At 48.8% G+C, this 144,179-nt stretch overlaps 1 protein-coding gene across 1 annotated transcript; it reads left to right on the top strand.

Annotated features, from left to right (window-relative positions):
- Positions 1-62,098: 62,098 nt before the first annotated feature.
- Positions 62,099-140,752, top strand: ADD3 (adducin 3). The gene is given in 17 exon segments (XM_075348231.1): positions 62,099-62,160; positions 102,213-102,260; positions 120,898-121,113; positions 126,234-126,372; positions 127,703-127,842; positions 127,844-127,855; positions 128,101-128,181; positions 129,742-129,891; positions 130,787-130,930; positions 131,428-131,526; positions 131,990-132,172; positions 134,239-134,499; positions 134,655-134,774; positions 134,959-135,045; positions 135,163-135,259; positions 136,428-136,511; positions 137,766-140,752. Coding segments are annotated over 15 exon segments (2,070 nt in total). The 5' UTR covers positions 62,099-62,160; positions 102,213-102,260; positions 120,898-120,918; the 3' UTR covers positions 138,044-140,752.
- Positions 140,753-144,179: the final 3,427 nt, after the last annotated feature.

Genomic DNA, 144,179 nt, shown 5'->3' with positions numbered 1-144,179 from the left:
AGCATTGTGCTTGGTGATGTATGGCTCGGCATTGTGCTTGGTGATGTACAGCTCAGCATTGTGCTTGGTGATGTACGGCTCGGCATTGTGCTTGGTGATGTACGCCTCGGCATTGTGCTTGGTGATGTACGGCTCGGCATTGTGCTTGGTGATGTACGGCTCAGCATTGTGCTTGGTGATGTACGGCTCGGCATTGTGCTGGGTGATGTACGGCTCGGCATTGTGTTTGGTGATGGACGGCTCGGCATTGTGGTTGGTGATGTATGGCTCGGCATTGTGTTTGGTGATGTACGGCTCGGCATTGTGCTTGGTGATGTACGGCTCAGCATTGTGCTTGGTAATGTACGGCTCAGCATTGTGCTTGGTGATGTACGGCTCGGCATTGTGCTTGGTGATGTACGGCTCAGCATTGTGCTTGGTGATGTACGGCTCGGCATTGTGCTGGGTGATGTAAGGCTCGGCATTGTGCTTGGTGATGTACGGCTCAGCATTGTGCTTGGTGATGTACGGCTCGGCATTGTGCTGGGTGATGTACGGCTCGGCATTGTGTTTGGTGATGTACGGCTCGGCATTGTGTTTGTTGATGGACGGCTCGGCATTGTGTTTGGTGATGGACGGCTCGGCATTGTGGTTGGTGATGTATGGCTCGGCATTGTGTTTGGTGATGTACGGCTCAGCATTGTGCTTGGTGATGTACGGCTCAGCATTGTGCTTGGTGATGTACGGCTCAGCATTGTGCTTGGTGATGTACGGCTCGGCATTGTGCTTGGTGATGTATGGCTCGGCATTGTGTTTGGTGATGTATGGCTCGGCATTGTGCTTGGTGATGTATGGCTCGGCATTGTGCTTGGTGATGTATGGCTCGGCATTGTGGTTGGTGATGTACGGCTCGGCATTGTGGTTGGTGATGTACGGCTTGGCATTGTGCTTGGTGATGTATTCCTCGGCATTGTGCTTGGTGATGTACGGCTCAGCATTGTGATTGGTGATGTACGGCTCGACATTGTGCTTGGTGATGTATGGCTCGGCATTGTGCTTGGTGATGTACGGCTCAGCATTGTGCTTGGTGATGTACGGCTCGGCATTGTGCTTGGTGATGTACGGCTCGGCATTGTGCTTGGTGATGTACGGATCGGCATTGTGCTTGGTGATGTACGACTCAGCATTGTGCTTGGTGAGGTATGGCTCGGCATTGTGCTTGGTGATGTACGGCTCGGCATTGTGCTTGGTGATGTACGGATCAGCATTGTGCTTGGTGATGTACGGCTCAGCATTGTGCTTGGTGATGTACGGCACAGCATTGTGCTTGGTGATGTACGGCTCGGCATTGTGCTTGGTGATGTACGGCTCGGCATTGTGCTTGGTGATGTACGGCTCGGCATTGTGCTTGGTGATGTACGGCTCGGCCTTGTGCTTGGTGATGTATGGCTCGGCCTTGTGCTTGGTGATGTATGGCTCGGCATTGTGCTTGGTGATGTATGGCTCGGCCTTGTGCTTGGTGATGTATGGCTCGGCCTTGTGCTTGGTGATGTACGGCTCGGCATTGTGTTTGGTGATGGACGGCTCGGCATTGTGGTTGGTGATGTATGGCTCGGCATTGTGTTTGGTGATGTACGGCTCAGCATTGTGCTTGGTGATGTATGGCTCAGCATTGTGCTTGGTGATGTACGGCTCGGCCTTGTGCTTGGTGATGTATGGCTCGGCATTGTGCTTGGTGATGTACGGCTCGGCATTGTGCTTGGTAAGGTATGGCTCGGCATTGTGCTTGGTGAGGTATGGCTCAGCATTGTGCTTGGTGATGTACGGCTCGGCATTGTGTTTGGTGATGTACGGCTCGGCATTGTGTTTGTTGATGGACGGCTCGGCATTGTGTTTGGTGATGGACGGCTCGGCATTGTGGTTGGTGATGTATGGCTCGGCATTGTGTTTGGTGATGTACGGCTCAGCATTGTGCTTGGTGATGTACGGCTCAGCATTGTGCTTGGTGATGTACGGCTCAGCATTGTGCTTGGTGATGTACGGCTCGGCATTGTGCTTGGTGATGTATGGCTCGGCATTGTGTTTGGTGATGTATGGCTCGGCATTGTGCTTGGTGATGTATGGCTCGGCATTGTGCTTGGTGATGTATGGCTCGGCATTGTGGTTGGTGATGTACGGCTCGGCATTGTGGTTGGTGATGTACGGCTTGGCATTGTGCTTGGTGATGTATTCCTCGGCATTGTGCTTGGTGATGTACGGCTCAGCATTGTGATTGGTGATGTACGGCTCGACATTGTGCTTGGTGATGTATGGCTCGGCATTGTGCTTGGTGATGTACGGCTCAGCATTGTGCTTGGTGATGTACGGCTCGGCATTGTGCTTGGTGATGTACGGCTCGGCATTGTGCTTGGTGATGTACGGATCGGCATTGTGCTTGGTGATGTACGACTCAGCATTGTGCTTGGTGAGGTATGGCTCGGCATTGTGCTTGGTGATGTACGGCTCGGCATTGTGCTTGGTGATGTACGGATCAGCATTGTGCTTGGTGATGTACGGCTCAGCATTGTGCTTGGTGATGTACGGCACAGCATTGTGCTTGGTGATGTACGGCTCGGCATTGTGCTTGGTGATGTACGGCTCGGCATTGTGCTTGGTGATGTACGGCTCGGCATTGTGCTTGGTGATGTACGGCTCGGCCTTGTGCTTGGTGATGTATGGCTCGGCCTTGTGCTTGGTGATGTATGGCTCGGCATTGTGCTTGGTGATGTATGGCTCGGCCTTGTGCTTGGTGATGTATGGCTCGGCCTTGTGCTTGGTGATGTATGGCTCGGCCTTGTGCTTGGTGATGTACGGCTCGGCATTGTGCTTGGTGATGTACGGCTCGGCCTTGTGCTTGGTGATGTATGGCTCGGCATTGTGCTTGGTGATGTACGGCTCGGCATTGTGCTTGGTAAGGTATGGCTCGGCATTGTGCTTGGTGAGGTATGGCTCAGCATTGTGCTTGGTGATGTATGGCTCGGCATTGTGCTTGGTGATGTATGGCTCGGCCTTGTGCTTGGTGATGTATGGCTCGGCCTTGTGCTTGGTGATGTACGGCTCGGCATTGTGCTTGGTGATGTACGGCTCGGCATTGTGCTTGGTGATGTACGGCTCGGCATTGTGCTTGGTGATGTACGGCTCGGCATTGTGCTTGGTGATGTACGGATCGGCATTGTGCTTGGTGATGTACGACTCAGCATTGTGCTTGGTGAGGTATGGCTCGGCATTGTGCTTGGTGATGTACGGCTCGGCATTGTGCTTGGTGATGTACGGATCAGCATTGTGCTTGGTGATGTACGGCTCAGCATTGTGCTTGGTGATGTACGGCACAGCATTGTGCTTGGTGATGTACGGCTCGGCATTGTGCTTGGTGATGTACGGCTCGGCATTGTGCTTGGTGATGTACGGCTCGGCATTGTGCTTGGTGATGTACGGCTCGGCCTTGTGCTTGGTGATGTATGGCTCGGCCTTGTGCTTGGTGATGTATGGCTCGGCATTGTGCTTGGTGATGTATGGCTCGGCCTTGTGCTTGGTGATGTATGGCTCGGCCTTGTGCTTGGTGATGTATGGCTCGGCCTTGTGCTTGGTGATGTACGGCTCGGCATTGTGCTTGGTGATGTACAGCTCAGCATTGTGCTTGGTGATGTATGGCTCAGCATTGTGCTTGGTGATGTACGGCTCGGCCTTGTGCTTGGTGATGTATGGCTCGGCATTGTGCTTGGTGATGTACGGCTCGGCATTGTGCTTGGTGATGTACGGCTCAGCATTGTGCTTGGTGATGTATGGCTCAGCATTGTGCTTGGTGATGTACGGCTCGGCCTTGTGCTTGGTGATGTATGGCTCGGCATTGTGCTTGGTGATGTACGGCTCGGCATTGTGCTTGGTAAGGTATGGCTCGGCATTGTGCTTGGTGAGGTATGGCTCAGCATTGTGTTTGGTGATGTACGGCTCAGCATTGTGCTTGGTGATGTATGGCTCAGCATTGTGCTTGGTGATGTACGGCTCGGCCTTGTGCTTGGTGATGTATGGCTCGGCATTGTGCTTGGTGATGTACGGCTCGGCATTGTGCTTGGTAAGGTATGGCTCGGCATTGTGCTTGGTGAGGTATGGCTCAGCATTGTGCTTGGTGATGTACGGCTCGGCATTGTGCTTGGTGATGTACGGCTCAGCATTGTGTCAGGAACGGACTTGTTACCCCGGGGGCTCCTATTACAGGACGCGCTGGTATCAGTGAGCTCTGCCACATGGTAGTAATGGCGGATGGAATGGGGGGGGAGCAGAGGTTAAAAAAAGGGAGTACACACATATTGTATATATATATATATATATATACTGTGCAGAATTCTCAGCACTGCAGACATGACAAGATCGTCATTTTCTGCAGATTTCCCGCCTACGAGCTGTATAACCAGTAATGCTGATTGGCTGGAGCAGATCACATGATGTGTTTTTGAGTAATAAAGGGGTGTGGCCTCAGGATTCTGCGGCCTTTATCAGGGTGTACAGAATTATTAGCAGCTTGTGCTCCTCAGGGAAAATGGCCAAAAAGAGATTTCCTTGAGTCTAAGAAATCACAAATTGTTCCCATCCACAGAGGACACAGCTCCTGACAACCTGACAGCAATGCTCAGAGGAGGGTGAATCCGACCACCACTGAGCATGACACAGAAGTACAAGGCGTTCAGTGCTCAGAGACGGCCAAGGTGAGGCTGACCTCAACCACCACCGAGCAAGATGCAGAAGTATGAGGTGTTTAGTGTTCACAGACATAGCTGAGGGGAGGAGGCTTAACCTGACGACCACTGAGCAAGACACAGAAGTACAAGGTGTTCAGTATTCAGAGACACGGCCGAGGTGAGGAGGCTGACCTCGACCACCACTGAGCAAGACACTTTTTTATCATGATTTTATGAAATATGGCAAGAATAGCATCAGCCAGCTGACCAATTTTAATTTTTAGGTCATAGGCAGGCCTCACGTTTATAAAAAAAATATGCATGTTCTTCCTCTCATGATTGTGATGCTGAAAATATACCTCCCATTGGATCAATACAAAGCCCAATATTCATCACTGACCACCAGTGCCCAAACTACATCTGCTGGATAGCAAATACCTGTCATCACCAGGAGGTCTTACTTCAATGGAGCTAGAAGTGTCAACTCTCCCTCTCTCTTCCCTAGTTCCTCTAGGATTGACCTGTATTTAGCTCTGTCCATTTGACCAGCTTCCCTACCCCTGCTGAAGAATAGCCTCTCCACAGCAGGATGCTGCCTCCACCATGTGTGACGGTGGGGAGGGTGTTTCAGGGTGATGTATAGTGTTTGTTTTCCACCACACATATCACTTTTGTATTTAGCATAAAAAGTTCTCTTTTGGTCTCATCTGACCAGGACCCCATCTTCCACTGCTCGCTGTGTCCCCTACATGACTGTCTGCACATTCCAAGCGAGACTTCTAATGGCTTTTAAAAATGACTTTCTTCTTGCTCCTCTTTCATAAAGGCCAGATATGTGGAGCCTACGACTAATAGTCGTCCTGTGGACAGATTCTCCCCCTGAGCTGTGATCTCTGAGTCTCCAGTGACTATGGGCCTCTTGGCTGCTCTCATTAGTGCTCTCCTTCTTGGAATGTCAGTCTCGGTGGACTGCCATGTCTTGTAGGTTTGCAGTTGTGCCGGATGTTGTTGGATGATGGATTGAACAGTGCTCTGTGAGATGTTCAGAGTTTGGGCTATTTTCTATAACCTAACCCTGCTTTACTCTTCTCCTCTTTATCCCTTACCTGTCTGGTGTATTCCTTGGTTTTCATGATGCTGTTTGATCCCTGACCTGTCTGGTGGGCACCTTGGTTTTCATGATGCTGTTTGATCCCTGACCTGTCTGGTTTGTTCCTTAGTTTTCATGATGCTGTTTGATCCCTGACCTGTCTGGTGGGCACCTTGATTTTCATAATGCTGTTTCATACCTGACCTGTCTGGTGGGCTCCTTGGTTTTCATGATGCTATTTTATCTATGACCTCTGGTGGACTCCTTGGGTTTCATGATGCTCTTTTATCCTTGACCTGTCTGGTGTATTCCTTAGTTTTCATGATGCTGTTTTATCCCCAATCTGTCTGGTGTATTCCTTGGTTTTCATGATGCGGTTTTATCCTTGACCTGTCTGGTGGGTTCCTTGGTTTTCATCATACTGTTTGATCCCTGATCTTCTCACACAACCTCCGGAGGTCTTCACAGAACAGCTGTAGTTATACTGAGAAGAAATTACACCCAGGGGAGGCAATGCACTAATTATGTAACTTCTGGGGGCAATTGATCACTCAGGATTATCTTTCGGGATCAGATTACAGGGGGCTGAATACAAATGCACATCACAATTATCAGGTTTATATTATTTTGTATATTTAGAAAACCAGGAACTATTCCCTTTACACTTCACTAATACTTCTACTTAGTGCTGGTGTCACATAAATCCCAATAAACTACATATAAGTTTCTGTGTGTACCGTGAAGCAATGTGTAGAAGTTCACAGGGTGTGAATACTTTTCCTGGCACTGTACATGCCCACGCACTATGGGATGTATTTATATAGGAAGGCCTGTGAATCCCCCGGTTTCCATGGTGAGAATGATTTGCAGCTGTAGAGATGGAAGAAGGAGCCAAGAACAACATCAGATCATCAGCAACAGCGCGAAATTATCACAAATTACATGTCAGATTTCAAAGGGCCGCGACCATCTGCAGCGAAGCAACCGCGCCCCAACGTGACTCCAGGCCGGAGGAGCAACCTGCAATCACTATTATATGTGTACCTGATCCTATCCTGTGTGATACTGCCTGCTGAGCCGTGTATCTAATCCTCTCCTGTGTAATACTGTCTGCTGAGTTGTGTATCTAATCCTCTCCTGTGTGATACTGTCTGCTGAGCTGTGTATCTAATCCTCTCCTGTGTGATACTGTGTGCTGAGCTCTGTATCTAATCCTATCCTGTGTGATACTGTCTTCTGAGCCGTGTATCTAATCCTCTCCTGTGTAATACTGTCTGCTGAGTTGTGTATCTAATCCTCTCCTGTGTGATACTGTCTGCTGAGCTGTGTATCTAATCCTATCCTGTGTGATACTGTCTGCTGAGTGGTGTATCTAATCCTATGCTGTGTGATACTGTCTGCTGAGCTGTGTATCTAATCCTATCCTGTGTGATACTGTCTACTGAGCTGTGTATCTAATCCTATCTTGTGTGATACTGTCTGCTGAGCTGTGTATCTAATCCTCTCCTGTATGATACTGTCTGATGAGCTGTGTATCTAATCCTCTCCTGTATGATACTGTCTGCTGAGCTGTGTATCTAATCCTAACCTGTGTGATACTGTCTGCTGAGCGGTGTATCTAATCCTATCCTGTATGATACTGTCTGATGAGCTGTGTATCTAATCCTCTCCTGTATGATACTGTCTGCTGAGCTGTGTATCTAATCCTATCCTGTGTGATACTGTCTGCTGAGCTGTGTATCTAATCCTATCCTGTGTGATACTGTCAGCTGAGCTGTGTATCTAATCCTATCCTGTGTGATACTGTCTGCTGATCTGTGTATCTAATCCTATCCTGTGTGATACTGTGTGCTGAGATGTGTATCTAATCCTCTCCTGTGTGATACTGTGTGCTGAGCTGTGTATCTATTCCCATCCTGTGTGATACTGTCTACTGAGGTGTGTATCTAATCTATACTGTGTGATACTGTCTGCTGAGCTGTGTATCTAATCCTCTCCTGTGTGATACTGTCTGCTGAGCTGTGAATCTAATCCTATCCTGTGTGATACTGTCTGATGAGCTGTGTATCTAATCCTATCCTGTATGATACTGTCTGATGAGCTGTGTATCTAATCCTCTCCTGTGTGATACTGTCTGCTGAGTGGTGTATCTAATCCTATGCTGTGTGATACTGTCTGCTGAGCTGTGTATCTAATCCCATCCTGTGTGATACTGTCTGCTGAGCTGTGTATCTAATCCTATCTTGTGTGATACTGTCTGCTGAGCTGTGTATCTAATCCTATCCTGTATGATACTGTCTGATGAGCTGTGTATCTAATCCTCTCCTGTATGATACTGTCTGCTGAGCTGTGTATCTAATCCTATCCTGTGTGATACTGTCTGCTGAGCTGTGTATCTAATCCTATCCTGTGTGATACTGTCAGCTGAGCTGTGTATCTAATCCTATCCTGTGTGATACTGTCTGCTGAGCTGTGTATCTAATCCTATCCTGTGTGATACTGTGTGCTGAGCTGTGTATCTATTCCCATCCTGTGTGATACTGTCTGCTGAGGTGTGTATCTAATCCTATACTGTGTGATACTGTCTGCTGAGCTGTGTATCTAATCCTCTCCTGTGTGATACTGTCTGCTGAGCTGTGAATCTAATCCTATCCTGTGTGATACTGTCTGCTGAGCTGTGTATCTAATCCTATCCTGTGTGATACTGTCTGCTGAGCTGTGTATCTAATCCTCTCCTGTGGGATACTGTCTGCTGAGCTGTGTATCTAATCCTCTCCTGTGTGATACTTTGTGCTGAGCTGTGTATCTAATCCTCTCCTGTGTGATACTGTGTGCTGAGCTGTGTATCTAATCCTCTCCTGTGTGATACTGTCTGCTGAGGTGTGTATCTAATCCTATACTGTGTGATACTGTCTGCTGAGCTGTGTATCTAATCCTCTCCTGTGTGATACTGTCTGCTGAGCTGTGTATCTAATCCTCTCCTGTGTGATACTGTCTGCTGAGCTGTGTATCTAATCCTCTCCTGTGTGATACTGTCTGCTGAGCTGTGTATCTAATCCTCTCCTGTGGGATACTGTCTGCTGAGCTGTGTATCTAATCCTCTCCTGTGTGATACTGTCTGCTGAGCTGTGTATCTAATCCTCTCCTGTGTGATACTGTGTGCTGAGCTGTGTATCTAATCCTCTCCTGTGTGATACTGTCTGCTGAGGTGTGTATCTAATCCTATCCTGTGTGATACTGTCTGCTGAGCTGTGTATCTAATCCTCTCCTGTGTGATACTGTCTGCTGAGCTGTGAATCTAATCCTATCCTGTGTGATCCTGTCTGTTGAGCTGTGTATCTAATCCTATCCTGTGTGATACTGTCTGCTGAGCTGTGTATCTAATCCTCTCCTGTGTGATACTGTCTGCTGAGCTGTGAATCTAATCCTCTCCTGTGTGATACTGTCTGCTGAGCTGTGTATCTAATCCTCTCCTGTGTGATACTGTGTGCTGAGCTGTGTATCTAATCCTCTCCTGTGTGATACAGTCTGCTGAGCTGTGTATCTAATCCTCTCCTGTGTGATACAGTCTGCTGAGCTGTGTATCTAATCCTCTCCTGTGTGATACAGTCTGCTGAGCTGTGTATCTAATCCTGTTATTCTCCTGGAATCCCTCAGACGTGGCCGGATCGTATACTTTTTCTTCCTTGTTTATGTGGCGCTGTTTTCTGGGGATCTCAGCTTATGACTATTTTTTGGGCAGATCTCGCGCCCGTGCTGCAGGCAGTAGAGAGTTAAATATCGCCTGTTAATCGAGGTGGGGGACTCTTAGGCGATCAGAGGGGGTTTCTCCAAGATTGAAGCCAGATTGTGGTGACCACAGGGGATTGGTGGCCTCTCCGTGCTCTTCTCCGTGGCTTGGACGGTGATGTGTGGAGGTTTCCAGGGCATTTCGGAGACTGAGCTGAAACCTCTGATTAATGATCGGAGCTGCTCAGTATTTGCCTCTGTACAAAATCCAGAAACCTGTGTACAGTGAACTGCGGAGGAGCGGGCCAGAGACCCAGCGAATGTGAAGAGCAGTAACATTACTGACCTCACCGCTCATGAAAGGCTTCGGATCTCGTGGACCACAGCATGAGCCGAGTCTCATGGAGCACAGCGTGAGCCGAGTCCCGTAGAGAACAGTGTGAGCCGAGTCTCGTGGAGCACAGCGTGAGCCGAGTCTCGTGGAGCACAGCGTGAGCCGAGTTTCACAAAGCACAGCTTGAGCCGAGTCTCGTGGAGCACAGCGTGAGCCGAATCTCATGGAGCACAGCATGAGCCGAGTCTCTTGGAGCGCAGCGTGAGTCGAGTCTCGTGGAGCACAGCGTGAGCCGAGTCTCGTGGAGCACAGCGTGAGCCGAGTCTCTTGGAGCACAGCGTGAGCCGAATCTCGTGGAGCACAGCGTGAGCCGAGTCTCGTGGAGCACAGCGTGAGCCGAGTCTCGTGGAGCACAGCATGAGCCGAGTCTCGTGGAGCACAGTGTGAGCCGAGTCTCGTGGAGCACAGCGTGAGCCGAGTCTCGTGGAGCACAGCGTGAGCCGAGTCTCGTGGAGCACAGCGTGAGCCGAGTCCCGTGGAGCACAGCGTGAGCCGAGTCTCATGGAGCACAGCATGAGCCGAGTCTCGTGGAGCACAGCGTGAGCCGAGTCTCATGGAGCAGAGCGTGAGCCGAGACTTGTGGAGCACAGCGTGAGCCGAGTCTTGTAGAGCGCAGCGTGAGCCGAGTCTCGTGGAGCACAGCAAGGGCCGAGTCCCGTAGAGAACAGCGTGAGCTGAGTTTCATGGAGCACAGCATGAGCCGAGTCCCGTAGAGAACAGCGTGAGCCGAGTCTCGTGGAGCACAGTGTGAGCCGAGTCTCGTGGTGCACAGCGTGAGCCGAGTCCCGTGGAGCACAGCGTGAGCCGAGTCTCGTGGAGCACAGCGTGAGCCGAATCTCATGGAGCACAGCATGAGCCGAGTCTCGTGGAGCGCAGCGTGACCCGAGTCTCCTGGAGCGCAGCGTGAGCCGAGTCTCTTGGTGCACAGCGTGAGCCGAGTCTCGTGGAGCACAGCGTGAGCCGAGTCTCGTGGAGCACAGCGTGAGCCGAGTCTCGTGGAGCACAGCGTGGGCCGAGTCTCTTGGAGCGCAGCGTGGGCCGAGTCTCTTGGAGCGCAGCGTGAGCCGAGTCTCGTGGAGCACAGCGTGAGCCGAGCCTCGTGGAGCACAGCGTGAGCCAAATCTCGTGGAGCACAGCGTGAGCCGAATCTCGTGGAGCACAGCGTGAGCCGAGTCTCGTGGAGCACAGCGTGAGCCGAGTCTCGTGGAGCACAGCGTGAGCCGAGTCTCGTGGAGCACAGTGTGAGCCGAGTTTCACAAAGCACAGCTTGAGCCGAGTCTCGTGGAGCACAGCGTGAGCCGACTCCCATAGAGCACAGCGTGAGCCGAGTCTCGTGGAGCACAGCGTGAGCCGAGTTTCGTTGAGCACAGCGTGAGCCGAGTTTCGTGGAGCACAGCGTAACCGGATCTTAGGGACTGCAGTGTGAGCCGAGTCTTGTGGAGCACAGCATGAGCTGGATCTCGGGAAACGCAGCGTGAACCGACTTTTGTGGAGCACAGCGTGAGGCGACTCTCGCAGAGCAGTGTGAGCCGGATCTTGGGGAGTGCAGCGTGAGCTGAACCTCGTGGTGTACAGTGTGAGTCGACTCTTGTGGAGCACAGCTTGAGTCGAGTCTCATGAAGCATAGTATGAGCCGGGTCTCGTGGAGCACAGCATGAGCTGGATCTCGGGAAGCACAGCGTGAGCCGGATCTTGAGAGTGCAGCGTCAGCTGAACCTCGTGGTGTATAGTGTGAGCCGACTCTTGTAGAGCACAGCATGAGCTGGATCTCGGGAAGCACAGCATGAGCTAAGTCTCGTGGAGCACAGCATGAGCCGAGTCTCTCAGAGCACAGTATGAGCTGGATCTCGGGAAGCACAGCATGAGCTAAGTGTCGTGGACCAAATTGCGAGCCAAGTCTCGTGGAGCACAGTGTGAGCCGGATATTGCGGAGCACAGCGTGAGCCGACTCTTGTGGAGCACTGCATGAGCCGAGTCTTGCGAAGCACAGCGTGAGCTGGTAGTCGCTGTTGCTCAAAGTCGATGGAGTGTCCAAACAAGGCTCCATAGACTTTGATCAATGGAATCATGGAATGTTGTGGGAAGCGCTGGACTAGGTCAGACCTGCATAGGAACATTGCTTTCTAATAAATTGGTGACTGAGGATTTTCTCATTTTTATTACGGGTTAGTAATGGGGGTGTCTGATATACCCCTCTCCATTACTAACCCCTGGGCTTGATACCAGTTGCACTACACCACTGACATCAACCCCAAATACCATTACCCCGATTGCCGCCGCACCAGTGCAATCAAGAAGTGCTGGGCAAAGTGCCAGAACTGGCACAGGTAATGGATGTGCCATTTCTGGAGTGGCTGCGAGCTGCAAATTTTAGGCTTGGAGGGGCCAAATACCCATGGACCTTCCCAGCCTGATAATACCAGCCCCCATCTGTCTGCTTTACCTTGGCTGGTTATCAAAGATAGGGGGAAGCCCATGTTTATTTATTTATTTTTTAAATTAGGCAAGCTTAAACAACTGTAGAATAAACTGCACATTAAAGACACTAATGAGTACAAGAGTTTAATATGTAGGGGGTTGTGACATTATATATCTACTGGATATCTATGTATTACTTCTCTAATTCTTTATATATGATTGCTTTATTATTTGACATCTAACTTTAATTTACGTAGCGTTAATATACTATGTAAAAGCTCATGTTACACATACATGTCATATGCTGCAGGTGAGAAATACACCGCACACTGGAATCCCACGTGTCCCACTTTATTAGCTGAAGATCGGAGTGATTCTATATACACAGATATGAGTGAACCCTAAGGCTACTTTCACACCTCCGGCTTTTGCAATGCGGCACAATCCGGCACTTTGCAGGAAAACCGCAACCGTTTTTTTTTTGCTGCCGGTTGCGTTTTTCCTGCATAGACTTTACTTAGTGCCGCATTGTGCCGCATGGGCTTGCGTTCGGTCCGGTTTTTGCCGCATGCGGCAGATTTAGCCGATGCGGCGGCCGGATGGAACGTTCCCTGCAACGTTTTTTGCTCCGGCAAAAAAACCCGCATCGCGCCGCATCCGGCCGATGCGGCGCTTTTCCCAATGCATCCCTATGGATGCCGGATGCGGCACAATGCGGCAAAAACCGCATCCGGCCGCCGCATGCGGTTTTTGCCACTGCGCATGCTCAGTAGCATGCCGCAAGCGGCAAAAACCGGACCGGCCGCATGTAAAAAACTTATGCAAAGGATGCAGTGTTTTCACCGCATCCGTTGCATAGGCTTCACAGCCGGATTGAGCCGCACGGCTCAAACCGGATGTATGAAAGTAGCCTAACCTGTAGCATCTACACTGAGCAGCACTCCGCTGCTGCACCCACCTGACGGACCAGTAGGTGGCGCTGCCCCATACCTCCCGTGGAGCCATCATCCCCTGATCGTCGCCTCTCATTCCCTTCAGCAATGTGACTTTGTGTCCTGCAGTAAATTAGCGTTTATGAGCTGCACCGCCCGGTTTCTTGCCACATTTATTGGTGTTAGTTTGGCTAAATTATATTTTACAAGTCGACCTTGAAAATCCAGCCTCAAACTGAAAAGTTCTGATCAGGACCGGCTGCAAACGAGATCCTCAGCGATAACTAGGCACATAGGACATGGCGCTATTCAATATGCGTCACTGCATGACATTAGGGATAATACTATATACTCTGATCAGAGGACGCAGGGGTTTACACTAGCCCCAGTGTGGCCCAGCTAGATTAACCTAAATTATCATTAACCACCCATTCACACTAGACCCCAACATCAACAGTGTAAGGCAGCACTGGAGTGGAGACAGGTCAGTACGTTACAGTAGATTTATAGACGCTTCATTGTTCTGATGCAGATCTTGAAATCTTCTGCTTGTGTTCAGAGTCATAAAATAAGAAATTGTGTCAGCCAGGACCCACCACTAGGGGGAGCTCCCTGTGTACAGAGATACATTAGATTCTGTCTGCAGCCATCACTAGGGGGAGCTCCCTGTATACAGAGATACATGATAAGATTCTGTCTGCAGCCACCACTAGGGGGAGCTCCCTGTATACAGAGATACATGATAAGAGTCTGTCTACAGCCACCACTAGGGGGAGCTCCCTGTATACAGAGATACATGATAAGATTCTGTCTGCAGCCACCACTAGGGGGAGCTCCCTGTATACAGAGATACATGATAAGATCCTGTCTGCAGCCACCACTAGGGGAAGCTCCCTGTATACAGAGATACATGATAAGATCCTGTCTGCAGCCACCACTAGGGGGAGCTCCCTGTATACAGAGATACATGATAAGATCCTGTCTGCAGCCACCACTAGGTGGAGCTCCCTGTATACAGAGATACATGATAAGATCCTGTCTGCAGCCACCACTAGGGGGAGCTCCCTGTATACAGAGATACATGATAAGATCCTGTCTGTAGTTACCACTAGGAGGAGCTCCCTGTATACAGAGATACATGATAAGAGTCTGTCTGCAGCCACCACTAGGGGGAGCTCCCTGTATACAGAGATACATGATAAGATCCTGTCTACAGCCACCACTAGGGGGAGCTCCCTGTATACAGAGATACATAATAAGATCCTGTCTGCAGTCACCACTAGGGGGAGCTCCCTGTATACAGAGATACATGATAAGATCCTGTCTGTAGTTACCACTAGGGGGACCTTCCTGTATACAGAGATACATGATAAGATCCTGTCTACAGCCACCACTAGGGGGAGCTCCCTGTATACAGAGATACATAATAAGATCCTGTCTGCAGCCACCACTAGGGGGAGCTCCCTGTATACAGGAATACATGATAAGATTCTGTCTGCAGTCACCACTAGGGGGAGCTCCCTATATACAGGAATACATGATAAGATTCTGTCTGCAGTCACCACTAGGGGGAGCTCCCTGTATACAGAGATACATGATAAGATCGTATCTGCAGCCACCACTAGGGGGAGATCCCTGTCTACAGAGATATATGAGAAGATCCTGTCTGCAGTCACCACTAGGAGGAGCTCCCTGTATACAGAGATACATGATAAGATTCTGTCTGCAGTCACCACTAGGGAGAGCTCCCTGTATACAGGAATACATGATAAGATTCTGTCTGCAGTCACCACTAGGAGGATCTCCCTGTATACAGAGATACATGATAAGATCCTGTCTGCAGCCAACACTAGGAGGAGCTCCCTGTATATAGAGATACATGATAAGATTCTGTCTGCAGTTACCACTAGGAGGAGCTCCCTGTATACAGAGATACATGATAAGATTCTGTCTGCAACCACCACTAGGGGGAGCTACCTGTATACAGAAATACATGATGAGATCGTGTCTGCAGCCACCACTAGGGGGAGCTCCCTGTATACAGAGATACATGATAAGATCGTATCTGCAGCCACCACTAGGGGGAGCTCCCTGTCTACAGAGATACATGATAAGATTCTGTCTGCAGTCACCACTAGGGGGAGCTACCTGTATACAGAAATACATGATGAGATCGTGTCTGCAGCCACCACTAGGGGGAGCTCCCTGTATACAGAGATACATGATAAGATTGTATCTGCAGCCACCACTAGGGGGAGCTCCCTGTCTACAGAGATACATGATAAGATTCTGTCTGCAGTCACCACTAGGGGGAGCTCCCTGTATACAGAGATACATGATAAGATTCTGTCTGCAGTCACCACTAGGGGGAGCTCCCTGTATACAGAGATACATGATAAGATTCTGTCTGCAGTCACCACTAGGGGGAGCTCCCTGTCTACAGAGATACATGATAAGATTCTGTCTGCAGTCACCACTAGGGGGAGCTCCCTGTATACAGAGATACATGATAAGATTCTGTCTGCAGCCACCACTAGGGGGAGCTCCCTGTCTACAGAGATACATGATAAGATCCTCTCTGCAGCCACCACTAGGGGGAGCTCCCTTTATACAGAGACACATGATAAGATCCTGTCTGCAGCCACCACTAGGGAGAGCTCACTATATACAGAGATACATGATAAGATCCTGTCTGCAGCCACCACTAGGGGGAGCTCCCTGTATACAGAGATACATGATAAGATCCTGTCTGCAGTCACCACTAGGGGGAGCTCCCTGTATACAGAGATACATGATAAGATTCTGGTGACTATTGTCGTGTGCAGTACAGTTTATCTGGGTCTCTCTGCAGATTATGGGGTTTTACAGAATCTTATCATGTATCTCTGTATACAGGGAGCTCCCCCTAGTGGTGGCTGCAGATAGAATGTTATGCTGTATCTCTATATACAGGGAGCTCCCCCTACTGGTGGCTGCAGACAGAATCTTATTTCTTCCAAAGACAATACTAAGGACCAGGGGGCACCGACTGTGAGTGGAAGAAAAGCGATTCCAACAGCTAAATAGGAAAGGGTTCTTTACAGTTAGAGCAGTCAGACTATGCAATGCCGACTGTGACAACATGGAAACCCAATGCCTCTCATGGGTTAAAGTTTCTTAAAATTCAGCCAGACGTCATTGTTCTTCTGTGTGCTATCTCATGTTTGCTTAGCTATTGTTTCTCCAGACTCTTCCAGTAATCATTGTATTGTAGTTGTGTATTGCTAATGTGATTACCTTAGTAGCCATTGTCAGTCTGTGCATTCCAGACTACATGTATACCCTCAGTCTTTCTGTAGACATCATTTGGATGAACATTGTCCATGCAGCTTGAGATTCATCCAATTGGAGAGGCGATCTTGTCCAACCAATCGATGAGGACGCAGTGTATCCAAGTGGAAGGCTGTGGCTATAAAAGGGATTTCTTTAAGCCACCAGGTTGTTGTTGATGGATGCTGATGGATCTAGTCTAAGCTCTTAGGAGCTGACTAGAGGATCAGGATACCTTCTGGCTTCAATCTAGGGACTCCGGTTCCGGTTGGAGACCATATCCACAGTCTAGGGATTTCGACTCCAGCTGCCAGGATTGTATCATCATACCAGGACTACCTAAGGAGGACACTCAGGTTGGGACAGTTCAGTCACCTGCTACAGACTTTGCAGACCTCACACAGCTTCCTAAATCTGGCATAATTCCTTTCTCGGTGGGTGCCCGCCGAAAGCGAGGTGCTGCTGGATTGGAGTAAATAGTCCTGGGACCTCTGAAGCATGGACATTCTAAATCCCTGGTGAGCAGCGGAAGGGGGAGACTCTGTTGCCTGTTACATTTGTGTGTTTTGCTGGTTATGTGCTATGATCCGTTAATTGTTCGGGGATCCAATAAAGTCTAATTATTGTGGTTCCCTCACCCTGTGTTGTCTGAGTAGTGTTACGCCCACGGTTAGGGAGGCCGGTGTTCAGTTGGGATGAGCCCTGAGCCACGCTGTCTTTCTAAAGGCGGCTGGTTCAGTGGACGAGAGCACCCACTGACCCCCGTGAATGCCGACCACAAGAGGTAGTAATGGCAGATACTATAACAGCTTTTAAAAAAGGGCTGGATGATTTCCTCAGTACATACAACATTGTTGGTTATAAATGGCTTAGTGACCAAATGTAGAACTGGCGGAGGAAGGGGAACTAGATGGACCTAGGGCTTTTTTTCAACCTAAGTAACTATGTAACTATGTAACTATGTATCTCTGTATACAGGGAGCTCCCTCTAGTGGTGGCTGCAGACAGGATCTTATCATGTATCTCTGTATGCAGGGAGCTCCCTCTAGTGGTGGCTGCAGACAGAATCTTATCATGTATCTCTGTATACAGGGAGCTCCCCCTAGTGGTGGCTGCAGACAGGATCTTATCATGTATCTCTGTATACAGGGAGCTCCCTCTAGTGGTGGCTGCAGACAAAATCTTATCATGTATCTCTGCATACAGGGAGCTCCCTCTAGTGGTGGCTGTAGACAGAATCTTATCATGTATCTCTGTATACAGGGAGCTCCCTCTAGTGGTGGCTGCAGACAGGATCTTATCATGTATCTCTGTATACAGGGAGCTCCCCCTAGTGGTGGCTGCAGACAGGATCTTATCATGTATCTCTGTATACAGGGAGCTCCCCCTAGTGGTGTCTGCAGATAGAATCTTATCATGTATCTCTGTATACAGGGAGCTCCCTCTAGTTGTGGCTGCAGACAGGATCTTATCATGTATCTCTGTATACAGGGAGCTCCCTCTAGTGGTGGCTGCAGATAGAATCTTATCATGTATCTCTGTATACAGGGAGCTCCCTCTAGTGGTGGCTGCAGACAGGATCTTATCATGTATCTCTGTATACAGAGAGCTCCCTCTAGTGGTGGCTGCAGATAGACTCTTATCATGTATTTCTGTATACAGGGAGCTCCCCCTAGTGGTGACTGCAGACAGGATCTTATCATGTATCTCTGTATACAGGGAGCTCCCCCTAGTGGTGCCTGCAGACAGAATCTTATCATGTATCTCTGTATACAGGGAGCTCCCCCTAGTGGTGACTGCAGACAGAATCTTATCATGTATCTCTGTATACAGGGAGCTCCCTCTAGTGGTGGCTGCAGACAGGATCTTATCATGTATCTCTGTATACAGGGAGCTCCCCCTATTGGTGGCTGCAGACAGGATCTTATCATGTATCGCTGTATACAGGGAGCTCCCCCTAGTGGTGGCTGCAGACAGGATCTTATCATGAATCTCTGTATACAGGGAGCTCCCCCTAGTGGAGGCTGCAGACAGGATCTTATCATGTATCTCTGTATACAGGGAGCTCCCCCTAGTGGTGGCTGCAGACAGAATCTTATCATGTATCTCTGTATACAGGGAGCTCCCCCTAGTGGTGACTGCAGACAGGATCTTATCATGTATCTCTGTATACAGGGAGCTCCTCCTAGTGGTGACTGCAGACAGAATCTTATCCTGTATCTCTGTATACAGGGAGCTCCCCCTAGTGGTGGCTGCAGACAGGATCTTATCATGTATCTCTGTATACAGGGTGCTCCCCCTAGTGGTGGCTGCAGACAGGATCTTATCATGTATCTCTGTATACAGGGAGCTCCCCCTAGTGGTGGCTGCAGACAGGATCTTATCATGTATCTCTGTATACAGGGAACTCCTCCTAGTGGTGACTGCAGACAGGATCTTATCATGTATCTCTGTATACAGGGAGCTCCTCCTAGTGGTGACTGCAGACAGAATCTTATCATGTATCTCTATATACAGGGAGCTCCCCCTAGTGGTGACTGCAGACAGGATCTTATCATGTATCTCTGTATACAGGGAGCTCCCCCTAGTGGTGACTGCAGACAGAATCTTATCATGTATCTCTATATACAGGGAGCTCCTCCTAGTGGTGGCTGCAGACAGGGTATTATCATGTATCTCTGTATACAGGGAGCACCCCCTAGTGGTGACTGCAGACAGGATCTTATCCTGTATCTCTGTATACAGGGAGCTCCCCCTAGTGGTGGCTGCAGACAGGATCTTATCATGTATCTCTGTATACAGGGTTCTCCCCCTAGTGGTGGCTGCAGACAGAATCTTATCATGTATCTCTGTATACAGGGAGCTCCCCCTAGTGACTGCAGACAGGATCTTATCATGTATCTCTGTATACAGGGAGCTCCCCCTAGTGACTGCAGACAGACTCTTATCATGTATCTCTGTATACAGGGAGCTCCCTCTAGTGGTGGCTGCAGACAGGATGTTATCATGTATCTCTGTATACAGAGAGCTCCCCCTAGTGGTGGCTGCAGACATGATCTTATCATGTATCTCTGTATACAGGGAGCTCCCCCTAGTGGTGGCTGCAGACAGACTCTTATCATGTATCTCTGTATACAGGGATACAGAATCTTGTGTCCTGATCCCAGTAAAGATGAAAAACAGCACAAAACATTTGACTTATTTAGATATATCCAGTTTTGGGACATTTTAACCTTAGATTAGACAATTTTATGTAAAACACAGATGAAAATGCCATTAGATTGCGCCTCACAAACACTGGAGGGTCATCTAATGACATCATTGCCTCAGTGCTGATGTCATGGTCTCGGGGGAGTCTCTGGCGCGGTTGTAGAGACATCTGTTTAGCATCAGAGCAGCACAATTAGTGATGTAATTAGATTGTAGAAAGCGGCGAGGGACGGGACCACGGGGAAGAGCGGAGCCGGTGATTGGGTCTTCAGATGAGGTTTTATTCATTGCAGTTAATATGACACAAGTGAGAAAAAACTGAGAAATCTGACAGTAAAGTGAAAAATGACACAATAGAACGTCGTCCTGTGCAAACACGGCTGTCGCTACATGACAGTCCGCTCGTCTGCAGCATTAGCATCGCCAGCTGATATGACTACAACTCCCAGCATGTCCTGAGAAAAGCTGGCTACACTGTTCAAGGATTGTTCTGGTTTACATAGATAAAGCAGAATAATAATCACTGTAAAATAAAAAGTTCCACAACTTTTTGATGAACTTTATCCCCGATTTATCATTTGCATTAGTAAGTGACTTTTCTGTTTTCTCCTGTTGTATGGCGTTTGCTGTATTTGCTCCAAATTCTTTAAAATTTTGTTATTGGAGGTTTGATTTTTTTTTTTTTTGCGCAGAATCAAAAGATGCTCGTTTTCAGTTTTTAAACTTTTTTGCCTTTTTAAATCAAAAAGTTGCCTGAGCCTTTAAAATGTCGCATGAAGTTTGTCAAACATTTTTGACAAACAAAATATCCCTCCTTGTGAGAATGGAAAATATTTGTGCAAAAATGTGACTTAAAAAAAAAAAAGTCACAACTAATTAGCAGCAATTTGGTGCAAAAATAAAAAATCGGCTTTAAAATAGGCACAAATGTAATGATAAATCAGACGTATTCTGTTTCAAATCCTTACCAAGATTTCTGCTTGCTGTCAATGAATGTAACTGCTGTGTGTACAGCTATAGGCTGAAAACCCATCCTGTGCTAAAACACTTCTCATAGGTGTGGATATATTACAATAGCCTACACCACAAATCAGCAAAGTGCGGACTACTAAAGGAATGGATACACTGGTGTCTAGTGCGCTACTGCCAATGGTGGCAGATCTCATGGCCGCTATGCATCACAGTTTCCATTATAACGGCATCACGGATTATACCGTGTATTATACTATATGGAGAACTATGGGGGTTAATAACTATGCTATTTGAAGGACTATGGGGATGCTTTATACTATATGGACGATGATGGGGTACATTATACTATATGGATGACTATGGGATGCATTATACTATATGGAGCACTATGGGGTGCATTATACTATATGGAGGACTATGGGGAGCATTATATTATATGGAGGACTATGGTGTGTGTTATACTATTTGGAGGACTATAGGGGTGCATTATACTATATGGATGATGATGGAGTGCATTATTCTATATGGAGGACTATGGGGTGCATTATACTATATGGAGGACTATGGGGTGCATTATACTATATGGAGGACTATGGGGTGCATTATACTATATGGAGGACTATGAGGTGCATTATATTATATGGAGGACTATGGGGTGCATTATACTATATGGAGGACTATGGGGTGCATTATACTATATGGAGGACTATGGGGTGCATTATACTATATGGAGGACTATGGGGAGCATTATATTATATGGAGGACTATGGGGTGCATTATACTATATGGAGGACTATGGGGTGCATTATACTATATGGAGGACTATGGGGTGCATTATACTATATGGAGGACTATGGGGAGCATTATATTATATGGAGGACTATGGGGTGCATTATACTATATGGAGGACTATGGGGTGCATTATACTATATGGAGGACTATGGGGAGCATTATACTATATGGAGGATGATGGGGTACATTATATTATTTGGAGGACTATGGAGTGCGTTATGATATTTGGAGGACTATGGGGGTGCATTATACTATATAGATGATGATTGGATGCATTATACTATATGGAGGACTATGTGGTGCATTATACTACTTGGAGAACTATGTGGGATGCATTATACTACACTGTGTGCAGAATTATTAGGGAAATGAGTATTGTGATCACATGATACTTTTTATACATGTCGTCCTACTCCAAGCTGTATAGGCTGAGAGCCAACTACCAATTAAGTAAATCCGGTGATGTGCATCTCTGTAATGAGGAGGGGTGCGGTGTAATGACATCAACACCCTATATAAAAGGGGTGCTTAATTATTAGGCAACTTCCTTTCCTTTGGCAAAATGGGTCAGAAGAAAGATTTGACAGGCTCTGAAAAGTCCAAAATTATGGGATGTCTTGCAGAGGGATGCAGCAGTCTTGAAATTGCAAAACGTTTGAAGCGTGATCACTAGGGATGATCGAATACTTCGAATATTCGGCTTTGCAAATATTTTCTGAATACCTCGCCGCTATTCGACTATTCACGAATATTCGATACGCAATGTAAGTCTATGGGAAACCTGAATAACAACTATTCGGTACTATTTGGGCTTCCCATAGACTTACATTGCACATCGAATAGCAGCAAGGTGTTCGGAAAATATTCGCGAAGCCGAATAATCGAAGTATTCGATCATCTCTAGTGATCACCAAACGATCAAGCGTTTCATGGCAAATAGCAAACAGGGCCGCAAGAAGCGTGTTGGGCAAAAAGGGCGCAAAATAACTGCCCATGAATTGAGGAAAATCAAGCGTGAAGCTGCCAAGATGCCATTTGCCACCAGTTTGGCCATACTTCAGAGCTGCAACGTTACTGGAGTATCAAAAAGCACAAGGTGTGCCATACTCAGGAACATGGCCAAGGTAAGGAAGGCCGAAAACCACCACCTCTGACCAAGAAACATAAGATAAAACCTCAAGACTGGGCCAAGAAATATCTGAAGACTGATTTTTCACAGGTTTTATGGACTGATGAAATGAGAGTGACTCTTGATGGGCAGATGGATGGGCCAGAGGCTGGATCAGTAAAGGGCAGAGAGCTCCACTCCGACTCAGACGCCAGCAAGGTGGAGGTGGGCACTGGTATGGGCTGGGATCATCAAAGATCAACTTGTGGGGCCTTTTTGGGTTGAGGATGGAGTGAAGCTCAACTCCCAGACCTACTGCCAGCTTCTGGAAGACAACTTCTTCAAGCAGTGGTACAGGAAGAAGTCGGTATCGTTCCAGAAAAACATGATTTTCCTGCAGGACAATGCTCCATCACATGCATCCAACTACTCCACAGCGTGGCTGGCCAGTAAAGGGCTAAAAGATGAAAAAATAATGACATGGCCCCCTTGTTCACCTGATCTGAACCCCATAGAGAACCTGTGGTCCCTCATAAAATGTGAGATCTACAGGGAGGGAAAACAGTCCACCTCTGGGAGCAGTGTCTGGAGGCTGTGGTGTCTGGAGGCTGTGGTGTCTGGAGGCTGTGGTGTCTGGAGGCTGTGGTGGCTGCTGCACGCAATGTGGATCGTAAACAGATCAAGCAATGACAGAATCTATGGATGGTCGCTGCTGAGTGTCATCAGAAAGAAAGGGGGCTATATTGGGCACTCATTTTTTGGGGTTTTGTTTTTGCATGTCAGAAGTGTTTATTTCTATATGTTGTGCAGTTATATTGGTTACCTGGTGACAATAAACAAGTGAGATGGGAATAGACTTGATTTTTATTAAGTTGCCTAATAATTCTGCACAGTAATAGTTACCTGCAAAACAGATCCTCCTAAGAAGCCAAATCTAAAAAAAACCTCCAACTGCCAAAAATATTAAGCTTTGATATTTATGAGTCTTTTGGGTTGATTGAGAACATAGGTGTTGATCAATAATAAAAAAAATCCTCTAAAATACAAATTGCCTAATAATTCTGCACACGGTGTGTATGGAGGACGATGGGGTGTGCATTATACTATGTAAAGGAATTTATCTACAGGTGCGGTGAGCTCCTTGGACCCCTAAGTGCTTCACAGATTTTTAGAATGTTGGACCATGAAAATATACATTTTTCCCACAAATATGTTGCTTTAGCCCCAAATTTTTAATTTTCACAAGGGTAACAGGAGAAAATGGACCATACATTATGTTGTGCAATTTCTCCCGAGTATGGGTTTGGAAGGGAAGAAACGCCATTTGACTTTTGAAGCTCAAAGTTTGCTATACGATTTTGCGGACTCCATATACAAAGCCCCTAAGTGCCAGAAGAGCAGAAACCTCCCTCAAGTGACCCAATTTTGGTATTACACCCTTCTTATAATTCATTCACGTGTTTAGTCATACTTTCAGTGTTTTTCAGAAACAAGTAGCAATGGATGTTGCAGAGTGAAAATGGAAATCTGCCATTGTAGTGCCCAGTATATTGTAGTGCCCGTATATTGTGCCTAGCTTGAGCTGCTGGAGACCTGCACCCCATAAATTCAGCCGGCTTCCTCTCTACAGAAATGCCAAATATGTGGGCGCTAACTGTAGTTTAGGCACAGTGTGGGACTGAGAAAGGAGGGGGGCAGTGCAGGGATGCCGATGCTACACACTGACAGATCGCCTGTTAGATCCTGCCTATGGCTGAGTCTAACAGGCCACCATAGCTGGCACACAAGGAGGTCTTTGTTTGACCTCCTGGTGTCAGGACAATCATTGGGGTGAAAGCGGGAACCCCTCCCTCTCACAACCTTCTAATGCTGCAATTGTGGCATCTAGAGGTCAGCCAGGGGCGCCATGCATTGGCTGAAATGGATGCCCGCATCTCTGGCTGTCAGTGACCGCTGCCGGGACAGAGCTGTCACTGTGCGTTTTCACATGGTGACAATTTAAATCTATGACGTACAGTATATGGTACATCATGATGTAGTAACTGACACCTGCTCATGACATGCCATGTCTGTTACTGGTGGTTAAGGGGTTAAGTTTGGCCTCCACATCAGTCATGGTCTCTCGTGTGTCCCTTTGGGAAATTGAATCGCCCTCCCCTGGTCCGGACAATCCTCTGTAAGCTAAACCGTCTGTATTCCTGCCTGATACTCTTCAGCTGAACTGATACATTGTAGCAAACCTTCAGCAGCGGAGATTCTCTCTTGCTTTATTCTGTTCGGAGGCGCTGCTCAGGTTTTTGTAGGTCAGGAGAGATGGTGCTGCTGGCTTTTTTTTGGCTTGAAGGCGGCTTATCTACATTTCTACCCCCAAATTAAAGTCATCTATGCAGAATCGCTGTAATGTTGATTAAATACAAACCTTTGTTTTATAAATTCTTGTATCTGTTTCTAACAAATCCATTGTTGACTTTTTATGCAAATGATCCCCAAGGTCAGCGGGGCGGGTCCTTACGGCTCTCCGGCCTCCACCCTATGCCCCCACCCCCCACCGGCCTCCTATAATTGACGGATGGGTCACCCTGGTCTTTCCCGCCCGAGATCTCGTCCAGGCGCCGACATGATTCACATTCTCAAGAAATGAAACATTATATAGTAATTGTGTATATGAAACAATAGACTTTTATATGGGATCATTTCATCCCTGCTCCATTTTTTTCCCCCCGAATTCTGCCGCCTGTGTCCTGGAAGCGGCTTATCTGAAGGTAATGACATCATGCCATTTATCAGTATATTGGGGGAGAGGAGAAATACGAGGCGGAATTCAATAGGAAACATATGTTGTTGCAGTTTGTTTCCGTGACAACCAGATGTAGCAACACAGTAAAAGCAGAAGGATACAATGTAACAAGATTAGTGCCACACCCTAGAGCTGCGCTCCCCCAAAACTGCAGCTCCCATCCCGATAGCGATCTGCTGGAGAACTGGATCGGGGCTGCTCGGATAGGTTTTACCTTTTTTTAATTTGGTTTCATTTTTTTAACATCATCCTAAGAAATCCAGGGAATGAGAAACCCATAAACAACGGGACGAAAATGTAACAACCGGACTCAAATCCATAATGCAGACGTCCGAGAGACGGTTACTGATACACAGTTCCTGCATAATGATGGGGGGACATTTATCCTTATATCTGCACCCCAATGTTTTGTAGAAATTGCAACATTTCATTGTCTCTGAGCCAAATGTATAATTTTTTACAAAATTGTTATTACCCGCGCAGAAGCTTATGAGGAGGTGCGGATAACGGTTTGTTGTGAAATACGACATATTTACGACTCTATTTGTACATTAAAGGCACAATAAAAGTCTCATATTCTGGACGGATCAAATATATTTATTTTGTAACAATTTTTTGTTTAATTTGCGCAAAATATTACATTTGACACATTGGTCTCCTGCTTATATCCAACTATGGGACATACTACAGGGATGGGAAAGTTGCACTGGTGACATTTGAGCTAAATTTATAGCCAATAAATATTGGAGTAATAGCGGGTACACTAAATAATGGCAACAAATTACACACAAGGTTCCTAATAAATTTCTGCCAAACTGCAGCCACCACTAGGGGGAGCTTAGGAGACTACTATACATAACCTACATGGAGACTGGGGTGGGGTACGGGGGGTTAGGTAATACTCACCTTCGCGCTCTTCAATATTTTTTTAAAGTCTCTGCTGGATTCTTTTATTTTTCCTGCTCAGTCTGCTGGATTGATATGTGTCAGTTGCAACTAATCCCTGGCTGCAGTGGTGACCAATGAGTTACTGTTATACACAGTGATTGCCTACAGCAGTCACATGTTTAACCAGACCGAGTAGGAAGACCAGCAAAATGTGGAGATTGAAGTCCAGCAAAACCTGGAGACAGAAAACCAGGGAATCCTGGAGACTGAAGACTATCGAAACTTGGTGACTGAAGAACAGCAAAACCTGAAGAATGAAGACCAGGGAATCCTGGAGACTGAAGACCAGCAAAAGCTGGAGACTGAAGACCAGCGAAACCTGGAGACTGAAGACCAGCAAAAGCTGGAGACTGAAGACCAGCAAAACCTGGAGACTGAAGACCAGGGAATCCTGGAGACTGAAGACCAGCAAAAGCTGGAGACTGAAGACCAGCAAAACCTGGAGACTGAAGACCAGCAAAACCTGGAGACTGAAGACCAGCAAAACCTGGAGACTGAAGACCAGGGAATCCTGGAGACTGAAGACCAGGGAATCCTGGAGACTGAAGACCAGGGAATCCTGGAGACTGAAGACCAGGGAATCCTGGAGACTGAAGACCAGCAAAACCTGGAGACTGAAGACCAGCAAAACCTGGAGACTAAAGACCAGGGAATCCTGGAGACTAAAGACCAGGGAATCCTGGAGACTGAAGACCAGGGAATCCTGGAGACTGAAGACCAGGGAATCCTGGAGACTAAAGACCAGGGAATCCTGGAGACTGAAGACCAGGGAATCCTGGAGACTAAAGACCAGGGAATCCTGGAGACTGAAGACCAGGGAATCCTGAAGACTGAAGACCAGGGAATCCTGTAGACTGAAGACCAGGGAATCCTGGAGACTGAAGACCAGTGAAACCTGGAGACTGAAGACCAGCAAAACCTGGAGACTGAAGACCAGCAAAACCTGGAGACTAAAGACCAGGGAATCCTGGAGACTAAAGACCAGGGAATCCTGGAGACTGAAGACCAGGGAATCCTGGAGACTAAAGACCAGGGAATCCTGGAGACTGAAGACCAGGGAATCCTGGAGACTAAAGACCAGGGAATCCTGGAGACTGAAGACCAGGGAATCCTGGAGACTGAAGACCGGTGAAACTCAACAAGCATCAGAGGAGGAGGAGAGTTGGTATGGTCAAGTAATTGTTATAGGATTTTGAGTTTGTGCTCCTTTTTGTTTTTGTTTTTTTTGGGTTTTTTTCTAAGTGGTCTGACAATCCCTTACACCTATTTGCTAGTGGGGGAAAAAAGATGCACATTTAGATGCATGCTTATATTGCAAAAAAAGTGGTTTTTTTTCTGTTTTAGGGCAAGGGGCATAGCAAACAATGGCACCGTGCAGCTGGTATAAATTATACAGATCTATGTCAATTCTTATCAAGGCCATTGTGCATGGAAAACCCAAAATGCGCCAAATTTATAAAGAGGTTGGGTCCATTCAGTAGTGTAACTAGAGTCTGATGGGCCCCGATGCAAAACTTGCGCCTGCCCCGCCCCCAGCATGTTGGGCAGATGTATGGGCTAGTGTAGCATTCTAAATCCTATAAAGACATACGGCATACCCCACCTCTTCATTGTATAGCAATGACCACCATCCTGTACTAATGTCTCTCATCTTGGGACACTTCCTGGCAAATATATCCCCCATCCTGGTAAATATGCCCCCATTCTGGTATATATCCCCATCATGTCCCCCATCCCTGTCTATGTCCCTATCATGGCACCATGAGGGAGTATGACCCAATTATGGCTATATCTTGGTATATATGGCCCCATCCTGGTATATGTTCCCATCATGGCTCCATCCTGGTATATATGTTCCCATCATGACCTGACCCCATTCTGGTGTATGCCCCCATCATTGTTATATCCTTTTATATATGGCCCCATACTGGTATTTATATGCCCATCCTGGCATATATGTCCACATACATCCTGACCCCATCCTAGTATGTCACCATCATAGCCCCATCCTAGTATATATCCCCCGATCCTGAGAGGCATATATGTCCCCATCATGGCATCATCCTGGTATATATGTCCTTATCCTGGTCCCATCCTGGTATATTTCCCCATCATGGCCCTATCCTGATATATATGTCCCCATGATGGGCCTATCCTGGTATATACAGTATGTCCCCACCATAGCCCCATCCTGGTATATGTCTCATATAATGATCCCTATCATGCCTCACTCAGTAAAAAAAATACAATAAACGGTTATACTTACCTTCCCTCTGCTTCCCCACTTTCATCCTCCAATGCTGTCAAGTCAGCAACTGACCTCAGCATGTTTGCAGTGCAGCGCATGATGTCACTATCATGCGCGCTCATTTGCACCAAATTTGCTGCTCTACACTCCCAGGATTATGGCTGTCTGGAACAGTAAGTATCCATATTCTTTAATAGCAGCACAGGTGACCGCCTAGTCGCACAGGAAGACGCTGCTGGGCAGTCACGTGTGCTGCTATTAAAGAACATGAATATTCACTGCTCTCAAAGCCCATAATCCCGCCCACCTCTCAGCACCTGCTTCAGTTCAAATAGTTGGGCGGGATTATGGGCGCGCGGAGCAGTGAATATTCATATCCTTATTCAGCGACAGCATATTGCAGTGCAGAGATAAGAAGGGTCTCTGTGCTGCAATAAGACCGAAGGTGCGCATCCAGCTGAAATGGGCGTTGGGGTCAGGGGCCCCCTACACTACAGTGCTCTGGTGCCCGCTACTCCCAATTAGTGATGAGTGATCACTACCATGCTCGGGTGCTCTGTACTCTTAATGAGCATTCGGATGCTCGGATGAGCGAGACTTAAGGCCCCGAATATAATGGAAGTCATTGGGGAATGCGAACATTTCCTGGAGGAATTATAGCATGGTATCATGGTGGTGCTCGCTCATCACTGACTGGAGCCATTGTGCATGTGACACAATCCAGAATGCAGCCAGAGGAGGCAAAAGGTAAAATGTTGAATATTTAATGTATACAAAACTTTTTTTTTTCTTTTCAAACTTGTTCATGTTTCATTTCACAAGTTTCCGGTGAAAAGTTCAACAGAAACTTTTTTGCATACTTTGAAGACTGACGGCTCCTATAGAGCTGTGTTATTCCCCTAGGTGCAATGCTGGAGCTTCATACATGACGTACCCCAGAAATAGGTCTTCTAGCTTAGATTTAAAGGCATATGAACCCTTATATCTGCCGGTAAAGTGCAGCCGAGGTATTAGAGGAGCAGCTGATATTAGCTTCACACACACATATATATATATATGTGTGTGTATATAATATGGTGTCAGGAAAGAAGGTTTTGGACTTAATGCCATTCATCAGCCTGAAATGACTGACAACAATAGAATCCAGCTGCAAAACTAATTCAGATAACAAAGGTTTTTTAGTTACTGTCGCTTTAAATTGAACTGCATGATATTATCATTGCACACAGCATTTCTAGATGCCCCGGAGCTGGCAGATATCTGTCACCAGTCCCGCTCATTTAAAGGGATATATCAGACTAACCCCTTTAAGCCTCATTTACTGGTCTGACACCTTTGACATCAATCTGGATGGAGAGGAGCGGTTATAGGTCTTTATTGTTGGTGTATAGCGGTGCCATATGCACGTGGTGCCACTTATCTCATGAACTGATATGATCCGTTTGGGGTCTAGTACAGAAGCCTCGCTTGGCCCCCCGTCATGTCACGATCCGGCACGGAGCTGATACTTTGGGTCCTCCTCAGGTTCTCAGCGCATGTTCCTGATGTTCTGATAACTTTGCAGCTGCGCTGAGAACAATGTGGACTTCACGACTCAAGGTGACCTCAGCGCTTGGCATTCAGCGGTGCCAATGTCTGCCCCGAGAGCCGCGCTGGAGACTCACAAGTCACTCCACATTTTCCATTCCCTCCGGCTGAAAAAAGGGACAAGGAGGTCGTCACCATCGTGTAATTCCTCCGAAATCAAAAGATTGCTGCAATTGGTCCAAAAAGTCAGCACGCTGTAAAATGCAGGGTCCGGCCATCATCCACCAGCACCGAAATAAACCCACCCAAAACCAGCCCACCGGGACCGTACAGGCAGGCTCCCCAGATGGCGAGGGTCCCCCTGTCCATATATACAGCAGTCAGTGTCTCTGGTACAGAGCTCCAAATCTCCAGCTCAGCTATAGAGTGAAGTGATCATATTTGGCATTTATTCATTTCCAAAATTGCACTTAATATTTTTTGACCTCACAATCTTGAAGAACTCTGCTGTCACTGATTGGAAACATCCGGAGCCTGTGAACATCTCCTGAGCGTATACTTGTCCCAGCTGAGGGTTTGCTACAGTTGTGTCCAATCTTAACCCAGCGAATACATAAGCCGCATAGATATCCTGTGCACACAGTGCGGCTGATCACGTTTTTCAGTGCAGTTTTGTCAGAAAACTACATGCAAATCCCGATGCCAGTGTACCGCCCCGCGCTCCGCCGCAGCTGAGCCGCTCGGATCCGGGCTCGTGTGTCGGTGGCTCGAGCGTCTCCGGACCGGGGGTCACGTCGCTCTGTAAAGGGGGCTGGCGTGTCGAGTGGGGGGTTTTGGATTAGATTTAGAGTTTGTGACACCACCCACGGGTTGTGGTGAATGTAGGCACCACCGATGCCGGTTACTGGGTACCCCGGAGGAGATGTTGGGAGCAGCTTGTGATTTTAACCCCTCCGTGGGCAGGGGATGGTGGCCCCGGGACCCGGATGGTGTGGTGCAGTGTCGGTGCGCAGCCCGCGGGCCCAGTAGTACTCACTTAGACAAACACACGGGAGTCTCTGGTAAACCAAACAGTGGATAGTCGGTGCCCACAGCCGGTCGCTTCGGTCCCCAAACGGTTGGTGGTGTCCGTCTTCTCCTGCACCTTTTTGTAAGATTGGACAACCGCACTTCAGCGACGGGAGTCCGGCTCCCCGGCGTGCACGTCAGGAGAGCCCTTTGCCCGCAGGCGCTGGCCCGGTGGATGTTTGGCCCTTGGCGGTGGCCGTTATCCGGAATCGGTGGGCTGTTGCCTTCTTTCGGGACTTTGGGTGGGAAAGGACCTAGAGTCCAGGCCTCAATCAGTTAATTAACAGGGTCCGGTAGATTCGGGACCGCGTTTCAGAGTCTGAGTACCCCCACTGTGCTCTGGTTTCCAGCTGGTTCCCCGGTTCGGTACTGGCGGGCCACTACCCTGTCCCGGCTACCTACGGTTCCACCAGGACTGTCTTCCCGGCTCCTGGTCAAAGTGCCCGGGCTCCTACCCAGGGCACAGACAGATTTTACACTCCACTCAACTCCTCTCCTAAAACTATCTCTCTGCTTAACTTGAACTTCCTGCCTCTGGGCATGTGAACTCCTGGGGGGGTGTGCGACCGCCAGGCTCAGCCCCCATGGTGTGGACATCAAACCCAGAGGGAGGTAACCAGGGTTTTAATGGGTGGCTGCTGACACCTTATTTGGGGATGGGACTATCTGTGACTACCTGGCTAGTCCAGGGCGTCACACCAGCAAAGTCAATGAGAATGCTGAACTTTTGTGCACATGTTGCTTTTTTTCCCTTGCAGATTTGGTGCAGAAATAAATCTACGGGATATCAATACTTTCATCATTTTTCCACCCCAGATTGCAGGAAAATGCTTTGACAAAAAAGCATAAAGAAATGCACCAGAAATGTGGCAAAAAAGCAGCAAAATATGGAGTTTTTCCTGCCAAAAGATGCGAAAAAGGTGCAGAAATTTCTGTAACCAAATTCTGACATCGCTGTGCTGGTTGTTTGTGACATTGTAGCTGCTCTGATACATTGTATCTGTCTGCAGCGCAGAATGTTTCGTTACACAGGACTGTGACCCTGTAGACTGGATACAATTATAGCCCAGCCTCGGTGGTGAGGATTCGGATGGGGTTTAAGGTCCCATACACATTTGTCTAAAGTCGTTTGAACCCGCCGGTATTGATGAGTTCGGTATTGATGAGTTCGGTACTGATGAGTTCGGTATTGATGAGTTCGGTATTGATGAGTTCGGTATTGATGAGTTCGGTATTGATGAGTTCGGTATTGATGAATTCGGTATTGATGAGTTCGGTATTGATGAATTCGGTACTGATGAGTTCGGTATTGATGAATTCGGTATTGATGAGTTCGGTATTGATGAGTTCGGTATTGATGAATTCGGTACTGATGAGTTCGGTATTGATGAGTTCGGTATTGATGAATTCGGTATTGATGAGTTCGGTATTGATGAGTTCGGTATTGATGAGTTCGGTATTGATGAGTTCGGTATTGATGAATTCGGTATTGATGAGTTCGGTATTGATGAGTTCGTTATTGATGAGTTCGTTATTGATGAATTCGGTATTGATGAGTTCGGTATTGATGAGTTCGGTATTGATGAGTTCGGTATTGATGAGTTCGGTATTGATGAATTCGGTATTGATGAGTTCGGTATTGATGAGTTCGGTATTGATGAGTTCGGTATTGATGAGTTCGGTATTGATGAGTTCGTTATTGATGAGTTCGGTACTGATGAGTTCGGTATTGATGAGTTCGGTATTGTTGAATTCGGTATTGATGAATTCGGAACTGATGAGTTCGGTATTGATGAGTTCGGTATTGATGAGTTCGGTATTGATGAGTTCGGTATTGATGAGTTCGGTACTTATGAGTTCGGTATTGATGAGTTCGGTATTGATGAGTTCGGTTATTGATGAGTTCGGTATTGATGAGTTCGGTATTGATGAATTCGGTATTGATGAATTCGGTATTGATGAATTCAGTATTGATGAGTTCGGTATTGATGAGTTCGGTATTGATGAATTCGGTATTGATGAGTTCGGTACTGATGAGTTCGGTATTGATGAGTTCGGTATTGATGAGTTCGGTATTGATGAGTTCGGTATTTATGAATTTGGTATTGATGAGTTCGGTATTGATGAGTTCGGTATTGATGAGTTCGGTATTGATGAGTTCGGTATTGATGAGTCCGGTATTGATGAGTTCGGTATTGATGAGTTCGGTATTGATGAGTTCGGTATTGATGAGTTCGGTATTGATGAATTCGGTATTGATGAATTCGGTATTGATGAGTTCGGTATTGATGAGTTCGGTATTGATGAGTTCGGTATTGATGAGTTCGGTACTGATGAGTTCGGTATTGATGAGTTCGGTATTGATGAATTCGGTATTGATGAGTTCGGTATTGATGAGTTCGGTATTGATGAGTTCGGTATTGATGAGTTCGGTATTGATGAATTCGGTATTGATGAATTCGGTATTGATGAGTTCGGTATTGATGAGTTCGTTATTGATGAGTTCGTTATTGATGAATTCGGTATTGATGAGTTCGGTATTGATGAGTTCGGTATTGATGAGTTCGGTATTGATGAGTTCGGTATTGATGAATTCGGTATTGATGAGTTCGGTATTGATGAGTTCGGTATTGATGAGTTCGGTATTGATGAGTTCGGTATTGATGAGTTCGTTATTGATGAGTTCGGTACTGATGAGTTCGGTATTGATGAGTTCGGTATTGTTGAATTCGGTATTGATGAATTCGGAACTGATGAGTTCGGTATTGATGAGTTCGGTATTGATGAGTTCGGTATTGATGAGTTCGGTACTTATGAGTTCGGTATTGATGAGTTCGGTATTGATGAGTTCGGTTATTGATGAGTTCGGTATTGATGAGTTCGGTATTGATGAATTCGGTATTGATGAATTCGGTATTGATGAATTCAGTATTGATGAGTTCGGTATTGATGAGTTCGGTATTGATGAATTCGGTATTGATGAGTTCGGTACTGATGAGTTCGGTATTGATGAGTTCGGTATTGATGAGTTCGGTATTGATGAGTTCGGTATTTATGAATTCGGTATTGATGAGTTCGGTATTGATGAGTTCGGTATTGATGAGTTCGGTATTGATGAGTTCGGTATTGATGAGTTCGGTATTGATGAGTCCGGTATTGATGAGTTCGGTATTGATGAGTTCGGTATTGATGAGTTCGGTATTGATGAGTTCGGTATTGATGAGTTCGGTATTGATGAATTCGGTATTGATGAATTCGGTATTGATGAGTTCGGTATTGATGAGTTCGGTATTGATGAGTTCGGTATTGATGAGTTCGGTACTGATGAGTTCGGTATTGATGAGTTCGGTATTGATGAATTCGGTATTGATGAATTCGGTATTGATGAGTTCGGTATTGATGAGTTCGGTATTGATGAATTCGGTATTGATGAATTCGGTATTGATGAATTCGGTATTGATGAGTTCGGTATTGATGAGTTCGGTATTGATGAATTCGGTATTGATGAGTTCGGTACTGATGAGTTCGGTATTGATGAGTTCGGTATTGATGAGTTCGGTATTGATGAGTTCGTTATTGATGAGTTCGGTATTGATGAGTTCGGTATTGATGAGTCCGGTATTGATGAGTCCGGTATTGATGAGTTCGGTATTGATGAGTCCGGTATTGATGAGTTCGGTATTGATGAGTCCGGTATTGATGAGTTCGGTATTGATGAGTCCGGTATTGATGAGTTCGGTATTGATGAGTTCGGTATTGATGAGTCCGGTATTGATGAGTCCGGTATTGATGAGTCCGGTATTGATGAGTTCGGTAGCCGGTGTTGTCTGATTTCAGATAATCACGTTTTTCTTCCTGAGATCAGTCACCGGCCTACATGTCAGACGGCGGCTTTCTAGTAAATAACAAGGGAGCGTTCACAAGGTTCACCCGGCAGCCATGATTTCTGGGGGTCTTACATGCAACGACATTGCTAATGAGATGTCGTCGGGGTCACGGAATTCATGACTCACATCCGGCCTCGTTAGCGACGTCGTTGCATGTGACACCTGCAAGAGACCGCTAACGATCAGAAATACTCACCAAATCGTTGATTGTTGACACATCGTCCATTTTCAAAATATCGTTGCTCGTTTGGGACGCAGGTTGTTGGTCGTTCCTGAGGCAGCACACATCGCTACGTGTGACACCCCGGGAACGACGAACAACAACGTACCTGCGTCCTCCGGCAACGAGGTGGGAGTGACGTTAATGCGGCTGCTCTCCGCCCCTCCGCTTCTATTGGTGGCCCGCTGTGTGACGTTGCTGTGACGCCGCACGAACCTCCCCATTAGAAAAGAGGCGGTTCGGTGGCCACAGCGAGGTCGTTAGGAAGGTAAGTATAGTGTGACGCGTACCGGCAATATTGTTCACCACGGGCAGTGATTTGCCCATGACGCACAAACGACGGGGGTGGGTGCGATCGCTAGCGATGTTGCTGCGTGTAAAGCGCCCTTTAGTCTATGGACCCCCGATAATTAATGTCTCGCTGACAGCAAAGATTTTAAAAATGATAATTTAAAAATGATTGCCCTGTTTGTCTAGTAAAGTTTTAATACTTTTATGCACCCTTGATGACAAATGTAAAGGAATGGCCCCGCACTGATCATCGTGACCGTAAAATACGCTTTTGTTGGGAAGGAGATAAAAGGGTCCCCAGGTTCTGCAGATACAGTTAGGTCCAGAAATCTTTGGACAGTGACACAATTTTGGCGAGTTGGCCTCTGCATGCCACCACATTGGATTTGAAATGAAACCTCTACAACAGAATTCAAGTGCAGATTGTAACGTTTAATTTGAAGGTTTGAACAAAAATATCTGATAGAAATTGTAGGAATTGTCACATTTCTTTACAAACACTCCACATTTTAGGAGGTCAAAAGTAATTGGACAAATAAACCAAACCCAAACAAAATATTTTTATTTTCAATATTTTGTTGCAAATCCTTTGGAGGCAATCACTGCCTTAAGTCTGGAACCCATGGACATCACCAAACGCTGGGTTTCCTCCTTCTTAATGCTTTGCCAGGCCTTTACAGCCGCAGCCTTCAGGTCTTGCTTGTTTGTGGGTCTTTCTGTCTTAAGTCTGGATTTGAGCAAGTGAAATGCATGCTCAATTGGGTTAAGATCTGGTGATTGACTTGGCCATTGCAGAATGTTCCACTTTTTTGCACTCATGAACTCCTGGGTAGCTTTGGCTGTATGCTTGGGGTCATTGTCCATCTGTACTATGAAGTGCCGTCCGATCAACTTTGCGGCATTTGGCTGAATCTGGGCTGAAAGTATATCCCGGTACACTTCAGAATTCATCCGGCTACTCTTGTCTGCTGTTATGTCATCAATAAACACAAGTGACCCAGTGCCATTGAAAGCCATGCATGCCCATGCCATCACGTTGCCTCCACCATGTTTTACAGAGGGTGTGGTGTGCCTTGGATCATGTGCCGTTCCCTTTCTTCTCCAAACTTTTTTCTTCCCATCATTCTGGTACAGGTTGATCTTTGTCTCATCTGTCCATAGAATACTTTTCCAGAACTGAGCTGGCTTCATGAGGTGTTTTTCAGCAAATGTAACTCTGGCCTGTCTATTTTTGGAATTGATGAATGGTTTGCATCTAGATGTGAACCCTTTGTATTTACTTTCATGGAGTCTTCTCTTTACTGTTGACTTAGAGACAGATACACCTACTTCACTGAGAGTGTTCTGGACTTCAGTTGATGTTGTGAACGGGTTCTTCTACACCAAAGAAAGTATGCGGCGATCATCCACCACTGATGTCATCCGTGGACGCCCAGGCCTTTTTGAGTTCCCAAGCTCACCAGTCAATTCCTTTTTTCTCAGAATGTACCCGACTGTTGATTTTGCTACTCCAAGCACGTCTGCTATCTCTCTGATGGATTTTTTTCTTTTATTTCAGCCTCAGGATGTTCTGCTTCACCTCAATTGAGAGTTCCTTAGACCGCATGTTGTCTGGTCACAGCAACAGCTTCCAAATGCAAAACCACACACCTGTAATCAACCCCAGACCTTTTAACTGCTTCATTGATTACAGGTTAACGAGGGAGACGCCTTCAGAGTTAATTGCAGCCCTTAGAGTCCCTTGTCCAATTACTTTTGGTCCCTTGAAAAAGAGGAGGCTATGCATTACAGAGCTATGATTCCTAAACCCTTTCTCCGATTTGGATGTGAAAACTCTCATATTGCAGCTGGGAGTGTGCACTTTCAGCCCATATTATATATAGAATTGTATTTCTGAACATGTTTTTGTAAACCGCTAAAATAACAAAACTTGTGTCACTGTCCAAATATTTCTGGACCTAACTGTATAACCCGGTTGGATTTGTACCCCGGACCCCCGTGGTGCAGGCTCTGCCGCCCCATCACATCTATGGCTCTGGCTTCTGAACATATCATTTCTCCAGCTCTAATTAATCGTCATTTGTTTATGTCACATGCCAGCAATTAATAATCGGGCCTCCGGGCTGAGCGCAGGTAATGGGCAGAACGCAGCATGTGCAGGTAATTTGGGATGGAGCTGCCGTCACTCCGCATTTCCCTCCCAGGTCACTCCGGGGTCAGGAATTGTTTTCGCTGAGTTGAGGCACAGCCTGAAAAATAATCCAGGTGACATTGTAGTTCCGTATTCTCAAGTGCGCGAAGTGAAGAAGAAAAATCCCCGAAGATTCAGAGATTTCCTGGATCCGAAGATCTGAGATAAAAGTGCAACCACCGAGAAACGAGATCGCAGAGAAAGTGTCACCACAAGGGGGCGCTCCCACCAGCGTGAAAAACCGCCCCATTCTCATCCAGGAGAGAAGAATGATTATTTCTCAGTTGTCACCCGTGTGCTGTCCGTGTGCTGTCCGTGTGCTGTCTGTGTGCTGTCCATGTGCTGTCCGTGTGCTATCCATGTGCTGCCCGTGTGCTGTCCGTGTGCTGTCCGTGTGCTATCCGTGTGCTGTCCATGTGCTGTCCGTGTGCTGTCCGCGTGCTGTCCATGTGCTGTCCGTGTGCTGTCCATGTGCTGTCCGTGTGCTGTCTGTGTGCTGTCCGTGTGCTGCCCGTGTGCTATCCGTGTGCTGTCCATGTGCTATCCGTGTGCTGTCCGTGTGCTGTCCATGTGCTATCCGTGTGCTGTCCATGTACTGTCCGTGCGCTCCCGTGTGATGTCCATGTGCTGTCCGTGCGCTCCCGTGTGCTGTCCATGTGCTGCCCGTGCGCTCCCGTGTGCTGTCCGTGTGCTGTCCATGTGCTGTCCGTGCGCTGCCCGTGCGCTCCCGTGTGCTGTCTGTGTGCTGCCCGTGTGCTGTCTGTGTGCTGCCCGTGTGCTGTCTGTGTGCTGCCCGTGTGCTGTCCATGTGCTGTCCGTGTGCTGCCCGTGCGCTCCCGTGTGCTGTCCGTGTGCTGCACATGTGCTGTCCGTGTGCTATCCATGCGCTGTCCGTATGCTGCCCGTGTGCTGCCCGTGTGCTGTCAGATTGCAATCCGTTTATTTCTCAGCAGCTATTAGTCATTTATAGTCAATTCCAGGACCATTTACAGTGTTCTCTGCTATGATAGTAATGCCTCTATGAAAGCGGACATCACTATGATGCTCTGTGTGCCGTCCATTTTTTTCTCGCACCCATTGAGTTGTATTGGTGAGTCTCTGACGATTTCGGCAACAAATCGCAGCATATTACAACTTTTCTCTCATCCAGAATCTGTATGATATAAAGCTGACCATTTCTCGCATTGTACTCGTCCGATTCATACACTCGTGTAAGTGTACCCTAAGGATCATTTAAAGGGGATTCTTTTACATAGGGGCAGTATTATAGTAGTTATATTCTTGTACATATGGGGCAGTATTATAGTAGTAATATTATAGTACACAGGGGGCAGTATTATAGTAGTTATATTCTTGTACATAGGGGGCAGTATAGTAGTTATATTCTTGTACATAGGGGCAGTATTATAGTAGTTATATTCTTGTACGTAGGAGCAGTATTATAGTAGTTGTATTCTTGTACATAGGAGCAGTATTATAGCAGTTGTATTCTTGTACATAGGAGCAGTATTATAGCAGTTGTATTCTTGTACATAGGGGCAGTATTATAGCAGTTATATTCTTGTACATAGGGGCAGTATTATAGTAGTTATATTCTTGTACATAGGGGCAGTATTATAGCAGTCATATTCTTGTACATAGAAGGCAGTATTATAGTAGTTATATTCTTGTACATAGGAGCAGTATTATAGTAGTTATATTCTTGTACATAAGGGGCAGTGTTATAGCAGTTGTATTCTTGTACATAGGGGGCAGTATTATAGTAGTTATATTCTTGTACATAGGAGCAGTATTATAGTAGTTATATTCTTGTACATAGGGGCAGTATTATAGTAGTAATATTATAGTACACAGGGGGCAGTATTATAGTAGTTATATTCTTGTACGTAGGAGCAGTATTATAGTAGTTGTATTCTTGTACATAGGAGCAGTATTATAGCAGTTGTATTCTTGTACATAGGGGCAGTATTATAGCAGTTATATTCTTGTACATAGGGGCAGTATTATAGTAGTTATATTCTTAGACATAGGGGCAGTATTATAGTAGTTATATTCTTGTATATAGGAGCAGTATTATAGTAGTTATATTCTTGTACTTAGGGGGCAGTATTATAGTAGTTATATTCTTGTACATAGGGGCAGTATTATAGTAGTTATATTCTTGTACACAGGGGGCAGTATTATAGTAGTTATATTCTTGTACATAGGGGCAGTATTATAGCAGTCATATTCTTGTACATAGAAGGCAGTATTATAGTAGTTATATTCTTGTACATAGGGAGCAGTATTATCGTAGTTATATTCTTGTACATAGGGGCAGTATTATAGTAGTTATATTCTTGTACATAGGGTCAGTATTATAGTAGTTATATTCTTATACATAGGGGCAGTATTATGGTAGTTATATTCTTGTATATAGGAGCAGTATTATAGTAGTTATATTCTTGTACATAGGGGGCAGTATTATAGTAGTTATATTCTTGTACATAGGGGCAGTATTATAGTAGTTATATTCTTGTACACAGGGGGCAGTATTATAGTAGTTATATTCTTGTACATAGGGAGCAGTATTATAGTAGTTATATTCTTGTACATAGGGGCAGTATTATAGTAGTTATATTCTTGTACATAGGGGGCAGTATTATAGTAGTTATAATCTTGTACATAGGGGGCAGTATTATAGTAGTTATATTCTTGTACATAGGGGGCAGTATTATATAGTTATATTCTTGCATACATTATTTCGTGCTTTTTCTAGGTGTGGCGGGGGGAGGTAATATTATTTTGTCCTTCCTGTATGTGTTGCGATCTCTTATTTTATCTCATTTCTGGCGATGGGGAAATATTGTATGTAACTGAACTTTTCACCCGTCTGTGACCCGGTGACACACGCTCTCCTGCTGCAGATACGGCTCTTTATGGGGTGTATCCAATCCTATTATAAGCTCCTAAACAAACATTCAAAAAAACATTGTACAGCCGGAATATTTCTCTGGTTTTATCTCGGCAGGGTAATATTTGGACAAGTTAAGCTGCATTTGCTCAGCTGCTGCGGCGCGGTGCGGTGCGGTGCGGTGCGGGGAACCTGCGGAGGCTGCAGTCATTAGCAGGTGACACCTGTCAGAGCTTCGTCAGGAGAGGTCGGAATTATTGACGGTTTGCAGATAATTAACATATTGTATCAAGAAGAAAAATAACGGCTCTTAAATGGCACTCGCCACCTTTTCCCAGTCCAATTTAATGGCTCATATAGTATTGTATTATTATTATGATTATTATTTATTATTATAGTACATGTGAAAGGGGTATACATAATAGCAACAAGTACAATAATCTATTATGAAGAGTTTTGAAACTTTTAATGCCCTTTGACCCCAATTTATCTTTTTCGGTTTATTTTAAGTCCTCTTTTATTTTTTTCCAGGTATTCGCTGATGTTTATTGCGTAAAATTGATCAAATTGGCTAATGAAATTCAAGAATTTGGCACAAACTAAAAAAAGGGGCATTGAGGACGCGGGGCCATGTCACCTTCTATGAGCCAGGATTACTGCAGTGGCTGTGCCCATAGAATGGGACTGAGCTGCAGTCAGCTGTAATACCAGGCACAGCCACTACCACGTGTGTGGCGCTGTACATGAGTGGAGGCGGCTGTCAGAATATTCAGCTCAGAGGGTAAAGTGGCACCAAACAACCCTGGTGGCCATAATATAAGGGATAATCTCCCGCTGGAGCCGCGTCACCAGGATGATGGGAACAAAAGCAGAAGGTATCAGGAATGTGGAGACTGATGAAGAAATGGAAAGAGCGAAGGACGTGAGAGAACGGAGGAGCCGGACCCCGGGGACCGGGGAAAACAGGGGCCCAGAACCCCGCACTCACCCCCATAGAGAAAGACGCAGCCATGAGGTCACCGCCTGCAGCTGAGGACATGCTGGGACTTATAGTTCCACAGCAGCCGGATATCTAACGCCATGTGCTTCATGATTCTCATTTCTAGCAAATAGAAAAGATACAAAGTATCACACAGGAGAGGATTAGATACACAGCTCAGCAGACAGTATCACACAGGAGAGGATAAGATACACAGCTCAGCAGACAGTATCACACAGGAGAGGATAAGATACACAGCTCAGCAGACAGTATCACACAGGAGAGGATTAGATACACAGCTCAGCAGACAGTATCACACAGGAGAGGATTAGATACACAGCTCAGCAGACAGTATAACACAGGATGGGATTAGATACACAGCTCAGCAGACAGTATCACACAGGAGAGGATTAGATACACAGCTCAGCAGACAGTATCACACAGGAGAGGATTAGATACATAGCTCAGCACACAGTATCACACAGGAGAGGATTAGATACACAGCTCAGCAGACAGTATCACACAGGAGAGGATTAGATACACAGCTCAGCAGACAGTATCACACAGGATGGGATTAGATACACAGCTCAGCAGACAGTATCACACAGGAGAGGATTAGATACACAGCTCAGCACACAGTATCACACAGGAGAGGATTAGATACACAGTTCAGCAGATAGTATCACACAGGATGGGATTAGATACACAGCTCAGCAGAAAGTATCACACAGGAGAGGATTAGATACACAGCTCAGCACACAGTATCACACAGGGGAGGATTAGATACACGGCTCAGCAGACAGTATCACACAGGATAGGATTAGATACACAGCTCAGCAGACAGTATCACACAGGAGAGGATTAGATACACAGCTCAGCAGATAGTATCACACAGGAGAGGATTAGATACACAGCTCAGCAGACAGTATTACACAGGAGAGGATTAGATACACAGCTCAGCAGACAGTATCACACAGAATGGGAATAGATACACAGCTCAGCAGACAGTATCACACAGGAGAGGATTAGATACACAGCTCAGCAGAGAGTATTACACAGGATAGGATTAGATACACAGCTCAGCAGACAGTATCATACCAGAGAGGATTAGATACACGGCTCAGCAGACAGTATCACACAGGATAGGATTAGATACACAGCTCAGCAGACAGTATCATACCAGAGAGGATTAGATACACGGCTCAGCACACAGTATCACACAGGATAGGATTAGATACACAGCTCAGCACATAGTATCACACAGGATAGGATTAGATACACAGCTCAGCAGACAGTATCACACAGGAGAGGATTAGATACACAGCTCAGCTGACAGTATCACACAGGATATGATTAGATACACAGCTCAGCAGACAGTATCATACAGGAGAGGATTAGATACACAGCTCATCAGACAGTATCATACAGGATAGGATTAGATACACAGCTCAGCAGACAGTATCACACAAGATAGGATTAGATACACAGCTCAGCAGACAGTATCACACAGGAGGGGATTAGATACACAGCTCAGCAGACAGTATCACACAGGATGGGAATAGATACACAGCTCAGCAGACAGTATCACACAGGAGAGGATTAGATACACAGCTCAGCAGACAGTATCACACAGGATAGGATTAGATACACAGCTCAGCAGACAGTATCACACAGGATAGGATTAGATACACAGCTCAGCGGAGAGTATCACACAGGATAGGATTAGATACACAGCTCAGCAGAGAGTAATAGGATTAGATACACAGCTCAGCAGACTGTATCACACAGGAGAGGAATAGATACACAGCTCTGCAGACAGTATCACACAGGATAGGATTAGATACACATCTCAGCAGACACTATCACACAGGAGGGGATTAGATACACTGCTCTGCAGACAGTATCACATAGTATAGTAGTAGATACACAGTTCAGCAGACAGTATCACACAGGAGAGGATTAGATACACAGCTCTGCAGACAGTATCACACAGGATAGGATTAGATACACAGCTCAGCAGATAGTATGACACGGGAGAGGATTAGATACGCAGCTCAGCAGACAGTATCACACAGGATAGGATTAGATACACAGCTCAGCAGACAGTATCACACAGGATAGGATTAGATACACAGCTCAGCAGACAGTATCACACAGGATAGGATTATATACACAGCTCTGCAGACAGTATCACACAGGATAGGATTAGATACACAGCTCAGCAGACAGTATCACACAGGAGGGGATTAGATACACTGCTCTGCAGACAGTATCACATAGGATAGTAGTAGATACACAGTTCAGCAGACAGTATCACACAGGAGAGGATTAGATACACAGCTCTGCAGACAGTATCACACAGGATAGGATTAGATACACAGCTCAGCAGACAGTATCACACAGGAGAGGATTAGATACACAGCTCAGAAGACTGTATCACACAGGAGAGGATTAGATACACAGCTCTGCAGACAGTATCACACAGGATAGGATTAGATACACAGCTCAGCAGACAGTATCACACAGGATAGGCTTAGATACACGGCTCAGCAGTCAGTATCACACAGGAGAGAATTAGCTACACAGCTCAGCAGACAGTATCACACAGAATAGGATTAGATACACAGCTCAGCAGACAGTATCACACAGGAGAGGATGATATACACAGCTCAGCAGACAGTGTCACACAGGAAAGGATTAGCTACACAGCTCAACAGACAGTATCACACAGGAAAGGGTTAGATACATGGCTCAGCAGACAGGACAGTATCCCACAGGAGAGGATTAGATACACATAGACGGTATCACACAGGAGAGGATTATATACACAGCTCAGCAGACAGTGTCACACAGGAGAGGATTAGCTACACAGCTCAGCAGACAGTATCACACAGGAGAGGGCTAAATACACAGCTCAGCAGACAGTATCACACAGGAGAGGATTAGATACACAGCTCAGCAGACAGTATCACACAGGAGAGGATTAGATACACAGCTCAGCAGACAGTATCACACAGGAGAGGATTAGATACACAGCTCAGCAGACAGTATCACACAGGAGAGGATTAGATACACAGCTCAGCAGACAGTATCATACAGGAGAGGATTAGATACACAGCTCAGCAGACAGTATCACACAGGAGAGGATTAGATAAACAGCTCAGCAGACAGTATCACACAGGAGAGGATTAGATACACAGCTCAGCAGACAGTATCATACAGGAGAGGATTAGATAAACAGCTCAGCAGACAGTATCACACAGGAGAGGATTAGATACACAGCTCAGCAGACAGTATCACACAGGAGAGGATTAGATAAACAGCTCAGCAGACAGTATCATACAGGAGAGGATTAGATACACAGATCAGCAGACTCAGGATACTCACTGTGTACATTCTTGTTTAATAAATTTGCAAAAATGTCTACATTTCTGTGTTTTTTTATCAAGATGGGGGATGGGGGCAGAGTGTACATTAATGAGAAAAAAATGAACTTTTTTGAATTTACAAATGGCTGCAATGAAACAAAGAATGAAAAATTTAAAGGGATCTGAATACTTTCCGTACCCACTGTAACTCAGGATCAGTAATGTTATGTAAGTACACAGTGACTGCACCAGCAGAATAGTGAGTGCAGCTCTGGAGTATAATACAGGAGGTAACTCAGGATCAGTAATGTTATGTAAGTACACAGTGACTGCACCAGCAGAATAGTGAGTGCAGCTCTGGAGTATAATACAGGAGGTAACTCAGGATCAGTAATGTAATGTATGTACACAGTGACTGCATCAGCAGAATAGTGAGTGCAGCTCTGGAGTATAATACAGGAGGGAACTCAGGATCAGTAATGTATGTACACAGTGACTGCACCAGCAGAATAGTGAGTGCAGCTCTGGAGTATAATAAAGGATGTAACTCAGGATCAGTAATGTAATGTATGTACACAGTGACTGCACCAGCAGAATAGTGAGTGCAGCTCTGGAGTATAATACAGGAGGTAACTCAGGATCAGTAATGTATGTACATAGTGACTGCACCAGCAGAATAGTGAGTGCAGCTCTGGAGTATAATACAGGAGGTAACTCAGGATCAGTAATGTATGTACATAGTGACTGCACCAGCAGAATAGTGAGTGCAGCTCTGGAGTATAATACAGGATGTAACTCAGGATCAGTAATGTAATGTATGTACACAGTGACTGCACCAGCAGAATAGTGAGCGCAGCTCTGGAATATAATACAGGATGTGAAGTAAGAACAAGGCTTGACAAAGGCTACTTCATGTAGCAGAAACGCATTGCTATGTCATAATTTTTCCTTTGCAGTGACTTTTATGACCTGTCATATTTTACTTGGAAATGTAGCTGGCTTTATATGAATCTTATTACTCTCCAGCGCTGGACATTGTTCTTACTTCTTGTGCAATTGCCCTCAGGCACGGCACCTTCCAGTCCATGCAGCAGGAGCGCTTTTCTTTCCAGTATACAGACCATAGATGGTGAGCTGATCTATTATTTTGTACCAATAATACAGGATGTAACTCAGGATAAGTAATGTAATGTATGTACTGCAAAGACCTGAGGAGAAAGATCAGCCCCTCAGAGGAGGAAAATAGCTGCAGAGCGAGAGAGCAAGCTCCAGGGACAGAGGGACCCTGTGGGGTGGACATCCAGGGCTCACAGTACTTTGCACGCACGGGGTGCAGATCCCAGAACAGACCAGGACTTCAAGCCCTCTATTAACTCTGCCAGGCGGGTGGGTTTCCAGGACTCAACTGCCACCGCTAATGTCCGAGGCATCAGCAGCAAAGTGGTGATCGGGACACTTTGCCTTAAGCAGAACCCAGACACTAGGAGGACCTCCAAAGTGCTCCATGCCAGGGAGGACCCACATACACCTGAGTGCATCGGAGGTAGAGTGACACCAGGTTGGCAGGCACAGCCATCAGGGACACGGGCACACCTGGAATTCAGTACGTCCTCAGGGCGTGAATCCAGTGAGTAAAAACCATCAAACTGCCCTCTTTGTCTGGACTGCTTCATTGCCACGCGCCTCCACGTTAACCCTTCACATACCCCTGGGAAAAAGCCCTGCTCGCGGAGAGCTCCACCATCCACGCTGCCCCCATCCATCATCCCCAGCGGGAACCCGCAGCGGCGGCCCTACTATCCCTGGCTGCAAACTGCAAGTGGCGTAGTTGGACTTTATTTTAATTTTTAATTTAAAACTGTTCGACGGTGCCCCCGTGTCCTGGACCCCTCGAGCCACGGACCGCCCGCATCTGAGCAGCTCGGCAGCCCTGGGGCGCGACATGAGCATTTCAGGCCACCTGCTGCCACCGCCGGCACAGAGAACAGATGATCGGCGGGAGTGCCGGGTGTAGGCCTGGCCGATCAGATAGGCCATCAATGTAAAAGTAGTGGACAGCCTCTTTAATAAGTAGCTGTAATAATGGGATGTATTTTTACCTTGTTACAGATTGGTATCAGACACTTTATTTTTCTATAACAGAGTTTTGCAATTAATTTATGCGCTGCAGCGTTTTTATAATAGTTTATATGATTTATATATCATAGAGGACCCACAGAAGGGGGGTGAGCTGCGTCTGGTGTGCGATGGCTTCTGCCCGACCTGCGGGGGTCAGTAGACTCCATGACAGATGCCATTAAGTGGACTCCCCCCAAGGAAATCCGGCCGCTCCGTCTACTACAGCGAGAATCTTTGGGCTTGGTTCATCATTTGTGAATTTCTTGTGGGACTTCGCGTTTTGTGCCAGATTCTGCAGAATGCCGCACAATGTTTATGGATTTGCTGAAAAACTGTTCTTTATTTTGGACTTTCACCAGGTTTTATGACTTTTCAGCACTGCAATGTATGTAATCGATGATGATAATTTCCATTGGTCAATACAAGAATTGCTATAAGTGACTTTGTCCTGGAGGCATCAGTTTGGGTCACACCCTGCCTGCGCCTGAAGATAGCAACATTTACTTATTACACATGAATGCAGATACAATGTTGCACTTACTAGTTTGAACTGTTCTTAAAGTGACACGACCTATTTAGGCTGCATTTTCATTAGTAACACTTTCCATACTGATATAATGATAGTTGCAGATTGCTCTTTATGTAATTCTCTTCATTGAATGAATAAACCTTCTCCAGACTGGAACATTTTTGCCTTTTTCTGGCTCTGGACGTTATTATATAACACTTGGAATCCCAGTAAATTCTGTAAAGTCTGCAATGTTTCCCAGTTGGGGCTGAGCTTGGCTCTGGTTACCGCACTAGTCATTGTGTTTGGAGGGGACGAGACCGGCCGTGTGATCTGCGATGTCGCAATCGCCATTAGCTGCTTACAACAGAAGGAGCGAGCCTGCGAAGAAACAGGTGACGTCGGCCAACGGATCGCTTACAGGAAGGGAACGTGTCATCACAACAACAAGAACCAAAAAGAACCTGAGGTCCCGGCCCAGAGAAGGTCTGGAAAGCTGGGTGACAACCAACATGGTCACTGCAGCAGCTACCCAGCTTTCTGCCTTGTTATGACGTGATACATTCCTGCTCCCATCTCATAACACTGCAGGGCAGGTGCCATGCAGGATTCCAGAAGAGATGGGTGACTTCCTTTAAGGCCTCTTTCACACATCCGTGTCTCCGGTACGTGTTTGGTCCTTTTCCTCACGTACCGGAGACACGGGCACACGTAGACCCATTAAAATCAATGGGTCTGCGCTCACGTGTGTGTTCTGCCATGGACCGTGTGTACGTGTGGAGCATACGTGTGTCCGTGTGTCACACATCAACATGTCCGTTTTTCTCCGGCATCACGGGTGTCACACGGAACGCAAACGGACCATACGGAGGTGTTCCGTGTGACACGTGCCGGAGAAAACACACATGTCTGAGAAAATAATAAGAAAACATTACTCACCTGCTCCTGCCCTCTTGTCTCTGCCGCTGCTGTCACTTGCTTCCGACCCCCACTCATTATACTCATTGCATATTCACTCCACTGCGGGCCGGAAGCAGCAGCAGCGGGGAGTCGGCAGAACCGGAGACCGAAGATCAGCACCACGGACAGCGACGCCAGGGACAGGTGAGCAGAAAGCTCCCGTTCTCCGTGTCTTATCACAGATAACACACGGAGAACACATGTGTGCCATAAACATGGCTCATGGAGGGCAAAACGCAACTCTGACACATCCGTGAAAAACGTGCGTGGTTTTTCACAAACGTGTGAAAGAGGCCTAAAGTTGTGACAGGGAACAGCTTTCAAACACCTTTAGGCTATATGCCCATGGGAGATTAAACCTGCGGATTTATCTGCAGAAAATCCGCGGATTTTCCAGATAAATCTGCAGGTTTCAGCATGTACAGACACTCCCCATGTTATCCTAAGGGACATGGGGAGTGCTGTGTCCATGCTGCGGATACGTGCGGCTGCGGAACATGCGGTGGATGTCCTGCAGCCACACGTAATTGCATGTCAATTCTTTCAGCGGAATTACCTGTGGAAATCCCGGCTCTCCACTATAGAGATAGAGGCCGGGACTTCCGCAGGTAAATCGCATGAATGTATGCAGGTTTTCCGCAGCTATTTCACTGTACTACCGCAGCTAAAATAGCTGCGGAAAACCTGCGGCCGCACCTGCGGATATATCCGCAGGTGCGAACTCCCGTGGGCACATAGCCTAAGGGTGTAGTCACACTGTCTTTTTCCACTATATTTTAACCTAAAAATTACAGAAGAAAACATTAGAAAAAGCTCAAACTACACTAGAGGCAAAAAAGTGCTGAGATGACCTAAACAATGACACACACACACATACATATATATATTGTTTTGTTACTTTGACCATTTCTCATTTTTAGAAAATAAATACAAAATTTATTGCTTGGAAATTCGGAGACGTTGTCAGTATTTATAGAATAAAAGAACAATTTACATTTTACTCAAAAATAGAAAGAGAAAATCAGAAAAACTGAAAATTTTGCAGCAGTCTCTTAATTTTTGCCAGAGCTGTATTGTATATATACAGATATATATATATATATATATATATATATATATATATATATATATATATATATACACACACACATCAGATCAAACACTGGGACTGATATATACTAAAGATTATTTTTTGCCTATTCATATATGTATATTTAATTTATATATGAATAATTTACATCAAAGAATGAGAATTAAACCTGCAGAGAAAGTTGTGATTGATGGGCTATGTTCACACACTGCACCTGCTCTAACCACAAAGATGCAGTGGTTTTGGCCCCCCAAAAACGCATAAAAAACACACCAGCTGCAAATATGCATAAAACAAACGAATGTGTTTTTTTTTTTTACGTGTTTTTAACGCATTTAGCGCAATGTGTATTTAAGTCAAATTATTGACTGGAAGGGCTCAAAAATGCTGGAAAAACACAAAGAATTTACATGCTGTATCTTCAAAAATGCAGCCAAGATGCAGACAAAAAAGAGATGCACTGTGTAGACAGGAAAATAGAAATCTCATAGACTTTCATAGACCTCAAAAACACACCAAAAACGCAATAAAAGATGCACTGTGTGAACATAGCCATACACTTTATTTACTGAGATATCTCTCAAATGCGGCCCTTTAAAGATTTCTTGCAGGGAGTTGAACCAGGGCAATCATTTTGAAAACATCAGCAATAATCTGCCATCATGTGGGGATCTCAGTGTCCTTGGTATCCATATTCTGTAGCTCTTAAGGCCCAGTCACACACAACTTACCAGCGATCCCGAAAACGATGCGACCTGATAGGGATCGCTGGTAAGTCGCTGGTGAGATGTCACACAGTAAGGGGTACTTTGCACACTACGACATTGCAAGCCGATGCTGCGATGCCGAGCGCGATAGTCCCCGCCCCCGTTGCAGCAGCGATATCTTGTGATAGCTGCCATAGCGAACATTATCGCTACGGCAGCTTCACATGCACTCACCTGCCCTGCGACGTCGCTCTGGCCGGCGACTTGCCTCCTTCCTAAGGGGCTGGGTCGTGCAGCGTCACAGCGATGTCACACGGCAGGCGGCCAATAGAAGCGGAGGGGCGGAGATGAGCGGGATGTAAACATCTTGCCCACCTCTTTCCTTCCGCATTGCAGCCGGGACGCAGGTAAGGAGATGTTCCTCGCTCCTGCGGCTTCACACACAGCGATGTGTACTGCCTGCTGGAACGAGGAACAACATCGTAACATCGGTCCTTCCGAAATTATGGAAATGACCGACGCTACACCGATGATACGACTTCGACGCTTTTGCGCTTGTTAATCGTAGTAAAAAGGATTCACGTACTCCGATGTTGACAACGACGCCGGATGTGCGTCACTTTCGATTTGACCCCACCGACATCGCAGCTGCGATATCGTAGTGTGCAAAGTACCCCTTAGACCTTACCAACGATGAAGGAACAATACAGGTCGTAGTAGCGACCTGTATAACGATCTCAGCCGTCACTGTGACCCTGTCACACAGAGTCAAACACAGCGATGTGTCCTGCCCAGCAGAAGAAAATGGCCTGGACTATTCTGCAACGACTAGCAGAAACCGTGACTCAGCAGCAATCTCGTTATGTGTGACGGTACCTTTAAATCTTGGTGGAATTGTTCACCCTGCTCAATTAGGTCACCAAGGTTTTCTGTAAAATGAAGTGGCTGTGGAGATAATGCACCTTGATATTCATTGTACAGCCAAGATGATGGAAAGTAGATGGCATTCCTTCTACTAGTTCAGTGTAATTATCTGCTTTATAGTTCGCAAGAAAATTCTGTACAACCACAGTGAAATACCATGCATCTGCCTCATGCACACCCATAGTGAATGGAGACCATGCATCTGTCTCATGTACAACCATAGTGAAAGGAGACCATGGATGTGCCTCATGTAGAACCATAGTGAAAGGAGACCATGGATGTGCCTCATGTACAACCATAGTGAAAGGAGACCGTGCATCTGCCTCATGTAGAACCATAGTGAAAGGAGACCATGGATGTGCCTCATGGACAACCATAGCGAAAGGAGACCGTGCATCTGCCTCATGTAGAACCATAGTGAAAAGAGACCATGGATGTGCCTCATGTACAACCATAGCGAAAGGAGACCGTGCGTCTGCCTCATGTACAACCATAGTGAAAGGAAACCGTGCATCTGCCTCATGTAGAACCATAGTGAAAGGAGACCATGGATGTGCCTCATGTACAACCATAGTGAAAAGAGACCATGCATCTGCCTCATGTAGAACCATAGTGAAAGGAAACCATGGATGTGCCTCATGTACAACCATAGCGAAAGGAGACCATGCATCTGCCTCATGTACAACCATAGTGAAAGGAGACCATGGATGTGCCTCATGTACAACCATAGTAAAAGGAGACCATGCGTCTGCCTCATGTACAATAGTGAAAAGAGACCGTGCATCTGCCTCATGTACACCCAAGTGAAAAGAGACCGTGCATCTGCCTCATGTACACCCAAGTGAAAAGAGATCATGCATCTGCCTCAGCATCATGTAATCAATCTTTGAAGTGTGGATCTTTCGTGAGTCCTCTGATTTAAGGACCATCAAAAATACCGGCCTTTAGCTTCTTCATGGTCAGTGCTGGAAATTTTCTGCAGATATAGTCCAAGCATCTTCCCTCTTTGTTTAGAGCATTTACAAACTTGCCATTAAACCTAATTGATGTGCAAGATGGTAAAATGATCTTATTCTTGTCAGGCAATGATTCTGCAATTACATTATTTTCTCCTACTGCCATGTCTTCTCTCCGATGCTGCTGTTTTCTTGCTCAATGCTCGATTTTTGTTCTACTATCCCACAGACAGATGAAGCAGGGATACTTACCGCATCCACTCTGCTGTTCCCAGAAAATAGTCACCATCTTTAGACCCTCGTAGATTGGCCACTGGTGATCGTGGTGTGATATTTTCTGTAGGACCAGAGCAGTCGTGTTTTGCTCTTCTTAGTTGAGTGACTTATTGAGAATGATCCATGTTTGTTTCCTTTATATAATAGCGCACATTATAGGCTCCGCTTAGAACTGTCCATGAAAAGCCGCCACTCGCTCGGTGAGGATAGTCATAGGCCCATTTTAATGTATTAAGTGTTCCAGTATTTATCCCTTACCTTACAGACCATCTCTGATTCTATTATTAGAGACTCTGTAGGGGAAAAAAATCCCAAATTCATGTGTGGGCAACTGTACATTATCTGAAAACGTAGAGGAGCTACGAGAAAATGAATGACATTCTGATTCAGAGGACCGAGCATACATAAAATCCAGCCTAAATCTTGGAGGCACCAAAACATTTTTTGTCATTTGTTCCCCAGTGTAATATTTCATAATTAGGTTTCCGTCTTTGATAGAAAGAGCCATGAGTAGAGCTTCTATGTTGGTGCCACATCCCCAGTCTTTGCTTGCTCACTTTTGCTGGTGTCTTGATCTCCTCGGTAATGCATCCCTGTCGTGTTATGGATGCCAATCCCTCTCTCTGGCACACCTGGGCATGACATGGCGAGATGATGCCAGACCCGGAAGTGACAACCATGCGCCACCATTGGTGCAAGCTTTGGACAAAGCTGCTCCCGCAGGAGAGGACTACTATTTAATACTCTCATTTGATACCCTTTGAAGAAGCTAAATGCGAAACGCAAGTTGGAGTGGTCCAGGCGATGCACAGTATACCTGATATTTTGTGGTCCTTTTTTTGTCTCTAGTACTTTGTCACTTACCTGGATCTGTGTGACTGTGTAGGCTGGGGACTGTAATTTTTTATTACCTGTTGTCACAGTTCCGCTGCGTGGAGCATTTTGCATTTGAAAATGCTCTGCTATGTGTCTTGTGCACTTGCTGACAGGTTCTCTTTCAGCACTAGGGTCCACGCTGGTTTTGGGAGGTGCCTTCACAGATGCGCCTTGTTCCTGGCGATTGCTCTGTTTCTTTACTGGGCTTGCTCTGTCTGAACTTCGCCAGTTGTACTTCCTGTTTGCTCAGTGTGCTCTTGGCTCCTGTCTGATGTAAGTGTTCTGATCTTGGCTTCTGACCTCGAACCTCTTCCTGACCATGTCTCTGTCTGCTCCCTGAACCTTATTAGTTACCTCCTTGCTTCTGGCCTCTTCCTGACCACGTCTCTGTCTGCTCCCTGAACCGTATATGTTACCTCCCGGTTTCTCACCTCGGACCTCTTTCTGACCACGTTTCTGTCTGCTCCCTGAACCTTATACGTTACCTCCTGGCTTCTGACCTCTTCCTGACCACATCTCTGTCTGCTCCCTGAACCTTATACGTTACCTCCTGGCTTCTGACCTCTTCCTGACCACATCTCTGTCTGCTCCCTGAACCTTATACGTTACCTCCTGGCTTCTGACCTCTTCCTGACCACATCTCTGTCTGCTCCCTGAACCTTATACGTTACCCTCCAGCTTCTGCACTCGGACCTCTCCCTGACCACGTCTCTTCTTGCTCCCTGAATCTTATACGTTACCTCCTGGCTTATGATCCCAGCTTGTCTGACTCGCCTTCTATTCATACTGCTGGTAGTGTCTAGCATCGCACCTGTAGACCCAAGATTTGTCTTTGTATTTAGATTTGTTTTTGCCCCCACATTTAGACTTCATATGCCTTTCCCATGGAGCAGGGGTGCCATGTATGTTTATTATTTGGGTGCTAAGCTCCGCTGTCGGGTAGGGTATTATATCAGTTAACATAGGATCATTTAGGTTTTCTTTTTTTTTTTCCTTACCCTATTGATATATACGCCCTATCCTGTACCTTGTGCATCATTTTTTGGGTTACATCATCCATACACCCTGCAGGATCATCCTGTTTTTCTGACAGGTACCAAAGTGCTCGTCACGTCTCTGATGCAGATCTTTAAGGAAACCGTCCAAACCAGGCGCTGTCCAAAGAACGATTCAGGGAAAGAAAGCTCTCTCAAAACTCTGATTCAAACAAAACTTCCCCCGAAATAGAAGCCATCTGAAGCAGTTTCTTGGATTTTGATTGCCTCCAAAAACTTAGTGTGGGCGGAGCATGGAGGAGCGTGTGACTGTGTCATGCTCCGCCCCCCAGGGACACATATTAGGAATGAGACAATGTATCAGTGTTACCCAGAATGTTCCATTAAAGCAGGGGTGGATAAACTCCGGCCCGGGCACCGTATGCGGTACGCAATGACTTTTTCTGCGGCCCCCGGGCAGATTCCCAGGAATCGCAGTGCTGGGGCAGTAGCCGCATCTTCCTGGCTGCTGGCCCTTTAAAACCCAGCACAGCGCGTTCAATGCCAAACGCTGCAATTCCTATACCGAAGGACTACGTCCTCACGCTGGCACTGGCTAGCGTGAGGACGTACTTTGTAGGCAGGGTAGGCGCGAGGTGCGCTCCAGTCCAGCAGAAGAGCGATTGACATCATCTCCCAGGTCCTACTGTGCCCGCAGCGGTCCCCGGCGGAAGAAGCAGCGCTCTCTGTGCCCGGCGGCAGCAGCGCTCTCTGTGCCCGGCGGAAGCAGCGCTCTCTGTGCCCGGCGGAAGCAGCGCTCTCTGTGCCCGGCGGAAGCAGCGCTCTCTGTGCCCGGAGGCAGCAGCGCTCTCTGTGCCCGGAGGCAGCAGCGCTCTCTGTGCCCGGAGGCAGCAGCGCTCTCTGTGCCCGGCTTCAGCAGCGTTCTCTGTGCAGGGCTTCAGCAGCGTTCTCTGTGCCCGGCTTCAGCAGCGTTCTCTGTGCCCGGCTTCAGCAGCGTTCTCTGTGCCCAGCTTCAGCAGCGCTCTCTGTGCCCGGCTTCAGCAGCGTTCTCTGTGCCCGGCTTCAGCAGCGTTCTCTGTGCCCGGCTTCAGCAGCGTTCTCTGTGCCCGGCTTCAGCAGCGTTCTCTGTGCCCAGCTTCAGCAGCGTTCTCTGTGCCCGGCTTCAGCAGCGTTCTCTGTGCCCGGCTTCAGCAACGTTCTCTGTGCCCGGCTTCAGCAACGTTCTCTGTGCCCGGCTTCAGCAACGCTCTCTGTGCCCGGCTTCAGCAGCGTTCTCTGTGCCCGGCTTCAGCAGCGTTCTCTGTGCCCGGCTTCAGCAGCGTTCTCTGTGCCCGGCTTCAGCAGCGTTCTCTGTGCCCGGCTTCAGCAGCGTTCTCTGTGCCCGGCTTCAGCAGCGTTCTCTGTGCCCGGCTTCAGCAGCGTTCTCTGTGCCAGCAGGTCTGCCTCTAGCCTCCTCCAGGTCTGCCTCCAGCCTCCTTCCAGGTCTGTCTGTCTGCCTCCAGCCTCCTTCCAGGTCTGTCTGCCTCCAGCCCCCTTCCAGGTCTGTCTGCCTCCAGCCCCCTTCCAGGTCTGTCTGCCTCCAGCCCCCTTCCAGGTCTGTCTGCCTACAGCCCCCTTCCAGGTCTGTCTGCCTACAGCCCCCTTCCAGGTCTGTCTGCCTACAGCCCCCTTCCAGGTCTGTCTGCCTACAGCCCCCTTCCAGGTCTGTCTGCCTACAGCCCCCTTCCAGGTCTGTCTGCCTACAGCCCCCTTCCAGGTCTGTCTGTCTGTCTGCCTCCAGGTCTGTCTATCTTTCTGCCTCCAGCCTCCTCCAGGTCTGCCTCCAGCCTCCTCCAGGTCTGTCTCCAGCCTCCTCCAGGTCTGCCTCCAGCCTCCTCCAGCCTCCTCCAGGTCTGCCTCCAGCCTCCTCCAGGTCTGCCTCCAGCCTCCTCCAGGTCTGCCTCCAGCCTCCTCCAGGTCTGCCTCCAGCCTCCTCCAGGTCTGTCTCCAGCCTCCTCCAGGTCTGCTCCAGCCTCCTCCAGGTCTGCCTCCAGCCTCCTCCAGGTCTGTCTCCAGCCTCCTCCAGGTCTGCCTCCAGCCTCCTCCAGGTCTGTCTCCAGCCTCCTCCAGGTCTGTCTCCAGCCTCCTCCAGGTCTGTCTCCAGCCTCCTCCAGGTCTGTCTATCTGTCTGCCTCCAGCCTCCTCCAAGTCTGCCTCCAGCCTCCTCCAGGTCTGTCTCCAGCCTCCTCCAGGTCTGCCTCCAGCCTCCTCCAGCCTCCTCCAGGTCTGCCTCCAGCCTCCTCCAGGTCTGCCTCCAGCCTCCTCCAGGTCTGCCTCCAGCCTCCTCCAGGTCTGCCTCCAGCCTCCTCCAGGTCTGTCTCCAGCCTCCTCCAGGTCTGCCTCCAGCCTCCTCCAGGTCTGTCTCCAGCCTCCTCGAGGTCTGCCTCCAGCCTCCTCCAGGTCTGTCTCCAGCCTCCTCCAGGTCTGTCTCCAGCCTCCTCCAGGTCTGTCTCCAGCCTCCTCCAGGTCTGTCTATCTGTCTGCCTCCAGCCTCCTCCAAGTCTGCCTCCAGCCTCCTCCAAGTCTGTCTCCAGCCTCCTCCAAGTCTGTCTCCAGCCTCCTCCAGGTCTGCCTGTCTGTTTGAAAAAAAACAAGAAAAGGAAAAATGCGATCAAAGCTCAAATTATGAAAGTGCAAAAAACTTTGTTGAGCAGGAAAAGGCTACATGCGCACGCTGCTTTTTTCCTGCTTTTTTTGCTGCTTTTTTGGCTGCAGTTTTGTTGTCAGAACTTTCTGACATCTGACTTCCCAGCAAAGTCTATGAGAAGTCTGATTTGTCATGCGTACGTTGCAGTTTATTTGTCAGCGTTTTTTTTGTCAAAAGTTTGTGACAAAAAAAAATGCAGCATGTTCATTCTTCCTGCGTTTTTGTCAACATTTGTCACCCATTGAAATCAATGAGGGCATCAAAAACGCAGGAAAAATGCATGCTAATCAAAAGTGGTGCATTTTACCTGCATTTTTGGTACCAAAAACGCAGATGATTTGTCAGGAAGTGAGGTAACAGGCAAGTGGTCCCGTCCCGTCCCCTCCTCCGCGTGTTCCCCGAAGTACCGTTATCCCTAGGGGAGATGATGTAGAGGACGGGACTATCAGCGGCGGCGGCATCAAGAGGGAAAAATCAATGTTTTCAGCTGCCAATGTCCATCCCCCTCTCGCTGCCGCCGCTGATAGTCCCGTCCTCCACGTGTTCCCCGAACTACCGCTGTCCCCAGCGTGCACGCACAGGGGAGATGATGGACCCCTCTCGCTGCCACCGCTGATAGTCCCGTCCTCCACGCTCCTCTCAGCTCCACGCAGTAGCGTGATCAGGTGAGCTGTCACTGAGGTTACTCGCAGCCACCGCTGGATTCAGCGGTGGCCGCGGGTAACCTCAGTGACAGCTCAGCTGATCGCGCGGCTCTCTTCAGTTGCTGCGTGGAGCTGACAGGAGCGGCGGTGTCTGCTGCTTCTCCGGTCACCTCCATGCAGCAGAGCTGGAAGCGCCACTGGAGCATCCTGGAGTACGCCGGACATGGAGGGCTTTGTTGGGCTTATTAAATGGGAGAACGAGGGAATTTGTTAGTGTTTTTTATTTCTAACAAAGGATTTTTTCAGGTGTGTGTTTATTTACTGTAACTTACAAATTAATCATGGAAGGAATCTCGTGGAGACGCCTGACATGATTAATCTAGGACTTTTTGGCAGCTATGGGCTGCCATTAACTCCTTATTACCCCGATTTGCCAACGCACCAGGGCAAATCGGGAAGAGCCGGGTACTGTCCCAGAACTGTCGCATCTAATGGATGCGGCCATTCTGGGCGGCTGCTTACTGATATTGTTAGGCTGGGGGGCTCCCCATAACGTGGAGCTCCCCATCCTGAGAATACCAGCCTTCAGCCGTATGGCTTTATCTGGCTGACATTGAAATTGGGGGGGACCGCACGCCGTTTTTTTAAATTATTTATTTATTTCTAATTTTTTTTTTTTCAATTCAACAAGCTTTATGGGCTTGTTTGAACTGAAAAATACATGAATCAATTGTTGACAAAACTGCAGCCAAAAACGCACCAAAAAGCAGCAAAAAAGCATCAAAAAAGCACCTACATTTTTTGTGACATTTCCAGGCTCTCTCTGACAAGGTGCAGTTTTGGCTGCAGTTTGTGAACATGAAAAAGAAGCAACGTGCGCATGTACCCAAAAGGTGTCATGCGGCACAAAAAACAAGGAAGGACGCAAATTCCAGAAGAAAACCACAGCAGGATGAAATGTAATTACACATCACCTGCTATGTGTCGTATTAAAGTCATAGAATGTCATAAATAACCATATACATAGTATATATAAAGGCTTCACTACCAAATTGATGTCATATGACTGGTGCACACAGACCTGTTTGTCTGTTTGCCTCCAGCCTCCTCCAGGTCTGTCTGTACCCCCCAGCTATGTCTGTGCACCCCAGTGATGTCTGTGCCGACCAGTGATGTTTGTACCCCCAGTGATGTCTATGCCCCGCTGCTTCCCTAGTGATGTATATTCCTCACAGCCCTCCCCTGCAATGTTTATGCCCCCCCCCAGCTTTGTCTGTGCTCCCCAACAATGATGTATATACCACCAGTGATGCATGTACCCCCTCAGTGATGTCTATGCAGCCACATGTATGCCCTGCAACTTTGCTAATGATGTATATTCCTCCCAGCCCTCCTCAGTGAAGTATTTGCCTTCAGCATCTCCTTTGATGTCTATGCCCCATTCTCTCTAGTCATGTCTATGCCCCCAGCCTCCCCAGTGAGCTATATTCCTCCCAACCCTCCCCTAAGATGTATATGCCCCCATCCCCTCCTGTGATGTATATACAGCAGTCACAGCCAACTGAAACCTGGAAAAGCAGTTGTGAGAAGCAACAAGATCAATATCACTTAACATCACAGCCGCACCAAAGAGTAGAGGCTCCGGCTTCTACAATTCAGGTCTGGGAACTTGTGACAGCGAGCAACCACCACAAACACCACTGGGTTGTCGGTCAATTTTCAAAAATCCTTTTTACAAGCAAATTTGCAGATATGGAAACGGCAATAAAAAGCATTGATGATCCTTAGAAAGCCGGGGAACAACAGCGCCCGTGGCGGCCATATTATGTGTCACCCAGCTTTCCTGGAAAGAGATGTTACCAAGAAAATGCCTCCCGGGCTGATAACAGGGGGAGAGCGGTGTCATCCACCAGGGAGCGGCGGGGGCTGCATTATGTTATCTGTGCTGCCACATTCCCGGCATATTTCCTCCTCCAGTGGCGGCAGTGAAGGGGTTAACCGCGAGCTGCTGCCTGAATTTGACCCGAGATTTCAGCATTTCTTTCTGCCCTGCGGCGGTTTCACTATGAAGCAGGAAAGTTTTTACCCTACAAGAGGTCAAATGCGAAACCTCCAGAGCTGCGACTTTCATCCAGATCTTTACTTCTTCGCCTTCGCTGACCGCAGCTACGAGACGATTGCGCGGCGGTGTCACAATATCTGACACGTGGCGGTGGCACAATGACCGGCGTGACGCCTCACAGGAAGATTTCACCAGCTGTGATATAGAAATATCATAACAGACGCACAATGCACGGCAAAAAGTATGTGCACACCCCCCCTGCAACATTTCTACACTTTGTGCTTTTCAAGATCTCTGCTTGCTGTCAATGCCTGGTTTCCATCCCGAGGCTGCACTTCTGTAGATGGTCGTATCTCACAGCAGAGGGTTTGTTACAGTTGTGTTCTGGGTGGACAGTTCTCCAGGAGGTTCACATCGGCAGCACATCTCCCCTGTGCTGATGGTTTGTTACAATGTGTCGGTCTGGATACAATGTAACAGACCCTCCGCTGCCAGTAGTATTTGGTATTGAACCTTTTGCTGCCCCTTTTGTGCGCCATTATCAGCCGCAGATTTTCTGGAGACCCCAATTTTGCCCCTGTGCCCCCTCGCAGACGCCATTCTTCCCTGGTCTCCACCTTTCATAGCTCCAGAAGTTGCCCCTGAAGATAATCCAAATCCCCAAAGTCTTCACATCCCCCCTTTGCCCCTCATCCTCCATATTCCTATCTGATGGCGGGCGGTCACAGCCGCCCCCGGGTTACTCTGCTGTGTGATTCGTGGCCTGCGGCTGCTGCTCCGGGACACATGGGGGTATTATCTGTGAGCAAATCGAGCAGGATCCAAGTGATGTGCTGAGTGATTGTAGGATTTGAAAATATTCACACCCCCATCACTCTTCCCAACCACCACCACACATTCCTCACAGCCCATAGTCACAGGTCAGCCATAATAAAACCAATCCAGTGTCTCCTCCCCTTTGAGGCCTGCACTCCCTATTCCTCTGCAGGTGTCCTGTGGTCAGGAACACCCCACAAGAACCTCCGTATACCGGGACCACCCCACAAGACCCTCCGTATACAGGGAACACCCCACAAGACCCTCCGTATACCGGGAACACCCCACAAGACCCTCCGTATACCGGGAACACCCCACAAGACCCTCCGTATACCGGGAACACCCCACAAGACCCTCCGTATACCGGGAACACCCCACAAGACCCACCGTATACCGGGAACATCCCACAAGACCCTCCGTATACCGGGAACACCCCACAAGACCCTCCGTATACCGGGAACACCCCACAAGACCCTCCGTATACCGGGAACACCCCACAAGACCCTCCGTATACCGGGAACACCCCACAAGACCCTCCGTATACCGGGAACACCCCACAAGACCCTCAGTATACCGGGAACACCCCACAAGACCCTCCGTATACCGGGAACACCCCACAAGACCCTCCGTATACCGGGAACACCCCACAAGACCCTCCGTATACCGGGAACACCCCACAAGACCCTCCGTATACCGGGAACACCCCACAAGACCCTCCGTATACCGGGAACACCCCACAAGACCCTCCGTATACCGGGAGCACCCTACAAGACCCTCCGTATACCGGGAACACCCCACAAGACCCACCGTATACCGGGAACACCCCACAAGACCCTCCGTATACCGGGAACACCCCACAAGACCCTCCGTATACCGGGAACACCCAACAAGACCCTCCGTATACCGGGAGCACCCTACAAGACCCTCCGTATACCGGGAAGACCCCACAAGACCCTCCGTATACCGGGGACACCCACAAGACCCTACGTATACCGGGAACACCCCACAAGACCCTCTGTATAGAGAGAACGCCCCACAAGACCCTCCGTATACCGGGAACACCCCACAAGACCCTCTGTATACTGGGAACACCCCACAAGACCCTCTGTATAGAGAGAACGCCCCACAAGACCCTCCGTAGATAATAAGATATAAGGTGATTGCTTTATAAGGGGGTTGCAGTCAGCAGAGTTAGTTTTCCCGGCATGCATTAGGTCACGCTGTCTCTCGGGAAGGTCTGGTACGGAGTAGGTCACTGCTCGGGACTCTCCGGTCACCGCGACCTCTTCATCCGTCGCGCAGGATTGTGGGTATTGTAGTCCGGGTAATGTCGACTCGGGATTGGTCAGTGCGAGGCCAATGGTTGACGAGCTCTGCACGTCCCGGCACTCCCGCGGTGTGACGTCAGAGGGGGCGTGTGCGGCTGGCTCAGTGAGAGCAGTGCGGCTGAGGAGAGCGGAGCTCCGGATCATCCATGGTGAGCGCAGCCCGGGGGGCGCGGGGAGAGAGGACGGGGCTGCTCTGAGGCAGCGGCCGCCACACTGCGCCGGAGGGAGCCGAGCTGCAGGATGCGCTGCCCGATACGTGAGGGAAGAGCGGGGCGTGCGCGAGGTGCCGCAGAGCCCGGTGTGGGGAGGAGCGGGACGGTGCAGGAGCGTGTGCGACCCCAATCACTGCAGCACTAACGTGCGGGCACAAGGGGCGTGTGACCGCGGAGCAGCGCGGGGGGTGACGGGGGGCGCAGATACAGGAGTGATTGGGGGGGGGGGGGGTGCAGATACAGGAGTGATTGGGGGGGTGTGCAGATACAGGAGTGATTGGGGGGGTGTACAGATACAGGGGTGATTGGGGGGGTGTACAGATACAGGAGTGACGGGGGGGGGTGTGTGCAGATACAGGAGTGACACGGGGGGGGGTGTACAGATACAGGGGTGATTGGGGGGGTGTACAGATACAGGAGTGATTGGGGGGGGGGGGTGTACAGATACAGGAGTGATTGGGGGGGGGGTGTACAGATACAGGAGTGATTGGGGGGGTGTACAGATACAGGAGTGATTGGGGGGGTGTACAGATACAGGAGTGATTGGGGGGGGTGTACAGATACAGGGGTGATTGGGGGGGGGTGTGCAGATACAGGAGTGACGGGGGGGGGGGTGTGTGTGCAGATACAGGGGTGACGGGGGGGGGTGTGCAGATACAGGAGTGATTGGGGGGGGTGTACAGATACAGGAGTGATTGGGGGGGGTGTACAGATACAGGAGTGATTGGGGGGGGTGTACAGATAGAGGAGTGATTGGGGGGGGGTGTACAGATACAGGAGTGATTGGGGGGGGGGGTGTACAGATACAGGAGTGATTGGGGGGGGTGTACAGATACAGGAGTGATTGGGGGGGGTGTACAGATACAGGAGTGATTGGGGGGGGTGTACAGATACAGGAGTGATTGGGGGGGGTGTACAGATGGAGGAGTGATTGGGGGGGGTGTACAGATGGAGGAGTGATTGGGGGGGGTGTACAGATGGAGGAGTGATTGGGGGGGGTGTACAGATGGAGGAGTGATTGGGGGGGGTGTACAGATGGAGGAGTGATTGGGGGGGGTGTACAGATGGAGGAGTGATTGGGGGGGGTGTACAGATGGAGGAGTGATTGGGGGGGGTGTACAGATGGAGGAGTGATTGGGGGGGGTGTACAGATGGAGGAGTGATTGGGGGGGTGTACAGATGGAGGAGTGATTGGGGGGGTGTACAGATGGAGGAGTGATTGGGGGGGGTGTACAGATGGAGGAGTGATGGGGGGGGTGTACAGATGGAGGAGTGATGGGGGGGGTGTACAGATGGAGGAGTGATTGGGGGGGGTGTACAGATGGAGGAGTGATTGGGGGGGGTGTACAGATGGAGGAGTGATTGGGGGGGTGTACAGATGGAGGAGTGATTGGGGGGGGTGTACAGATGGAGGAGTGATTGGGGGGGGTGTACAGATGGAGGAGTGATTGGGGGGGGTGTGCAGATACAGGAGTGATTGGGGGGGTGTGCAGATACAGGGGTGATTGGGGGGGGGTGCAGATACAGGAGTGATTGGGGGGGGGGTGCAGATACAGGAGTGATTGGGGGGGTGTGCAGATACAGGAGTGATTGGGGGGGTGTACAGATACAGGGGTGATTGGGGGGGGGGTGTGCAGATACAGGAGTAACGGGGGGGGGGGCGTGCAGATACAGGAGTGACGGGGGGGGGGGGTGTGCAGATACAGGAGTGACGGGGGGGGGTGTGCAGATACAGGAGTGACGGGGGGGGGGTGTGCAGATACAGGAGTGACGGGGGGGGGTGTGTGCAGATACAGGAGTGACGGGGGGGTGTGTGCAGATACAGGAGTGGCGGGGGGGTGTGCAGATACAGGAGTGACGGGGGGAGTGTGCAGATACAGGAGTGACGGGGGGAGTGTGCAGATACAGGAGTGGCGGGGGGGGTTCAGATACAGGAGTGACGGGGGGAGTGTGCAGATACAGGAGTGGCGGGGGGGGGTGCAGATACAGGAGTGACGGGGGGAGTGTGCAGATACAGGAGTGACGGGGGGAGTGTGCAGATACAGGAGTGGCGGGGGGGGTGCAGATACAGGAGTGACGGGGGGAGTGTGCAGATACAGGAGTGGCGGGGGGGTGCAGATACAGGAGTGACGGGGGGGTGTGCAGATACAGGAGTGGCGGGGGGGGTGCAGATACAGGAGTGACGGGGGGGTGTACAGATACAGGAGTGACGGGGGGGGGGGGATGCAGATACAGGAGTGACGGGGCTGATGCAGGGGGCAGATACAGGAGTCTCTGGATGTAGTCAACCTCAGAAGAAGCTAGTGTATAAGGAGAGGGGCAACAGCCTGACCCGAGGGCTGCTAAGCTTTAATTATGTAAGTGTTCTGCCCTTATCTTTGTGCTGGTTGCTGAAGAGTCTGGCTCCTGTGTGGAGGGCGATATGTAGGCGCTGCGGGGTCCGGCTCCCTGCGTGGAGGGCGATATGTAGGCGCTGCGGGCGTCCGGCTCCCTGCGTGGAGGGCGCTGCGGGCGTCCGGCTCCCTGCGTGGAGGGCGCTGCGGGCGTCCGGCTCCCTGCGTGGAGGGCGCGGGCGTCCGGCTCCCTGCGTGGAGGGCGCTGCGGGCGTCCGGCTCCCTGCGTGGAGGGCGCTGCGGGTGCTGCAGTGATGCTGCTGTGTGCGTTGCAGTGCTGGCAGCAGTGTGGGTTGAGGAGGTGCTGAGGAGTGTCTTGGTGCCGGCACATATTCTTGATCAGCGCACATACTGATCTTGTGCTAGTGCCCGTCCTGTGCCTCGCAGGCAGCGTCTGCAGATGACAACCTCAGGAGGAGGCCAGAGGGTGTATGGAGAGGGGTGACATCCATCCCTGCGGGCTGCTAAGCCCTGGTTATGTGGGCATCATGCCCTTGGTGTGTGTACTGGGGGTCTGGCGCTGGGCATGCTCTGTTGGGGGGGGGGGGTCTGTTATGAACTTGGAGGTGGACACTGGGGTCACAGTCGCTGCATTGCCAGGTGTCAGCTTCCCGTCATGCGCTGTTGACAGGTGGAGCATAGACTGGGCAGTGTTGGCGATCACCCTGGTTTCTGGGCACGTGGTGTTTTGGGCGTTTCGCACAGGTGGCGGTGTGATAGTAGCCGTGCGTTACGGGACGTGGAACTTCTCAGGAAGGGTGGAGGGGTTTCCTGCTTTCACTATGTGTCAGTTTGTCCCCATCTGTCACCATGTACAGATGTAGCAGAGCCGAGCGTCACGGAGGTTGTCTCTTCAGTAAGTGTAACCTGTGGTCCTATGTGCCTGGGCTCTGCTACATCTGCACCTGTCAGGTTTGTCACATTCCTCCACTGCTTGGAGTCCGGCGTCCTCTGTAACTTGAGTGCAGTTTGAGGGTATCTGTTACCTTCCCTCACAGGGCGGGTTATCTCCAAACCCATCAGTAAGGAGACCCTCTGCTGCGCCCCTCACATGCAGGGGGAGTCTGTGACCCACCCAGGGTGATGTCATCGCTTGGACCTGTCATCTTCACTCTGTGGGGGATCAGGGTAATTCTTAGATGGAAAGTGTCGGGGAGGGGGGAATCCAGGGACGGGGAAGTGTTTTCAATTATTCCTATAACCGGGCGAGCCAGGAATGCGTAAGTTACATCAGCGCAGAGGCCCCCGAGAGCCAAGGGTTTCCCCACAATTCAACCCAAGTCCCGTGCTTGGCTCATAGCTGTTTATTAAGCCTAGAAATGTTCTATGCAGGTGGCAGAATATGTAACTGGCACCCAGATTCTGGGTTTATTGTCTGGCATGACATGGACCGTAGATATTGCGCCTGTCCCTGGTGCCTAAGAGCTGGTGGTGTCTTGGGGTTCTGTATGCAGTACCCCAGGCCCTGGTCCCTAAGAGCTTGATGTGCAGTACCCCCTGGCCCTGGTGCCTAAGAACTGGGTGTATGCAGTACCTCTGACCCTGGTACCTTGAGGCTCATGCATCTGTGCCAGGGGAACTGCATACAAAGAGCTGGGTGTTCAGTACCCCTGGCCCTGGTGCCTTGGGGCTTTGTATGCAGTACCACTGCCCTTGGTGCCTAAGAGCTGGGTGTGCGGTACTCCTAACTCTGGGGCCTAAGAGCTGGATATGCACTACCCTTTGACCCTGGTGGCTTAGAGCTCTGTATGCAGTACCCCTGACCCTGGTGCTTAAAAGCTGGGTGTGCAGTACCCTTGGCCCTGATGCCTAGAGTGCTGGGTGTGCAGTACCCCTGGCACTAGCACCAAAAGAGCTGGGTGTGCAGTACCCTTGGCCCTGATGCCTAGAGTGCTGGGTGTGCAGTACCCCTGGCACCGGCACCTAAAGAGCTGGGTGTGCAGTACCCCTGGCCCTGATGCCTAAAGTGCTGGGTGTGCAGTACTCCTGGCCCTGATGCCTAAAGTGCTGGGTGTGCAGTACTCCTGGCCCTGATGCCTAAAGTGCTGGGTGTGCAGTACTCCTGGCCCTGATGCCTAAAGTGCTGGCACTAGCACCAAAAGAGCTGGGTGTGCAGTACCCTTGGCCCTGATGCCTAGAGTGCTGGGTGTGCAGTACCCCTGGCACCGGCACCTAAAGAGCTGGGTGTGCAGTACTCCTGGCCCTGATGCCTAAAGTGCTGGGTGTGCAGTACCCCTGGCCCTGATGCCTAAAGAGCTGGGTGTGCAGTACCCCTGGCCCTGATGCCTAAAGAGCTGGGTGTGCAGTAAGCCCTGGCGCCTTTAGAGCTGGGTGTGCAGTAACCCTGGTCCCAATAAAGCTGGGTGTGCAGTAACCCTGGTCCCAATAAAGCTGGGTGTGCAGTACTCATGGCGCCTAAGAGCTGGGTGTGCAGTACCCAGGACCTTGCTCCCGGAGTTGCCGTTCTCCTAGTGCCCGGTGTCTGGGCACTCACTGCGTCTGTCCCTGGTGTGCCCAGTATTCATTCCACTGGCGCTTAACTTCTTGGATTATCCTCTTTTAATGTTTTGAATCGTCCCCATTTTTTGGGCCCCCGGATTGGTCGTTTTGGCCTCTTGTCTGCATTGTGTGTTCCACCCCGGGCTGGATTTGGTTTCATTCTTTTCAGTCTCGTCCGATCTCTGACTGATGGGGGGATTTCATTGTGGGGGGCTGTTTCTCTAGGGTTTATTAGAATTGTTTTTATTATAACGTTTTCAGCGCATTTATGATTTTGTTACATTGTTACTTTTTATTATTATAATTTCTTGGATTTACTTTGGACTTTCTTATTTGTGGGTTTTTGGGGTTTTTTTGCGACATATCAGAAATTGCAGGAAAATGCAGGAATAAAAGCCGTGTGGCTTCTTTCCCTCCTCCGTCCAGCTGCGACGCCTCATGTGGCTTCACTTTTTTTGAAGTCAAGGAGGGGGAAGACTTTGATGCCGTTCTCTGTTCTCAGGACCCTCCATCCCCAGGTGTCCCACACTTTCCTTCAAGTGGCTTTTTGTATGCAGAGCGACTGAAAGTAACGCCATTGTATGTGAAGAAGAGCGCGGATACTTTTGAAGAGCGCTGACACTTTTTATTCTGATTACTTTTTTATATATATACACACACACACACACACACACACACACACACACACACACACACACACACACACACACACACACACACACACACACACACACACACACACACACACACACACACACACACACACACACACACACACACACACACACACACACACACACACACACACACACACACACACACACACACACACACACACACACACACACACACACACACACACACACACACACACACACACACACATATATATATATATATATATATATATATATATATATATATATATATATATATAATTTTTCTTAAAATAAGAAATTCTATAGATTATTTCTTACTGCAAGGACTTATTAGCAGGAGACTTCCATGACCCGTTCAGCACTGCTACATCACTATACTCTCCTGTTTGGAAGTTGAATACGTTTTTGTTTTTTTTACCCATTTATAATGGAAAAGGGAAAAAAACCCTTTAATTTTCCAGTGTTGATCATGGTCAATGGTGGGTGGTGAGACCATTGATGGCCTCAGCTGGGGACCTATTATGTCCACAATAACCGACCATGGTCTGCAGATAATGCTGCAAATAAGTTCCCTAACCAAGTGATAAGTTAGATGAGTCTATTAATGAGAAAAAAAAATCAGATCTGGTTAGAAATTGTATTTAAGGCCTGTGTAACAAAAAAAAGTGCGCCCCTTATGAACTACATTGTAAAGATTGCTAAAGATGCTAAACAATGTTTATACAAGAATATAACTACTATAATACTGCCCCTATGTACAAGAATATAGCTACTATAATACTGGTCCTCTGTACAAGAATATACCTACTATAATACTGCCCCCTATGTACAAGAATAGAACTACTATAATACTACCCCTATGTACAAGAATATAACTACTATAATACTGCTCCTATGTTCAAGAATATATAACTACTATAATACTGCCCACTATGTACAAGAATATAGAACTACTATAATACTGCCCACTATGTACAAGAATATATTACTATAATACTGCCCCTATATACAATTATATAACTACTATAATACTATCCCTATGTACAAGAATATAACTACTATAATACTGCCCCTATGTACAAGAATATAACTACTATAATACTGCCCCCTATATACAAGAATATAACTACTATAATACTGCCCCCTATATACAAGAATATAACTACTATAATACTGCCCCCTATATACAAGAATATAACTACTATAATACTGCCCCTATGTACAAGAATATAACTACTATAATACTGCCCCTATGTACAAGAATATAACTACTATAATACTGCCCCTATGTACAAGAATATAACTACTATAATACTCCCCCTATATACAAGAATATAACTACTATAATACTGCCCCTTATGTACAAGAATATAACTACTATAATACTGCCCCTATCTACAAGAATATAACTACTATAATACTGCCCCTATGTACAAGAATATAACTACTATAATACTCCCCCTATGTACAAGAATATAACTACTATAATACTGCTCCTATGTACAAGAATATAACTACTATAATACTGCTCCTATGTTTGTCCAGCAGTGAAGGGGTGCAGCATACAGTGTAGCATTCAGGAGCAGTTTGTAGATAATTGGGGTGCAGGGTTCATCATCACTGGATTAGAAAGAGTCTTCAATTTAATAAAATATAATTGGATCTGATGACTTCACTTTGTGGCCCCCAGAGTTTGCAATTACCCTAATTGTTATAATAACCAATGGGGGCTGCACATTCCTCCTGGTATTGAGCGCCGCTCCCTTCGGGTGACATTGTAGCAGTGCGGGTGCGCCCCGGACCCCGATCAGAGCAGTACTCCACAATGTGCCTGTCATTAGCTGCTCTGCCTCATAACAAGCCCCGTTCTGTCATTGTCCCTTTTGATCTGCAGATTTGGCAGGAGCCTGAGTCTCACAAATGATGGAGATTATGTAATTCTCTGTGCGTCGTGTCACTGAGCGCTGACACTCGCCCCGAGCCGCCCTCTCCTGACATTTTTCATGCACAGTTTTTTTTTTTGTTTTTTTTTTTTTAATATGTTGAGGCCGAATAAAGAATCCCCAGAATCGATAGTGTTAAAAAGCTCCCAATCCCATCCCCACAGCATTTACTGGGCTGTACACGGTGATCATCCTGTGCCTCCTGCTTCATAGCCACTATGCTGTGCAGAATTATTTGGCAATATGTATTTTTATTTAATTTTGAACATCTCCTGTGCTGTCGTCAGTAGGGATGAGCGAACCCGAACTGTAAAATACGGGGTCCGTGCACGGACTTAACAGGGACGTCCATATTACTGTTCGGGGTTTGGCCACATAGATAACAATTAAAGATAAAAATGAAAAGAAGGCAAAATAGAGGTTAAAACAGGAGAATTATATTCACCGGGACTCCCACGCGGCTGACACTGCTTCCAGGTCCATTCATTAACCCTCATACATATTCACGGCTTCCCCCGCCCACCCTTTTGACAGCAACTGTGATTGGTTTCTGTCAGATTGTTGGCATCTGTGATTGGTTGTGGAGTGTAGAAATAAATAATTGGGGAAAAAAATCCCGCATGGTCCTCCGTATATTGATGCCCAGCTCAGATAAAGCAGACATCTACAGGCTGCAGCCCTCAACTGTGCGAATTATCTTGGCTGGGTAGCAAAATACAAGGGACCCCATGCAGATTATTTAAAAAGATTATTTAAATTTAAAAAACGGCGTTAAGTCCCCCCAATTTTGATAACCAGCCAAGGCAAAGCAGACAGCTGGGGGCTGGTGTTCTCAGGCTGGAGAGGCCAATGGTTATTGATTCCCCCCCCCTCCCACCAGCCTTAAATTAGCAGCCCACGGCCGCCCTGGAATTGTCACATCCGTTAATGTGACATTTCTGACACTTTACGCGTCTCATCCCGATTGCCCTTGTGCGGTGGCAATCTGGGTAATATAAGGGATTAATGACAGCTATCAAAATTTGACAGCTGTCATCAAGCCCAAGGTTAGTAATGGGAAGGGATCTATAAGACCCCACCCCACCATTAACCCTGTAAGTCAAAAGAAATAAACACAACACAACCTTTAATTTATGAACCCCCAAAACACCCCTGCAGGTCTGAAGTAATCCACACACTAGGTCCCATGACGATCCTGGCTCTGCTACATCTAATGTCGCAGTGCACGGTCACTGCAGCTTCCGAGACACACACTGAAGGAGCCGCAACTGTGAGAGCGGTCACGTCACTAAGTTCACCCTAGGTCACCACTGAAGGTACTCCGGTGTGTCTTCTGGTATACTCATTGAACTCAGTGACCTCACCACTGGTGACAACATTGAACTCAATCTCGGGTTAGGAAGTGTGTGCACATTGAGTATTTGGTTGGTTGCAGACATTTCTGCACTAAAACTGCATCTCCTGACAAAAAAGGCACCAAAACCACATGAGTTTTGATGCAGTTTTGGTACGTTTTATTGCTAAGAGATGCAGATTTTGTGAAGAAATGTCTGCACTGAAATACTCAATGTGCACACGATGCCAATCCAGCATTGAGGTCAATTACTCTACCTGAGATCACAGCTGAGTTTCTACTGTACCCCAGCTGTGACCTCAGGTGAACTGATCTGAGTTGAACGATGTAACCTCCCCTCAGGTGAAGTCATTCAACTTAATTCCGGATTAGACAATGTGTGCACAGTGAGTATTCGGTTGCAGACATTTCTGCACCAAATATATATCTCCTGGCAGAGAAAAAAACAAAACCGCATCAAGCGCATGCGCTTTGGGTGTGTTTTTATGCCAGGCGATGCAGATTTGGTGTAGAAAATTCTGAAACCGAATACTTCCTGTGTACACATTGTCTAATCCAGTAATCTTGAATTGAGTTCAATGACTTCATTAGGCTACATGCGCACGCTGCGTTTTTTGCTGCGGTTTTGGCTGCAGTTTTGTTGTCAGAACTTTCTGACATTTGACTTTCCAGCAAAGTCTGAGAAGTCAGATTTGCTGCGCACATTGCAGTTTGTCAGCGTTCTATTTGTCAAATGTTTGTGACAAAAAATTGCAGCATGTTCATTCTTCCTGCGTTTTTATCAACATTTGTCACAAAAACGCACCGAAAATGCAGCAAAAACTCACATATAAATACAAGCATTTTCCAGACTTTCTGACAACGTGCAGTTTTTGAACACAAAAAGATGTAGCGTGCGCATGTAGCCATAGGGTACTTTCACACTTGTGGTTTTTTCCTTCCGTCACAATCCGCCCTTTTGGAAAACAGCGGAATCCGTTGGCTGTTTCCCATAGACTTGTATGGATGACGGATTGTGCCAAAAGTACCTGCGTTCCTTCCGCTGTCCAACGCTGCGTTGCTTCTGCCGGGCGGAAGGAACGCAGCATGTAACGTTTTTTGAGTGGCAGAATCCTCTATTTTTCACTGCGCATGCTCGGTTTTTTTTTTGTTTGTTTTTTTTTTTATATATTTATCACAAACTTTATTTTGTCTCTCGGTGGCCGAACGTTCAGCTGAGCGCCCGGCCGTCGGCATGTGAGAGCGACCGCACACTGTGACTTCAGGTGTAGCAGAGCTGGGATTGTTATGAATTTTCCATCTCAATTGTTGTCATCTGTTAATGAGAATTCAAATCAAACAGCTCTATGTGCAAAATCCATTTCTAACATTTCCCACAAATCTTCTCCTCAGTGTGATATAGTAATATATATATAGTAATATGGCCGCTCTTCTCCTCAGTGTGATATAGTAATATATATAGTAATATGGCCGCTCTTCTCCTCAGTGTGATATAGTAATATATATAGTAATATGGCCGCTCTTCTCCTTAATATATATAGTAATATGGTCGCTCTTCTCCTCAGTGTGATATAGTAATATATATATAGTAATATGGCCGCTCTTCTCCACAGTGTGATATAGTAATATATATATATATATATATATATATATATATATATATATATATATATATATATATATATATATATATATATATATATATATATATATATAGTAATATGGCCGCTCTTCTCCTCAGTGTGATATAGTAATATATATATATAGTAATATGGCTGCTCTTCTCCTCAGTGTGATATAGTAATATATATAGTAATATGGCCGCTCTTCTCCTCAGTGTGATATAGTAATATATATAGTAATATGGCCGCTCTTCTCCTCAGTGTGATATATATATATATATATATATATATATATATATATATATACTAATATGGCCGCCCTTCTCAGTGTGATATAGTAATATATATATATATAGTAATATGGCCGCTCTTCTCAGTGTGATGTAGTAATATATATGTATAGTAATATGGCCGCTCTTCTCCTCAGTGTGATGTAGTAATATATATAGTAATATGGCCGCTCTTCTCCTCAGTGTGATGTAGTAATATATATATATATATAGTAATATGGCCGCTCTTCTCCTCAGTGTGATATAGTAATATATATAGTAATATGGCCGCTCTTCTCCTCAGTGTGATGTAGTAATATATATATATAAAGCTGAGTGGAGGAAACCGGGCACCGCCGATCCCCGTATGGCTGTCAAGGCTCTCCTTTCAGGCAGGTGGAAACCGTCGGAAGTCCGACGTGGCACACCCTCATCCTCCCCACTACCTGTACCCCTGATGTGACCGTGGAATAAAAAGGAATTCTTTATTCAACCTTTGGAGTGCGACCCTTCATCTCTACTTCGTGGATAATATATATATATATATATATATATATATATATATATATATATATATATATATATATATATATATATATATATATATATATATATATATATATATATATATATATATATATATATATATATATATATATATATATATATATATATATATATAGTAATATGGCCGCTCTTCTCCTCATATATAGTAATATAGCCGCTCTTCTCCTCAGTGTGATGTAGTAATATATATATATAGTAAGATGGCCGCTCTTCTCCTCATATATATATATAGTAATATAGCCGCTCTTCTCCTCAGTGTGATATAGTAATATATATAGTAATATGGCCGCTCTTCTCCTCAGTGTGATATAGTAATATGGCCGCTCTTCTCCTCAGTGTGATATAGTAATATATATATAGTAATATGGCCGCTCTTCTCCTCAGTGTGATATAGTAATATATATAGTAATATGGCCGCTCTTCTCCTCAGTGTGATATAGTAATATATATAGTAATATGGCCGCTCTTCTCCACAGTGTGATATAGTAATATATATATAGTAATATGGCCGCTCTTCTCCTCAGTGTGATATAGTAATATATATAGTAATATGGCCGCTCTTCTCCTCAGTGTGATATAGTAATATATATAGTAATATGGCCGCTCTTCTCCTCAGTGTGATATAGTAATATATATAGTAATATGGCCGCCCTTCTCCTCAGTGTGATATAGTAATATATATAGTAATATGGCCGCTCTTCTCCTCAGTGTGATATAGTAATATATATAGTAATATGGCCGCTCTTCTCCTCAGTGTGATATAGTAATATATATAGTAATATGGCCGCCCTTCTCCTCAGTGTGATATAGTAATATATATAGTAATATGGCGCTCTTCTCCTCAGTGTGATATAGTAATATATATAGTAATATGGCTGCTCTTCTCCTCAGTGTGATATAGTAATATGGCCGCTCTTCTCCACAGTGTAATATAGTAATATATATAGTAATATGGCCGCTCTTCTCCTCAGTGTGATATAGTAATATATATAGTAATATGGCCGCTCTTCTCCTCAGTGTGATATAGTAATATATATAGTAATATGGCCGCTCTTCTCCTCAGTGGGATGTAGTAATATATATATAGTAATATGGCTGCTCATCTCCTCAGTGTGATATAGTAATATATATAAATAGTAATATGGCTGCTCTTCTCCTCAGTGTGATATAGTAATATATATATATATAGTAATATAGCTGCTCTTCTCCTCAGTGTGATATAGTAATATATATATATATATATAGTAATATGGCCGCTCTTCTCCTCAGTTTGATATAGTAATATATATAGTAATATGGCCGCTCTTCTCCTCAGTGTGATATAGTAATATATATATATAGTAATATGGCCGCTCTTCTCCTCAGTGTGATATAGTAATATATATGGTATTATGGCCGCTCTTCTCCTCAGTGTGATATAGTAATATATATAGTAATATGGCCGCTCTTCTCCTCAGTGTGATATAGTAATATATATAGTAATATGGCCGTCCTTCTCCTCAGTGTGATATAGTAATATATACAGTAATATGGCCGCTCTTCTCCTCAGTGTGATATAGTAATATATATATATAGTAATATGGCCGCTCTCCTCCTCAGTGTGATATAGTAATATATATGGTATTATGGCCGCTCTTCTCCTCAGTGTGATATAGTAATATATATATATATATATATATATAGTAATATGGCTGCTCTTCTTCTCAGTGTGATATAGTAACATATATAGTAATATGGCCGCTCTTCTCCTCAGTGTGATATAGTAATATATATAGTAATATGGCCGCTCTTCTCCTCAGTGTGATATAGTAATATATATAGTAATATGGCCGCTCTTCTCCTCAGTGTGATGTAGTAATATATTTATAGTAATATGGCTGCTCTTCTCCTCAGTGTGATATAGTAATATATATATAGTAATATGTCCGCTCTTCTCCTCAGTGTGATATAGTAATATATATAGTAATATGGCCGCTCTTCTCCTCAGTGTGATGTAGTAATATATATATAGTAATATGGCTGCTCTTCTCCTCAGTGTGATATAGTAATATATATAGTAATATGGCCGCTCTTCTCCTCAGTGTGATATAGTAATATATATAGTAATATGGCCGCTCTTGTCCTCAGTGTGATGTAGTAATATATATATATAGTAATATGGCTGCTCTTCTCCTCAGTGTGATATAGTAATATATATAGTAATATGTCCGCTCTTCTCCTCAGTGTGATATAGTAATATATATAGTAATATGTCCGCTCTTCTCCTCAGTGTGATATAGTAATATATATAGTAATATGGCCGCTCTTCTCCTCAGTGTGATATAGTAATATATATATATATATATAGTAATATGGCCGCTCTTCTCCTCAGTGTGATATAGTAATATATATATATATAGTAATATGGCCGCTCTTCTCCTCAGTGTGATATAGTAATATATATATAGTAATATGGCCACCCTTCTCCTCAGTGTGATATAGTAATATATATAGTAATATGGCCGCTCTTCTCCTCAGTGTGATGTAGTAATATATATATATAGTAATATGGCTGCTCTTCTCCTCAGTGTGATATAGTAATATATATAGTAATATGGCCGCCCTTCTCCTCAGTGTGATATAGTAATATATATATAGTAATATGGCCGCTCTTCTCCTCAGTGTGATATAGTAATATATATATAGTAATATGGCCACCCTTCTCCTCAGTGTGATATAGTAATATATATAGTAATATGGCCGCTCTTCTCCTCAGTGTGATGTAGTAATATATATATATAGTAATATGGCCGCTCTTCTCCTCAGTGTGATATAGTAATATATATAGTAATATGGCCGCCCTTCTCCTCAGTGTGATATAGTAATATATATATAGTAATATGGCCGCTCTTCTCCTCAGTGTGATATAGTAATATATATATAGTAATATGGCCACCCTTCTCCTCAGTGTGATATAGTAATATATATAGTAATATGGCCGCTCTTCTCCTCAGTGTGATGTAGTAATATATATATATATAGTAATATGGCTGCTCTTCTCCTCAGTGTGATATAGTAATATATATATAGTAATATGGCCGCCCTTCTCCTCAGTGTGATATAGTAATATATATAGTAATATGGCCGCTCTTCTCCTCAGTGTGATGTAGTAATATATATATAGTAATATGGCTGCTCTTCTCCTCAGTGTGATATAGTAATATATATAGTAATATGGCCGCTCTTCTCCTCAGTGTGATATAGTAATATATATAGTAATTTGGCCGCTCTTCTCCTCAGTGTGATATAGTAATATATATATAGTAATATGGCCTCTCTTCTCCTCAGTGTGATATAGTAATATATATAGTAATATGGCCGCTCTTCTCCTCAGTGTGATATAGTAATATATATATAGTAATATGGCCTCTCTTCTCCTCAGTGTGATATAGTAATATATATAGTAATATGGCCGCTCTTCTCCTCAGTGTGATATAGTAATATATATATATAGTAATATGGCCGCTCTTCTCCTCAGTGTGATGTAGTAATATATATATAGTAATATGGCTGCTCTTCTCCTCAGTGTGATATAGTAATATATATAGTAATATGTCCGCTCTTCTCCTCAGTGTGATATAGTAATATGGCCGCTCTTCTCCTCAGTGTGATGTAGTAATATATATATATAGTAATATGGCTGCTCTTCTCCTCAGTGTGATATAGTAATATATATAGTAATATGGCCGCCCTCCTCCTCAGTGTGATATAGTAATATATATATATAGTAATATGGCCGCTCTTCTCCTCAGTGTGATATAGTAATATATATAGTAATATGGCCGATCTTCTCCTGAGTGTGATATAGTAATATATATAGTAATATGGCCGCTCTTCTCCTCTGTCACCGCCATAATCTCCCTCCATAGAGTCTGTCCGCTTATTACATCCCCAGACAGTGCTCAGTAAGGGGACGTTCTTCATGGGAAATCTTCGTGTAAGAAGGGCCACATGTTCTCAGGACGGTGAGGACGGGGCCGCCTCATTATCCTCCATCTTTAAGGCCTTTACTGTCCCCGAGCAGTGGATTGTCTGTTCTGCAGGATAAGGCTTGTTCCTGCTCCGCTGCTGGAAGAAAGTGTCTCCTGCATCGGCAGTAGGTGATTTTGATCCATCTGCAATTTAAAAAGATCCATCTAGATCCTTTTTTGAGCTCACTGAACACCTTGTGCTTCTGTGTCTTGCTCAGTGGTGGTCGTGTTCAGCCTCTTCCTTGTGTCTGTGAGCACTGAACACCTTGTGCTTCTGTGTTTTGCTCAGTGGTGGTCGTGTTCAGCCTCTTCCCTGTGTCTGAGCACTGAACACCTTGTGCTTCTGTGTCTTGCTCAGTGGTGGTTGTGTTCAGCCTCTTCCCTGTGTCTGTCAGCACTGAACACCTTGTACATCTGGGTATTGCTCAGTGGTGCGTAGGCTCAGCCTCCTCACCTCGGCTGTGTCTGTGATCTCTGAACACCTTGTTCTGTCTAGCTCAGTGGTGGTCGAGTTCAGCCTCCGCACCTCGGAGCTGTCTCTGAGCACTAAACACCTTGTACTTCTGTTTTTGCTCAGTGGTGGGGCTCAGCCTCCTCACCTCGGCCGTGTCTGAGCAATATACACCTTGTTGTTCTGTCTTCCTCAGTGGTGGGGCTCAGCCTCATCACCTCGGCTGTGTCTCTGAACACCTTGATGCTTCTGTGTCTTGCTCAGTGGTGGTTAGATTCAGCCTCTTCACCTTGGCCATGTCTGAGCACTGTACGCCTTGTACTTCTGGCCTCGAGGGAGGCTGCAGCTCTAGAATATGACAGCACTGGAGAATAACTGCTCCTGGTCATTCCATATTTGATGTCGCATCTTTGGCCGTTAATGTATTTTTTTGCTTCCTGGATAGTGATGGGCAGACCCGCAGATACCTGGGATTGGCGGGCCCAACCAGGTTTGGGGAAAAAAAAACTCCAGTTCGGGCCTGGTATTTATCCTGAAAATCTGGGTGGACGCCAGTCCCCATGTAGGTCTATGAGGACCTGAATCTGGTGCTTAAAAATGTTGGTAGAAGGGATCGGGGGATTGGAGCAAGCGCTTTATACTTACCGGGCTCCTCGCAGCTGTACCTGCTTCCAGGGCCAATCACTCTATTTCTGGGGCAGCTCGTTATCTTCATGCATATGCACTGCTTCCCCAGCCCACCGAAAGTCTCCGCGTCTGGTTGCAGTCAGACGCGCCCCCACCCTGTGTGACAGCGTGTCTGACTGCTTTCAATCACACGCGATGTGTCTGTATCGGTGTAAAAATAAATATTACGTAGGGTCCCCCCATATTATTATACCCAGAACAGATACAGCATTGGCTACGGGCTGCAGCCCCCAGTTGTGCGCTTATCCTGGTTGTATATCAAAAAGACTTTTTTTTTTTTTTTTTTTTATAGTATTTAAATATATGATTTAACAAAAAAACACCCTGCATTCGTTTTCCATCCAAATTTGATACCTACCCAGCCATGATAAAGCTGACAGCTGGGGGCTGGTATTCTCAGACTAGGGAGACCCATGCTTATTGGGTTCCCTGGCGTAAAAATGGCAGCCTGCAGCCGCCCAGGATTGTTGCATCCGTTACATTCTACAATCCTGGAACATTACCCAGCTCTTCCAGATTGCCTTGGTGCTGTGGCAATTGGGGTAATAAGGGGTAATGACAGCACACTGCTTTCATTAAGCCCTAGATTAGTAATGAGAGGCGTCTGAGACCCACCATTACTAATATGTAAGTGAAAAGAAATAAACACAAATACTGAAAACCTACTTTATTTGAAATGAAATACAAGAAAACCCACCCTCTTTCACCCCTTTATTAACCCCAAAAACACCCAGGTCCAACTTAATCCATGCAAGGACTATTCTAGCCCTGCTACACCTGAAGTGACAGCGCATGGGAATAGAATATGACCGCCCGACGTAGGCTTCAAGCAGAAAATGAGCCTCATCGATGAGTGGTGAGGTCACTCAGTTCAATGAGGTCAGGTTACCTGCGGTCACAGGTGGAGGACAGTAGGAACCTCCAGCTATGACTGCAAATAACCTGAGTGATGTCATCGCTGCAGCTCATTCTCTGCCTGAAGCTAACAGTGGGGGGTTATATTCTATATCTGCACACTGTCGCTTGAGATGTAGCAGAGCTGCAATCATCCTGGGACCTCGTGTGGATTAGATTGGACATATGTGTGCTTTTGAGATTAATGAAAGGGTGGGTTTTTTGGGGGGGGGGGGGGGGTTGTATTTTATTTCAAATAAAGTTTTTTTGTTTGTTTTTTTTTTGGGTGGGGGTGTGTGTTTTTTTTCACTTACAGATTAATAATGGGGGGATCTCATAGATCCCGTTACTAATCTAGGGTTTAGTGGCAGCTGTCATTAACCTCTTAATACCCAGACTACCACTGCACCAAGGCAATCAGGCTGAGTCGGGTAAAGTTCCAGGATTGTAGGTCAATAACCATGGGTCTCCCCAGCCTGGGAATAGCAGCTCTCAGCTGTCGGTTTTATCATGGCTGGGTATCAAAATTGGGGGGACCACACGTGATATTTTTTTTTTTTTTTTTTTTTTTTATTATTTAAGTAATGTAAAAAAATATTTTTTTTTTTGAAAAAAAAAAAAAAGCCGAATGCAGTTCTTTATATTTTGATACACAGCCAAGATAAGCGCACGGCTGTGGGCTGTAGCTATATGCATTATCTGTGCGGAGTATCATAATATGAGGGGACCCTGCCCCGATTTTTTTTACTTTTATTTATTTTTACACCAATCTACATGCACACAGCACCTCTGATTGAAAGCAGTCAGACACGCTGTCACACAGGGTGGGGGCGCTGTCTGACTTCAACCAATCAGAGATGCAGAGACTGCTGGTGGGAGGGGGAAGCAGTGCATATGCATGAAGATAATGGCCCGGAAGCAGTTACATGAACGCGAAGATCGGTAAGTATGAAGCGCTTGTTTTTTTTTTTGTTTTTTTTTGTTTTTTTATAATCTTATTACCCGGGTGGCCGGATCCTGATAGTTACCCAAAGTTCCCCGAGAATTCTTGTGTTGGTACTCGGGTTCTTTTGAACCCCGCTGATCCGCACCTGGGGTTCTTTTGAACCCCGCTGATCCGCACTCCTCGGGTTCTTTTGAACCCCGCTGATCCGCACTCCTCGGGTTCTTTTGAACCCCGCTGATCCGCACTCCTCGGGTTCTTTTGAACCCCGCTGATCCGCACTCCTCGGGTTCTTTTGAACCCCGCTGATACGCACTCCTCGGGTTCTTTTGAACCCCGCTGATCCGCACACCTCGGGTTCTTTTGAACCCCGCTGATCCGCACACCTCGGGTTCTTTTGAACCCCGCTGATCCGCACACCTCGGGTTCTTTTGAACCCCGCTGATCCGCACACCTCGGGTTCTTTTGAACCCCGCTGATCCGCACACCTCGGGTTCTTTTGAACCCCGCTGATCCGCACACCTCGGGTTCTTTTGAACCCCGCTGATCCGCACACCTCGGGTTGTTTTGAACCCCGCTGATCCGCACACCTCGGGTTGTTTTGAACCCCGCTGATCCGCACACCTCGGGATGTTTTGAACCCTGCTGATCCGCACCTTTATAGGTCGGGTCCTCCCATCACTATTCCTGGTGACGATTTGTAACAAACCTTTTACTGTTCTGTGATGGCCCTGATATCTGAACAGTGTCCGGAGCTGCGTCCTCTAGACAGGGAATAATCTGTATCTTCTCAGACTTTAGGAAATATTTTGTCCCATTTTTGCCCGACTAGAACAATCACCTAATATTTTTGCACCGTATTTAATCGCGTGTTTTTCTGAGGTCACACCCGGGCCTTACACCATTACACAAATACACCGCTCCTGATCTGCTCCATCCTAATTTATACAGCAAAAAATCTGCCTAAAAATGATGATCTGTCACAATCCTCCCTGCTCCGAGTTCTGCACAGTGATCATTTACCATTGCTTTGGATGATGTGATTGGGGTGGGCTGGATGTGTACCCCCTGCATACGGCCCATCCCCCTATGAATGTGTGGTATTCCTATCTGTGCTGGGATTAGGTCCTGTCATTGCTCCCTGTCACGCTGAAGTGATGAGCTCCCCGCAGCCATCGCGGCATCTGTCATATAGTGTCATGTAAATCCGCACATAACTGCCAGTCGCTCCCATCCTCTCAGAGACTGATCCTAGTGACCTCGCAGGGCCGTGCCTGGTGGGTCCTTAGCATGCTGGTGATTGTAGTTCCTCTACAGCTTCTAATGCCAAACTGCACTTTGCAGCTTTCATCGAAATATCACTTGAGATTGATGATTTAAAGGGAACCTGTCAGTAGATTTGGGGCCTATAAGCTGTTCCACCACCACTAGTGAGCTTTTATATACAGCATTCTAAAATGCTGTATATAAGAGCCCAGGCCGCTGTGTAGAGCGTAAAAATCACTTTACAATACTCACCTAAACGGTCGCTGCGGTGGAGTTGGGTGATGTGGGCGTCTCTGTTCTCCGGTGCCGGCACCTCCTCTTTCGGCCATCCTTGTCCTCCTTCTTCTAAAGCCTGGGTGCATGACGCGTCCGACGTCATCCGCACTCGCCGGTCCCACGCTCTGCCCTGCTCAGGGCAGATCAAAGTGCGCCTGCGCAGGACCTGAATGCCGGCGAGTGTGGATGACGTTGGACGCATCATGCACCCCGGCTTCAGAAGAAGGAGGACAAGGATGGCCGAAAGAGGAGGTGCCGGCACCGGAGAAAGGAGACACCCATCCGACCCAACTCCACCGCAGCGACCGTTTAGGTGAGTATTATAAAGTGATTTTTATGTTCTACACAGCGACCTGGGCTCTTCTATACAGCATGTTAGAATACTGTATATAATAGCCCAGTGGTGATGGCCACCGCTTATAGTCACCAAATCTGGTGACAGGTTCCCTTTAACATTTCTGTGATTTTTACAATTTACTGGTTCAAATGCTCAAGATCCTCTGCTTGCTTTCAGTGTTCAGGCAGCAGAGAACCCAGTGATTGTAACAATGTGGCATTGTGCAAGCTAGAGATAATGGTTTACCAATTTTGTGGTGGACTTATTACAACCCCTGGCAAAAATTCTGGCCTCTCCTGGCTCTGAGGTTGTTTATTCAGTTGTTTACTTTTGTTTAAAAAATAGCGATCACAGACGGCACCAAACTAAAGTCATTTCAAATGGCAACTTTCTGGCTTTTTAAGAAACACAAAAAATCATAAAAACATAATGTGCAGCCAGTAACTGTTACTTTTCAAGACCAAACAGGGAAAAATTATGGAATCGCCCTGTAAATTTTCATTCCCAAAACTAACACCTGCATCAAATAAGATCTGCTCGTTAGTCTGCATCTAAAAAGGAGTGATCACACCTTGGAGAGCTGTTGCACCAAGTGGACTGACATGAATCATGGCTCCAACACGAGAGATGTCAATTGAAACAAAGAGGATTACAGTATCAGAGAGGGTAAATCATCACGCAATGTTGCAAAAGATGTTGGTTAGTCAGCTGTCTAAAATCTGGACCAAATACAAACAACATGGGAATGTTGTTAAAGGCAAACATACTGGTAGACCAAGGAAGACATCAATGTGTCAAGACAGGAAACTTAGAGTAATATGTCTCCAAAACAGGAAATGCACAACAAAACAAATGAACGAATGGGAGGAAACTGGAGTCAATGTCTGTGACCGAACTGCAAGAAACCACCTAAAGGAAATGGGATTTACATACAGAAAAACTAAACAATAAAAAAGATGACTGCCTGAAGAGAACATGTAAATTTCCACAGTTATTGATGATATGGGGCTGCATGTCAGGTAAAGGCACTAGGGAGATGGCTGTTATTACATCTTCAATAAATGCCCAAGTTTACATTGAAGTTTTGAACACTTTTCTTATCCCATCAATTGAAAGGATGTTTGGGGATGATATCATTTCTCAAGATGATAATGCATCCTGCCATAAACTTTGAAAACATTCCTTAAAAGACACATAACGTCAATGACATGGCCTGCAAATAGTCCAGATCTCCATCCAATTGAAAATCTTTGGTGGAAGTTAAAGAAAATGGTCCATGACAAGGCTCCAACCTGCAAAGCTAATCTGCAACAGCAATCAGAGAAAGATGGAGCCAGATTTATGAAGAGACTGTTTGTCACTCATTAAGTCCATGCCTCGGAGACTGCAAGCTGTTATAAAAGCCAGAGGTGGTGCCACAAAATACTAGTGATGTATTGGAGGGTTCTTTTGTTTGTTTTTTTATGATTCCATAATTTTTCCCCCTGTTTGATCTTGAAAATTAACCATTACTGGCAAGCACATTGTTTTCATGATTTTATTTTTTGTGTTTTTGTTTTTTGTTTTTTTTTTAATTTTTAAAGCCAGAAAGTTGCTATTTGAAATAACTTTGAAGAAAAAACAAAAAGCCAGCACCAAATGTGCACTTCAGCACTAAACATTCCAAACTGTACTTATTATAAAAATGTTGAGATTTTTGGCAAAAAATTGCAATTTCTTGAGCTGCCAATATATGGGATATATTCCATCTGTCTAGATTTTGGCGGTTGGTGACTGTTCACATTGTCATCAGGCTTTGTCCACAGGCTATTTACTTCATGCAGCATTTGCTTGGACCTGTCCCGCCCACAGCCATGACTCAGTCATGGGTACGGGACTGAAATAGACCAGGTGAGTGCTGCTAAGAGCAGTTCTACTATTCATATGTGAGGCCGTATGGCACATTTTATAAAAATATTTTAGTGTAGGACTGCTTCAAATGAGATTTGCCGTGACGTGGCGAGGCAGCTCAAGAAATTGCAATTTTTTTGCCAAAAATCTCAAAATTTTTATAATAAGTACAGTTTGGAATGTTTAGTGCTGAAGTGCACATTTGGTGCTGGCTTTTTGTTTTTTCTTCTTTGAAATAACTTTAGTTTGGTGCTGTCTGTGATCTGCTTTTAAACAAAAGTAAACAACTGAATGAACATCCTCAGAGCCAGGGGAGGCCAGAACTATTGCCAGGGGTTGTATATTGATACATTGTATCATGTTTGATGTTTCTTTTCTCCAATTGGTGTGAAATTGTAAGTTATTATTATTTATGTTTTATTTTTTTAAACCTGAAATAAATCCAGAGCTAATGATGAAGAACAATGTTATCTCACCTGCCTTGTTACTGATTAATCACAGGACCCCTCTGCAAACTTTTCTGGACCCCCCCCAAAGTGGCAGAAGTGGCTGTATTTATAGCCATTGAGGAATCTATAGTTTGTAAGTGGGGAAGGGAATCTGGGAATGCTGGGTACTTGATTGGAGATGTAAGGGTTAAGTTCTGTGTGAGGAGTTATCAGGAATACTGTCCACCTTATCTCCATCCCACCACTATGAGAAAGACCAGATCCCCCAGTGTGAGGTGGATGAATGACTGCAGCAAGATTATATACAGTGTATGTGTGTATATATTATAATCTCATAGTGTGTGTCTCTCTATTATAGTGTGTGTCTCTCTATTATAGTGTGTGTATGCTGTGTGTATCAATTTCTTGTTGTTTACTTTTAAGATCCTCGTTTATCTTAGCTTATTCTTTACATTCCTTTACATATCAATCACTGCAGGGAGAAGAATTTGTAGTGTCTCCACCAGTGTTTGTATATATGGATGATTAGATAAGGGGATGTTCTCCAGCCATAGCCATCAGATGACAGGACTGTTCACCAGGATAATGTCTACCGTAAGTGACCATAGATGGCTGATGGCCCATTGTATGGTGTCCCTGGTGTCCTGTGTATGATTTTTGTCTCTAAGGGTACCTTCACACTTTAGCGATGCAGCAGCGATCCGACCAGCGATCTGACCTGGTCAGGATCGCTGCTGCATCGCTACATGGTCGCTGGTGAGCTGTCAAACAGGCAGATCTCACCAGCGACCAGTGAACAGCCCCCAGCCAGCAGCGACGTGCAAGCGACGCTGCGCTTGCACGGAGCCGCCGTCTGGAAGCTGCGGAGACTGGTAACTAAGGTAAACATCGGGTATGGTTACCCGATGTTTACATTAGTTACCAGTGTGAGCAGGGAGCCGCGCACACTGAGCGCTGGCTCCTTGCTCTCCTAGCTACAGTACACATCGGGTTAATTAACCCGATGTGTAATGCAGCTACATGTGCAGAGAGCAGGGAGCCGCGCACACTGAGCGCTGGCTCCTTGCTCTCCTAGCTGCTGTACACATCGGGTTAATTAACCCGATGTGTACAGCAGCTACATGTGCAGAGAGCCGGAGCCGGCAGCACAGGCAGCGTGAGAGCTGCAGAGGCTGGTAACTAAGGTAAATATCGGGTAACCACCTTGGTTACCCGATGTTTATCTTGGATACAGCTTACCTCAGCTGTCAGACGCCGGCTCCTGCTCCCTGCTCGCTTCATTTGTCGCTCTCTTGCTGTCACACACAGCGATCTGTGTGTCACAGCAGGAGAGCGGCTTTGAAGAAAACGAACCAGGGCTGTGTGTAACGAGCAGCGATCTCGCAGCAGGGGCCAGATCGCTGCTCAGTGTCACACACAGCGAGATCGCTAATGAGGTCACTGCTGCGTCACAAAAAGCGTGACTCAGCAGCGATCTCGGCAGCGATCTCGCTGTGTGTGAAGCACCCCTAATTCCTCCTATATCTTGGATGAGATCTTGTCTGCTGGATTTCTTCTGCATCATATTGCTGTTGGTTCCCTGGTGTCTAGTGCACCATGTTGCCCTGTGTGTGGTCTGTGCCCCTGGTTCTCCTGTGCCCTGGTATCTACTGCACAGTGTTGTCCTGTGTGTGGTCCGTGTCCCTGGTTCCTCTGTGCCCTGGTGTCTGCTGCACCGTGTTGTCCTGTGTGTGGTCCGTGCCCCTGGTTCCTCTGTGCTCTGGTATCTGCTGCACCGTGTTGTCCTGTGCGTGGTCCGTGTCCTTGGTTCCCCTGTGCCCTGGTGTCTGCTGCACCGTGTTGTCCTGTGTGTGTTCCGTGCCCCTGGTTCCTCTGTGCCCCTGGTGTCTGCTGCACCGTGTTGTCCTGTGTGTGTGTGGTCCGTGCCCCTGGTTCCTCTGCCCTGGTGTCTGCTGCACCGTGTTGTCCTGTGCGTGGTCCGTGCCCCTGGTTCTCCTGTGCCCTGGTGTCTGCTGCACCGTGTTGTCCCGTGTGTGGTCCGTGCCCCTGGTGTCTGCTGCACCGTGTTGTCCTGTGTGTGGTCCGTGCCCCTGGTTCCTCTGTGCTCTGGTATCTGCTGCATCATGTTGTCCTGTGTGTGGTCCGTGCCCTTGGTTCCTCTGTGCCCTGGTGTCTGCTGCACCGTGTTGTCCTGTGTGTGGTCCGTGCCCCTGGTGTCTGCTGCACAGTGTTGTCCTGTGTGTGGTCCGTGCCCCTGGTTACTCTGTGCTCTGGTATCTGCTGCACCATGTTGTCCTGTGCGTAGTCCGTGCCCCTGGTTCTCCTGTGCCCTGGTGTCTGCTGCACCGTGTTGTCCTGTGTGTGGTCCGTGCCCCTGGTGTCTGCTGCACAGTGTTGTCCTGTGTGTGGTCCGTGCCCCTGGTTCCTCTGTGCTCTGGTATCTGCTGCACCATGTTGTCCTGTGCGTGGTCCGTGCCCCTGGTTCTCCTGTGCCCTGGTGTCTGCTGCACCGTGTTGTCCCGTGTGTGGTCCGTGCCCCTGGTGTCTGCTGCACCGTGTTGTCCTGTGTGTGGTCCGTGCCCTTGGTTCCTCTGTGCCCTGGTGTCTGCTGCACCATGTTGTCCTGTGCGTGGTCCGTGCCCCTGGTTCTCCTGTGCCCTGGTGTCTGCTGCACCGTGTTGTCCCGTGTATGGTCCGTGCCCCTGGTGTCTGCTGCACCGTGTTGTCCTGTGTGTGGTCCGTGCCCTTGGTTCCTCTGTGCCCCTGGTGTCTGCTGCACCGTGTTGTCCTGTGTGTGGTCCGTGCCCTTGGTTCCTCTGTGCCCCTGGTGTCTGCTGCACCGTGTTGTCCTGTGTGTGTGGTCCGTGCCCCTGGTTCCTCTGCCCTGGTGTCTGCTGCACCGTGTTGTCCTGTGTGTGGTCCGTGCCCCTGGTTCCTCTGTGCTCTATCTGCTGCACCGTGTTGTCCTGTGTGTGTGGTCCGTGCCCCTGGTTCTCCTGTGCCCTGGTGTCTGCTGCACCGTGTTGTCCCGTGTGTGTCCGTGCCCCTGGTGTCTGCTGCACCGTGTTGTCCTGTGTGTGGTCCGTGCCCCTGGTTCCTCTGTGCTCTGGTATCTGCTGGATCATGTTGTCCTGTGTGTGGTCCGTGCCCTTGGTTCCTCTGTGCCCTGGTGTCTGCTGCACCGTGTTGTCCTGTGTGTGGTCCGTGCCCTGGTGTCTGCTGCACAGTGTTGTCCTGTGTGTGGTCCGTGCCCCTGGTTCCTCTGTGCTCTGGTATCTGCTGCACCATGTTGTCCTGTGCGTGGTCCGTGCCCCTGGTTCTCCTGTGCCCTGGTGTCTGCTGCACCGTGTTGTCCCGTGTGTGGTCCGTGCCCCTGGTGTCTGCTGCACCGTGTTGTCCTGTGTGTGGTCCGTGCCCTTGGTTCCTCTGTGCCCTGGTGTCTGCTGCACTGTGTTGTCCTGTGTGTGGTCCGTGCCCTGGTTCCTCTATGCTCTGGTATCTGCTGCACCATGTTGTCCTGTGCGTTGTCCGTGCCCCTGGTTCCTCTGCCCTGGTGTCTGCTGCACCGTGTTGTCCTGTGTGTGGTCCGTGCCCTTGGTTCCTCTGTGCCCTGGTGTCTGCTGCACCGTGTTGTCCTGTGTGTGGTCCGTGCCCCTGGTGTCTGCTGCACCGTGTTGTCCTGTGTGTGGTCCGTGCCCCTGGTTCCTCTGTGCTCTGCTATCTGCTGCACCATATTGCCCTGTGTGTGGTCCGTGCCCCTGGTTCCTCTGTGCTCTGCTATCTGCTGCACCGTGTTGCCCTGTGTGTGGTCCGTGCCCTTGGTTCCCCTGTGCCCTGGCTTCTGCTTTTCTTCTTGCAGTTAATCTGATGGAAGCATGAATCGGTTGGAGCAGTTTACAGGCCACGATATCTCTTATCACAGGGTGCGCACGTGCCCTCCACAAGCCAGAGCCAGTCACTGCTGCAGCTTTGCACTGGGTATTGGCCGGGTCACCCTGCCCTGGTCCGGCCTATTGTAGCGCAGTCCCCTCTTATGCTCCTACCTCACAGTATCACTAATGCATCTGGATGACGATAGACTAGTGCTTTGATTTGCAATTTTCGTGCTGTGAAATGCACCGTGCACTTCAAATGACATTATAGTCTCTTTTTGGGCCCTTTTTTAGCCCTGTAAAGCGATTACTAACACCTAGTAAATTACTAGTTACACCAAACTGAGAGATGCAGGGCGGCGTATCGCCCTCTCTGGTGGCAGTGTAGTACTGCGCTGTCGTATTTCGGTGACTTCACAGTAATTTTAGTGCAGTTAGACCCAATACCATTCTTAAACATGGGGGGCTTTATGATGGGGTATTTGCATGCAAGGATTTGTCCAGATCTTGAGGCATTATACTGTCAAGAGCACTGTTACCAGTCAGTGAATGGCGCCGTTCTATGGATGCATACATCTTTGTTTTCGTGCTCCCAGTGCCGGACGCCGCCTCTATGTAAGTGTCCAGTAGTGAATTCTAAGTCTGTATTATTTTGTTGATTTCTCCCCATTTTCCCCTTGCGTTACTGCCCGTGTCCAGCCGCCTCCTGCCTGGCGGTGTTTACGCAGCCTGCCCCCTCGTTTGATCGCAGTGGGTCTGTTTTGTGTTTTGTACTTGGTAACCAGATAGTACAAACATCCAGAGAGCGATTGTTTCCCATCACAGAGAATACATTATTTGTAAATAGAAACCAAACAGTGATCCGCCCGCTCCTCCGCTCCTGTGAAAGCTGCGGGGCCCTGAAACGCGTGGGTGATGGGGGGGCTCTCTCCTCTGGACTGAGGCAGCAGATTTTTGACTCTGCATAGTAGTTGGTTGAGTATTTTACCATGAGAAGTTACATAACTTAGTGTCTTTTTTTTATTTTTGGCTCCTAGAAAACCTTTGATCTGCTTTGTTCGGGGGGGGGGGGTGGGGGGGGAAGGTGTCTGCTTTCTTTTAGGGCTTTTTGCTTTCTTTGAAGAGTCCTGCTGTATTTAACTTTTTAAGCTGCTTGGACACTTCCTTAAGGAACTGCAACTGGGACTTATTTTTAGAGTAGGGCTCATATATTTTAAGCATACTCCAAAAATCCCCCAAATCCTACTAGAGCTTATTTTCGAGGTAGGTTTTATTTTCGGGGAAACTGTATACAGTAATGGAGTAACGTGTAATACTTTATTTCCCCTCTGGGGGCGCTGCAGAGAAATTAAACACTAAATACCAGGCTCCTCCACGATTACAGCAAGTTTGAAAACTTGCTTATACAATCGCAGTACCACGTCTTTCACCTTGTATGTATTTGTGGGAAGGTGGCGTTCTGCTGTGACTGCCAGTGGGAGGGGGGCAGAGAATCTGCTGGGGGGGGGGGGGGGCGGAGGCTCCGCTGCGGGGGGGGGGGGGGCGAGGCTCTGGGCTCTGCTGGGGGGGGGGGGCGGAGGCTCCGCTGCGGGGGGGGGGCGAGGCTCTGGGCTCTGCTGGGGGGGGGACCCGGAGGCTCTGCTGGGGGGGGGGAAGTGGGGGGGCCCGGAGGCTCTGCTGGGGGGAAAGTGGGGGGGCCAGAAGGCTCTACTGGGGGGGGTGGGGGGCCCGAAGGCTCTGCTAAGGGGGGGGCGGCGGCCGGAGGCTCTGCTGAGGGGGGGGGGGCGGCCGGAGGCTCTGCTGAGATTTTAGTATTGTGGGGGATTCAGCAAATTGTGAGGTTTTTTTTTTTTTTCCTTTCCTCTTGATTAGTGGCCTGTTCTTTATCCTTCCGTTCTCGTTGCCCATTATTCGCTCTCCTGTATGTGCTGTGATTGTCGGGGGAGGGGTGCGGGCAGCTGTGTCTGGAGCACACGTGTGATAGGTACGTGTCCACTCCTGTCATGGCTCTGGGCCCCTGTGATCGGTGTATGGAGGAGTTTGTAGCTGTTTACTTTGTGCTCTAATGTGTTTGCCTTGGGATTGAGCGCGCTGTGTGACTGGTAACAGACGAGGCTACCTGCCAGGTGTCGCCGGGGAGCGATGGCTCCGGACCTCCCTTATTAACAGCTGCAGACATGAGGGGGGATACCGGGAGCTCAGTGTAGGATGGAGCAGACTTCACCGGTGTGACAGGTGCCCAGGAGATAGTAACCGTAAGTCCCCAATATTGGGGCTTGTGCACTCGTACCTAGGAGATAGTGACCGTAGGTCACCAATGTCAGGGCTCGTGTACTCGTCGCACCCATGACGTTCAGCCTCTGATCAGAATAATAGAACGGTCATCGGATGTAGAAGAAAAGTTGATGTGCGCGTTCCCCCTAGGAAGGTGTGTGACCTGGGAAACCTCAAGTGAAGCTGGTGGTCTCCCCCCCCTCCCCGAATATAGCCGCCTTCTACCATAGTCAAGGAGTCGTCCTCTGTTTCAGCAATATAGGATTAACCCCCTACCCCCCGTATCTCATTATCAGGGTTGTGCCACCTGTGATCGGTCAGTATTACGACTCCTCACCAGTATCTCACCATTGGGGTTGTGCCCCCTGTGATCGGGTCAGGTTTGCCCCAATAGCGCCGTTCCATCACCCTGTAGCCATAATAGAATGAGCTGATCTGTGACAAACCCTCAGCTGTGGGAAGTGTGGGGTCTGCAGAGGTTTCATGTAAATTGCTGTTCGCAGAGGGGCGATCGCTGCCTTATAGATTGGGAAGACTCCTTTAATCTTGGGGGGGTTGGGGCGGAGGGCTTAGTACATTGTCCCTGTAGTCTGCAGAGCTTACAATCAAGGGCATGGTAAAGGAACTGAGGCTGGAACCCGTCCGTCCTGTTCCTGGAGTGGCGACTGTCAGTACGTCATATCTGCCCGGGGCGCAGAACTGGTTCCCCGGCTTCACAGCCAAATCTGTGCAGCTCAGGAGTGGGGGGCAATGTGACGTGCAACTGTGGTCCCACATGAGACCAGCGAGGGTTAATGCCAGGAGGGGCCACGGTCACCTTGTCCCTAGGTGTGAGGCTCATTTATGTGCATTTGCATTTAACTATTTGGGGCCTTGGGCTATTCTCTGTGATTTGCACCCTCCACACCTGGATTTCTGACTGTGCTGCCGTGCTAAGTTTTGTTTTATTCAGCACTCCTATTACAGCTCTCAGTGATTTCATCCTGTGCCTCCTAGTTCATGAATCAATCTCTATAGCACAGAGTGACCCTCAGAACAGAGGGCTGGTTTCTCTGCCTCTGGATACTGCATGGTGCTCATTAGTAGTTACTCGCCTTTTGTCCGTTCCGGGGTCCGAAGTGGTCACTCGGGGTCGTCCTTCTTCCTGTGACTTTTTTTTTTTTTAATTTTCAAAATAAGAAAAATATATTAAAAGCAAAAAATAACCACAACAGCCTCGTAAAGACCGAAAAGGTTAGTCTTAGCTAGGAGCGATGGCCGTAGTCCACGGTTCCGGCGATCCGCGGTGCAGCTGTAGCTCGGGGCGCGGCGTATACCGGGTCACGGCCTCTCTCTTAGCGGAACGCTCCAAGTTCCTGTTTTTAATGTTTCTCACTTTACATTCTGCTCACGGAGCTCTCGACCCCTCGGCGTTCCTGGGATGTGGTTACTGCAGGTCAGATGTAAAACAAAGGTGGCGGATTCCTTCCATCGTCCCATAGAACGTGTCCGTGTGCCGCGTCCCTCCGGCGCTCCTGTAGGGAGGGTCACGCACGTTTTGTGGGATTCCAGGGTCAGGTCTTCCCGTCGCTTAGCTTTTGATTTTATACTTTTATGACTTTGTGGCCAATGTGGAATTTTTTTGTTACATTTATTTAGCTATTTATAAACAACTTGTTTCTTTTTCTAGAAGTCTGAGACTTTGTAGATGTTCCTTTTAAGAATTTGGGGACCTGGGGTGATCGTAAATCTCTGTTTGCGCCATCCTTGTATATTCCCGTCCCGAGGGCACGGTGCGAACAACCACCAATTATGCCGGTGTCGTCTGTGCTGAATCACGCTCTTCCCTGCACAATCATTAGTCTGTGTTTGTCCTTTCTAAGAAGTCGCCAGCAGGAAGCGAATCAGGAACAGGAAGAGAGGAGACCAGGTGTCCATCGCAGAAGATCTGGCCTTCCCAACAACATGCCCATTCTGACCGTGCCAGCTGGCGCCCGCAGCGCTCCCAACGCTTCACCGTCATCTGTCACCTTCCAACCAAACCGGGACTCGGAAACACCAATGTCAGAGGTCACTGCGGGGAAAACAAGACGCTCCCTAGGCCTCATATTGTGGAAACTTAAAGCGGAACTCCTGAGCAGGAGACATGGGGCAGAACTTGAGGTGGTCGATGCCAGGTACAAGGACCCACCTGACGCCCATTGAACTGGTCATCAATGTGGAAACTAAATCCCCCCCCCCCCCCGCTCGGCTCTGTGGGGGTGAGAGACCCGTCCCCCCCCCCCCCCCGGCTCTGTGGGGGTGAGAGTCCCGTCCCCCCCCGCTCGGCTCTGTGGGGGTGAGAGTCCCTGCCCACCCCGCTCTCTGCTCTGTGGGGGTGAGAGTCCCGTCCCACCCCCGCTCTCTGCTCTGTGGGGGTGAGAGTCCCGTCCCCCCCGCTCTCGGCTCTGTGGGGGTGAGAGTCCCGTCAACCCCAGAACCCCCCCCCCCCCCCCCGCTCTCGGCTATGTGGGGGTGAGAGTCCCGTCCTACCCCCCCCCCCCCCCCCCCCCGCTCTCGGCTCTGTGGGGGTGAGAGTCCCGTCGTCCCCCCCCCCTTCCTCCCCGCGCTCGGCTCTGTGGGGGTGAGAGTCCCCCGTGCCCCGCCAAGGGCAGTAGTGGGGGAGAAAAATTTGTTTCCAACAGCTTACTCCACTTTCCCCACTAAGATTGTGTGTTCTGCCGAGTCCACCCTTTTTGGGGATGAGGAAATCGGGAGGAATCGCTGCTCATCAGCCAATACCTATGGAAAGGTTTCTCATAACTTCGCAGGTTTTTATATAATGTGCCGACTCCTTCTCCAGGCTGGTGGCAGCACGTTCTGTCTGTCATACAGGAGACTGTCTCTCCAGGCTACACAGACTTGGCTTTACTCCTTCCACTCATGGAAACCTAAGACTGCACAGTAATGTCCCACACCTCCAGGATGAAGAGCGCGGCGGAGTATTATGTTCTGAGAGGGAGACCCGGGACGCCGAGACATAAAACAAGACCGTGCTTTGGAGCAGGATGAAGTTCATTGACCCTGGAAGGGTTTTCTTTCCATTGACTTTCATCCTTGCGGGGAGAACATGCCTCATTTACTTACAGCGTAAACAGGAGGCGCAGTCCCAGCTGTCTGATCTGTGTAAGTATCCGGACCCCGACCAGAAAGCGAGAGGACAGGAAACTCCTGCTCCATCCATGCCCTGCACGGCCGCAGCCTCCCCGCAGCCCCTCCGCTCATTGTTGTGTGTCCCAGCAGGTTACATGTCTCTTTGATGGCTTTTAGGCTAAATTCACACACTGCGTTTTTTTGACGCTCCGTTTTTGTGCGTTTTTGCGGCAAAAACCGCACAAAAACGCACCCACGGCAAAAAAAGCTGCAAACCGCATGCGTTTTTACCGCGTTTTGATGCGTTTTTGCTGCGTTTTTGCTCATTGCGTTTTTTATCATTGAACAATGTCATTAAAGATTGTTGAAAAAAAAAAAAAAAAGCCTGATTGTAATTCCCTACTTCAATATGTTCTTCATTCTCCACTAGTGTATGCAGGAGAGCAGACAGCTGCAGAACTACAAGGCTCAGCATGCTTCATCCAGGACTGTATGCTGGAGGGAGAGGCAGGGGGAGCAGAACTACAAGGCTCAGCATACTCCATCCAATAGTGTATGCAGGAGAGCAGACAGCAGCTGCAGAACTGTAAGGCTCAGCATCCTCCATCCAGGACTGTGTGCAGGAGTTTTTTGCCCCCCCCAAAAAAATGATGTGGGCTTCACCATATTTTTGTATGCTAGCCAGGTACAGCAGGCAGGTACGGGCTTCCCCCAACCCCCAGCTGCCTATTTGTACCTAGCTGGGAATCAAAAATATAGGTAAGCCCACTTTTTTTTTTTTTTTTTTTTTTTTTTTTTTTTTTATTATTTAATGAAATAATTTTTTTAAAAAAAGACGTGGGCTTCGCACAATTTTTGAGTCCAGCCAGGTACAACAATGCAGCTGAGGATTAGAATCCGCAGTGCAGAGTGCCCAAGCTTTCTGGGCACCCCCGCTGCGAATTGCAGTCCGCAGCCACCCCAGAAAATGGCACTTTCATAGAAGCGCCATCCTCTGGCGCTGTATCCAACTCTTCCAGCTGCCCTGGTGACGGGTGGCTCGCTGGGTAATAATGGGGTTAGGGCTAGCAGTATATTATCAGCTGGCCCTAAGCCCGAAATTCATGGTGTCACGCCAATATTGGACATGGCCACCATGAATTTCTAGTAAAGATAAAAAAAACACAACACACAGAAAAATATTTTTATTAAAAATAAAACACAACACAATTAGTGACTCAATCTTTATTGAGATAAAGAAACCCCCCCCCCCCCCCCTCCACAGTAATCCTGGGTCAAGGGTCCCGCGCCATCCAATCCAGATCCAATAGTATCTGATCGGTTTGCTGGAAGGCAAAGTGATCAGATGATGTCAGGTTCAAGGGCCTGAATCACGACACACCAGCTGATTGTATAAACGGCATTTATACAATCAGCTGATCCATCAGTTAAAAAAATACACACGTCTGTGCTGTCTCCTGTCCGATCGCTGCAGGAGCTGCCAGTAATCAGTGAAGCGGTTTCCTGACGGCATCAGCTGATAGTTTAAGCCAGTCGGGCGGTAAAAATCCGGCGTCACCGCGAGACATACGATCAGCTAATGCGTCAGGTGCCTCATCAGGTGACTGCATCAGGTGATCACCGCCAGGTCCTGCAGCTATCGGAAGTCTGCACACAGCCGGAGCGGCGGTACCGGGAAGAGGAGCTGGGAGCGGACGTGTCCCATGAGTCTGCAGACAGGTGAGTATGACTTTTTTTTTTTTTCTACTGTTCACTTTTGATTTCGCAGCTGCTTCCACCTCCCGCCCAGACATGGCGCTGTACGAGAGGTGGAGGCAGCGGGTGGCGATACCAGGAGGATTCACGCTTCTGTGTTTACCAACAGAAGGAATCCTCTTCCTGTACATGTCACTTTACTACCCACCCCTTGCATTTTTATAGATGCGTTTTTAGTCATAGAAACGCACTAAAACGCAGCTATATTTGCAATTTGCGTTTTTTCATTGCGTTTTTGAAACATCTCATTGAACTCAATGGGTGGAAAACGCAGTGAAAAACGCAAAAATAATTGACATGCTGCGTTTTTGTGGGCACCACAAAAACGCAGGTAAAAAAAACCCGCTGTGTGCAGACAGCAAAAATGAAAACTCATAACTTTGCTGGGGGAAGCTAAGTCCTGCAGTTTTCTGAGCAAAAACGCACCCGAAAAACGCGCAAAAACGCCACGATAAACTCACTGTGTGAACTTACCCTTATGGTGGATCTGCTGGAAACTTGTGCTGTAAATCATTCAAGATGCAAACAATGCAGTTCTAAGGAAAATCTGTCTGTGCCGGAGATATGGGGCTCCCAAAGAGCCATCGGACGAAGGGGCATTATTAGTAGGGATCACTCTCCCTGCAGTGGTTTCATGATTGGGGCCTCCACTAAAAGCAGTTGGTGGTCCATTGCATCCAGTTTCAGGATCGTATGTGGCTCTTTATCGGGGGTCCGGAGTAACTATTATATCTTATAACTGGTGCCCTTTGTTTCATTGATGCAGGAATGGATGTGACTCTTTGGTATAGTTGGTACCGGAGCTCCATGAATGGTGGTGGTCATGGTGCCCTTTCTGTTTGGCGTCTTCTCCTGAGCTGCAGGTTCTGACCGGACTGCTGCTTACACAATTGTTGGAAGAGTAAAGGTTCTGAGGGCTCGGCACCTCACGGGCAGCTTTGATTACAGGGGTCACTGTGGACCCCACTACAGCCTGGAGTCTTTCAGTTTTGCAGAACTGGTGGATGCCAAAGAACTCAATCAGTTCATTCAGTTTCACTGATTCCTTACAGGACTTCAGGAGTAAATCAGGCTTCTGCTGGGGTCCCGAGTAGTGAATAAGAGGGGCCTATGGTGCCATTTTTTTCATTAGGTGCATTGAGTAAATGGCATATGGTGCCCTTTTTTTATTTTACACCTATTTTTGTAAGTGTCGCTTTGGGGGGAGAAGGTAAAGATGCTGAAATCAAAGCTTGACATCGGCACAAGCAATTCATTAGTTTGTGGCCACTTGGGAAGGTCATGAGACCCATCCAGTATTGGAGGACACCATGACCATCTCCAATTCCGGGGTCCTTATCTCCGGTGATGTAGAATTGGGGTCACGAGTCCCATCCAGCATTGGAGGACACCATGACCATCCCCAATTCCGGGGTCCTTATCTCCGGTGATGTAGAATTGGGGTCATGAGTCCCATCCAGCATTGGAGGACACCATGACAATCTCCAATTATGGGGTTCTGATCTCTGTGCTGTAGAATTGGGGTCATGAGTCCCATCCATCATTGGAGGACATCATGGCCACCTCCAGTTCTAAGGTCCTGATCTCCGGTGATGTAGAATTGGGGTCACTAGTCCCATCTAGCATTGGAGGACACCATGGCCACCTCCAGTTACAGGGTCCTGATCTCCGGTGCTGTAGAATTGGGGTCACTAGTCTCATCCAGCATTGGAGGACACCATGACCACTTCCAGTAACGTGGTCCTGATCTCCGGTGATGTAGAATTGGGGTCCTGAATCCCATCCAGCATTGGAGGACACCATGACCATCTACAATTCCAGGGTCCTGATCTCCGGTGCTTTTAGAATTGGGGTCACGAGTCCCATACAGCATTGGAGGACACCATGGCAACCTCCAGTTACAGGTTCCTGGTCTCTGGTGCTGTAGAATTGGACGGGGCTTTTGGATTTATTGGGGTCGCTGATATGAACAGGTGGTGGACGGTTGCATGGGGCTCATTTGGGTCTGTTATTTAGTAGTTGTCCTTCCATTGATGGATGTGTTCTCCTCCCAGCCCAGCGGTTTCTGTTTTTGAATGTCATGTAGGTTTTGTCAGAGGAGACCCCAATAAATCACCCACTTGAGTCGAGTAGTAAGCGGAGACTATGGCTCCTCCACCGGGAACCCTCATGGTGACCAGTGACTATTCCGGCTCTGTAGTCCCAGAATCCTTTGCACCACATTCCAGACTTAAATGGCAGCAGAATTCCTGGCATACGTTGCCCGTTTAGCCCTGGCATAAATAGGGTGTGAATTCTTGTGGGGTCTCTCAGGTATAAGTAATGTAATGTAATATTCTGCTCGGAATCCCGTACTCTATATTTAATGACCCCGGCGCTCTTAATCTTCTCGGGGCCCGGCGTGCTTCATCTCCTCGGGGCCCGGCGTGTTTCATCTCCTCGGGGCCCGGCGCGCTTCATCTCCTCGGGGCCCGGCGCGCTTCATCTCCTCGGGGCCCGGCGCGCTTCATCTCCTCGGGGCCCGGCGTGTTTCATCTCCTCGGGGCCCGGCGTGCTTCATCTCCTCGGGGCCCGGCGTGCTTCATCTTCTCGGGGCCCGGCGTGCTTCATCTCCTCGGGGCCCGGCGTGCTTCATCTCCTCGGGGCCCGGCGTGTTTCATCTCCTCGGGGCCCGGCGTGCTTCATCTCCTCGGGGCCCGGCGTGCTTCATCTCCTCGGGGCCCGGCGTGCTTCATCTCCTCGGGGCCCGGCGTGCTTCATCTCCTCGGGGCCCGGCGTGCTTCATCTCCTCGGGGCCCGGCGTGCTTCATCTCCTCGGGGCCCGGCGTGCTTCATCTCCTCGGGGCCCGGCGTGCTTCATCTCCTCGGGGCCCGGCGTGCTTCATCTCCTCGGGGCCAGTCGTTCTTCATCTCCTCGGCGCCCGTCGTTCTTCATCTCCTCGGCGCCCGTCGCTCTTCATCTCCCCGGCGCTCTTCATCTCCTCGGGGCCCGGCGCGCTTCATCTCCTCGGGGCCCGGCGCGCTTCATCTCCTGGGGGCCCGGCGCTCTTCATCTCCTCGGGGGCCCGGCGCTCTTCATCTCCTCGGGGGCCCGGCGCTCTTCATCTCCTCGGGGGCCCGGCGCTCTTCATCTCCTCGGGGGCCCGGCGCGCTTCATCTCCTCGGGGGCCCGGCGCGCTTCATCTCCTCGGGGCCCGCGCTCCGTACTGGGCTTGATGCTGATTGGCACAGGTTTGCCCATTTCACTTTTTGAAGCTTCCCAGTGAGTGACAGCAAGCAGAGATCTTACCGTGATCTAGAACTTTTCATTATCACATTGATACAAAGTTACAATATGTCGCATTCCGTAATCTCCCGTATTCCAGGTCTCTGCATCCTGGAATCCGTCCAGTTCTGGCCGCTATCGTACTGGGATCTAATGGTTTCTCCATCTCTGGAAATCGATCATCCTCTACCAGTGAGCTTTTATCGGCCCCGGGGCCCCGGTGTCCAGTCCTCCGCCTGTAATAATAACACTTGTGCGGCTCCTCTGGGAGCGGCGTTTACCAAGAGGAAACTCCATATAAAGGAAAATATTTCCATCTTCCCGGGAGTCGGGATCGATTTCACAGACTCGTCCTCGGATTCTATTTTTTTTTCTTCTGATTTTATAGATTTTCCATTTTGTGCTGTGATGGGCAAAAGAGCTTGAAATGATCCCATCATAGTGGGCGACAACCAGTAACCTAACGGTAGCCGTTGTGGTACTCAGTGGTTGTCAGTAAACTTTCCATGTAGCGCCACGCCATGAAAGCTTTCTTGTCTCATACTCCAGCCACAGCCAGAGCTGCATTCATAGTTCTATCTCCAGAGCTGAAATGGTAATGTCACATCTCTGGCTGCAGTCTGGTGACGTCAGTAAGTGCAGCTCTGGCTGTGACTGGAGCAGAAGACGTTGCGTACCTTGGTCGGGGGCCTCCGCTCTCTTGGCGGGCTCTTTGTTTGTCCCTCCTGGTAATCTCCAGCACAAGCGGCCATCGCTGTGTTGTAGTGATTTCCGCTAATCTGTAAAGCCTCGTGTAAGTCCTTAATGATGTGGAGAAATTACATCAGATCGTCCCACGCTCAGATCTGAAGATTACTATTTAGTAAGCCGGTAATAAATTTGTCAAAACTTGTTCAGCCGCGGCGCAGTAATTGGCGATCCAGCAGCGGACGCCGAAACGTCAACCGGATCCTCGCAACAAGATCACATTTATTTATTCCAAAGTCGTGTTAAACATTCAAAACTAAATTAAAAATCTGCATTTTCTGAAACTTGGGTGGTATGTAGGTGGGGGGGTGACATGGCTATAGGTAGGTGGGGGGGTGACATGGCGGCAGGTAGGTGGGGGGGTGACATGGCGGTAGGTAGGTGGGGGGGTGACATGGCGGTAGGTAGGTGGGGGGGTGACATGGCTATAGGTAGGTGGGGGGGTGACATGGCTATAGGTAGGTGGGGGGTGACATGGCTATAGGTAGGTGGGGGGGTGACATGGCTATAGGTAGGTGGGGGGTGACATGGCTATAGGTAGGTGGGGGGTGACATGGCTATAGGTAGGTGGGGGGTGACATGGCTATAGGTAGGTGGGGGGGTGACATGGCTGTAGGTAAGTGGGGGGGTGACATGGCTGTAGGTAAGTGGGGGGGGTGACATGGCTGTAGGTAAGTGGGGGGGGTGACATGGCTGTAGGTAGGTGGGGGGGTGACATGACTGTAGGTAGGTGGGGGGGTGACATGGCTGTAGGTAGGTGGGGGGGTGACATGGCTATAGGTAGGTGGGAGGTGACACTGCTATAGGTAGGTGGGGGGGTGACATGGCTATAGGTAGGTGGGGGGTGACACGGCTATAGGTAGGTGGGAGGTGACACTGGTATAGGTAGGTGGGGGGGGTGACATGGCTATAGGTAGGTGGGAGGTGACACGGCTATAGGTAGGTGGGAGGTGACACTGCTATAGGTAGGTGGGGGGGTGACATGGCTATAGGTAGGTGGGGAGGTGACACGGCTGTAGGTAGGTGGGGGGTGACACGGCTATAGGTAGGTGGGGGGGTGACACGGCTATAGGTAGGTGGGGGGGTGACACGGCTATAGGTAGGTGGGGGGGGGTGACACTGCTATAGGTAGGTGGGAGGTGACATGGCTATAGGTAGGTGGGAGGTGACACGGCTATAGGTAGGTGGGAGGTGACACGGCTGTAGGTGGGTGGGGGGGTGACAGGGCGGTAGGTGGGTGGGGGGGTGACATGGCGGTAATTGGGTGGGGGGGGTGACATGGCGGTGGGGGAGGTGAGGGGCGGTGGGTGGGGGGGGGGGGTGCAGCCCCCCCATCCTGATATCCTGGAGTGGTGGGGCCTGCACACACAACTTCAGCAGTACAGTAGAGCCATCATGAAGGCTGTGTGCCCACACTGTGTTTTCTTATGCATTCTTTTTCTTGCAGATTTTAATCAATCTGCAAGGGAAATCACATGCCAGCAAAGTGTATGAGAATTCTGAAGTGCTGTGCACACGTTGCAGATTGTTTCCTTGCAGATTTTGATGCAGAAAAAACTGCACCAAGTAATTTACATGTATATTGTTTCAGCATTTTTTCAGCGTTTTTCCTACTAAAATACAAAAAGCAGGTTTTTTTTCTGCAGCGTTTTTTCTGCCAAGAGATGCAGTTTAGGTGCAGAAAAACTGCATCCAAATCTGCACCAAGAGAACATACCCTCGCTCTGCCTATGAAATCTGTCGCGTTTTTTGCTGTTTTCTACAGTTTTAATTTTTTTTACTTGTATAATTGCACCAATCTAAATCTGCAGTGTGTAAATTCAGCGGTTTTGCAGCAGATTTCTCACCTACTAATGAGCTGAGCAAATTCTGCAGCAAAAGTGCATCTAAAAAACTGGCAAAAACTTGCATACAGTGGAACCTCGCTTAACGAGTAACCCAGTTAACGGGAATTTCGCTTAACAAGCAAAGCTTGCTGTAAATTTGTGACTCGGTTTACGAGAAAGCTTTGCTGTACGAGCAAAATCCTCACCGCACACACTTCCGGTTCCGTACATCCACCGCGCTCTGACCCGCTCTTGCAGTACACCCCCACCCACACCCCCACCCCCACCCACACACACCCCCACCCACACACATTATGCTTACCTTCCGTTCCATCGCCGGCCTCATGGTTCTTGTAGTTCGCCATCAGAGGCAAGCGGCTCCTGCCTTTGACGTCAGCGCGCTGGGAGCTGAACGTCCCGCATCGGTCGCCTTGGTTACCAGATACACAGCCCGTACCGGTGAACTACAAGATCCAGCAGGCCGGCGATGGAAGGTAGGGGTGTGTGTGTGTGTGTGTGTGTCTACGTAGCAAAGCTGAAAATTGATATTTACAAATGTCCGTCTCTTCTTACTCCAATGTGTCTTTCTCAGATAATTTCCAGTTAATAAGATGGTTGTTTCTCTTGTAGGTGAAGAGGAGCTGAACTCTTTCCTCCTGGGTTTGGGAACGTATTTGGGTAAGTGGAAGGATATTCTACATTTGGGGGTGCTGGCGATGGTTTTTTTTTTTTTCTCCCGCCGTCTTGGCGTTGCTGACAGCCCTGCGCAGTGTCTTCCACATGAATGAAGACGTCTTCTGTACTTAATATACATGTCTGAGCTCGGCTCATCGCGGTCCAATTCTCAGATCTGTGTCCCACGCCCGGTGCAGAAGCCGTGATGTGGCGTGTGGAGCTCGCGGGCGCAGGAGTTCGCTGGTTAATACCCAAAAGGTTGTTCATTTGTGTCCATTACAGACGTGATCTACATAAGACGTAGAATCCTCCCTCATTACCAATCCTATACTGATCCAGTATTATCATCCGGAGCTGAAATCTCCCAGCATTCCCTGCTTGATCAGCATCTGCTGGTGATTTGCATTTTGGGAAGTGACATCTTTACATCGGATATTGTGCATTTATCTATTAAAGGGGAAAAAACCACCCCCTTTTAGATGATAAAAGCCGCGATGGAGATGTTGAAAGCCAACTTACTGTCTCCAAAAACACAATGCTGGTTATATAGCTCCGTTCGTAATGTGGGGGAACGCATTAAGCACTTGGAAAATGTGCACTTTTTTTGCAGTTTTGCAGAAAGGCAGGGTCGTGTCCCCGCAGCCCGAATAATTCAATAGAATTTGCACAAAACATTGACGTACGTTTTCTGACAAAATCCTGCAGCGATTGTCCCTTTGGTGATGGGCAAAGCTTCGGCTACGTGTGACCAATTACCACGTGTGGTCTCGCCCTCGATAGATCATGTCACACTGTGGACCGAGGCCACGTGTGGGACTTCCCGGCGGGGTCGGACGTCTTGTGGGTTTTGGGTGCGGCATAGAAAGTGTTTTTAAGTCTCTTGTCAGGCTTCCTCTGCAGGGTTCTTCAGCCGCGGGCCCCACCCTCGGCATGCTCGGGGTTAATTACAGGGTTCGGCATCTGAACTTGGATGAATAGAGTTTGCGAGGTTATATAAAGTAATTGGGGATTATTGCGGGTTATTCCCCGGGGCCCCTCTGATCCCGCTCACAGATACTGCTCATCCTGAGCTTCCGGGTTCATGAATAGTATGCAAGCATTACAGTGTGCACTGACAAATCTGGAGTATCGGGACAAATAAAGATGGGATATAAAGGGTCACCAGCGGCAGCGGGAAATTCCTTCCGAGGGCCGGCTGCAAAGAGGAGCATCCTTCATTAGACGCTGTCGCTGCGGCCTTCTCACATTTTCTGCTGCTTTCAGGGAGTAGAAACCTTCAGGCTTCAATCTATATTTAAAATGTATCCAGTCTTCAAAAATCTCACACTGATACATTGTAACGACTCCGCTCCGGGCTGATGATATGCACAATTGTGCAGGGGCCAGCTTTTCGTGGTCTTGATGCTTTGGGCATCGGGTGTGAATACTTTCCTAGCACTTTTTGCTGTTAATCACAACACAGGGCAGAGCATAGTAACTATTCCCTAACAAATCATTAATAAAGATCGACGGCAGCACCCCCTTGTACCCATCCACCCCTCCAACTCCCCCCGTCCCTGTCTACCCCTCCCCCCCCCCCCCCCCGTCCCTGTCTACCCCTTCCTCCCCACCCCTCCTTCCTCATCCCTGCCAACCCCTCCCTTGTCCACCACACCCCCATCCCCGTCCATGCCACCTTCCCAAATCACTATCGCCCCCTCTTCATCCTGCCTGTTATCTGCAGGAGCTGCTGGAGAATCTGCTCTGTACATTATCACTATTGTTTCCTGCCTGAATGGGAAACTTTAGCATTCCTGCTCCTGATGGGGGAGGGGAGATTAGCGCCCCCCCCCTGCGTTCACACTCGTTCAGTATGGAAGTTTTTCCCACCATTCCTTGCTGTGCAGCACTGTCCTATCAGGCCCGTTCATCCTGGTTGATGAATAGCATGCCACAGTGCAGTGAGGACTGACACCTGCACCGGAAGCAGGAGCCGAGCCCTTATGTTCCGGGATGCTGCGTCCTTCCTCTGCTGTGACCCCCATCATCCTCACTTCTCCAGTACTGGATAATCTTCCACATCTCGCTCCCAGTAGATTCCTCGGGAATGAGCTCTGGGGCTCTGGTCGGGTGGCGGGGGGGGGGGGGGGGGGCTCTGGTCGGGTCGGGGGCTTTGGTCGGTCGGGGCTTATTTTCTCTGGATGTCGCTTGGGGTCCCCAGATGCCTGTATTATCTAATAATCCGAAACTGTCTCCATTCCTCTGCTTGCTGTAAGTGGATGGAAACGTTCCTGCTCACATCCCCTCACCCGGTCCTGTCCACAGCTGAGGGCTTGTTACAGTGTATCTTCTGTGCTGGATTCCCTGAGGTGGAGACAATGTGACAATCCCCCAGTACGGGGTCCGGGTGGGTTTCCATTTCCAGGCAGTAAGCGGAGTTCTTACAACTGGTGAGGATGCGTTCCTGTGTTCTCTTCTCTGCCTATAGACTTCAGTACTTTCAGATTAGTTTCCCTTTAAACTGGAGCCCCCCCCTCCTCGCCCCCTCGTTATAGCTTCTGCTTTCCCAGCTACTAATTATCCCAGTAATTAGCAGGTTTATCTCCTTCCTTGTCTGTAGGGCAGTCCTGGTGCAGCTGGGAAATGGTTAATTAAATCAGGGCTGTTATCATTTTCCATCTATTGTAATCGGAAACATCTGTCCTTCCTGAAACTCGGGGCTGCGGCCCCCTGGCATCGGTCCAGCCGCCCGCGGAGGGTGTAGGGCTACGGCCCCCTAGCACCGGTCCAGCCTCCCGTGGAAAGTGTAGGGCTGTGGCCCTTAGCATCGGTCCAGCTGCCCGCGGAGGGTTTAGGGCTGTGGCCCCCTGGCATCGGTCCAGCCGCCCGCGGAGGGTGTAGGGCTGCGGCCCCCTGGCAACGGGCCAGCCGCCTGCAGAGAGTGTGTAGGGCTGTGGCCCCCTGGCATCGGTCCAGCCGCCCGCGGAGGGTGTAGGGCTGCGGCCCCCTGGCATCGGTCTAGTTGACCGTGCAGGGTTTAGGGCTGCGGCCCCCTGGCACGGGTCCAGCCACCCGCGGAGAGTGTAGGGTTGTGGCCCCCTGGCACCGGTCCAGCCGCCCGCGGAGGGTGCAGTGCTGCTGCTGCGGATACCCGTGATTCGGCCAGTGGCACCGCCCTGGTGGGCATTTGCTGCAGGTGTCCAGCCAAATGTATCTGTTACTTATCTTGTGATTTCACCCCTTCCGCCTTCCGTCCTGTCAGTCATCACCTTGGGACTGGCTTTCTATCCGTGAATCAGGAGGCTCAGGATGAGCAGTGGTGTGTCCGTAGGACAGTGGACGATTCTTCCTCTCCAGGGCCGGACACTTGGAGCTTTTATTATCTGTAACTGATCCTCGTCTTTTTTCCGATTCCTCGCTCCTTCCACTTCTCTCATCTCCGGATGCTAAATGTCAAGCTGTAACCGCCCCTCCATCGCCCCAATAATGCCGCCCCTGTGAGGGCTCCCAGCTCTGCACATACCGTTCCTCGCCGCGGTCCTGGTGGCGCTGGCGCGGCTCCGATTTTGGCTGCCGCCTCCTCCGATGTGATGTCATTTTTGGAGCTTTGTGATCCCCAGCTGGAGCGTTCATCTCATCTATTGCCCCCCTCCCAAAAAAAAAAAAAAGTCCTGGAGTTGCTCTGTCTTGTCTCTGTATCAGTCCTCGTGAAGCAGGAGGCTCAGGATGAACGCGGGTCTGGCACTGGTGATCAGTAAGTGGTGCCGCAGCTATCGGGGCCTCGTGTGTTTTGGTGCCAGCTGCACCCCATATATTCACCGCATTGTGACTCCCGGCATTGACAATGTGCCCCCCCCCCAGTTATTGGCCGGCGCCTGGTAGGTGGAGGTGGGGGAGGTGTGAGCCGGTGTGCACATGTGATATGCGGCGCTGGCCCTCGGCCACGCTTTCTCGGCTGCCTGGAGCGTTCAGATGTGCCGCCCTGATACATTCCTCACGCTGCTTCCCAGGGTCCCCGGCCGGGATGGGAACATGCGGACTGAGGGGCGCCGGTGATTGGCCCGTACCCCCGGATCACCAGGGCTGTATGCAGAGATCCTGACGTCTCATTGCTGTCAGTCTGCACCGAGGTCTGAGGATTGTATTCAGGAACCCCTATGACAATAGTATTGGCGTACGGTGCTGACGAGGGGCGGCATTATTTGTGAATTTCAGAGAAAGACGAGACCCCTGAGAAGAAATGGAGGAATTGGGAGAAGTGTCACTCCTCCGACTCCAGGACGGAGGTTCTAGTATAGAACCACGCAGAGGGGGGGGGGGGAGATTTGTGCATCGGTGAGGGTGCGCCGTATTGTGGCACGGATCACCGGGTGTCATAACCCGCTACACTGGCATTCTCATGCACCAGGCAGCTCAGGATGTGCAGAGCTTTTTCTCCTCTCTCCCTAGTACCGCTTTTTATCTCTCTCGCCGCCCGCTGGGCTGTTTTTTCCGAACGTCTGATCCATTTCCTCTTTTCCGTGCTCTTGTTTTTCGTCCCTGCGCCTGGGATGTGACCTGTGACCCGCTGCCCTACGAGGCGAATATATCGGATACACAGCTAAGTGTCGTTATCATAGTCATTCCATTACGGCAGGGGCGCCATTAATCACATCATGCGTTATATACTCGGATGGAATATTCCGACCATCATGTGATGTGTGTGGCGCTCCTGGCTCCTCCCTCTGGTTTAGACTCCTCCTTTTTATTATATGGCGCGGGTTTCCGAGAACCCCCTTTTTATTTCTGGGTAGTTTAATTTTGGTTTATAATTTTGTCCTTGCTAAAATGGATGTAACTCCCATGTGTACAGCCATCTCCTGGAGAAGAAGAGCTGCAATGTAAAGCATGAGGGAGAAACATGGCACATGAATGAGCTTTTAATAAAACATGAGATGCTTTTCACCCTATAACTGATAGTATAGCAGAGTAGAAGCTACCAGTATTTATGGAATAGAGCGTAACTGCAGTGTAAAGTATGAAGGATTGGAGGTCACTAGACTGTACAAGCTGGAGTGGCTGATAACAGCTGTGAGGTGGGGCCATAAAGACAATGGTCACCTGCGGACACTTCTGCATCAATGATAGCTAGAGGCAGACTGCCACAAGGGGGCAGCACTGGTAACTGGTGTATGAGAGGACAATCTGATTAATACTTAAAAGGCTACCCGCTACTCTGACATATTAGTATAGGTCATCAATGTCTGGTCGGGGTCCGACACTCCGCACCCCCGCTGATCAGCTTTTCTTGGTCCCAGCAGCAGGGAGCTGGAAATGCTCAGTTCCGTCTCTGCTCCATCTTCTGATATCAACCGGGTACTACATACCCGTCTCCATCTGTAATCAATAGGAGCGGATGTGCAGTACCCGGCCGTAGCCACTATCAGAAGACGGAGCAGCATCGGAGCTGAGCATTTCCTGCTGCCGGGAACAAAAACAGCTGATCGGCGGAGTGTCGGACCCCGGCCGATCAGACATTGATGACCTATCCTAAAGGTAGACCGTCCGTGTTGAAGTAGTGGACAACCCCTTTAATCAGATTGAGTGGTTTTTTTGCCTGCCTGGTATCCAGCTGAAAAGGACGCAAAAGATTTCTGGAGGGGGAGAGGGAAGGGTGATACTGAGGAAGACTGGAGGAAAGGAAAGAGAGAGACTGAGGAAGACTGGAGGAAAGGAAAGAGAGAGACTGAGAAAGACTGGAGGAAAGGAAAGGGAGAGACTGAGGAAGACTGGAGGAAAGGAAAGAGACCGAGGAAGACTGGAGGAAAGGAAAGAGAGACTGAGGGAGACTGGAGGAAAGGAAAGAGACTGAGGAAGACTGGAGGAAAGGAAAGAGAGACTGGAGGAAAGGGAAGAGAGAGACTGAGGAAGACTGGAGGAAAGGAAGAGAGACTGAGGAAGACTGGAGGAAAGGAAAGAGAGAGACTGAGGAAGACTGGAGGAAAGGGAAGAGAGAGACTGAGGAAGACTGGAGGAAAGGAAAGAGAGACTGAGGGAGACTGGAGGAAAGGAAAGAGACTGAGGAAGACTGGAGGAAAGGAAAGAGAGACTGAGGGAGACTGGAGGAAAGGGAAGAGAGAGACTGAGGAAGACTGGTGGAAAGGAAAGAGAGACTGAGGAAGACTGGAGGAAAGGAAAGAGAGACTGAGGAAGACTGGAGGAAAGGAAGAGAGACTGAGGAAGACTGGAGGAAAGGAAAGAGAGACTGAGGAAGACTGGAGGAAAGGAAAGAGAGAGACTGAGGAAGACTGGAGGAAAGGGAAGAGAGAGACTGAGGAAGACTGGAGGAAAGGAAAGAGAGAGACTGAGAAAGACTGGAGGAAAGGAAAGGGAGAGACTGAGGAAGACTGGAGGAAAGGAAAGAGACTGAGGAAGACTGGAGGAAAGGAAAGAGAGACTGAGGGAGACTGGAGGAAAGGAAAGAGACTGAGGAAGACTGGAGGAAAGGAAAGAGAGACTGAGGGAGACTGGAGGAAAGGGAAGAGAGAGACTGAGGAAGACTGGTGGAAAGGAAAGAGAGACTGAGGAAGACTGGAGGAAAGGAAAGAGAGACTGAGGAAGACTGGAGGAAAGGAAGAGAGACTGAGGAAGACTGGAGGAAAGGAAAGAGAGACTGAGGAAGACTGGAGGAAAGGAAAGAGAGAGACTGAGGAAGACTGGAGGAAAGGAAAGAGACTGAGGAAGACTGGAGGAAAGGAAAGAGACTGAGGAAGACTGGAGGAAAGGAAAGAGAGATTGAGGAAGACTGGAGGAAAGGAAAGAGAGAGACTGAGGAAGACTGGAGGAAAGGAAAGAGAGAGACTGAGAAAGACTGGAGGAAAGGAAAGGGAGAGACTGAGGAAGACTGGAGGAAAGGAAAGAGACTGAGGAAGACTGGAGGAAAGGAAAGAGAGACTGAGGGAGACTGGAGGAAAGGAAAGAGACTGAGGAAGACTGGAGGAAAGGAAGAGAGACTGAGGAAGACTGGAGGAAAGGAAAGAGAGACTGAGGAAGACTGGAGGAAAGGAAAGAGAGAGACTGAGGAAGACTGGAGGAAAGGAAAGAGACTGAGGAAGACTGGAGGAAAGGGAAGAGAGAGACTGAGGGAGACTGGAGGAAAGGGAAGAGAGAGACTGAGGAAGACTGGAGGAAAGGAAAGAGAGAGACTGAGAAAGACTGGAGGAAAGGAAAGAGAGAGACTGAGGGAGACTAGAGGAAAGGAAAGAGAGAGACTGAGGAAGACTGGAGGAAAGGAAAGGGAGAGACTGAGGAAGACTGGAGGAAAGGAAAGGGACTGAGGAAGACTGGAGGAAAGGAAAGAGACTGAGGAAGACTGGAGGAAAGGAAAGAGAGAGACTGAGGAAGACTGGAGGAAAGGAAAGAGAGAGACTGAGGGAGACTGGAGGAAAGGAAAGAGAGAGACTGAGGGAGACTGGAGGAAAGGAAAGAGACTGAGGAAGACTGGAGGAAAGGAAAGAGACTGAGGAAGACTGGAGGAAAGGAAAGAGACTGAGGAAGACTGGAGGAAAGGAAAGAGAGACTGAGGAAGACTGGAGGAAAGGAAAGAGAGAGACTGAGGGAGACTGGAGGAAAGGAAAGAGAGAGACTGAGAAAGACTGGAGGAAAGGAAAGAGAGAGACTGAGGAAGACTGGAGGAAAGGAAAGAGACTGAGGAAGACTGGAGGAAAGGAAAGAGACTGAGGAAGACTGGAGGAAAGGAAAGAGACTGAGGAAGACTGGAGGAAAGGAAAGAGAGACTGAGGAAGACTGGAGGAAAGGAAAGAGAGAGACTGAGGAAGACTGGAGGAAAGGAAAGAGAGAGACTGAGGGAGACTGGAGGACAGGAAAGAGAGAGACTGAGAAAGACTGGAGGAAAGGAAAGAGAGAGACTGAGAAAGACTGGAGGAAAGGAAAGGGACTGAGGAAGACTGGAGGAAAGGAAAGAGACTGAGGAAGACTGGAGGAAAGGAAAGAGAGACTGAGGGAGACTGGAGGAAAGGAAAGAGACTGAGGGAGACTGGAGGAAAGGAAAGAGAGACTGAGGAAGACTGGAGGAAAGGGAAGAGAGAGACTGAGGAAGACTGGTGGAAAGGAAAGAGACTGAGGAAGACTGGAGGAAAAGAAAGAGAGAGACTGAGGAAGACTGGAGGAAAGGGAAGAGAGAGACTGAGGAAGACTGGAGGAAAGGAAAGAGACTGAGGAAGACTGGAGGAAAGGAAAGAGACTGAGGAAGACTGGAGGAAAGGAAAGAGACTGAGGAAGACTGGAGGAAAGGAAAGAGAGAGACTGAGGAAGACTGGAGGAAAGGGAAGAGAGACTGAGGAAGACTGGAGGAAAGGGAAGAGAGACTGAGGAAGACTGGAGGAAAGGAAAGAGAGAGACTGAGGAAGACTGGAGGAAAGGAAAGAGAGAGACTGAGGAAGACTGGAGGAAAGGAAAGAGAGAGACTGAGGAAGACTGGAGGAAAGGGAAGAGAGACTGAGGAAGACTGGCGGAAAGGAAAGAGAGAGACTGAGGAAGACTGGCGGAAAGGAAAGAGAGAGACTGAGGAAGACTGGCGGAAAGGAAAGAGAGAGACTGAGGGAGACTAGAGGAAAGGGAAGAGAGACTGAGGAAGACTGGAGGAAAGGAAAGAGAGAGACTGAGAGACTGGAGGAAAGGAAAGGGAGAGACTGAGGAAGACTGGAGGAAAGGAAAGAGACTGAGGAAGACTGGAGGAAAGGAAAGAGACTGAGGAAGACTGGAGGAAAGGAAAGAGAGAGACTGAGGGAGACTGGAGGAAAGGGAAGAGAGAGACTGAGGGAGACTGGAGGAAAGGAAAGAGAGAGACTGAGGGAGACTGGAGGAAAGGAAAGAGACTGAGGAAGACTGGAGGAAAGGAAAGAGACTGAGGAAGACTGGAGGAAAGGAAAGAGAGACTGAGGAAGACTGGAGGAAAGGAAAGAGAGAGACTGAGGGAGACTGGAGGAAAGGGAAGAGAGAGACTGAGGGAGACTGGAGGAAAGGAAAGAGAGAGACTGAGAAAGACTGGAGGAAAGGAAAGGGAGAGACTGAGGAAGACTGGAGGAAAGGAAAGAGACTGAGGAAGACTGGAGGAAAGGAAAGAGACTGAGGAAGACTGGAGGAAAGGAAAGAGAGACTGAGGAAGACTGGAGGAAAGGAAAGAGACTGAGGAAGACTGGAGGAAAGGAAAGAGAGACTGAGGGAGACTGGAGGAAAGGAAAGAGAGAGACTGAGAAAGACTGGAGGAAAGGAAAGGGAGAGACTGAGGAAGACTGGAGGAAAGGAAAGAGACTGAGGAAGACTGGAGGAAAGGAAAGAGAGACTGAGGGAGACTGGAGGAAAGGAAAGAGACTGAGGAAGACTGGAGGAAAGGAAAGAGACTGAGGAAGACTGGAGGAAAGGGAAGAGAGAGACTGAGGGAGACTGGAGGAAAGGGAAGAGAGAGACTGAGGGAGACTGGAGGAAAGGGAAGAGAGAGACTGAGGGAGACTGGAGGAAAGGGAAGGGTGAGGCGGAGGAAGACTAGAGAAAAGGGAATGGAGACCAGAGGAAAAGGTGGGGCAAAAGGGATGGAAGCCGAGAAAAGGGAGCGGGAAAAAGGGAGAGATGCCAGAGGAAAGGGAAGAGAAAAATGGAGGAAGGGTTGAGGTGGAGGGGTCTAGCATTGTCCTAATCCTTTCTTTCCCTTTCAATGTACAGCTAAATCCTGTATGTTCGGGGTGGCCAGGATCGCTTGTTTAGCCATAGCTGTGTATGGGAGCCATCCTCCTCCTCTACAGTTGTAGGTTTCTATCTGTGCACCAGGAGGTTCAGGATGAGCTGCTGTGGAGTTGAATTGCCGGAGTTTACTACTCGTCAGTGATGCGGCGGCGGCTCCATGGAGGGACCGTTTCCTCCCAGGAAGAAGCTCCATTACTGGGGAAGCCGCAGCTACTTACAGGGCGACTACCAGGCGTCTGTCACTGAGAGACCTGTAGGGGCCGATGCTTCAGCTTCCTGCCGGTGAGGAGGGGCTCCACATTGTGCCCTTAGCAAGTTTACAGCCATCTTGGTTTTGCACCCAGTGATTATCTTGTAATTTTCATCTCTCCAGCATATTCTCTTCCTCTGTCCCCACAATCCACACCTCCGGGACCCCCATGAAGTTGGTGCTTTATTTTTGGGCAGATCCTTTTGTATCCTGTGCACTGTTATTGCGCTGAAGCTCGATACCGCAGGTTTTATACTTGGGATTAGTCTGTTATTCTACCACCGCACTCCATAATTATTTCCTGGACTCATCATTCCAAGTAAGCAGCCGAGTGCCGGATCCCCGCTGTGCTGCCAGGATCCCCGCTATGCTGCCAGGATCCCCGCTGTGCTGCCAGGATCCCCGCTGTGCTGCCAGGATCCCCGCTGTGCTGCCAGGATCCCCGCGGCGCTGCCAGGATCCCCGCGGCGCTGCCAGGATCCCCGCGGCGCTGCCAGGATCCCCGCGGCGCTGCCAGGATCCCCGCGGCGCTGCCAGGATCCCCGCGGCGCTGCCAGGATCCCCGCGGCGCTGCCAGGATCCCCGCGGCGCTGCCAGGATCCCCGCGGCGCTGCCAGGATCCCCGGAGGATAAATCCCACAATGTGAATCCCAGCAGAGGACACCATGAGGGCGCAGCATCGACACAGACTCCTGTAATCCAGGCTTTTAAAGGCTCTGGCCAGATTATCAGATCTTCTGGATTATTGGATGCTGACATAGACTTCTATTACGCTGGTTTCTAGGTTTCTTAATAGCTCTGTAATGGACACCAGGACCAGAATATTAAAATGTCAAGATCATTGAATTCCGGTTAAAAAATGTATAGTTTTTTTTTTTTTTTTTTGTGACCCCCCCCCCCCCCCCCTTACCCCTATAATTATACAACCAAAACCAAATTCTGTACACACAAAATAGCTCAAGCTTATAAAATGTACTCACTATTCTGCTGGTGCAGTCACTGTGTACATATATTACTGATCCTGAGTTGCCTCCTGTATTATACTCCAGAGCTGCACTCACTATTCTGCTGCTGCAGTCACTGTGTACATATATTACTGATCCTGAGTTGCCTCCTGTATTATACTCCAGAGCTGCACTCACTATTCTGCTGGTGCAGTCACTGTGTACATACATTACATTACTGATCCTGAGTTACCTCCTGTATTATACTCCAGAGCTGCACTCACTATTCTGCTGGTGCAGTCACTGTGTACATACATTACATTACTGATCCTGAGTTACCTCCTGTATTATACTCCAGAGCTGCACTCACTATTCTGCTGGTGCAGTCACTGTGTACATACATTACATTACTGATCCTGAGTTACCTTCTGTATTATACTCCAGAGCTGCACTCACTATTCTGCTGGTGCAGTCACTGTGTACATACATTACATTACTGATCCTGAGTTACCTCCTGTATTATACTCCAGAGCTGCGCTCACTATTCTGCTGGTGCAGTCACTGTGTTACATACATTACTGATCCTGAGTTACCTCCTGTATTATACTCCAGAGCTGCACTCTCTATTCTGCTGGTGCAGTCACTGTGTACATACATTACATTTCTGATCCTGAGTTACATCCTGTATTATCCTCCAGAGCTGCACTCACTACTCATACAGACACTGAACAAGTATTGGATGCTGTGTGATTTCAGCTCTGAGCTTTGTGCTGCAGCTGTAAGCACCAGTAGTGGAGTTCCCCTTTAAGCCCCATCCTGCGTGCCTCCGCCGCGCTCTGCCGTGGTGATGCGCTGCATACACAGATCTTTCCTGTTATAAGACACATTTGTGATTCTCCAGCTGCTTGTAATAACGGAAAAACATTGCGACCTTCCTCGCGGTCCCCGCGCCGGACGCCATCTGCCTGCCAAGTAGATTCGCAATGTCCTTTCTGTAACCCTTCCTTAGTAGCTCTCTGGGGCGGGTGGGGAACGGTGAAATATGGGGGATCGTGGGCTCCTCGCATGGAGCGCTGCGCTCCCTCTTGTTAGTCTTCCTGGGTGACTATATCCACCATTACAGTGATTGTCCCGGCGCGGCTGATTGCAGCTTTGGATGTGACTAGAGTCAGAAATGTGGTCATAAATGGTGATGCAATGGTGCATAGTGGCAGGAGCTGCAGGTTTTATATATTCATCCACTGAACCAGAAGGGGGCAGCAGTGAGAAGTGAACATGAGGAATTCGGCGTGCAGCTTTGGATGTGATTGGAGCAGAAAACAAAGTATCTTCCTTATTAGTGGAGCTTTATAGGACCCGCTGTGTTACTGTGTGATGTCCATCTTTACACCCTGCGATCACTGGTCACCTTCCCTGACTGGTGTTTAGTAGACATGGCCCCTCCTATGCGAGGTGTCCTGTATAAGGGATGATGGGCGCAGCGGTTCTCCGCCCGGCTCGTCTTCCAGGTTATATAATCTTATGAGGATGATGTCAGCCTCCCAATCCCCGTAAGGACTTTGTCATGTTAACCACCTCCAGCTGCCGGAGCTGCGATCACACGGACCCGCATCACCGCGCGTTTCCAGCTCCCACCCTTAAAACTCCAAAATTCTTAAGAATAAATTTTTGTTGTCTTATTTAACCCTTTTTTGTGCAGAAATAGAGAACTCTTATCACTGCTCAATGGGGAGGGGGTTCCAAAAGGGCATTTCCAGTTTCCCATCGACCATCTGGGAAAAAAGTCATCACCGTTCACAGAAACATTGGGACACGTTTGTATATTTTATATATTGCTCAGATTTTTCCACTTATTCTAAATTTTTTTTTTTTCTCCAACATTCAAAAAAACCCACTTTTGCTACAAATGTAACAAGCCCTGACGCCGCCTCCTGTGGAGCGAGCCCTGACGCCCCCACCCCCCCCTTGTGGAGCGAGCCCTGACACCCCCCCCCCCCCCTTGTGGAGCGAGCCCTGACGCTCCCCCCCCCCCCCCTTGTGGAGCGAGCCCTGACACCCCCCCCCCCCCCCTTGTGGAGCGAGCCCTGACGCCCCCCCCCCCCCCCCCCCTTGTGGAGCGAGCCCTGACGCCCCCCCCCCTTGTGGAGCGAGCCCTGACGCGCCCCCCCCTTGTGGAACGAGCCCTGACGCGCCCCCCCCCCCCTTGTGGAACGAGCCCTGACGCGCCCCCCCCCTCTTGTGGAACGAGCCCTGACGCCCCCCCCCCCCCTTGTGGAACGAGCCCTGACGCCCCCCCCCCCCCTTGTGGAACGAGCCCTGATGCCCCCCCCCCCTGTGGAACGAGCCCTGACGCCCCCCCCCACCCGTGGAATGAGCCCTGACGCCGCCCCTTATCACCGAGGCCGTAAGTGAGGCTCAAAGGGCAAAGACTATTTAGGATCATGTATCATTTTAATCTTCCATTGAGAAATGTTATAGACGATACATGAGACGCCTGACGCGTTTCACCACTTCTCACATCTATACTCACGGTTTGGTTTTGGCTTCTCTGGTTCACCTCTCATCAAATATATTAGGTGCTGACTGATATTAGGTGCTGTTACTCCTATTAATGTGATGCCTCCTGACGCATTTTACAGCTTCTTTGTACTACAGTTTGCTTCTTGCTTCTCAGGGGATCTAGTAGGTGCCGCATGATGGTAGGAACAGTCATAGGTGCTGCCATTTTTCATAAATATCAGATCATTCAAACCGCTCAGCTCATATGACCATCTGATGCGTTTCACTCCTTTGTACTAGAGTTTGGTCCATGCTTTGCAGGGGTTTTAGTAGGTGCCACATTAGAATAGGATCCATCATAGGTGCTGCCATCTGACAAATAACGCGTCATACAAACCACATGACTCATATTACCCTTGCTAACGCGTTTCAATGCTCCAATCACATATAAACGTTTGGTCTTTGCACATTTTTACCTGTTTCTGCTTTCATCAAATCTATTGTGTGCAGATTACTGTTTGTAATCTGTCGTAAGTGCCGCCATGTTAGATAAATAGCGCATCGTATAACAGCACAGGTGAGGCATGCTGATGCGTTTTGTCTCATCTCTATACACACATGATGGCACAATCTTTCCTCCGACGCTGATTTTATCAGATATGTTTGGCGTTGTGTAATATATTTGATCTGTCGGAGTAACACATCCTTTAATAGCACGGTTCACATGTGATGCTCGACGCGTTTTACCACCTTTTATAGACCTTCATAAAATCATGCTGGTTCTGATGGCACAGACTCTCCCCTCCGGTTCTACTTTCATTAGCTGCTCATCATCATCATCGAAGCTGCCCTCTTCATATGTGACCTCAGACGCGTTTCACCACTTGTTTATACATTTATTCGTTCCTGGCCCACGCCGTCTCCTGATTCATCAGATGTTTTGGATACTGACGTGTTTTTCCAATTCCCTATACACTGGACGAGGCGTGCGCTTTCATTTCTGTGGCTTTGGCTGTCGCGTTTTACATTTACCCTGCCGGTCCCGGTGTTTAGGCCTCACATCCCATCCTGGTCATCTGGCTATAAATTAATGAGCCTCCATGACACTGCTGCCCAACGCATTTTACTGGACAATTGTTGGTTGACGTTAAATAGTAAAAATCCAAATGGAAGGTTTGTTGTGAGAATTTCTCCCTGGCGATCCCCCACGTTTGTGCCTGCCGGTCACACAGTCCCCCTTTGGGGTTAATGGGGCCGGGCATGGCTGACGCATGGCTTCGTGGCTCCTCCGGTGACTGGCACGGGCGCCCGTTCCTGCTTTTTCTCCTTTTCCTTCCCCACAATGAGACGCCTGTGTCTTTTGAATCTGATTCTCCGCAGCTTTCCATAGACGCAGCACCGAGCGCAGCACAGGCGCCTGTCATCTGCCAGCAAGGTCTCGGCGGCATGTGACCCCGGCTACGTGACGTGTGCCTGTCCCAGATAATTGGAGCGGCCTTTTTTTTTCGTTCTCCCTCTAATTAAAATCTGAAAGGCGAACGAGGTGACCCGAGCGTCGCAGCACGTAGCGAGCACGCGGGCCCGAACCCAGCTCCGCACCAGTCACATACTGGAGTACTGAATCTCATAAATACTCTTAAAGGGGCCGAACACCAAAAATCCATTTTAATTTCCATTTTGTACAGTGTGTTGCTATCTTTTATCAGCCAGTGCAGGGCAGGGGCTGTGTGCATTTACATCAGTGGGAGGTCTATGCTTGTGGGATACATGTACTTGGCGCAACACACTTTGGGGTTCATCCTGGCATCCATTGCATGAATAAAATGCCATAATTTAAGTTGAGACTGACCCAAGCAATGCTAAAAGCCTCCAGAAATAAAACGCTGCTGCACTTACAAGATCCGGTGTTAACGCTTCACAGCACAGAACCAGCAGGGGGCAGCAATGAGAAATCAAGCTGCGGAGTTCTGATTGCATCATTGGGAAGCGCGCGGCATTGCTGCATAGTATGGGAGCACGCAGCACTGGAGCGTAGTGTAGGAGCGCGCAGCACTGGAGCGTAGTGTAGGAGCGCGCAGCACTGGAGCGTAGTGTAGGAGCGCGCAGCACTGGAGCGTAGTGTAGGAGCGCGCAGCACTGGCGCGTAGTATGGTAGCGCGCGGCATTGGTGCATAATATGGGAGTGTGGCATTGGCACATAGTATGGGAGCGCGCAGCATTGGCGTGTAATATGGGAGTGTGGCATTGGCGCGTAGTATGGGAGCGCGCGGCATTGGCGCATAATATGGGAGTGTGGCATTGGCACAGTATGGGAGCGCGCAGCATTGGCGCATAATATGGGAGTGTGGCATTGGCGCGTAGTATGGGAGCGCGCAGCATTGGCGCATAATATGGGAGTGTGGCATTGGCGCATAGCATGGGAGCGCGCAGCATTGGCTCATAGCATGGGAGCACACTGCACTGGCGTGTAGTATGGGAGCGCGCAGCATTGGCGTGTAGTATGGGAGCGCGCAGCATTGGCGCTTAGTATGGGGGCGAGGCTTTGACGCTTAGTGTGGGAGCGCGCGACATTGGCACGTAGTATGGGAGCACGCAGCATTGGCTCATAGCCTGGGAGTGTGCCCCATTAGCACACTGTATGGGAGCGCGTGGCATTGGCGCATAGTGTGGGAGCGTGCCCCGTTGGCGCATAGTATGGGAGCGTGCCCCGTTGGCGCATAGTGTAGGAACGCATGGCACTGGAGCATAGTATGGGAGCGTGCCCCGTTGGCGCATAGTGTAGGAACACATGGCACTGGAGCATAGTATGGGAGCGTGCCCCGTTGGCGCATAGTGTAGGAACGCATGGCACTGGAGCATAGTATGGGAGCGCCCGGCATTGGTGCATAGTATGGGAGCGTGCAGCATTGGCGCATAGTGTAGGAACACATGGCACTGGCACACTGTATGGGAGCGTGCAGCATTGGGGCGCACAGCATCTTGCAATGACCTTCATGTCCCTTTTGTGCGTGCGGTCTGCTTATTGAGTGTGTGGGATCCTGTTGGTTCTGCGCGTTGCCATCCACCGCTGCGGAGATTATTTTTGTGGCGATACGTTACCTCTGTAGTCGCTAATATTACAAATGTCGCGTAGAATCCAGATTCCGTCTTCAGCGACCGCTCCTCCAACTCAGATGGGGAAGTTGTTTGTTCCTTCGGAATGATATAATGGATACATTGTAACTGTTTGTTTGTATCACAACTCCGGTTGCCGGGGCAACAATTACATCTTTGATTTTCAAGGCTTTAATAATCATGTGGCGCTGCTGACCGCTGGATGACCGCTCGTCTGTCCCAAAACTGTCCGACCACAGCCGCCCCGCCATGTGATGCCCACGAGCGCGGTTTTATTTATATTCTGTGCTGACATCATGCATCAATGAGACGTTACATCATCGCAACAAAGATTCCTGCTTGCTGTCACTGAATAGACTGGAGGCGTCTTAGCTGAGGGTCAATGGTTAATACCCCGATTTCGCGACTCTGCCGTCCTGTCCAGTGGAATACTGTCGGCGTACGAAGAGTTAACAGCGAGGACAGGAAAGCCGCTGTCATGTGCAGATGGTGTCAGAACAATGAATAGGAAACGGACTAGAAAAAATACACAACCCCCCGAGATGGGTCCATGGGAATAGGGAGGGTCCGGAGGGGGACGCGGCCATTCCAGGGAAAAAGTGCCTAATGTCCAGATGTCAGGAAAAGTTAATGATAGGAGAGCGCTTAGGTCATGTGACCCTGGCTATGGTGATGTCATCGTGCCAACGTGGTGACATCACTGATACCTTTTTTTTTTTTTTTTCTTCCCCCGTTGGGTTATTTTTCATTTTTCTGCTTGCTGTCAATAAATTAACTTTGTTCCTATTCACATCCAGTGGGCTAAACTCTGAGCCCGTACTTTCATACAGCTAAGGGTTTGTCAGTGTCTCCAGGTCCTGGTTGTTGCAATGTATCAGTCGAGTTCCGCCGGCTTTATCTCGGAGTGTCTTGTAGATTGGCTCGTACTTCATACAGCTGAGGGTCTGTCACCGTGTCGCCCGGTCCTGGTTGTTGCAATGTATCAGTCGGCTTCCGACACCTTTTCTTTGATAGTCTAGGTTGGCTCATACTTGCTACTGTTGAGTGTTTGTCACAGTGTCGCCTGGTCCTGGTTGTTACAATGTATCGGTCGGGTTTCGCCGGCTTTATCTCGGAGTGTCTAGATTGGCTCATACTGCTGAGGGTTTGTCACAGTGTCGCCAGGGCCTGGTTGTTACAATGTGTTAGGTTTCGCCGGCTTTATCTCAGGAGTGTTTTGTAGATTGGTTCATACTTCATACTGCTGAGGGTTTGTCACAGCGTCGCCCTGTCCTGGCTGTTACAATGTATCAGTTGGGTTTCGCTGGCTTTATCTCGGAGTGTCTAGATTAGCTCATACTGCTGAGGGTTTGTCAGTGTTGCCCTGTCCTGGTTGTTACAATGTATCAGTCTGGTTTCGCTGGCTTTATCTCGGAGTGTCTTGTAGATTGGCTCATACTTCATACTGCTGAGGGTTTGTCACAGCGTCACCCTTTTCTGGTTGTTACAATGTATCGGTCGGGTTTCGCCGGCTTTATCTCGGAGTGTCTAGATTAGCTTATACTGCTGAGGGTCTGTCACCGTGTCGCCCGGTCCTGGCCGTTACACTGTATCAGTCGGGTTCCCTTGGCCTTCTCGGATCCTCTAGATTGGATCCACCCTGGGATCAGGTCTGGAGATCTCCGTCCTTGTAAATAAACATCTTGAAGATGTCACCTAAGGAGTATTAGAAAGTGTCGGCGCTCCTCCCTGTGCGGCGCAGATGTTGGAGAGGATTAGTGGGGGGTTCACTTCGGAGGGGGTCTGTGTATTTCTGCTTGTGGCGGTGTGGGCACGGGCGCTTCTTGTCAGATAATCCCCCGTCTTTGCTTCGCCATGTGACCCTCTCAGGTTTCACAACAAATCTGGGGCGCAGTCTGGACGCGGGAGGGATGAGACCATCTGTCCGCTGGGATCTGCGCTCCGCCGCCGGGAGCAGATATTTATGTCACCGCCATGTTGAGACCGAGTGACCTTGTGCCACCCGAGAAACCCAAACATTGCCCTATTGGGGGGGAGTAGTTCTACTAAAGGGGGTAAAGTAAAGCATTGTGGGTAATGACCTGCTTGTATAATCATCCCCTTTCTCTTTCAGGTAAGACCCCGTGACTGCGCCATGAGCTCCGGATCCAGCCAGGGGGTGATCACCTCCCCGCCCCCTCCCAGCATGCCTCACAAGGAGCGCTACTTCGACCGCATCAATGAAAACGACCCCAACTACCTCCGGGAGAGAAACATGTCCCCCGACCTCCGCCAGGACTTCAACATGATGGAGCAGAAGAAGAGGGTCACGCAGATCCTCAAGAGCCCGGTGAGTGGGTCTGACCCGGCGGTGCCGGAGCCAAAAGTTCTGCCTTTGTGTCTGGAAACTGTAACATTGGATGCAGCAGAGGCGAGTGTGTGATCAGGCACAAGTAATGCCCCCCCCCACGTCATCATCTGTTCATTCGGGGTAAACTTTGCCATCCTAAAAAAGTGAGACACACTCGACTCTGCTACATCGGCGCTGTGCGGCCACAAAATCCGGGATTTCTAACTTTGGGCCTCAGATAATCCCGTCTGCTCTGCGTTGGCACCCCTGTGGGGTCCTCTTCCCGGCAGACCCCGGTGTTGGCCTCCACTTGCCCGGCTGGGGCTGCAGGGCTTTGAAATTCTTCCCTCGCTCGTCGCGGTGCCCTTCGCTTCATTACACAATCACAAGAGTGTCCGGCTCTCAATGGGGAGCAGCGGGGGCGGAGGACGGGGGGAGCCGGATCATGGCTGCAGCCGACGTTAACCCTTTAAGACGTAGTGAATCGGAATGGAGTGGGGTACGGCTTCTACACTCACGGGGATATTAGGATTGGCGCCCTTGTGCCCCATTTGTGTCAACTCTGCAGTTTATCCGTTGTAACCGAACACCCAGTATACTCCGGAGCTGGGAGAAACTGTCAACAGCGCAGATGGAGCAGCCTGCAGTGCAGCAGCGGAGTCTGAACCCTTCAACCTGTTTCCCATCCCATAGCTTCCGAATGGGGTGAGAGTGCCCCCTGCTGGTGATGGGTGCATGTGCAGCCTCGAAACGTAGCAATGTCAGAGATGTCATTGGCATGCCGTCACTGCTGCGGTCATCACAGTGGGGTCATGTCTGACAATCCCATTGCTAAAAACACCTTGCCCCCCCGATGGTTGCAGCCTTGTGTAGGGATGGCAGACATCCGGCCGCCTTTGCAAAAATGGGCTCAAGCGGAAATCCTCTGTATTGTCACAGAGCCTCTGAAGGTCCAACAGGTAGGAATCCATGCCAGAAAATCGGTGCAGCACGAGAGAAGGTGTGATCTTACAGAATGGGTCTAAGAAGATGAAGGAGCCGAGCGCTGGCGGAGGAGGTTGGAGGCCTCCGGGTTATATTTCGGCTGCCCCACCTTGCTCTGCGATTACGTGTTTATGGCACCACACGGTTTATTGAAGTCGGTTCCTCTTTTGGTTTCCTACAGTCAAACTATTGTACAAACTCCTGTAAGAGATATCGTAGATATAAAAAGTCTGCACACCCCTGGTAAAATGTCAGATCCTTGTCCTGTAAGGTATACATTGGATATAAAAAGTCTACACACCCCTGGTAAAATGCCAGGTTCTTGTCCTGTAAGGTATACATTGGATATAAAAAGTCTACACACCCCTGGTAAAATGCCAGGTTCTTGTCCTGTAAGGTATACATTGGATATAAAAAGTCTACACACCCCTGGTAAAATGCCAGGTTCTTGTACTGTGTAGAAAAGAAAAAAAAAAACTACCAAAAAGAATCTGTTCCCGCCTTTTAATGTCGCCCATAATCTGTACTGATCCATTGAGAAACAAACTGAAATCTTTTTCCAGTGGATAAAGAAAAATGAAGTAAAATGGGGGTTGTATAAGTTTGCACACCCTACACTTATAGGTTGGTGAAGTCCTCTGTGAATTTTTGGCAGCCTTTTGTACTTTTGGGTCGGAGTCTATCACATCTAGAAATGATGATCTATGCTCACTCTTCCTCATAGCTCCACCTCTGTCAGATTGTGGGGGTCCCCTGTGTTCAGCGCCCTCTTCAGGTCACCACAGATTTGGCATGAAGAGTGCAGGAGCATGACACCTGCTGTACACAACCAGTACTGGCCAGACATTCCTGCAGCTCCTTCAATGTTGTGTTCAGCCTCTCCGACCAATTTTCTTCTTCATTTCCCCAATTTTTTGTTAGGGACGTGCAGTTCTAGGTAATGTCACTCAAGCTACCTTTTCAGAGTCTGTGTTATCTAATGCCTTGGAAATAGTTTTGCTCCTTTTCCTGACTGATCTATTTCCACCATGTGATCCCTTTGCTGTGTTGTCAGCTGTTTATGGACTAGAAAATGACCGGAGGATCCTCATAGAGCAGCGACACTTTCTCTGGGATTGATCACAATCGCTGTAAGTGACGGCGGCCGAGTGCTGATACAATCTAACATGGGGGGGAATGTGATCGGCTGATTCTGAACAAAACCCCAGGCCCAATTATAAGAGGGTGCTCATACTTGTGCACCCTCATTATTGTAGTTTTCATTTTTAGGGGGCAAGTAAAATGTTGTTTGTTCATGATAGATTTCTACAGATTATGGACAACATTAAAGGGTCCGGAAATGATTCCTCTTGGTTGTGTTTTTTTTTTCTTTCAGGGGTGTGTAGACTTTTTATATTCACTGTAGGTTAGAACAGAGCTCAGATCTTGAGGAGACTTGTCAGGGAAGGATTATATACAGATCCTGGAGATCTGAGGAGTGGGAAGAATTATCCAGTGATATTTCAGAGCAGCACCAAAGACCAAAAAGAGTAAAAAATATGGACCCTACAGATTTGGGTCGCGGAGGACGGTGGCGGAGGCGCCTCCAGATTCGGGTTTGCACTTGGCGACCTTTGATTTGTTGGTAATGCTTCTGCCGGATTTGTTTACGTGGATTTTCTTTTCGGTTTCTTGGCTTTGGCGGCAATAGAAGAGATAAATCCGCTTCCAAATTTGTATCAACGTTTAGTCCGCAGCGCAGAGCGTCAAAGGTAGACGCCCGAACACTTATTCCTTCTTGATCTGTTGCAAAATGTGAATCATCCCACCAATACCCAGGGGGGCCGTATCGATGCTCTCATAATCCCTGCCCGGCCCCCCCACAGTAAAGGAGAATGGGGGGTGCTGTATGATGTCCCCTCACTCTCATCAGCACATGCGCAGTGTACTACTATGTCCTCCCCATATCCTCAGTCATTTACTGCACAAAAGGAGTCTGGTGTATGCGCCGGGATTGAGACGGGCGCAGTGGTGACGCCGTACAGCAGAGACTCGTCCCCTGGCACACAAGTCAGACAGAAGTGGTGGACAAGAGCCGTGCACTTACACCTGGATAGAAGAGGAGAGGAGCTGTGCCCTGCAAGTGTACCGATACCCGGACAAAAGAGCCAAGCACTGCAAGTGCACCAATACCCAAACAGAAGAAAAGAGCCGTACACGGCGAGTGCACAGATACCCAGACAGGAGAGGAGAGGAGCAGTGCACTGCGAGTGCACAGATACCAGGACAGCAGAAGAGGAGCAGTGCACTGCGAGTGCACAGATACCAGGACAGCAGAAGAGGAGCAGTGCACTGCGAGTGCACAGATACCAGGACAGCAGAAGAGGAGCTGTACACTGAGTGCAAAGATACCAGGACAGCAGAAGAGGAGCAGTGCACTGCGAGTGCACAGATACCAGGACAGCAGAAGAGGAGCAGTGCACTGCGAGTGCACAGATACCAGGACAGCAGAAGAGGAGCAGTGCACTGCGAGTGCACAGATACCAGGACAGCAGAAGAGGAGCAGTGCACTGCGAGTGCACCAATACCCAAACAGAAGAAGAGAAGAGCCGTACACGGCGAGTGCACAGATACCCAGACAGAAGAGGAGAGGAGCAGTGCGAGTGCACAGATACCAGGACAGCAGAAGAGGAGCAGTGCACTGCGAGTGCACAGATACCAGGACAGAAGAGGAGAGGAGCCGTACACTGCGAGTGCACAGATACCAGGACAGCAGAGGAGAGGAGCAGTGCACTGCGAGTGCACAGATACCAGGACAGCAGAAGAGGAGCAGTGCACTGCGAGTGCACAGATACCCGGACAGAAGAGGAGAGGAGCCGTACACTGTGAGTGCAAAGATACCCAGACATAAGAAGTGGAGAGGGGCCGTGCACTGATACTCACCACCTTCTAGTGTATTTTTAATACAGATAAGTAGACAGATTTGAGAAGGATGTTGTATAATACTGCCCTCTCCTGCACACTTATCCATTGTTACCAAAAATGCCGCCGGCCGTTTCCATTTAAGGAAAAAAAACTCCTTAGTTCCCGGCGGATGCATGATCTAGAAAACTGGTGCAGCACGTGAGAAGACCTGAGGATCCTAATGAGTGCTGAGCCCCGGCCCATGTCCTGGAGGAGCTTTGCTGGACACCTGCAGCCGCATTTATTGATGTAAGGCTGAAATATTTTACATATTCCTTGATAAAGTCTTGGAGTCTGAGCGTGGGTCTGGTGGAAAAGCATTCCAGATAGTATGGGCAGCATGTGAGGAGATCTGGACCTTGATGATTCAGTCCTGGGCCTGTTTCCAAGCTTTGTAGCTTTGGCTGTGAATTCCGGAGCAGAGGTGCAGCACGGGAGCATATGACAGGCGACCATGAGGGTGAGTTTCCGGGATCAGGACTTGCTCCTGTTCTTGGTCCCGTTTCTCCGGCTGCTGCGGATCTTGGAGCCTCTGATGGGATTTTCCGGTTCTTGCACAGATGGAGGAGCCGCTGACAGACGCTTCCCAGACTCTGGTGTAGGAGGAATCCGCAGAAGTGCTGAGGGTCGTCCTCCCACACGCGCTGACCCCTCCTGGTAATTAGCGGGTCCTACACCCCCGGCAGTAAATTAATTGCTGTCAAAAAGCCAATGAGCGTCTGTGAATCTTGCAGAAGCTCGTTCTGCCGGCTGTGACCGGCGCCGAATCATACGGCTGCAGAACTCACCGATACACAGACACGAGGCGCTGCTGACAATACAGGGGGTCCGCCCAGCATGGACAGATGCAGCCCCCCAACACCAACCAGCAGGGAAGAGCAGATCCAATAGATGCCACTGATCAGAACCATGGAGACAAGGAGTGACAGATGTCAGTGACGCTCATCCCTCCGCTCCCGCATACACAAATCATGCTATAACCACATTAGTGTAATCCAGTATTGTGCTCCATTCACCTCCAGAGCTGCGCTCAGTGCTGACTGTAGGATGTCTCCTCTGCTTCCCTCTGCTGCTTCACTGTGCAGTGTCAGATTGCAGAATTGTGAATGCAGCTCTGAAGGTGGAAGGAGAAAATGGCACAATGAAACGCAGACATTTCCCTGATGTTTTTATTTTTGTGTTAATTTTTTCAGGCTTTTCGTGAGGATCTGAAAGTCTCATTCAGGATCAGAGGCAGAAAGGAAAACAACCCGACCGGCCTCCTGGCTCTGCAGCAGATTGCGGACTACGTCATGGCCAGTTCGTTCGCCGGCTTCTCCTCGTCTCCTCTCAGTAAGTTTTCGGTAACTTTGTAGATCTGCCCGTGTGTGCAGCATGGTACCGCATCCCCGGCCCGTGTGTGCTGCGTGGCGCCGGATCCCCGTCCCGTGTGTGCTGCGTGGCGCTCCGGATCCCCGTCCCGTGTGTGCTGCGTGGCGCCGGATCCCCGTCCCGTGTGTGCTGCGTGGCGCTCCGGATCCCCGTCCCGTGTGTGCTGCGTGGCGCCGGATCCCCGTTCCGTGTGTGCTGCGTGGCGCCGGATCCCCCGTCCCGTGTGTACTGCGTGGCGCCGGATCCCCGTCCCGTGTGTGCTGCGTGGCGCCGGATCCCCGTCCCGTGTGTGCTGCGTGGCGCCGGATCCCCGTCCCGTGTGTGCTGCGTGGCGCCGGATCCCCGTCCCGTGTGTGCAGCGTGGCGCCGGATCCCCGTCCCGTGTGTGCAGCGTGGCACCGGATCCCCGGCCCGTGTGTGCTGCGTGGCTCCGCATCCCTGGCCCGTATTGTGCACAGTGCAGAACCTGACCCCGTATAATAGAGGTTTCATACTCGAGCCCCCTTTATTACAGGTGTATAGAGTCATTGTGTCCGGGGGGGCTTTTAGTCCCTCCGTTAACCCTTTTGCCATTCAGATTCCCTTTGTCTAATGCGATGTTTTGTTTGAAGATGGCCGGCCGTTCAGTCCGACGAGCCCGAAACGTCCGGAAGGGGTGAATACTTCTCCTTGTCGCTCTGTGTGCGCTTCTGTCTGTAGATTTGCAACCAGCTTTACAATTTTTATTTAAAAAAAAAAACAAAACCTAAAAAATGAAACCCCTCAGGGCGTGAATACTTTTGAAATCCCTTTGTAAAGAGTTTTGCAGCTGAGCACTTTCCTCCGCGAGCGGAGGGTTTCCGCTCCAGTAGTAAGTGAGATGATGGTGGTTATTGTCCGCGTGGCCCGTGTTCCTGGCCCGCGTCCTGCTCGGCACGCCCAGCCATAAATGTGTCCGAGGGCGACTGATAGGCAGGTACAAAGGTTCGGCCGCTGTAAACAAGCTGCACCTTTATGGTCACCGCCGGGAGAGCTGCGGCGCGGCTGGGGGGGGAAAGACGCTTCACGTCTGTAATTACCGGATCTCTGACCGGCCGATGATCGCGGCTCCGGTGCCGGTCACGGTGTTATTGCGCCCCCTACTGACCACATCACCATGGGGAAGGGTGCGGCTTTGGCTTTTCTCGATAATTTGCTCCTCTTTTATGATTAATGCCGCAGCTTTTGTCCGTCCTGCCTTATTGGGGGCTTCCAGGTGACGGCGCAGAGGGGGGAGGCGAATAATTACGCTCTGTTATCTATTTTTCTCCAGGTCTGGGGATGGTGACTCCGGTGAACGACATCCACCCGGCCGTGGAGGGCCTGATGGTGAAGGGGGAGAAGCTGACTCGCTGCAAGCTGGCGTCCATGTACCGGCTGGCCGATCTCTTCGGGTGGCGCAACCTGTCCCAACGCCTACATCACCGTACGTGGGAAACTTCAGGACTTCTGCAACTTTTTCTTTTGCGTTTCCACCTTTTCAAGATCTCTGCTTGCCATCAGTGAAAAGGGGGGGGACTGCATTTTTGCTGCTGAAAGTTGCTGTTTTCAGCGAAGGAATTTGCCGCTTCGGGGTTTTGTGCCGTCGTCACTTCCAGTCATAGTCGGTGCAGCGACGCGTCGCGGTCGTCAGAAAATGGCAATTTTGATTTTTCTTTCTTTATTTTGCAGGTTCGGGTCAGTAAAAGGCAGGACCACATCCTGATCATTCCCCGAGGCCTCTCCTTCTCGGAGGCCTCGGCCTCTAACCTGGTAAGTGCAGCGCCCCCGGCCCTCGTCACTCAGTGACTGCAGCGCCCCCCAGCCCTCGTCATCAGTGACTGCAGCGCCCCCCGGCCCTCGTCATCAGTGACTGCAGCGCCCCCCGGCCCTCGTCATCAGTGACTGCAGCGCCCCCCGGCCCTCGTCATCAGTGACTGCAGCGCCCCCCGGCCCTCGTCATCAGTGACTGCAGCGCCCCCCGGCCCTCGTCATCAGTGACTGCAGCGCCCCCCGGCCCTCGTCATCAGTGACTGCAGCGCCCCCCGGCCCTCGTCATCAGTGACTGCAGCGCCCCCCGGCCCTCGTCATCAGTGACTGCAGCGCCCCCCGGCCCTCGTCATCAGTGACTGCAGCGCCCCCCGGCCCTCGTCATCAGTGACTGCAGCGCCCCCCGGCCCTCGTCATCAGTGACTGCAGCGCCCCCCGGCCCTCGTCATCAGTGACTGCAGCGCCCCCCGGCCCTCGTCATCAGTGACTGCAGCGCCCCCCGGCCCTCGTCATCAGTGACTGCAGCGCCCCCCGGCCCTCGTCATCAGTGACTGCAGCGCCCCCCGGCCCTCGTCATCAGTGACTGCAGCGCCCCCCCGGCCCTCGTCATCAGTGACTGCAGCGCCCCCCCGGCCCTCGTCATCAGTGACTGCAGCGCCCCCCGGCCCTCGTCATCAGTGACTGCAGCGCCCCCCGGCCCTCGTCATCAGTGACTGCAGCGCCCCCCGGCCCTCGTCATCAGTGACTGCAGCGCCCCCCGGCCCTCGTCATCAGTGACTGCAGCGCCCCCCGGCCCTCGTCATCAGTGACTGCAGCGCCCCCCGGCCCTCGTCATCAGTGACTGCAGCGCCCCCCCGGCCCTCGTCATCAGTGACTGCAGCGCCCCCCGGCCCTCGTCATCAGTGACTGCAGCGCCCCCCGGCCCTCGTCATCAGTGACTGCAGCGCCCCCCGGCCCTCGTCATCAGTGACTGCAGCGCCCCCCGGCCCTCGTCATCAGTGACTGCAGCGCCCCCCCCGGCCGCCTCGTCATCAGTGACTGCAGCGCCCCCCCGGCCCTCGTCATCAGTGACTGCAGCGCCCCCCCGGCCCTCGTCATCAGTGACTGCAGCGCCCCCCCGGCCCTCGTCATCAGTGACTGCAGCGCCCCCCCGGCCCTCGTCATCAGTGACTGCAGCGCCCCCCCGGCCCTCGTCATCAGTGACTGCAGCGCCCCCCCGGCCCTCGTCATCAGTGACTGCAGCGCCCCCCCGGCCCTCGTCATCAGTGACTGCAGCGCCCCCCCGGCCCTCGTCATCAGTGACTGCAGCGCCCCCCCGGCCCTCGTCATCAGTGACTGCAGCGCCCCCCCGGCCCTCGTCATCAGTGGCTGCAGCGCCCCCCCGGCCCTCGTCATCAGTGGCTGCAGCGCCCCCCCGGCCCTCGTCATCAGTGGCTGCAGCGCCCCCCCCGGCCCTCGTCATCAGTGGCTGCAGCGCCCCCCCCGGCCCTCGTCATCAGTGACTGCAGCCGCCGCCTTCTTCTGATTTCCCAAAAAGTTATTTACTTATTTTTCGTTTTTCAGGTGAAACTGAACATTGTTGGAGAAGTGGTGGATCAGGGCACGACCAACCTGCGGGTCGACCCGTCCGGGTTCAGCCCCCACGCGGCCATCTACTCCACCCGTCCTGACGTGCGCTGTGTGATCCATATACACACCCCCGCCACGGCCGCTGTGAGTGACACCCAGCCATGAACCCTCAACTATCGCTAGGACCCCAGCAGCAGGCTATATGGATAACTTACAGGGGTCTTCTCTGCTCAGAAGCCGCCGGTGTGAAGGAAGAGCCCCTCAAGACCTCTGCTTGCTGTCAGTGGTCAATACTCCATCCTGATTGTGGGATGGACTCGGAGGTGCACAACTTGTTACATGACGGCTCAGATCCTGCTGCGGCTGATGACCTAGAGGGCCATTACAGCTTGGTTTCAGAATCCTGCAGCTGTTGGGACCACACCCCCCCTCCCCCTTCCAGGGACTACCGCCTTCCCCCTGCCTCTTCCAGGGACTACGATCACCCCCTTCTACTCTTCCAGGGACTAAGATTCCCCCCCACCTCTTCTTCCAGAGACTACCGCCCCCCCCCACCTCTTCTTCCAGAGACTACCCCCCCCCACCTCTTCCATGGACTACCGTCAAACCTCCCCCCCCCCCCCCACACACACCTCTTCCATGGACTACCGTCCCCCCCACACACACACCTCTTCCATGGACTACCGTCCCCTCGTCCCCCACCTCTTCCATGGACTACCGTCCCCTCGTCCCCCACCTCTTCCATGGACTACCGCGCCCCCCCCACCTCTTCCAGGGGTCCCCCCTCCCCCCCCCACCCCCGTTCCAGGGACCGCCACCTGGCCATACCCTAATGAGCCTCGCACCTGTGTCCATCACACGGTCAGGGCTGATCCGCTGGATGTGTAATACATGCTCGTATTGGCGCACAGCAAGCAGAGGTGTTGAAAAAGTAATCAGAGCGTTCTGAAAGTGATGGCACACACCTTTCCTCCGGCATTTGCCCTGAAGGGGTCGTATTTGGGTTTGCACTCAGCCCTCTTCTTCCTTTGCTCGTCAGGTCTCATCCATGAAGTGCGGCATCCTCCCCATCTCCCAGGAAGCCTTGCTGCTCGGAGACGTGGCGTACTACAACTACCAGGGGTCTCTGGACGAACAACAAGAGCGGATCCAACTGCAGAAAGTTCTGGGGCCCAGTTCTAAGGTGACGCCGATAAGTAACACAGATTTACTTGGTGTTCATCGTCGTCTTGCTGTCGGTTGATGGTGCAGCCTCTACATCGTGAGGCCACTCGTCCTCCTCATCTACTGCTCCTCACATCTGAGGCTTTGGATCAGTGGCATCGGTGCAGACAGTGCGGACTCCGGACTGATACATTGTAACACAGGACAGGAGCGGATTGTGCTGCTGATGTGTGGCACTAGAGGATTGTCTAGACTGGATCCAATTGTAACAAATCCCCATCTGTGAGAAGTACAAGGTCAGGGGTAGAGGTGGAGGCCTCCATTCACTGACAGCAAGCAGTGGAGGACTGAGAATCTTTATAGAAATATATGCAATGATTAGGCTTCATCCCTCACCCTGTGCCCGGTCTGTGCAGGGGTCAGCCCGCAGGGGTCAGCCCGCAGGGGTCGGCCCGCAGGGGGCGCCGCTTTTCTCCTCGGCCACTTTTGCTAATATTGAGGCCTTTCTCTCCGCAGGTTTTGGTGCTCAGGAATCACGGGGTGATGGCTCTGGGGGAGACGGTGGAGGAAGCCTTCCATTACATCTTCAACGTGCAGCTGGCCTGCGAGGTCCAGGTAACGGCAGACATCACTCCACTCACATCCAGAGCTGCAATCCGCATTCTGCTGCTTTCTAGGCAGCTCTCGGGCTGCAGAACGTCACTTTCCTTGTTGTTTGCAGCTTCAGTGACTCATACAGCCCCCTTTATGGGGTGCAATCACTTTTGCAATCTGATGACTGTGTGATGTGTAACCTTAAAGGGTCCCCGGCTGAACCCTCCTTGTCCTTGTCTGCTGCAACCGCCACTTTGTATTGATGGTGCGGTCACATCCATCCAGTCTGGACTCGGAGGACCCCTTTAAGTCTCCACACCTCTATACGTGGGGATCTGCTGCAGATTTCTGCTCTTTTTCTGCAGTTTTTTTAGATTAGAATATTATTTACAATTATCAAATAATCTGGATCGCCTGGGCGAATGTCGCGGCGTCGGTAGATTTTGGGTCCCTTTCCTCCATTCATGCGGTCTCTTTTTCGCAGGTACATGCCTTGTCCGGGTCTGGAGGAATAAACAACCTTCTGCTGCTAGATCTGGAGAAGTATAAGCCCCTCACACATGTCCTGGCCGCAGCAGGCGGGGGAGGGGTGAACATGGAGGGGCAGCACAAGTGGAAAGTCGGGGAACTGGAATTCGAATCTCTCATGCGAATGCTGGACAATCTGGTAAGGGGACGACACAATGTCTCCTGCAGCTTTAAGGGGAGGATCGAAGATGAATTCTAGTCCCTGAAGATCTCAGGCGAAACGTCTGGGCCCGACCTGATCACAGATCAGTTATATTCCTTAGTAATTCCCCATCTAGTGGCTGTTTGCGGTACTGCGCCCCAACTGCAACCACAACCCATGGATTCAACCCCACATTTCCATTTCTGCGTTTCAGTATTAATATTTTTATTTATTATTTAGATTGTAGTTTTTTGAGATACAAAACTCCTATTTTATTAACCATATAGTGGCTGTTATTTGGAATTGCACTTCTCCCTGCAGCCACACGATGCCTTTATTTTGCGTCTATTGGTATTTTTCAAATTTCTTATTCTGTTTAGATAATTCGCTTTTACAAATGTAATACCATAATAATGCACCTCTCTGCAATTGCATCTCAGGTAGATTTTTGAGTATTTTTAATATTTCTAATGTATTTATTTTACTACATTTTTGCAAAACTCCATTTTATTAAATACAAAGTGGCTGAACTTCAGTACTACACCTTTTGCTACAACCACAATAATAGGTTTATTTTATTTTTGTATTTTAGAGCATTTATATTATGTCCATTTGTTTCTTTCCTATTTTAGATTGTAGTTTTTTCAAATGTAAATGTAAATTTCCTGGCTGATTTTCAGTACTGCACCCCTCCTTACAACTAATTTATGCATTGCATTTTATTTATTTTTTTTTGCATAATTTTTGCATTTTATTTTTTGTAATATTTCTATTTATTTTTACAATACTTTATCATGTGTTAGTACAGCGCCATCTAGTGGCTGCTTTACAGTACTGCACCTCTCCTTACGACTAATCTGTGCATTTTATTTTTTGCATTTTTGTAGTATTTTTAATATCTTATTAATTTTTACTCCTTTTTTTTGTTTTTGCAATACTTTGTATTAGCACAGCGCCATCTAGTGACTGCTTTTCAGTACTGCACCTCTTTGTAAATAAAATGCACAGATTAGATGGAAGGAGAGGTACAGTACTGAAAAGCAGCCACTAGCTGGCGCTATGTTAACTCATAATAAAGTATTGACAAAATAAAAAGGAGTAAAAATATTACAAATACTACAAAAATTATGCAAAAAATAAAATGCACAGATTAGTTGTAAGGAGAGGTGCAGTACTGTAAAGCAGCCACTAGATGGCACTGTGCTAACGCATGATAAAGTACAGTGGAACCTCGCTTAACAAGTAACCCACTTAACAAGAATATCGCTTAACAAGCAAAGCTTTCTGTAAATTTGTAACTCGGTTTACAAGAAAGCTTTGCTGTATGAGCAAAATACTCACCGCACACACTTCCAGGTCCGTACATCCACTGCGCTCTGACCCGCAGTCCACACAAACACACACAAGCACGCACATATATACATACATACATACAGTATTATGCTCAGCTTACCTTCTGTTCCACCGCCGGTACATCGAGACGTCCTCGCGGCGAACTACAAGACCCAGGAGGCCTGCGATGGAACGGAAGGTAAGGTGAGCATAATATGTGCATGTGCGTGCATGCTTGTGTGTTTGTACATGTTTGTGTGCGTTTGTGCATGTGTGGAATGACGCAACAGGGGACCAGGATGGGACATATAACAAGTTGTGGAACGAATTCTCTGCATTGCAATGATTTCCTATGGGAAATCTTGCTTTGCTGAACGAGTAACTTGGTTACCAAGCACAGTCCCAGAACGGATTGTTATCGTTAACCAAGGTTCCACTGTATTGCTAAAACAATCAAATAAAAAGGCGTAAAAATGAACAGATATTACAAAAAAAATTCAAAAATTATGCAAAAAAATATAATGCATGGATTGTATATTTTTTTCTTTGCATAATTTTTGCATATTTTTTTGTAGTATTTGTAATATCTTTTCATTTTCACTCCTTTTTATTTTGCTGTTTTTGCAATACTTTATTATGTACTGACACAGCGCCATCTAGTGGCTATTTAGCAGTTTTGCTCCCTTATATTTCTAGCTCCAGAAATAATCCTCCCCCCACTCTCCCTGCAGGGATACAGGACGGGGTACGCTTACAGGCAGCCGCTGACACGGGAGAAGCCACGGCACAAGAGCGATGTTGAAATCCCGGCCACGGTCACCGCCTTCTCCTTCGAGGACGACCAGGGGCTGCCACGATCTCCACTGAAGTTCCTGGTGCAAAAGCAGCAGAGGGAGAAGACGCGATGGCTGAACTCCCCAAACACCTACTTAAGAGTCCATGTCCCGGAGGAGTCCATGAACGGAGAGATGAGCCCGAGGACGAAGATCATGGTAAGACGGCGGCCGAGGGGCTTATATTATGAGAGGCCCCGGTGTCTGCTTATACTGCTGAACCAGTGAGATCAGGATGAGCAGAACGTGGTGTTTTCGGTTGGGGAATTCTGGACTTCATTGGATCCTTTCTGAACCGTTTTCTCTCTTTGCAGTGGATGAAAGCCGAGGAGCTCAACAAGTCTTCCGGGGGGTATCCCATCAAAATCGAAGACCCCAACCAGTTTGTTCCATTAAACACTAACCCGACAGACGTCCTGGAGAAGAGAAACAAGGTGACTGCTGGGATTTGTAGTTCTGCAGGAGGGTCACAAGTTGGGGGGGCACAGACCCTCCTGCGTCTGTGATGGCTGAATAGTTATGGGGGATAAGAGGGGCCGGGGCTTTGGTGGTTCGGAGTGGGGGGCGTCTCTGGGGGATGTGCGGATACAGTAACGGGATGTTTGTAACTTCCTGCAGATTCGGGAGCAGAACCGCTACGATCTGAAGACGGCCGGGCCGCAGTCCCAGGTCCTGGCGGGGATCGTGGTGGAGAAGCCGCCCCCCGTGAGTCTCGGCATACTTTCCCCCTGATTTCCCCCGTAATGCGGTTTCTCCAAAAATTGGGGGCGACGCGTTAATCGGGGGGGTTTGCTCTTTGTGACTTGTTTTGTTCCCCGGCAGATTATGCAGTATGAAGAGGACGAGAACGCGCCCCCTCCCCCTCCAAATCCATTCAGCCAGTTACTAGAGGAGGCGAAGGGCGAGAATGGGACACAAGGTGAGCGGATCCCCAGGGAGATCTGGTCGGGATCCACTGCCCCCTAATCCTGCATGACTTAACCCTTACACATGACCTAACTCGCACCATAACCTGCACGTCCTCACAGATGGCGGCCGGTCCGCACTGACAACCCGGAGCGTGATGTACTGGGAGGTCAGGAGGTGTCAGGAGCGGAAGCCAGAGCAAATGCTGAAGGGGGCGCTGTGCCAGGGCAGAAGGGGCGGGGCGTGTGCAGAGAAGGGGCGGGGCGCGTGGGGAGAAGGGGCGGGAGGCGCTGTGCAGGGATCACTGGGGTGGGGGGGGCGCTGTGCAGTATTAGGGCAGGGGTTGTAGAGGGGCAGCGAAGGGGCGCTGTGCAGTATTAGGGCAGGGGTTGTAGAGGGGCGGGGAAGGGGCGCTGTGCAGTATTAGGGCAGGGGTTGTAGAGGGACAGGGAAGGGGCGCTGTGCAGTATTAGGGCAGGGGTTGTAGAGGGGCGGGGAAGGGGCGCTGTGCAGTATTAGGGCAGGGATCGCAGAGGGGGGGGGCGCCACTGAGCAGTATTAGGGCAGGGGTTGTAGGGGGGCGGGGAAGGGGCGCTGTGCAGTATTAGGGCAGGGGTTGTAGAGGGGCGGGGAAGGGGCGCTGTGCAGTATTAGGGCAGGGATCGCAGAGGGGGGGGGCGCCACTGAGCAGTATTAGGGCAGGGGTTGTAGGGGGGCGGGGAAGGGGCGCTGTGCAGTATTAGGGCAGGGGTTGTAGAGGGGCGGGGAAGGGGCGCTGTGCAGTATTAGGGCAGGGATCACAGAGGGGGGGGGCGCCACTGAGCAGTAAGTTACAGCAGGTGATGGGGAAATCCCAAAAGTTATTCCCTCAATGCAAACTGTAGGAAAGACCCCAGCAGCCCCCATTGTCCGGTTTTCTTATAAAACATGCATGGACAACATGATGCCTGAAATGGCTGATAACAGCGAGCAAAAGATCATAGTTGCCGATCTTAATCACCTCCCCAGTAATGGCTGATAACAGGGAGTAATAGATTGTAGTCAGCTGTCCTGCAGTCACTCCCCTATTAGTGGCTGAAAACCGAGAGTAATAGACTGTATGCAGAGACCCCCTAATTGTCTTATTAACCCTAACCTTCCCCTCTTTCTCCGCATGTGAATTAACCCCGTGTAACCCGCAGATGCTGAGCATGATCTAATCTCAGAAGACGACTCTTCTGCCCCCGTAACCCAGTCCCCACCCCCGACGCCAGCGAGCACCACAGGTATTTACCCCGCGCTCCGGAGACACCAGCGACTGGACGGGTGGGGGAGGGGCAGGACAGCGAGGGGAGGGAACAGAGCATCGCGGCTATGATAAAGGGGTCAGGACACGCAGAGCATCGCAGCTATGATAGAAAGGAGTCAGGGCATGCAGAGCATCGCAGCTATGATAGAAAGGAATCAGGGCATGCAGAGCATCGCAGCTATGATAGAAAGGAGTCAGGACACGCAGAGCATCGCAGCTATGGTAGAAAGGAGTCAGGACACGCAGAGCATCACAGCTATGACAGAAAGGAGTCAGGACACGCAGAACATCGCAGCTATGATAGAAAGGAGTCAGGACACGCAGAGCATCGCAGCTATGATAGAAAGGAGTCAGGACACACAGAGCATCACAGCTATGATAGAAAGGAGTCAGGACACGCAGAACATCGCAGCTATGATAGAAAGGAGTCAGGACATGCAGAGCATCGCAGCTATGATAGAAAGAAGTCAGGACACGCAGAGCATCGCAGCTATGGTAGAAAGGAGTCAGGACACGCAGAGCATCGCAGCTATGGTAGAAAGGAGTCAGGACACGCAGAGCATCGCAGCTATGATAGAAAGGAGTCAGGACACGCAGAGCATCGCAGCTATGGTAGAAAGGAGTCAGGACACGCAGAGCATCGCAGCTATGATAGAAAGGAGTCAGGACACGCAGAGCATCGCAGCTATGATAGAAAGGAGTCAGGACACGCAGAGCATCGCAGCTATGGTAGAAAGGAGTCAGGACACGCAGAGCATCGCAGCTATGATAGAAAGGAGTCAGGACACGCAGAGCATCGCAGCTATGGTAGAAAGGAGTCAGGACACGCAGAGCATCGCAGCTATGGTAGAAAGGAGTCAGGACACGCAGAGCATCGCAGCTATGGTAGAAAGGAGTCAGGACACGCAGAGCATCGCAGCTATGATAGAAAGGAGTCAGGACACGCAGAGCATCGCAGCTATGGTAGAAAGGAGCCAGGACACGCAGAGCATCGCAGCTATGGTAGAAAGGAGTCAGGACACGCAGAGCATCGCAGCTATGATAGAAGGGAGTCAGGGCATGCAGAGCATCGCAGCTATGATAGAAAGGAGTCAGGACACGCAGAGCATCGCAGCTATGATAGAAAGGAAAGGAGCCAGGACACGCAGAGCATCACAGCTATGATAGAAAGGAGTCAGGATCCGCAGAGCGTTTTGTTTTTCCTTCTCACGCGACTTCTTCCTCCCCTCAGAGCCCCTCGATGACTCTGTATTCCAGAAAGACTCCCCCATAGTGTTGAACGGCAAAGATGGCAGCAAACATGAGGCGGAGGAGGACCTGACCATGCGTGTCAGTCAGCTGAACATGGGGGACAACATAGAGATCACGCTCCGGAGCACCGAGAAGTTCATCGAGGGCGAGCTGACCCCCGAAGGCTCCCCCTCCAAATCCCCCAACAAGAAGAAGAAGAAATTCCGCACCCCGTCCTTCCTGAAGAAGAACAAGAAGAAGGAGAAGCTGGAGGCGTAACCCCCTGTCTGCAGGATCGGGGGGAAACCTTTTTATGGGGGGCTTACTAGTGGAAACCCATTGTCTTTCTGGAAGGGGCGCTCCTCCGTTCTGGGGTCTCCTGGACGCGCCCTTCTTCTGCTTTTACTCCTGTGTTTGCTGCACAAAGCCCTCGCCTCCAGCAGCCGCCATCAGCTTTTAAGACCCTCGCCTGCCCGGACGCTCAGCCCCCATTGGCCGTCCTGGACCACTGCAGAATCACAGCCGGATTTCAAAAAATGAAATTTTTCTTTTTAAGTTTTTTCTTTTTTTTTTTTTTTACATATTCGCCATTTTTATAGCGTGCGGCAGAATTTACACTCGGACAAGGGTTATTATTATCTCACGTAGCTGGAAAAGTTAAAACTGGAATCTAAAACCTCCCCCCTAAATTATTGTATTATCTGAGCACAGGCCTGAGCCGGGGGAGGGGAGCAATGACGCCGCAGACCCCCCCAAATATACCTCGATCACCTCTGCGGAGCGACTATGCTGCACCGTATAATACTGCAGGGTACAACCGTCCGCTGGAGTCTACGGAGCCGGACGTGGAAAACTGACAGAAAAATCAGAAAATATCCCAGGAAGTGGATGCAATTTACCAATTTTTAATTTCTGAAAAAAAAAATATTTTATTTTTATTTTTTAGGTTTTTTTTATTGCCAAATTACAATATTTCATAATACGCTGCCAAAGGGCTTAAGAGAAAAAAAAACGGAAACGAGGAGATGTTACTGATACAGAGCGATGGCGCAAATTATTATTTTTTTTTTTTTTTTCTGTGAATTTTTTTTTTTTCTTTTATAAAATTCCTATGGTATAAAATTACGTAAAAAAATAATTTTGGATTAACCACTCGGGCCTTATTAATCAAATGCGCTCCATCCCCACGAAAAATTCTATTTTATTAGATCGACAGCTGGAACCAAACACGTATATATATGAAACGAAAATATTTTTGTAATTATTTGCACACGACGTCTCGGGGGAGGGGAGAAAATACCGAGTTTTAATTTGGTTTTAGGAATGAAACAAAAAAAATCTTATTTTTTTGCCATAGATTATTTTGCTTCATATTGTAAAATATTTTATTAAAAAAAAAATAATAATATAGCTTCACATTATAAAATTTAAATACATTTTTGCAAAAGTATTGGCGGAGACTTGTGGGACGTCAGAGGTTTGGTAGGTGATCGGCGCGGGTGATGGGTCTGTATGTACAGTGTAGATATGTATGATATTGTAGAGGAAGACAGTTAGGCACCAAGGCGCCTTTTTGGAAACTATTTTTTTTTTTTAAAAAAAAAACTTTTTAGAAAAGTTTTTTCCCTAAGCCCCACAACCCCAGAGATCACTCAACCAAAGAGGCAGAAGGGATCGGGTCGAGCAGCATGAAAAGGGTAAAGGCTTGGAGGATTCTGAAGACACCCCCCCCTCCTCAGTATGCAGAGACCACCCAAATCGCCAAGGGACCCCGCACCATGTTTCCGTTCAATAGTCATGGTACGAGTGTGAACCTTGATTCTGGGACCGACATGGGGTCTTCTCATCTGATCGTAGGCCCATATGGGGCGGATCAGGAAACCTGCGGCCGGTCCGGACACCACGGCTCACATTCAGGCCGTAAATATCAGACACAAAAAATGTGGATTTTTTTTTTGCCAAAATAATGCTTAAAAAAATTGTCTGTTTTTATGGCCAAATTTGCCTTTTTTTTTGTCAAAAAAAAAATATATATATTGCATCAAATTTCTAAGACCCCCCCCCCCCCATGAAAAATCAGAGTAAAATCTATTTAAATTGTGAACTTAAAAAAAAAAGTATCTATTTTTGAAGAATTAATTCCGTAATCCCGCACTACTGAGCAAACCATTCTATTTTTTTTTTTTTATATATATATAATTTTTTTTTTATTATTAATCGATACAATTCTTACCGATCTCATCTGCCTTATGTTAACCCTTCGTTATCCTGGTGCTTCAGTTATGGGAGAATTTTAATCTGCATTTTACTTAACAATTTATTATAGGTTACATTTTTTTATATATTTTAAAACTAGAAATGTCTTTTTTTTTTTTTTTTTTTTTTACCGATCAGCGGAGGTCGGCGGCGGCTTCATGCCGGACGAGGAGTTTAGTTGAAAAATTTAGCAAAAAGTGTTCTCTCCTTCTGTTCTTTACGATCTGGACGTAGACTGGACAAACCGATATTTCTCGTAGAATCTCCTTTTTTCATAGTTACGATTTTTTTTTTTTTTTTTTTCCGTCGATGCCTTTCACGTTGCTTTATCTCGATTGTTTTTATTTTGTTTTTTTTGAGCATTTTTTTTGTTGTTTTACAACAGTAGGAACGAGAGTCTGTGAACGAAGCTACATAACGTTTTCTAAATGATAAAGTGTATACAGAAATGTCTATATAAAGTATATCTATATGTATGCAATGTGCAGAATTATTTTTTCAGCAGCGATCTCCTGCTCCTCGCACCTTCACCCCCTTCTCCCCTCTATATACTTTGCTTCAGCGTAAACAATGAGCCATTCTGAGAATCTGTCCTGTGGAAATATCTATACCTTACCCTGGAAATTGCTGATAGTTGTATTGCTAATTCATGTCCGATCACAAATAAACAGTATTTTAAGTAGAAAAATTTTTGTAATTTCACCTTTTTAATAAAGAGGAGTTAATCTTGGACTTTTCAGAGTTTTTTGTATTAATTGGATGAAATTTTTTTTTTTATTCCACTATTAATCTATTACCCACCGCTTTCCTGCTTAGCCACACCCCATTTCTACTAGACCACGCCTGTTGTAGCACCTGACCACACCCAATTTACATGAAGCCACATCCAATTTCTACTAGATCATGTCCATTTTCTCACCTAGCCACACCCAATTTCCATGAAGCCATGCCCCATTTTTACTAGGCCACACCCATTTTCTCACCTTTCCACAATTTCCATGAAGCCATGCCACATTTCTACTAGGCCATGCCCATTTTCTCACCTAGCCACACCCAATATCCATGAAGCCATGCCCCATTTTTACTAGGTCACACCCATTTTCTCACCAAGCCACACCCAATTTCCATGAAGCCATGCCCCATTTTTACTAGGTCACACCCATTTTCTCACCTAGCCACACCCAATTTCCATGAAGCCATGCCCCATTTTTACTAGGTCACACCCATTTTCTCACCTTTCCACAATTTCCATGAAGCCATGCCCCATTTCCCACCTAGCCACACCCAATTTCCATACCATGCCCCATTTCTACTAGATCACACCCATTTTCTCACCTCACCCAATTTCCATGAAGCCACGCCCTGCTTCCAATTGTCCCAGTCCCTTTGTGCAAAACAATGTAACAAAAAGTAATCTCTCCAGTGAAGAAGTCTTCACTGATTTTGGATAAATGCAATGTCCCCTGTAGGGCTGAAGTTCTGCAACTTTCTAATTTAATTGGGTTTTAGAATTCTACAACATTTTCCAGACCTCCGCTTGCTGTCAGTGAATCCACTGCTCTCTTTTCATGATGCGTTGGGACGCTCTGGTGGAGGGCGCGGGATTGTGGTCACACACCAGCTGGGTGCTGTGCTCCGCTATCTCCAGGGGTCCCAGAAGATTGAATGATGCGGTTGTGCGCACAACCTCCAGCTCTTCAGAGCCCCAGTTCTTGGGATCTGGGAGGTCCCCATGGATTTGACCTCCAGCTCTTCAGAGCCCCAGTTCTTGGGATCTGGGAGGTCCCCATGGATTTGACCTCCAGCTCTTTAGAGCCCCAGTTCTCAGGATAGGGGAGGTCCCCATGGATTTGACCTCCAGCTCTTCAGAGCCCCAGTTTTCAGGATAGGGGAGGTCCCCATGCATTTGACCTCCAGCTCTTCAGAGCCCCAGTTCTCAGGATAGGGGAGGTCCCCATGCATTTGACCTCCAGCTCTTCAGAGCCCCAGTTCTCAGGATAGGGGCGGTCCCCATGCATTTGACCTCCAGCTCTTCAGAGCCCGAGTTCTCAGGATAGGAGCGGTCCCCATGGATTTGACCTCCAGCTCTTCAGAGCCCCAGTTCTCAGGATAGGGGCGGTCCCCATGCATTTGACCTCCAGCTCTTCAGAGCCCGAGTTCTCAGGATAGGGGAGGTCCCCATGCATTTGACCTCCAGCTCTTCAGAGCCCCAGTTCTCAGGATAGGGGAGGTCCCCATGGATTTGACCTCCAGCTCTTCAGAGCCCCAGTTCTCAGGATAGGGGCGGTCCCCATGCATTTGACCTCCAGCTCTTCAGAGCCCCAGTTCTCAGGATAGGGGAGGTCCCCATGGATTTGACCTCCAGCTCTTCAGAGCCCGAGTTCTCAGGATAGGAGCGGTCCCCATGGATTTGACCTCCAGCTCTTCAGAGCCCCAGTTCTTGGGATCTGGGAGGTCCCCATGGATTTGACCTCCAGCTCTTCAGAGCCCCAGTTCTCAGGATAGGGGCGGTCCCCATGCATTTGACCTCCAGCTCTTCAGAGCCCCAGTTTTCAGGATAGGGGAGGTCCCCATGGATTTGACCTCCAGCTCTTCAGAGCCCCAGTTCTCAGGATAGGGGAGGTCCCCATGGATTTGACCTCCCAGTTCTTCAGAGCCCCAGTTCTCAGGATTGGGGCGGTCCCCATGGATTTGACCTCCAGCTCTCCGCTATCTCCAGGGGTCCGAGAAGATTGAATGATGCGGCCGCGCACACAACCTTTAGCTCTTCAGAGCCCCAGTTCTTGGGATCGGGGACGTCCCTAGGGATTGTACCCCAAGTGATGAGAACTTCCACACTTCAAAAAAAAACCTTTAATAAATTTGGCACATATTTTGGCAGAACGTGCGTCAGACCCTTTGGGGACGGATGCATCAGAATGTTCTCTAAATAGTCACCAAATATTTACTTCGTGCAGAGTTGGGCAAACGTTTTGTGACTTTTAGCGCTTTTACGCCACTTTTGAACAGCTGTGCCGAAAAGGAAGGAGCTGGGGCAATATGGAGGGTGGCTATCCCCGTCCATCAAATTAATGGAGGGCAGTGACTTTTCCTATGAAACGTCGCTTCAGGCCTTCATTAAGGCCTCGGTTCCACTTGCACATACCTTGTGATGCGAGAGCAGTGGACGCAATAGGCTAATGACCCTGTACGGCGAGTGTCAGCCGAGGGTCATGTGAGTGATCTGATCTTGCGATCGGGTCACAGCTACATAGAAGAGGGAGGGAGCACTTTCTTTCAGCTGCCGCCTGTCTCTGTGTACCTTGCACTGCAGTCGGATGACATGGGAGTGCAGTGCGATGTTTCACACGCTCCCATAGACTTGTATGGGGGCGCGTGAGCCAAGACTCGCTGCAAAACTAAGCATGCTGCGATTCTTTTCTCATGCCGATATCACATGAGAAATCAATCGCAGATGGACGCTGCCCCATAGTTTTGCACGGGTGTGCAGTCTGTTTTATCGGATTGCACTCATCCGTGCAAAACGCAAGTGGAACCGAGGCCTTACACCGGTGCACGGAAAATAGTTTTCAAATATTTTAAATGTTAGAGTAGAATGTTTTCCATATTTACATTGTTTTAATATTTTGTATAAGATCATTTGTAAAAATTCCCTCACCCTCACACACATAGCAAGTTTATACAGTTCACAAATATGACCACTAGGTGGCGCTTATGTGATATAAACCTGAATGTTTAACTTTTCCTTGCACAAAAGAAAACTTTCTACAGTTATTTTCCACCAGAGAATGAAATGCCCGAGCTGCGGGTTTTTTTCTGCAGGGGTCAAACTAAAATGCTCAATAGTAATCTGCTCACATTATTGTGTGTATATAATATATATAATGCTTGTTTTTTTTTAAGCTTTTATATATTGAAGATTGCTGAGTTCTGCATCAAACATGGACGCAGAAAAGGTACAAGTATCTGCAACAAAACCGGCCAAACTTCAGCTGATGCCCAAACATTGCCCATTATCTGTCTCATATTGTCTCGCATCTGGCGCCGCGTCCAGAGGTGACAACCACCGAGCGGCCATCACAATAGAAGGGAAATGTGTTGTTGTCATAGCTGGACATTGCAAATGTTATTACCCGATATCAATGAGACGATCTGCAAA

The sequence above is a fragment of the Anomaloglossus baeobatrachus genome, chromosome 5 (assembly GCF_048569485.1).
Source record: "Anomaloglossus baeobatrachus isolate aAnoBae1 chromosome 5, aAnoBae1.hap1, whole genome shotgun sequence".
Taxonomy (NCBI): Eukaryota; Metazoa; Chordata; class Amphibia; order Anura; family Aromobatidae; genus Anomaloglossus; species Anomaloglossus baeobatrachus.
The sequence above is the reverse complement of the archived record's forward strand: the minus strand, read 5'-3'. Positions and strand labels throughout refer to the sequence as shown.